This window comes from Hibiscus syriacus, unplaced genomic scaffold, assembly GCF_006381635.1.
Source record: "Hibiscus syriacus cultivar Baekdansim isolate YM2019G1 unplaced genomic scaffold, ASM638163v2 tig00116965_pilon, whole genome shotgun sequence".
In the NCBI taxonomy this organism is placed as follows: Eukaryota; Viridiplantae; Streptophyta; class Magnoliopsida; order Malvales; family Malvaceae; genus Hibiscus; species Hibiscus syriacus.
Genome location: NW_024063490.1, coordinates 5,733,145 through 5,877,323, shown reverse-complemented (window position 1 = coordinate 5,877,323; position 144,179 = coordinate 5,733,145). Strand labels below are relative to the sequence as shown.

Sequence of the window (144,179 nt, the reverse complement as noted above, 5' to 3'; positions counted from 1 at the left end):
TGGGGTATTACAAATGGAATCATTCCTGTTACATCCGAGTCTTAAATAATTCTAACGTAAGGTTCCCAAATACTTTTTTGATGCATCCAAAATCCTAATAGTCCCAGAGCGTCAATTTCTAAATGTTTGATTAAATCTGTTAATAATCGAACCCTTTTAATAGACCTCATTCCTAAAATCTGATCAATTTACATAAGTTTCATGTTTCCAATTCTGATAACTATCAAGTGTCTCTGTAAAATATCTTAATCATCTAGTGTGTTCCTTGTGTGCTATATAAATGTTTTATCTGTTCTGAAATATGATGGTTTACCTAAATTGATTTATAAATGTTTTACTTGATCGATATCATGATTTCTTGATTTATTGATTATGGATTATGTTTACCTGATACATTCTCTCTGATTATATATTTTTATTGGAAAATATAAATATGCATTGTAACATCCCAAACTAGGGTTTAGTGACTAAATTGTAAAGTTTAAGAATTTGATGAATTAAGTAGAAGAATGGAATAATTCAATGATTTATTTGGAAATAATTCCTAAAAGTTGTTAGTAATTATTAAAGTAGATGAAGGGAAAAATGGTCATTGAACAAAGATAATATTAAATATTAATAAATGGGTATTATAATACTTGAGATATATGATTGAAGAGATAAGTTTTAGACTTATCTTCTTCATCTTCATCTTCTCTCAAACGTGAAGAGCCAAGCTTGCAAAGGTGAGTTTCTTTGTTAGTTGGTTATTTGCTAAATTTATGGTTGGGTTTTGATCATTAGATAATAACTAAGCTTAAGGAAAGCTTAAGTTATCTTAAGATTGAAAGATAAATAAGTTATGAAAGATTAAAAGAAAATGGGTTTTTAAAGGAAATTCTGGAAAAGAGTTAATAAGAGATTTTTAAGATGGAATTTGACTTGTCATCAATAAGAATAAGAGATTTATGAAGTTAGAAAAGATTTATAACAAATTTGAAAGTTTAGTAAGATTCTTAGTTTTAAGAATCTTGATGAAATATGGAAGATAAATATGATTTATATGGACATAAGTTGGTTTCAATAATGATAGTTGAGTTTAAAGTCATGATAGGGGATTAAAATAGAAGAATTGAATGAAGAATTGATGAATTTCGGGCTTGAAATACAATTTATGGACAAGGTGCATCGATGCACATTCATAAGTGCATCGATGCATTCCTTTAAAAGAAGAACATCGAATGCCTTTGATGCATCGATGCATAGCTAATGCATCGATGCATCCTTTTAAAATAAAAACATCGAATGCATTTTATGCACCGATGCACAAGTAGTGCATCGATGCATACCTTCATTGAAAGAGGAAATTGGCTTTTCTCTTAGCCTAAGAAGTGACAGTTTAGAATATATCAATTGGAATATTGATATGAATATGTGTATTGTTATGTAGAGATAGAAAGTGATCTGTTTCGGGACAATTGAGGAATTAGAATCGAATCAAAGCAAAGCTAAGGTGAGTGCAATTTATTTTGTACTTAGTTTATTGAATTAACATTGGCTTGTGATGAGCCAGTGATGGAGTTACTATGGTAAGAAGTAACTTCTAAATTGTTATGTGATTACCATGTATGCATTAATACATAGAAATAGATGGATGTTATGTTATATGATTTATATGCTTAAGTGAAAATGCAACATATGATATATGTTATTTGACATGACATGCATGGTTACATGAAAGAAAGCTATGTGACTACATGTATATGTGAAAGAAGCTATAAGTTTATATGCACATGTGATATGATATGAGATATATGGTTACACATACATGTGGTATGTGACAGAAGAGAAAGAACAAGTGATACGAAATGTATAAATAAATGCCAATAGTATATGATACGAGAGCTATAGGTATAGTTGGCATGCCAAGAGTCGAGGGTTTACCTATGTTGAAAGGAACATATGGATAGTTGTCGAGGATCTTTATGACCTCTGGATAGTTATCTGGGTTCTTTGTAACCTCTGGACAGGTCCTTCGGGACGAATACTGAACGAATGTTCGGTGCCCCATGAGGGAATTTATACGAGCTGTGGTGACAGCATTAGTGCACAACCTCAATGTACTCACATACCTCTATTCTCAATAATATACATGGGCAATGAAATTGAAAGACAAATGAAAGTGAAAGTGATACAAGAAGGTAAGTTGCATGTGTGCATGACCTGATTGTATATTGTTATCATACAATAGATTCATGCATATTGATATGTCATGATTCAATGATATGAATGCACATACATGAATTATATGATGTTATGTGTGTTTCTGGGTATAGTGATATATGTGTTATATGATGAGTATATGGTAAGTGGAAAGGATTATTGATAGTGTTTGCATAGGTATGTCTTTTATTTATATGAAATGATATATGGTTATATTATATGTTTTATATGCCTCACTAAGTCTATGACTTAGCGTGTAAGTGATTTACACGTAGGTACCAAGAAACGAGAAGTGAAAGAATAGAAGTGGCAAAGACAGTATCACTACTAAAAGATCAGATCAGAAGTATTTGACAAAGTATGCATTTGGTTATGTATAAAGTGTTGGCATGTAATAAGTCATTAAGTACGAGCACTCTGATCAAGTTTGTATTTTGTTTTAAATAAAGTTTTAAATTTCCTGGGATTTTTCTTAAGAGTCAAGGTTTGAAAAGTCAATGTGACACGTCGGACTCGTATCCGGGTCGGGTACGGGTTGGGGTGTTACATGCATGATTTATGAATCATGGAACTATTATTACTACTTGATTTGTTTTATTGGGATATTATCTAGGTAGATTGAAGTATGGAGGTTCAGCTCTGATCAAGATGGTAAATCCTTATGGACCTAAGGTGACGCTTGGGTAGGCCCACAGGTCCTAAGGCAATCCCTTAGGTTGGCTCCCATACTCATTGAATATAAGGTAAGTCCTTATGGATGCAGTTATGGGGGACTACATATTGGTGTACGGGTATAGGGTAGCTATGTGATTTAAATAAACTTAATTGTCACTTTTAAGTTATTCTACTGGATCATGATTTTGATATCATGGTTTACTGGTCAGTTTGACTTTTACTGGGGTACTGCATGGGTAGGATACTGAAGTATGGAGGTTCAGCTCTAATCAAACTGGTAAATCCTTACGGACCTAAGGTGACCCTTAGGTACGCCCACTGGACCCAAGGTGCTCCCTTAGATTGGCTCCTACGCCCAATGGGCCTAGGAAACTGCATATTGGTGTTCAGGTAAAGGGTATTACTCTATTTTAAAAATGTTTTTTACAAAAATAAACTATTATTTATGGTTTTTTTGGAACGTACTAGACTTCCCAACTTCATCTTCTGAATTTGTCTCTCTGATTGTTTTCTGTGAACTGTAAGTTTCCTAACTGTTACCTGAAGAATTAACTAGTGGAACCTTAACTCATCTCTACGACCTATATATGCTTGGATAACTGAGGAATCGTCATGCTTGCCATATCTACTTGTCCTTTAACATTCATTCAGTAGTTCTGTATCACTGAGCTTTCCTAAAGCTCACTCTGTTACTTACCCTTTCAGGCTAAAGAATCGAACTTGTGCAGTTGTCGACATCAGTATGGGAGTTCCTTTAGCATTGTTCGCAGAGTACGGTGCAGGGGTAATTAAGGAGCATGTGGGTAACAGTGTGTTTTTATATCAGTGTATGAAACTGGTTTTGATATTGTATATTATTGAATGTCATTTTAACGGCTGAATGATTTTCTTGAACTTATGGTTTGATGTACAAAATATTTTACGGTTGTAAAATGGTTTAATAAAAAATTTCAAATCTTTCTGAATTTTTATCGTGGATTGCTCTGATGGCCCTAATGTGACACTTGGATCGAATCGGGTCATCCGTATCGATCTAGGGGTGTTACACTCACATTGTTTTCAAACACACCCTTAGATTCATATTTAATATTGTTCTACCTTCCACAAATAATTCTTTTGTTAATAGAAAATTTTGGAATAAGAAGAAATCCATGCAACCCCTCGTATCCTATGACCAATCACATGTTTTTTATATTATTATCGAAAGTCGAAAAGTTCACCTGATCTATCATATTTAAATCTATTATCATACGATAATATTCATTTAATCTGTCAACTTACAAGTAGTCATTATTATCCTAAACTTGATATCAATATTAACAATCACTATAGAATCCCTCAATCTTGACTGAGAGAGAGACAATTTCTTTTTCTTGAGCTCTCTTTAGATTTAAAAAATCAGATGATATTAATTGTTTGTAAATTTATCATTGATCGCCAACTATAATTTATCATCCAAATCAAAAGAGTTTAATCATTTATCATCGTCATAATCTAAATGTTATCATTAACAAATTAACATAAATTTAAATACGAGTATTGAAACGTAACAATTTTCAAAATATATCCAAAGGTACTCTTATTGTCCATATTAAGTTGTCAAATTATGTTCATGTTGGGACTATAGAAGGGACTAATTTAATTCAATACAAAAGGCATACATTCCATTAATAAATGATGTTCAAAAAATGTTTGAGCCATTCTTTGGTGTTGTCATTTCATGTGTAGGGATGTTAAGGAAGATAACCTGTTTTGGCAAGGACAGCACAACATTTTTAGATTAAAAAACATGAACATGACATGTGTCTGTCTGATGCATTCAAATCTGTAAATATGAATATGAAACTTTGTGTGGTGATGTATAAAAGTGGAAAATAACAGAGATGACAAAGAAAGGTTGTGTTTAAATTGACATCTTCTAAAACTAGAGTTCACTTGTGATTTTGCTTTTACCTCCTTATTGTGATTAATTTCCTTTAATTATTCATGTTAAAAATATTTTCAGATTTAAATTTTAAAAATTAGAATAAAATCATATTTAAATATTATAAGATATGATCTAATTACATGGTATAAAACTCTTCTAATTTCAAAACAGATTTAGGATCGTTGAACAAGTCAAGATAAACGGGTGAGTTCAACAATATGAAATGAGAAGACATTCATTGAGAAAATAATGAGTTAACCTCAATCGTCTATTTTCATTCATCTAACGATCTTAAATATATGTAAAACTAAAAATATTTTACACTGTATAAATGAATCTTAACCCAAACATTATTATCATTAGTAGGAATAGACGTGAAACTTTATATTAGGAGATAAAACTTTTAAATTTTGCGAGGGACGAGTTTATAAAATTTTGAGAGATAAAAATATATTATTAATATAAAAAATTAAAAATATTATCATTTAAATTTTTTAAAATAAACCACTGTCCTGCACCCTTTTTCTCCATCCATACCTTAACATTGGGGTAAATGAAACCATCAAATCAAGTTCGTCCAACATTCTTTGGACTTTAAAAAGATCATGAAGCATTCATTTTTCATGTTGGTTAAAGTGTGACAAAACATTTTTATATTTTTTTTAAATCAATTGCCTTTTCAAGTGGATGAATTCCCTTTATTCACAACAAAAAGGAGGGGAATGCCCAATCACTTCCATCACCCTTTATTTATTATTATTTCCCAATCTGTCAGCCATTTTTCTAGAATCATGCATATACATAAAGAGGTGAGTATTAAATTAAACTAAGAAAATGAATTGAAATTAAATTAATAAGTTATATTTTATAAATTAAATTCAAGTTTTAAGGGATACTTGTATTAAAGTTATTGAACTTTTAGATATTCGATTAGTCAAAAATAAATTTGATTTAAATTTAAATAATTTATTCATATCGATATGATAATGTTAATTGAAAATTAAATTATTTTTTCATTTTATAAATTACATAAAATTTTGGGGTAAACTACATGAGTAACCACTCAACTATGGTCAAAAATTATTTCGACCACCAATGTTTCAATTTGATCAATCAGACCACTTAACTATTTAAATGCTTCAATTAAGCCACTTGCCGTTAACATTTAACAGAGTAGGTGATGTGGCAGTTAAAATATTTTTGTATAATTACACAATTGGTTCATGTTACTTATATATTCTTTCAATTTGACCCTAATTATAATAAATTAAAATAAAGTTAACCCTCGAATCAGGAGGTGCCATGTGTCATTGGTGACACCTGTTATAACACGTGTCACCCTCTGATTTGTGGAAAATAAATTTAGTCCTCCAATCGAATGACGACACATGTCATAACAGGTGTCACCAATGACACATGGCACCTCCTGATTTGAGTGTTAAATTTATTTTAATTTATTATAATTATGACCGAATTGAAAGAATATATAAGTAACATAGACCAATTGTGTAATTATACCAAAATATTTTAACTGCCACACCATCTACTCTGTTAAATGTTAACGGGAGGTGACTTGATTGAAGTATTTAAATAGTTGAATGATTTGATTGATCAAATTGAAACATCGGGAAAAAATGATTTTTGACCATAATTGAATGGTCACCCGTGGAGTTTACCGAAAATTTTGATCATATGCAAGTGCACTCTAGGGTTTTCTAAATAATACCTATAATGGATTTTTTTTTTTTTGGGTCTCAATTATCAATGAACTACCATCACTTTTGTAAAAGCATGCGGTTATCTTTTAGAATCTTCGAAGATTTAATTATACCTTAACAACCCATAATTTCAAATCAAAACCAGAAACCTTGTCAGCTCTGCAATGGACTTGTAACATTTTCATTTGATAATCAACATGCATGCATGAACGTTATAATCAACAGTAAAATCTGGTAGAGAGTTTTTCTTTTCTTTTCCTTTTTATAGTGTTAAATTTGAAATCGAATACAAATACGACACTTAATGTCTCATTCATCTACCGGTACAAGTCCTAAAATTCAACAGGGAGTAACCATTGCCATTTAATGTAAGCATATAAGGTCGCCTGAACTTTCTATACAAATTAGTGGTTTGATAAAAGAAGAGAAGAACGTTCCATTTAAACATAATGCAGGCACTTGCCCTGCTTCATAGGGAATATCAGATAACCAAATCGAAACATCAAAAAAGACTAAAGAATAAGCTCATTAATTCAATACATGCATACCTAAATCCATGCATGGACTAGTTCAGTATTATAGGCAGGGCGGATGTCCATGGCTCACCAAAGGAGTCACTGTACGCCCATTATTTTGAGAAAAATATTAAATGTAGTTTAATTCATTAATGAAAATTAAAAAAATATTGCATACCCAAAAATTTTATAATAGAGTATTAAAATTTTGAACCCTATTTTTTAATTTCTAGATCCACCATTGATTATAGGCGTTCTTGATCGAGATACACAACACATAATGTAACAAATAAAGTACACAAATAATCAACTGATTATTAGTGCTTTTCTTATTTGATCATTCAAATAAAAGTTATAAAATAATCATTCGACTTGTAGGTTTTTTTATCTATAAATCAATAAAAATGACTTGGTCTTTACTTAATTTAATAAAATAATAAATTAAGTCCTTAAAATTTATACATTATATTAATGTATATAATGGAACATTTATCATATAGATTTATCATAATATTTATTTCTAAGGAATACATTAAATATAATTATAACTTAATTTCAATATCTAATTTTTCAACACTTGTTTAACTTATCAAATAATACCTATTAAACTAGTACTTAATTAATTCAGTTTTAATCATTCATTGTGAGTTTATCTTATTATTAAAACTTTTGATTGAGTTATTTTCATAGGTTAGTTTTTCAAATTAATAAAATATTCTTTTATTTATATAATAATTACTATCATTATATAGTATTTTATATTTTCAATTCAATCTTTAATAGTGATCAATTCAGTTTAAAAATTACTAAAATATTTTTCATTTAAACAATAATTTCCAATATTATAATAATGCTGTTATTTTCTATACTTCAATCATATTTAAATGAAATAATAAAAAACATTAATATAAGGATCAAACATGTGTGTAGTAAAGCATGAATCGAGCGATCTCAGTGGTTAAGAGATTATTGTTATCCTATGTTTCGGGTTCGAGTACAATGTATGTAGAGGTATAAGCGTTTAATGTCAAATGACTAAGAGTCTTTGAATAGATACTATCTTATATTCACCTCATAATCATAAAAAAATGTGCAATAAAATTATATATATATTTTATCATTCTATTTATAATTATTGTTTAATAAAAAAATTAATTTTTTTTACATATTATATTTATTTTTATTAGATGTCTTTTTCTCTTAATTATGTGTCTATGATTACATGTCAAATGATCTAAATAAATATTAATATAATTTTAATTAAATTAAAAATAATTATCTAAATTTAAATCTTTTGTTTACTTTAAGTGTTTAAAATTCTTTAAGTGAGTGTCTAATTTTTTTATGTTGTCATTTAAGGTACTTAAAGTTTAATTTTGTTATCATTTTAAGATCATTTTGTTAAAAAATTTCATCAATCAATTGTTGTTTAACATGTAACATTAATTTCTTGTTAATATTGATTTTTTTCAATAAAATAAAAAAAATTTTCTAAATTTTTAAAATCTCCTAAATTTTTAATTTCTCAAATCCCTTTACATATCTAAATATCAAAATTCTCTTGATGATCAAAAATAAAGCGGAAAGCGTGTGATCAGAGGTTTGGACAGCTCGATTTTGGTACTGTCGACAGTATAGTCTCACCTATAGTCATGAATATACGATGATTGGATAAAATAAAGATTTTGTGCGACATATTTTAAGGACAATGTGCGACGATATGCGATTTTGAACGATGACAAGGGAGTCAATCGATCAGTGAAAATCTAAAGATAGAGGAGATTATAGTTGGGGAATGATTTGACGATGATATATGAGATTTAAAGATTCGGTATTAGATAATTTTTAGAGTTTAAAAAAAATAACTATTTTAATTTTTTTTAATGCTACATAACAAGCAAATAAGTTGATTATAAAGTAATATATGTTTTAAATATTCTTTAATCATTTGATAATAAACGTTCAATCACTCTGCTACAGTCACTAGTGCTTAAATCGTAACTTCTAGAAAGAAGAATAATTTTTTTAACCACTAAAATAAATTCGTTTATGCAAATATTTATTTTTAATTAAACATTATAATTTTAATAGAATCAATTTCATACATAAACCAAAAAGAAGCAAATAAGGTAATAAATTTGAAAGCTTACGCTTTCGAATCCGTCCAACGTCACTATCAAGAAAACCACCCCCTATACGCAGATTCCATACTGATATCAGTTTTTACCATGGTTTCACGAGCATAAGAAGCAACAAGACATTAACCTTTCTCCTTACCATGTTATCCTCTGGATAAGAACAAATTCCCAGACTTTTTTTTACGGTTTTCCAGTTGGTTTTCATCAGTTTTCTCTCTTGCCCCATTCTTCCCTCTTTCTATATAAACTGCCTTGCCTTCTCCTTTACTTTCTGCTTATCCGTACCATCTTCTTTCTCTACTTTTGATCCATCAATGGAGGTTTCGCATTTCTTGTTTGGTGTTTTCGGTGGGTTTCTCAGCTCTCTTTTCTTTGAAGTTTGTTTGCTGGGTTATTTGGAAGCCTTCTAAATTCATGCTTTTCTCTGTTTTGTTTACAGGAAATGCCACTGCTTTGTTCCACTTCTTGTCTCCAACGTATGTATAACAGAGCAACTTTTTTGTTCTTTTTCCCGGGAAACAAACACATGCAGACAGAGACTAAACTTTGGCCAGTTTTTGGTTTTTGTAAACCGAGTTGAATCAGTGAAAATGTTGTTTTCTTTCTCCAAAGAAAGGAGAAAGCATTTGTTTTTTCTTAATGTAGAATTTCACTTGGGTTTGGGAAACATTTTCCTCCTTTGTTCTACCCTTTTTTCCTTCAAAATGATTATCACCAACACTTTTTCACTTCAAATTCTTCTTCTTCTCTACACATTTTGAGTAATTTAAAAGAAGAAAAAGATTTTGAATTACCATTCCAAGATTGATGAAAACACTAATGGATTTTGTTAAACCATGTTTGATTTTCTGAAGGATTACATTTAAGAGGATCATTAAAAGCAAATCCACCTCTTGAGTTCCCTATGTAATGACCTTGCTCAACTGTCTCCTCTCTGCATGGTGAATCATTTTCTTTGGTTAAATTTCCATATCATATGATATTTCATAGCAAAAACTTGTGATTTTAATGTCTCTAATTTTGTTTTTTTGGACAAAATTGCTTATAGGTATGGCCTTCCCTTTGTGTCTAAAAACAACATCCTGGTCTCAACAATCAATGGAACAGGTGCAGTAATCCAGTCCATCTATGTCTTGATCTTCATCATGTATGCACCAAAGAAGGAGAAGGCTATGATCATGGCGATTTTCGCTTTCGTCCTCCGTCTTCTCGGCCGTGGCATTGATCTCTCTCTTTGCCCTCCATGGAAATGGAAGGAAGCTCTTCTGTGACCTAGCTGCCACCATTTTCTCCATCATCATGTATGTTCACCACTCTCAATCATGGTAAAAAAGAACAATCAAACCACTTGACTTTTCGACTCGGTTCACACAAACCCTTTTCTTTATATGCTCTAATTCCATTCCCTATAGAGGCTGGAGATCAAGACTAAAAGCGTTGAGTTCATGCCGTTTTTCTTGTCACTGTTTGTGTTCCTATGTGGTACTTCTTGGTTCATCTACGGTCTACTCGGTCAGACGCTTTCGTCGCTGTAAGTCGAGTTCTTGATCTCGAGCTCGATTTCTTTGTGCATGAGATGTGAATGGCCTGGCGTTTGTGTATGATTTTTCAGATCCCCAATGGGTTCGGGTATGGATTAGGGACAATGCAGCAGATTCTCCACTTCATCTACCGCAACAACAAAGGGTTATCTCCAGAAAGGAAGAAGCGATCACCCGGTAATGGAACTGTTGAGCTTGGAGCTGAGAAGCAAGGCAATGGCAAAGTTCTTCAAGATGAACAAGTTCGAAAATTCATGAAGTATTCTGTTATTCTTGTTCCTTTTAGTTTATGAGAGGATATGTCAAAATTGGCAATTCTTCATGTATTGGACTGAAACATCAACTTTGATCTCCCTGTTCTCTGTCACATTCGAGAGTTCCATTGCAGAATCTTATGCACTCTTCTTGTTGCAGGGCAGCCCACGGGATTACGAATTAATTTAAATATGAATTAAGTTAACTTATTTAATTTTAAATGATATACTGAATATATTTTATAATTTATATTAATTTAATTATCAATTAAAAAATTGTATTTTTATTTCACTAAATTTGTTGCACCTTCCCAAATCTTATCTGCACCTCTGTACTTTTGAAAAATAATTATTTTATATCAACGGATAAAACATCTCAAATGCTTGATATTTTTGAAAAATTGTGATTTTTATATGATTTTTTATAAATTTATATGATTTATTAAAAATAAAATTTTATTGTTAATTGATTATATTCATTCAGTCTATTATTATACAGATAACAATAATGAGTCTATGTTTAACATCAACATAAAGAATTATTATAAAATATATTAATCGAGATAAAAATTTTGAATTCTCCCTCTTCATTAATCTTATCATATTTAAATCAAATTTTGCAAAGATTTATTATAAAAATGATCTTTTTAATTCAATTTATTACATTTATAATTGTTAAAATTTGAATTTATTATTTTATTTAATATTTAATCTCCTTAGATCAGGGGTGATAATAAACTAATTAATTATTAGTTTAAATGAATTATATTAATTATATATTATAATGATTTCGTGTGGTGTTCAAAAAATATAAAAGCACTTTAAAGTCAGTGTCCAACTGTCATCTTCTCTCGATATTAGGCCCTTTGTCTTTTAAACGGCCGTTATGCCTTTTCTCTCAATAAAGGTGCCCTTTTCCGTCAATTTCTACTTAACACGTGACTAGACCTCCCCTCCCATGATGCATCATCCATCATATCACATGTCATCACATCATTCCCACATTATGTATAAACCACCACATGATGATGATGAGATAATGGGGAATATAACCATGTGGGATGTCACTGTGTATGGGCATACATATTCATATGATACATGATGGCATGCCTTGGTTTGATGATGGATTTACTTCTGATTAGGGTTTTCCTTTTGTCCAGCTATTCAAAATGACGTCACCTCAATTCAAATTACATATATATCCGTATTTTCATATATATTACTATCTTATTTCATTCCTCAATAATCGATACCTTTTCAATAATATTTCTTTACGGGTATCATAAAATAAATATTTTTTAAATTATCATATTAGATTAATTATTAATTAAATATTAATTCAATTAGTATCGTTGTTATTTTTGGTATTCAAAGATTTTTAGGAATAATTAATTGATATAGTGGAATTAGATATTATATTATTTAAATTTAAATCAAGGTCTAAACTCTTGCGTTTATAAATAGAATAAACTTGATCCGAAGTTGTCTTTACCTCTTCAGTACTTGATCTAAATTAGTTAATTGATAAACCTGATATCGATAATTATATAAAAAAAATTAAATTCAAATATATTTAAATTTATAAATATTTTATTTAAAGAGTTGAAAAATAACTAATATTCTATTATTAATTCAATGTTAATATATTTATTTGTTAATTTTAGAGATTATTGAAATATATTAGAATAAATCTATTTTATTATAATTAATAAAAATAATTTCATAAATTATCATAATTGTTTGGACAAAAATTTATCGAATCAAATGTTTTAATATTTTTATATACTTTAATCAAACTTTTTATCTTATATCAAAGTTGTAAAGGAAATTTTTATAATCATATTCCGAAAAAGAAAAGTATCAAATATCACATTATAATTATTTTACGGTTTATATTTAAAAGTTCTTGGTCCTCGTATTATCTTCTTAATTCGAATTGGGGTGAAGGAAATTTGATTTAACTTAAAAATATATTTTTAAAAATTTTGAGATATTCAATTCAAATTAAACTTTAATTTTAATTTTTATGTTCGAGTCAAATTCAAGTTTATCAATTCCAAAAACTATAGTTAACTATTTTATAATTTAACTTTTTATTTTTTTTAATTTCTTTAATTGTTCTTTTATTTTAAGTATATTTTAATTAAATTCGAACCACACACTCCTAAATCGTTGGGAAATACCTATGTTTATTTTTTTAAAATTAATTTTCTATTTTTCAATTTAGTCCTTTAGCTTTATATGATTCTCTTGTGTCTGAGTTTATTTTTTTACCAAATTTAAATCACATGTTCCACTAACACTATGAATACATGTAGGGATAGCAATTTAACCAGAAAATGACAAGTTTCGACCTGATTCGATCCGATAGGATCAGATATTTTAAGAAAAAATTTGAGTTCGAGTGGGGTCGGTCGAATTTTTTAAGGGGTGAGATCGGGTCGGACGGGTGATGGTGCAAAACTTTGGCCCGACCCGACCAGGGGATTAAAATCTAATTTTTAAAAAAAAAATATTATTATTTAATTAAGTCTTTATTTTATATTGGGTCGGATCGAATTCAGATGGAGTATATTTATTTCGGATCGGGTTGAGTTAACCAAAAACCTGACCCATTATATCCCTAAATACATGTATAACTTCAATTATTATTGGTAATAATATTTTTTTTGTAATTTAGTCACATTTTATTCAATTTAATCTTTTGATTGATTTTTTATAGAGTTTCTCTTTTTAATATTCATTTAATTGATTTATACTCTTGTCAATATTTTTTTCTATCACAAATTTCTTATTTATAAATAATTTTATTTTTTATAAACGTTATAATTTTTACTTGTGCAGGATAAAAAATTATTTAAATTAATATTAATATTAGTATATATAAATATATATATATATATATAATTTTAAATTTTAAATTTTAAACAAAATTCAATTTTTATAAACTTAATTCGACACAACTTGATTATAATCAAGTTGAAATTTTGGCTTAATATTTAATATAAAAATAAGTGTCCAAATTATATATAAAATTGATTTTTTGTATTTAAAAAATTTCATTAAAAATAGGTATATAATAGTTTTTACATTACACTTTTAGGTGCCTATCATTAAAAAAATCGTTTAAAGACACTCATCACTTTCAAATTTTCCAAAAATATAACAGATAAAATATTAAAGACTTGTTTTTAATGATTTTAAAAAAATGATAATTTAGACACTTATATTTATTTTAAGTTTAATATTTTTAAATAAAGTGATTTATAAAATAAAAATCATGAAATTAACTGATTTGATCTTATTTAAGTGGATTACTTTGAATTTGAAGATAAATTCTCTCTCTCAACGATGTAATGTTAACAGTATTTTTATTCTTTAATCATGAAGAATTATTTTTGAAAAAGCTGATTAAATGGCACAGGTGTTGCCACGTGTAGGATAGAATATATGTTTGCTTTTGCTTCAGAAGAGGTATGAACTATCTTAATCGTGAACTGTTAAAATGTTGAAAACAGATATGTCAATCCGACGATCTACAATCCTTTGATCACATCTATTAAATTCTTCTATTTTGTTTATTTTGGATACGGGTGGTAACGGGACTGTGCGATGACGGTTTTGTATTATTCATTCTATCTCCAATATTTATAGGTACGGTTTTGAGAATCTCATTATATATTTTGGAAAAAAAATTCTTCGCATATTTATCTTTTATGAATCTCTTCGGGTTTCGGTTAATCTTCATCTCTAAAAATTAAAAAATATTTTTTAAATTAATGTAACACTTAAAACTCGTAAGATATATCAGATTGTCTTAAATTAGTCTCTACTTGTAATATGAAAGTTCCAAAACGATAATATTCATTTAACACTAAATGTATATATACAATTTTAACTATTTTTGATATCAACAAATCAATATATATTAAATGAGAAAAATATAAACTTTAATTTTAGTTCCTTTGAGATGTAACAGTGGTAACAAGTAATCTCACATATATTTTTCAGGGATCCTCACAGTTATTTTTGTAAAATATTAGGGATCCATATGGTTATTTTTCGGGGATCCACATGGTTATTCACATAGGTACGGTCCGGTTATACCCACGGTTCGGATATAACAATCCATGTCCCATCCTCATTTGAGCTTCAAGGATAAAACCTCCCCATCCCCATCTCGTCGATTTGAATCCCCATGGTTTTCGATTTTTCCCCACCCGATTGCCACCACTAATTTTGGAACATTCCCTTGGATGGTTTACTTCCATTTAATTAGCCATCGGCATTTGATCGAATTGAATCAGATTAAAAATTCAAATTATTTAAAAAGTTATATTTTAAAATTAAAATTAAAATTTTATTTGAAATTTGTTTGAGTTTAATACGTTTATGAAGTTTAAGTTAAGTTATTTGAGTTTTCATTTAAATTTAATTGTAAATTTTTATAATTATATATATATATATATTCATATGTAGCGTACATATATCATGTAGAGTTGAGAGACTCAACTTAAACTTAAAAATTAATCCACTAGTTACTAAAATTTGGTTATTCAAGCTCTATTTTATAAATAAACTTAATATTAATTTTTTTCAAGTTGAATTTATTAAATTAAGAGTCAAATGAATTCGAATTAAGTTTTGTTGCATTGAGTCGAGTCAACAAATTAAATCGAGTCAAATTTTACTCAATCACGCATTTAACAATTGTAGGTGAAATCCAAAATATATAAATAATAGCTATAATGTAAAAATATATTCTTAATATTTGATTAAATAATTATTTTGACTTCTAATTTTTTATTTTTTAATATTTGATTAAATAGTCACTTTATCCATTAATTTTTTTAGAATATTTTAGCCTCATCATTCTATTTATGGACAAAATACCCCTATTTCATAGTATTGATTGTTTATTGACTAACAATTTATATTTATGGAGGACCTTTTTATCCTAAAATAAACCTTGAGAGACAAAATGATCTAAAAGGATAGTGACTAAACTATTTACTTAAACATTAGAGACACTTTTATCATATATATTAATATATTGCATTTTTAGAGAGGATTTTATTTATTTATTTTAAATGCCATTGGTAAAGTAAAAAAAAGGATGTTTATATCATACTATGTTATTATTAAATTTACAATCAAACTAATTAGAGTGACCAAAACAAAAAACGAAATATAATATAAATATGCTTAAAAGCATTAATTACGTGACCAAGACAAAAACATTGAAATTGATTAGTGACTAAATAAGTAGTTTATCCTAAAATAAAATGTGAACAACCAATTAAAATTGTTTAATAGGGTTGACATAACTTTACGAAATCTGATTGACTTGACCTTTCAAATCTTTCTTGTTGAGTCATTATATAAATATAAATATATATTCTAAAGTTTGAATTCAAAGGGCGATTCAAAATTTTGACTTGTTGAACTTCAAATTCTCGGCAGCCAAACACCACCATGTCAAACCTAAACTTTAGAATTATATACTTTTCTTTCTTATTAATTTTAAATTTAAATCATTTATATTTTCAATTTTATTAATCTAGATAACTCTCCGAAATTAGTTAAATTTAATCCTCCTACTTAAAAGTGAAGGCATATGCATGTTAGGGATCGTTTTAACATATTACTGTGAATGTTGTTGTAACACCCACATACATATGTGGGTGATCTGATCCGATCCGAGGTGTCACATTAAGGCCACCAGAATGACTCACAATAAAAATCTGAGAATTTTTTTTTTGGTTAAAACACCTAAAATTATACAACAATTTATAAATACAAAAATAAAATATAACAATATTAAAAAATAAAGCATATTCCAGACTCGGATATAAAAACATAATACAACCTACATGCCCCATAATCACATGCACCGTACTCTGCAAGCAACGCCAGTGAAACTCTTTTACTGATGTCGATAGTTGCACTGATTTGATTTTTTTAACCTGAAATGGTGAGTAAATGAGTGAGTTTTGGGAAGCTGAGTAATACAAAACTACCAAGTGAAAAAGACAGCATATAAAAGAAACATCATAAGTTTTCCTTATTGACTCAGCCGTCTACAAATTTTTGTAATAAGTTGAGGTTCCACTGATATTTCATCGAGTAAAAGCCATGAAGATTTCAATTCATAGGAAACATTCAGAGTACCAAGTTTTCAGGATATCAGAATAGGATGTCTTGTGTATTCCAACCAAAACTAGTGTAAAGGTACAAATCTTTTTAAAACAATAACAATTTAAAACATATTTTTAAAAACCATAGTAATACCATCCAACCGAACATTGTTATACAGTTCCCTAAAACTGCATCCATAAGGACTTACCCTAAGCACACAGTATAGGAGCCACCCTAAGGGAATGCCTTGGAGCCTATGGGCCTACCCAAGGGTCTCCTTAGGTCCGTAAGGATTTACCAGCTTGATCAGAGCTTAACCTCCATACTCCAGAATCCTATCCATACAATATCAAGTAGGAATCAAATTTAATAGTAAACAATAATATCTGGATCGTGATGCAGTAAAATCTCGTAAGTGTGTCAATGAAATAAACATATAACTGTCCTCGACCCGTACACCATATGTAGTCTCATGATTAACCCAACGGAGTGTCTTGGGGCCTGAAAGCCTACCCAATAAAGTTTCTCGTGGCCTCGAAGCCAACCCAAAGGTCACCTTAGGTCTGTAAGGATTTACCAACTTGACCAGAGTTGAAACTCCATACTCCAGCCTACCCAGATAATGTCCCAATAAAACAGTTCAAGTAGTAACCAGTAGGTTACATGTTCCATAAATCAGGAACAATCATATTTTTTAATGAAAACAAGAAACCAAATAACACATTTCAGGTAACCATAGTTCATAAACTAGTAGATTCCATGATCCTTAAATCATGAATTATTATATTTTCCAGTGAAAATAGGTAACCATAGAACATATACCATGTAACTATAGTTCATAAGCTAGTAAATCATTGATTTAGGAAAATCACATTTAAAACAGGTAAAACATTTACAGGTCACATAAGGAACACACTAGAGGATCTAGATATTCTTCGGAGGTACTTGGTATTTATCATGTAGAGGACCACAAAACTTTTGTAATTTAATAGGATTTCAAAATCAATATCCTATAAAAAGGGTTTGATAGATAATTGATTCATCATTTAATCGAGAAGTGATTTATCAAGATCATACAATATTTAGATATTTTTCGGAGGCAATTGAGTATCAGGATGATATTCATAATCTTTTGCATTAGAGTTACTTAAGATTTCAAGTATGACAAGAGTAATTCAATTACTCAAACAAACAGGGGTATTCCAGACATTTTGGTTCATGGATAATTTTCATTAATTTAACTCAACAAGGATAGAGCGATAACTTGTGGTATTCAAGATTATGCATTGAATTATCAGGATTTGAGTTCGATTGAACTACATATCCCAATACTGCGATAATTGTCAATCATTATGACTGTGATACTTCACTATTATTCACTTCTTATTACTGACTGCACCTGCTGATCTGATCAATATCAGAATTATCCTTGATCAGTTCTTGAGGAGATGGATAGGTATTTCTATTGGTATTTTTCATTTCCACATTATAATAGTACCCCAAAATGTCCGACGACTTGGGTCGTTCTCTAGAACCTTTAGAGGCGATACATCATTTAGGTTCATCGATGTTCCTATAGCCTATCCAACGATATTCACCTAATCCAAGTCATAAAGGTATTTAGGTAATCTCGGTATTCATGGTTATTTTAGTCATTTTAGGGTCTAAGCACATTAGTTAATTCAAAACTTGAGAATAATCCATCATTTAAATACTTCAGTGGCGTATCGCACATTCAGTAATTTAGTCTTCAATTGATCATTCAAAAACAAGGGAATCATCGTATTAAGAATTTCCAAATATAGAAGTTTTTTTTTGAAGTTTTTCAAATAGATCAGGAATTTAGTCAGTGATTCCAAGGTTCAAGTAAATCAAAATTTGAGTTCTCAGGTCATCTCTATAATCATAGCCATCCATAGTCTTTTTTACATTTTAAGTGTATTATGTCATTCCAGTCAATTTTGTCACTGACATTACTTTCGATAAATTAAACTTCAAAGTATTCTAGTTCCTTTAGAGTTTAGGGTATTTTCGTCATTTGAACATTTGAGGTCATTTTAGTTATTTCGTAGCTCGATGACATTTTAGTAAATTTTTCAATCCAAACATATGCATTTTTTTCTGATAATTGATCAAGTATGTCCTTTCTAGGTTATTTTGACCATCAGAGGAAGTCTTGGTCTTTTACAGTACAAGTGTATTTTCATAATTTTACCCCATAGGGTTATTTTAGGTAATTTCTTATCCAAATATTCTCGGTATTTAACCTTTAAAGAAATTTATCAAAATTTACATATCTTAAAGTCAATTAATTTATTAATGAATCACTAAACTTATAATTATTTCCGATTGATCTTTCAGTTTCTTATACGAGCCATCTAAGTCTTATACAGTTTACTGTCTTTTTATCTAAATTCCGTTTGAGTCTAAAAATAATTAATTTTACCCAAAAGACCAATCATTTCATCGATGCAATTATCAATTATCAACAATTTCCGGAAATCATATAAAAGGTAGTAAAGTATTACCTCATTTTTCTTGCTCTACCGATCGAACATTTAAACTCCATTCGATCACTCTCGAACTTGAATTCTACGTCTAATAATTCCTCGAATACATAACAATCAAATTTACGTTAGAAACTGAACTTAATTGAGAAACCAAATTGAATTCAAAGATAAATGTAACACCCTAACCCATACCCGACCTGGATACGAGTCCGAGATGTCACATTGACATTTTCAAAACCTTTATTCTTGTAAAATAACTGAACATTTGAATTTATATTAAGAAAATACAATCATATATTATTCAATTGTGTTTGGTATAAAATTTTGAGATAAAAACATGTTTATGAACGGTGAAATACGATATGAACAGTACTACAGTAACCTGCTATAGTGCTACAGTGATTTTCGTAAATTGTACGTAACACTCGTAAAAATTTAACCGTTCATTTCTTTGCATTTATACTTATATAAATATGTTTAAAATATTACAAAACTCGATCAGCATAAATACCTAATTTACCTACTTTATTTACATGCCAACCTATTTATCACATAATAATACATACTGTGTAATTTACTTCTGATCTGATCTTTGAGCAGAGATATGTTGTTACTTTGAACTTAGCTTTGATCCTTCTGCTTCTCAGTACCTACGTGTAAATCACTTACACGCTAAGTCATAGACTTAGTGAAGAAAAAACATAATAATAATGCATTTCTCATAAATATAAACATTCAATCTATGAATTCAATCGTGCCGCATATAATTAAGTATACATGATAACATAAGATAATACAAGTACTTTTAATACCTTTTTATCGTATAAGTATATATATAACGAACATTTCTCTACATACCATGGAACACATATACTACTTCACAACAAAACATACATAGTAGCAAATCAATTTATTTATTTACTCTCTGTAAAGACCATGTATTAGCCCATGTATACTTTTGAGAACTTAAGGTATGTGAGTACATTGAGGTTGTACACCACTATACTGTCACAACAGCTCGTATAAATATCCCGAAGGACCAGTCCATAGATTCCGAAGAACATAGGTAAACAGTCCATATGTCCCGAAGAACATAGGTAAACAGTCCATATGTCCCGAAGAACATAGGTAAACAGTCAATATGTCCCGAAGAACATAGGTAAACAGTCCATATGTCCCGAAGAACATAGGTAACAGTCCATATGTCCCGAAAACATAGGTAAACAGTCCATATGTCCCGAAGAACATAGGTAAACAGTCCATATGTCCCGAAGAACATAGGTAAACAGTCCATATGTCCCGAAGAACATAGGTAAACAGTCCATATGTCCCGAAGAACATAGGTAAACAGTCCATATGTCCCAAAGAACATAGGTAAACCCTCGACCCTTGGCATGCCAACTACACTAGCTCTCATATCACATAACATGGGCATTGTAATTTATAACAGTTCACATCACTTATTCATATCATTTCCTTTCTGTCACGTACCACATGTACGTGTAATCATTGATCTTATAATCACATATTTCATATAGTCACTTAGCTTATTTCATTTCACATTGGGCATGTCTCATAGTATATATCACACATGCATATAATCATGTAGCATATATAATAACCTATATCCATTTCATGTATCCATCCACATATCAGAATCATAAACCAAATAACATTTTAGGAGTCACTTCTTACCATAATAACTACAATACTGGCTCATCGCAAGCCAATGTTCGTTCAATAACATAAGTACAAATAAAATTGCACTCACCTTAGCTTTGCTTTGATTCGATTATAATCCTTTGATTATTCCGGAACTTGTTTAGGCTCAATATCTGCATAAATATATCATTTCAAAACAACTATCAGAAGCATAAACTTTAAACTTGATGTTAATAACTTAAACCGGTTTAATGAATCAAATTCTATATTTTCATTTAGGGGGAATCGATACCCCCAGGGGAATCGATACCCCCTGAACATACTGGAATTTTTCGTTCAAGAGGGGAATCGATTTCCATTCATAGGGTATCGGTTCCCTCTACCCAGAAATTGTATTTTAAGCTCGAAAATCATCAATTTTTCATTCAATTCTTCTATTTTAAACCCCTACCATGTCATTAAACTCAACTACCATTACTTAAACTAACTTATATCCATGAAAATCATCTATAACTTCAAAATCCTATCCTTCATATGAAATTCAAGAATCATACTCAATTTTCCATGTTCTAAACAATTCTAACACTTCTATCTTATTCCATAGATGACAAGTCAAATTCAACTTAAAATTCAACTTATCAACTCTATTCCATGATTTCATATAAAAACTCGTTTTCTTAAATCTCTTATAACTTCTTCATCTTTGATTTTAAGATAACTTAAGCTTTCCTTAAAGTTATCCTCTAAGGATCAAACTGCTTAAAATCAACAAACAATCAGAAAGAGAACTCACCTTTGCTTTGAGTTTTCACGTGGAAGAGAAGAAGATGAAGAAGAGAATTGCTTTGAAGCTTATCTCTTCAGTCATTATCCACATGGGTATTATAATACCCATTAATTATTATTATTTTCCTTGTTCAATTACTTATTTGCCCTTGACTCCTTTAATATTTACTAAAACTTTCAGGAAATATCTCCACATAAATCATTAAACTATTCAACTATTCTACTTTAATCACCATATTCTGAAATTTTTACAATTTAGTCATTAACCCGTAGTTTGGGATGTTACAATAAAACACTGAAAAACAACTTATCAAGTGCGAATTTGACAAAACAGACTTTGGATTCAGATTCAAGACATCGAAAAACATAAAATATGACTTTTTGGAAAATTTGACTTTTTTGGTCAAAGTCAACAGTCAAAGTCAACGAGTTGACTCTATCGGGTCAAACAGACCCAGTTCATACTGTTCTAGAAGAAAACAATGCTAGGGAACGATCCCCACGCATGTAGTGGCGCGTGTGGCGGTGACAGGGGTCGGGGACAACAACTATGCACTCCTCATTTAATCATTTGCCAAACTAAACCCAAAACATATAAAAAACTCAGCCAAAATAACGTAAAAAGATCGAAATTATTTCGGAGAGTTGACCCACGTCGATGACCGGACAAAATCAGTGACGTTGACCCGATCCACTGATTAGGTTTGGAGCAGACGAAGATAAAGAGTGCAATGATGGCGGTCGTGAGCTAAATTGATGTATAGATTGTCCGAAATCGGGGAAAAATAACGGTGACACTAGGGATTTGATGAACTATGGTGAGCTCCCCCCACGGCAAACGACGACAGCTAGTACCGAATGGCCTTAGGGGTTTTGGTCGGGCTGGCGAGGAGAGACATTTGAGATAGACGGTGACATCCACCGATCAATGACTATTGGGGTCCGAGATGGGTTGCTCGACGATGCTTCCTTCATTTTTCGTGGCAATCGATGATTGATTTGACAAATTTAGGGTTGGGAATGAGTCGCAAGGGGCTATCGGTTTGTCTGTTGGTGTTAGAAGATTGCAACGGTGGTTGGGGGCAGGTGAATCGACGATCGAAAGCTTGAGGACCGGGGGTTTTGGGGCTGAAACACAAATATGGGGAAACTTTCTGAAATTTTATTTTCACTGACCAGAAAAAATAGGATAATTCGGGTTTAAGTCCCTGAATTTCCCACAAGTTCCAAAACCGAGCTGTAACTTTAAAAAAATTACAATTTGGTCCTCAAATTTCCCCTTATTACAACTTTAATTTGATGCTTTAAATTAATAAAATCTAGCCCATAAATTGGGGTTTGACAGTTGTATTATTTTGCTTGATTTGTTTGACAGAAATGTAAGATTACAATGTTTGATTGAAAGAATAAAAAATAGAAAAAATGTATGCTTTACCACATTATCATTGAGATGTATTTTTTTAACAAATTGAGTTCTCTCTATTAGAATCAAAATATTTACATGAAAGTTCATTGAAAATATATTTTTCTATTATTTCTAATTCTAATAATTTTTAATAAAATTTATACAAAAATAACTCAATATATATATTTTATTTTAATTGTCTATTTCTTTGAAAATATATAATCATATTTACACCAATATAATTATGTTTTTATGTTTAGGTACTAAAATATTATGAGATATATATAGTTACACCGATGTAAGTATGTATCTGTTTTTAGGTTGGGAGATGTACATAAATATATCGGTGTAAGTATGTGATAATTACTACACTTATTTTTATTTATGTTACATGTATGCATTGTACCAAAAAATATTATATCAAATTATATAAAAAAATTGATAGAAAATATTAAAAAATATAATATGAAATATTTTATAAAAATTAATCCTAAATAATATATGTAATAAAAATATATAAAAATAAAATTTGAAACGAATGCATACATAAAAATAATCAAAATAAAATAAAATTTTGATTTATTTTATTTTAAATTTTATTTATTGAATAACGTTATTTCATAATAAGTATTAAAAATTTTCTAAATCATTTAAAAAGAAATAAAATAGATTTGTACTCATGTAATTACATAAAAGGGAATGATTTTTTGAAATAATTATATTATTTCAATGGTATTATTGTTCAAAGGGAAGTGAATTGTTTAATACCTAAGAAAATGAAGGGAATGAGATTCCCGGGAATGCAAGGTAAAAAAGCATTGTAGGTAATACTTCATTACCTCCTGGTGGGAATGTTTTTGAACCAAACGTGGGTATGTAATTCCGAAAAAGATTATTTTTCTTTGTAATAATCTTTTCCTTAATTCAAAGGACCCTAAGGAATTCAAAGGACCCTAAGGGGGTGTTTGGTTCACAGAATGTAAGATTACCATTGGGAATAAGATTATCGGAATGTTGTATTACTTAATACATTATTGGGAATATTGTATTATCTTGTTTGGTTTATTTGACAAGAATATAAGATTACAATGTTTTGATAAAGAAATATAAGATAAGAAAAAAAATTTTTTATCAAATTACCCTTGAGGTAGTTTTCTTTTTTAACAAATGAAAGTTCATAGAAAATATATTTTTTATTATTTCTAATTTATATATTTTTTAATAAAATGTATATACAAATAATTTAATATATATACACAAATACTTTTTGATAAAACTTATACAAAAATAATTTAATATATATTTTACCAAGTTTCCCTTAAGATAGTTTTTTTTAACAAATGAAAGTTCATAGAAAATATACTTTTTACTATTTTTATTCATATTTACATTGATGTAAGTATGTGTTAATTATTATATTATTTTTATTCATACTTACATCGGTATAAGTATGTGTTAATTGCTATGTTTTTTATTTTATTCAACATGTATGAGTAGTACCAAATATCATATCAAATTATTTACAAAATTAATAAAAAAAAAATAAAAAATATATCATTAAGAAAATCAATACAACATTTATAACCTTACATTCTTTGTTCAACTTACAAAACAAAAAGTAATGCATCAACCATTAAAAGCACACTATGTTTTAAAGCCAAATTCAAAAGGAGATCTACAAATCTCTCGAATAACCAAAGTCAAAATATGGTAGATAAGAATGACATTCAAAAAGTTGCTTAATCACCAACAACCAATTGGTCTAGTGGGATAAGATACTAGATCCCTTAAGCAAGGTCAAGGGTTCAAATCTTGGCGATTGCGAATGGAGCAAACTGGGTTGGGAGGGTCGCCCTTACCTCTACAGTATTCGATCCAGATTAATCGATCAATAGATTATACTGGTGGTTATACAAAAAAATTACTTAATCACATAATCCTTTTTAAATTTCATTTGGAAAAGAAAAGAAGAAATATACCCTGTGCATATATTTGCTAATATGTTTTTCTGCAGTAAGTATGTCATCAATAGAAAGACCTTCAATTTTCATAGGAGATCTACAAATCTCTCGAATAACCAAGTCAAAATATGGTAGATAAGAATGACATTCAAAAAGTTGCTTAATCACCAACACCAATTGGTCTAGGGATAAGATACTAATCCCTTAAGCAAGGTCAGGGTTCAAATCTTGGCGATTGCGAATGGAGCAACTGGTTGGGAGGGTCGCCCTTACCTCTACAGTATTCGATCCAGATTATCGATCATAGATTATACTGGTGGTTATACAAAAAAATTACTATCACATAATCCTTTTTAAATTTCATTTGGAAAAGAAAAGAAGAAATATACCCTGTGCATATATTTGCTAATATGTTTTTCTGCAGTAAGTATGTCATCAATAGAAAGACCTTCAATTTTCATGATTTCTGTGAAAATTGACATTCTTTGACCATTTCATTCTGCCTCTTTTTTGATAAAGCAATAATGTCCTTAATATCTTGAGTAGTTTCTCGGTATGTAGCACCAAATTTTCCTATCTCCTTTACAAGATCAGATAACCCATCATCACTTCGAGACTTTTTCTTGCTAGTTGTTTTTTTCATTGCAGGGGTAAGGACAACATCATCATATGTTTGGGAAGTTGAAGCATCAATGTCCTCTCTTGATTCAAAATCTCTTACGCCCACTTGTTTAACATATTCATTTATTAATACATTGTCTCCTACATCAAGATCTTCCACAACATCAGTTGCAGTTCTTGTTGCTCTTTTTTTTCCAAATATTAGAACAAAATCATCAAAAAATGGAAATGGTTTATATCTTAATCCAACAACACTTGGATGACTCTACAAGATAAAAATAAAATACTAATTTTAAATAATTTTATAAATATATATGTAGATTATAAATATCATATAAAGAAGATAAATTTAATCAAAAATATTTACTCTAACCCAATTATCAAGAACATCTTTTGGTGCAGTCAAACATTTGTGTTCTTCACTCCAACGAAATCCACTTCCAATATTAAGCATTTTCGATAAAACATTGTATTGTCTTTTCAATAACTTCACTCTAGATTCAATATGTGGATTGACCCTAATTTCTGATGTAGGAAGTTTGATCTCTAGCATTTTCTCATGATAAGATAAATAACTTGCTTTAAAAGTCCCATTATCAACTTTCTGAGTCTTCTGCCAATATGTGTAAGCATTCAACAAGTGTAGCATCCTCCTGTTTAGTCTACATCCTTATAGTAACTACAGATTTAATGCTTATATTAGTTCATTTTTTTTCACTTTGAGATTCAATATTTGATGTTGACATGTTGTACTTCCAAGCAATGTAAAAATATATATACAAAAATATGTATAACACAACATAAAACATGTCTATAACATTTAACAATCATAAATGAAATTAAAATTAATAAAAAAACAACAAATTAATTGTAGTGAATAACATTAAATGTATTGCACATCAATAACAATGACAATTTAAATTTTAAAGAAAATAAATACATACAATTTAATGAAGTTAATAACATAGTATATAAATAAATAAAATACATAAGTTTAACTATTAATATTGGATAAATATAAGTCGACCGTTCATGCATAATATAAAACAAAAATTATCCTAAATTGTGTGAGGCCAACCAACTAGAAAACATATCTTATACTAATTTGTCTCTCTACTAAGTCCAAGCAGTGCTTGACTCACAATGTCTTATCATTTCTATCTCATTAATCTCTTCGACTTGACTACTATATTCAACATAGTCATATTCAATAGGGTCAATTGGTATCTCAAATCTAATAAAATTATGAAGAAGACAACAAGACATTGTGTTTTTACTGGATAAAATAGTTTTTCCTTTAAAATTGTCCATATTGCTTTCAATATGCCAAAACATCTCTCAATGTAGTTTAGTACTTGAGAGTGTTTCATGTTGAAATATCCTTGAGGGGTGTAGGGGTTGCCACAAAAAAAAATTATGATATCGTCATGTGTGGAGAGATGATTGAAAGAGCTATCAAGAACGACAAGCTATGAAGCACTAACGATACTGACACTTAGGATGAAGCTAAAATCAATATGGTGGTATCTTATTCAGCAGAACATAGGATGACCCAAGGGAGGAATCATATTGACCCAATTAGAATGACATATGAAGATTTACTTCTGACACTCGTTGAAATGAATCTTGTGACTCTGGTTTAATCCAAGCCAAAAGAACCTCCATATCTCGAAGGCTATGATGCCAACACAGTGTAACTACCACATAGGAAGCTCGGGACACACAACTGAGAACTGTGGAGCACTGAAGTGAAAGGTCCAAAATCTGATTGATTCAGGGGCATGAACATTCAATGAATGATGTGAAATTCTTATGCGAACCAATAAGTCATTTGCATATACCACAAAGCTTTTTGCACTTGCATGAAATAGACATTTCATCTTGTTTATGAGGTTGCAAAATTGATTTGTTTATGCTTTTATTGAGGATGTTCAATGATGATTCTAATCTTCACAAATGGAATAGTAGAGTAGATGAATATAGTTTAGGTCAGTTGCTTGGGAATTGAAATCTAAGGATAAAATTTTATGACCTTCAATGACACACAGACTATAACAGGTTCTTCTCGATGAGCTTAAAAATTTGAATACGTATACCCAGGAAGTTAATGTAATTATATAATTAGATATGTAATAAAGCTGAGCTATTTCACTAAAGCAATTGGTCATAGAGGTAACTCAAAAGCCTTGGCTTTATGAATAGATTACATTCAAACCATGACATTGATCGAATACCTGACAATTCGGTGTTTGCTCTACTATGGTTGTCAAGTAAAAGACTTTGTGATGAGATGAATCCTTCAGCTATCCAAATATAGGCAAAGAAAAACTATACATATATATACAATAAAGCTGAGCTATTCCGCTAAAGAAATTGGTTAAAAGACTTGGCTTTATGAATATATTGCATTCAAAATGTGGCATCGATTGGAGACCTAGCAATCAGATGTTTTCTCCATTTTAGTTGTCAAGTCAAAGACTTTCTGACAAGATGAATCTTTCAGCTAGTCAAATTAAGTTAAATGAAATTAAATTTAACAAATTCAAGAAAAAAAAGAAACGTACGAGGTTTAAATAAATAAAGAGTTTCAGTGAAGATTGACTAAGGGTGTTGAGAAACACCTATTATAGTCAAATTCATACAAGCACTCAGAAATTTTGTTTTTAGACCTATATTCCTGAACTGCCTCTGCTAAAGGAGTCTATGGAGCCTGAACAAATGGAAGGTTTTAGAGAACGAAAATAAAAGTGTCCTAAAATGTCTAGCAATTAAGTATGATGGTTGCATCATTTTATCCGTCTTCGACTAAAATGCCAAGCCGCGAAAAAAAACATGTCATAATGTTCACATGGACAAATACAAAGAAGACAATTCAATGATAGAAACCATAGAATTTAGGAAGCCAACCTAAAATCACCTCGTTAACTCTTGACACTTGTCAATAAATCATAACTTTGAGAAATTAAAAAAACAAAGGATTATTTTGATATCTAATGAACTCTTGTTTTGCAATTTGTCTCAATTGTGAACCCAAAGTATGGGGCAACATTTTTCAAATAACTTCATCAAACATTTTTCAAAATTCTTTCATTATTTAAAATTCTTTCATAAAGCATTTTCAAAAAAAATTCATCAAACTTTTTCAACTTTTGAAAAAAAAGAAGAAAAAAACATCTTCAAACAAGACAACCTCTCTGTAATAGATCTTGGCAATTGATAAATGTCTCTCAGACATTAAAGCTCATTATCAGAGCTGGGGCAATAAAAGCCAAAATTTTTTGGGGCAAGAAAAACAAGTTGGCATAAGTCAAGAATTTCAAGGAGTACCCCATGTGTGATCTCATTTAATTAACTTATTTCAAGAAGATTCAATTTTCACAAAATACATGGTTATCCGATCAAGTCATAAAAGAAAAATTAAAGGCATCAGCTAGCAAATTAGTCACCACAGCTAAACGTCAAATAGTACATGACTAAGCCCATCAAAGTAGACGATAGGGAAAATTTCATCTACTTTGATTGAAGATCGTTCACCAAAAAAGTGATGAAATCTCGATTCCTAGATTGAATCAAGAAAACATACATCAAAATAGACATACATGAATTTGTATCTTTGCATCAAACATTCAACACCATATACAATAATAAATTTGGACTTCTCTTTCACAAAAATGCTTTTAAAATTTCACTTGAAATTACATCTTACCTCATCATATGATTTCATTATGACATTCTTGAAAAACATTCAAGTTAATTGCATTCATATATGCACTGTTTTTTAAAGCCTTTTATGAAAGAAATGATTGGTAAAAACCAGACCTCGTCAACATGAAGGAGCAATGTCAGTACTAGATTTGATATTGAAAAAATTACACCGAAAGTGACCAGATCTCTTCATTGTGGATGAATATTATCATTTTCAACATCAAATTATCTCTAGGCAATCATATTTCCTCAACAAAAAGGAACAATATTGTCATCAAATGTGACTAGACGTCCTTATCAAGAAGGAATAATGTTGTCCGCTGACTAGACCTCCTCAATATGAATGAGCAATGTCAACACCATATTTGATATTGATTAAATCACCCCAAAGACGGCCAAATACTCTTCATTGTGGATGAGCAGTGTCGTTTCCAACATCAAATTATCTCCAGATAATCATATTTTTTAAACAAGAAGGAATAATGTTATCTTCATATACGACTAGTCGTCCTCATCAAATAGGAATAATGTTGTCTGCTGACTAAACCTCTTCGACATGAAGGAGCAATGCCAGCAACATATTTGATATTGAACAAATCACCCGGGAAACGACCAGATTCTCTTAATCATGGATGAGCAGTATTGTTTTCAACATCAAATTATCTCTAGGCAATCAAATTTCCCCAATAAGAAGGAACAATGTTGTCTTCAGATGCATAGTAATTCCAATGTGGCTAGTTGTCCTTATCATAAAAGAACAACTTCGTTAATAAACATCAATTGTATCCTTTGAGATTACTTTTCTTGAAGCAAATTTCATCCACTTATCACAGTTTCCCTTGAAACACAACAAGTTTTACCTCACTTGAGGCAATTTTCTCTCAAAATTAATTTTTTTTTCTCATATGAGATAATTTCTTTTGAAACTAATTTTGTCTCGCTTGAGATAGTTTCTTTCGAAACCCAAAGCATCAACATCATTTTTCTTGAAACAAATTATGTCTTGCTTAAAATTTCTTTCTCTTAAAAGTTCTACCCTTTTTGAGAATGCTTCTCTTAAAGCAGATTTTTGAAATGAAAATATCTCCTTTGAGACAAAATCATCTTTATTCTCTCTTGAGACAATATCAAAATTCAATGTAAAAGGTGGAATCAGAAAAAAAAACTCGTTGTATGTTTATCTTTGCCCTATCCTTGTTAACATAATAATAGACAAAGAGGGGCAGTTATAAACAACATTTTTTGTCCAGGTTTTAATTGATTACTTAGTATTATTATTATTATTATTATTATTATTATTATTATTATTTTTATTCATAATATTATTAATAATATTATTTATTATTTATATTATTATTTACATCTTTTGCAGGCCCATTTACAAGACCCAGAGCCCAAACAAGACCAACCCATATTACAACAGATCCAACTGAGCCAGGCATGTATGTATAAACCCAAGCCCATTAGGTTACAACTTTGGCTAACCCTAAAACTCGAGTTAGCCACCCGTACCATCATCGACCCTGGTTGCTGCCACTTCTGACCGTCGCCACTGTTGTCCACTATTGCATTGCCCGACACTGTCGACTGCTCTGACACCGCCGACCATCAACTTTTCAGTCAAAAGAAAAGACAGAAATTAGTAAAAATCACATTATATGAGTTTTTTAATCAATAGATACAAACAAGTCAAAATCTGGTTGATACCTGGTATAATCACATCCTATCTTATCAGCTGCAAGATCAGAGAAACCATAACATGCAACAAGGGATTCATATAAAAGGCAAAGGAGTTTGAGCCAGAGGGAATGAGCTATTTTGAATAAGAAAAGTTGAAAAAAAAAATAGCAAGGATTCGAAATAAAAAAAGAAAATGAGTTTTTTACCTCTCGAATTCAAATGATTTCGCTTCGTTGGAGACAAGAAGGTCGTCCAAGTACCAAATGTACCATTTTTCTCTTTCGAGTTTTGTGTGGGGGGAGTGAGAGGGTCAGAAACAAGGTTTTAGGTGGCTATTTTGCCTAAGGTTTCAAAAATGGAGTTTAGGGGATAGACGAAAGTCGTAGGATCTTCACCGGAGTTGTACAAGGATGTGGTCAGAGGGGAAATTCATCTCCCCTTTCAGCTAAATGAAAAAAGAGAGAAAATGTGAGAAGAGGGGAAATGGTCGGGTAAAGGCTAATGAAAATTAGGGCTGAATTTTTTTCTATAAAGGGGTATATATACCCCTCAAAATGATGTCATTTTGGAAGCTAGGGTTTCTGTGTGTGGAATGCTTGCTCAAACTGCATGAGAGGACATCCTATTTTTGAAAAGTTTCATTTTAGTCACTTTATATTTTGAGCTGGGGCAAGAAAAGCCAAAATTTTTTGGGGCAAGAAAAACAAGTTGACATAAGTCAAGAATTTCAAGGGGTACCCCATGTGTGATCTCATTTAATTAACTTATTTCAAGAAGATTCAACTTTCACAAAAGACATGGTTATCCGATCAAGTCATAAAAGAAAAATTAATGGCATCAGCAAGCAAAAGTCACCACAACTAAACGCCAAATAGTACAGGGACTAAAAATCCGGTTGATACCTGGTATAATCACATCTTGTCTTATCAGTTGTAAGATTAGAGAAACCATAACATGCAACAAGGGATTCATATAAAAGGGAAAAGAGTTTGAACCAGAGGGAATGAGCCATTTTGAATAGGAAAAGTCGGAAAAAAGAAAAACTAGTGAGGATTCGAAATAAAAAAAAGAAAATGAGTGTTTTACCTCTCGAATTCGAATAATTTTGCTTCGTTGGAGATAAGAAGGTCGTCCGAGCACCAAATGTACCATTTTTCTCTTTCGGGTTTTGTATGGGGGGAGTAAGAGGGTCGAAAATGAGGTTTTAGGTGGCTATTTTACCTAAGGTTTTGAAAATGGAGTTTAGGGGATAGACGAAAGTCGTAGGCTCTTCACCGGAGTTGCGTAAGGAGGTGGTCGAAGGGGAAATTCATCTCCCCTTTCGGCTAAACGAAAAAAGAGAAAATGTGAGAAGAGGGGAAATGGTCGGGTAAAGGCTAATGAAAAGTAGGGCTGAAATTTTTCTATAAAGGGGTATATATCCCCCTCAAAACGATGTCATTTTGGAAGCTAGGGTTTCTATGTGTGGAATGCTTGCTCAAACTGCATGAGAGGCCATCATATTTTTGAAAAGTTTCATTTTAGTCACTAGATGGAATTTTTCAGGTTTATATTCTGAGCTTTATATTTTGTACTTTTACATTTTAGTCATCGTGTTTGATGACTATGACTTGGGATAAATTGTTGACTATGACCCTTAGTTCATGAATCCTTGTATTCTAGTCCCCCGTTTAAGTAATGCAAAAAAATAATTTATGTTTTGGTGTTTTGATGTTTATCATGTGTTCATTATGGTCACTTTATATAGTTTAAGTATTTGGAAAATATTAGTGTTAAATAAATTCTCCGAATGCCCTTCACATCTTTGTATTGTTTCATTTTAGTCCCTATATTGTTACATATATAATTGTTTTTATTTTTTATGGATGTTATATATATATATATATATATATATATATATTGTTTTAAGTGATATTTTGAATACTTTTAAATATATAACATTACATATGCAATATAATTATATGGGTAGATTTTTCTAGAGATTTTTTATCTGTATATATTAATATAAAAAGGATAATATTTTTTTTATAGAACTTAGTATTAGTATTTTAATCAAAACTTTATTACTACTAATATTAAAATTATAAGGTAATTATCGTTAATTATCCGACTAATCTAGGGAAGACCTTAAAATATCTGGGGTGTCCTTCTAAAGGTTATTAGAATAAAAAATAATTTCTACATTATTCCTTAAGTTAATTAAATATATATTTGATTTGTCTTAAATAATTATTTATTAAGTATTATTTTTTATATTATATATATATATATATTTAAGTTGATATATTATTTTCACCTAACTATTTTAATATAGAATATTCATTTTTAATTATTTTATGTGTCTATTTATTTATTTTTATTTAGTTATTTTATTTTGTTTATATTCTCCACTTAGTTTTATTTATTTGATACGATTGACACTTCACGCATCTTTATATATGTCATGTTGTATCAAAGAATTATACATTTATTTTTTCAAAGGCAATTATATCTTACGTCGTGAGTTAACGAAATTACGTCTAATATGACTGGATTTTAATTTAAATTAATTCACGTAATAAGAGAATATAATTTTTAAATAAAACGAGTGAAATGAATTAGGTTCCAAAATTCATTGAAATAAAAATGATTGTAATTTAAATTTAGGATTTGAATATATAAAATTCTACTACTTAGACAACGTATAATCAAGATGTATCAATTTTGAGCGTCGTGGGGGTGCTAATCATTTCTCACACGTAACCGACTCCTGAATCCTAAAAAAAATAAATCTTTGGTAAACGCATACCAATTTTTGTCTTAAAAACTATTTTAAAAAACGTTTTTAAGTATTCGACCTACCAACCCAAAAATCGATGACGACTCCAAATTTCAAACCAAATGAAAAACCTAAATTTACCAAAATAAAGTCACAATTATTTTTAATTATATTTTTAATATACCAAAGTTAGTTTAGCTCGCTTCACTCTAATTACTTCCGATAACGTTGATGGCTCTTTTACCCATCTGTTTCTAATGACTACCATTTATGAAGTTTATTTTTATTATTATGATCTCAACTTTCTTAATGGGGAACTTTTCTGAGAAGACATTGCCTTTAGGTCTTCTTATGAACCTACATTTATTAAAATTGTCAAGGTTATTTTTGTGGTTGCCTTTAGGGTCTCTAAGGAGGCTAGATTGAAAATGGCCGACACTATTATTTTGGCCTTAAAAGATTAGCTTAGCAAGGTCTGAATCAAGACATCTAACCACGTTCATTATACCAATTGCTAATGGGAAAAATCTCCAAAAACAAGTTTATCTCGTCAATTGTTGACGATTCACTCTTTTTAGTTTAGGAAGAGAGTCGTCGTCGATGAATATTCCAGTGAATATTTTCTCATTTTCTATTGTTAATTTCAGTCTTTAATTTCTCTCATTCAATGGTCCTGAAAAATGTGTAAACTAGAAGAGTTTTATACAATGTAATTGAATATTATCCATATATAGGGTTTAGTACCACTTACAACTAGTGTAAAAATGTTAGTTTTACACATTTTTAAGATCGTTGGATGATGAGAAATCAAAAGTTGAGATTAAATCCTTATTTATTTCAGTATACATCTTATTATTTTCTATTGTTAATCTTAGTATTTGATTTCCCCTAATCAAACCATCCTAAAATGGTGTAAAACTAAAAAGTTTTACGTTATGTAATTGGATCGTAGTATATATATATATATATAAAAGCATATATTTTTTTTATGTCCTAATGTATCAACTATAGTGACTCTAATGACTAGTTCTTTTTATTATGTAAGCATTATGGTCTAAACCTTGAGGTCGTGGGATCAAGTCCCACGGAGGGCATTTCATAATTTGGAGGTCTCCTACGGAAGCTGCTCTCAACCTGGTGTTGGGGGCAGCCTACTATCTTACCTCCCCCTTACCCCATACATATGGGAAAAAAGGGACAGCCATTTTTTATGGTAGTTTTATTTAAAAAATAATCTTATATTTCGTGAATTAAATTATCTTAAAAATTATAATTAAAAAATATTTTCTTCATTTTTAAATTATATTTCAATCTTTTCAAATTGTTGTTTGATGCAGAGGAGAAAGGGTAAAGATGTCAAATTGAAATAGAATATGAGCAGAGATATGGGATATGTGGGCTACATTTCATCATTACAAATGATACAGTTGGTAACAGCGAAGGATCGGTTGTCGGTTTGTGTTATGGCTTTTTCGTCATTTTGCTCACAAAGAGTATTGATCTATATGATAATTAATGTGTTTATATAGCAATACATACCTAAATTAATAATTAATACTAATATTTAAATAAAATTACTTAAAATGGAGTAAAAAATTAATGTGTTTTTTATTATGTGATAAAATAAACATAACTGTTGATGTGATAATATTTTTATTTTTTAATAATTATGTGATACTATCTTATGATGATATGTTAATATCATTATTAATTTTTAATAGTGAATAATTAAAGTAGAATCAAAACAGAACTTTAAGTGTGATTTTGAAAGAAATAAAAGTTGAATGACCAAATACAAACAAAATAATAGTTAGGTGATTAAATACATAGTTTACCCTAGAAACAATCATAATAGCACGATTTCCGTCTAAGCATTCACATGCAACGAAGCAAGTTCGTCACTTTAATACATCCCATCATCCATCATGGATGTATATATGTATGTAACTGAAAGCTTCCCATCACCATCACCATCACCATCACATTCATCCCATCTAAATTAAGGAAGTAATGAAACGGGAAAAAAAAAGAAAATTCAATCTAGTGAAATGCAATTTTGACGTCCGTAAAGGACAATACAAAACTCTCTCTCTCTCTCTCTCTCTAGAGACAGCGAAGCCGAAGAAGAACCGGGCACGTACTGAGACAAGGAATTGATTTAAAGAGGAGCAAAAACAAGTTCCTTCCCCCCCCCCCTTTTCTGCTGAAGTGAGTAAAAACCATATTAATTGCTTCAGTTCATTGAAGGAAAACGTTAAAGAATCGAATAGAAAGCGAGTTTAAAAGGCAATTTGGGTATGTTTTGATTGAAACCAAAGCTTTGAAGATTTGGGAAACTTTCTTTACTTCGTTTCTTATCCTCCTTCGTTGTTTATCTTTTCACAGTAACTCTGGGATTTTTTAAACTCTGGTAAGTAAGTCTTCCTAGAGTCTTTGCAGCTTTGACCCTTTCTTTCTTTCTTTCTTTTGTGGGGTTTTAAGTCTGGGTCATTGATTTGTGCTGTTAGTGGCTGGATCGAGTTCAGATGGTTTTTCTTAATGTATTTGGTTGAACAATAGTTTTTTCTTTTAATAAAGTTGCAATTTTTGGGGGTTTTGTAGGTTAAAAATTTGAGCTTGGTAAGTTCATTTTCATGGCTTTATTGAACTTTTAAGTAAGTTTTGTTGGATTTTGATGAAATTTGTTAGTTTTGGAGATTTGGGTTTTTCTTTAAGATTTGAGTGGAGTTTGATTTTATGGTTATTGGATTCTAGTGTTACAGTTTTTTGGTTGAAAGTATTAATTTTTTTGTGCTATTTGTTACTATTTTTCCGGGATGATTTATGTTTCAGTGGATCTGAAGATTCTTGTTCTTTTTTCCCCCTACAGGAATTCATGCGAAAACCATTCAACTGTTGCTTGTCTGCAATGTTAGAATGCTCAGAATCGGAGCTCCTTGTCGGGGCCGCTTGTATCGAGGCACAGAAAGCAGACATGTTAGGGATAAACCGCTGAGTTCTTTGTTTTCTATGGCGATATATTCGTGATTTGTTCTGTAACTGTAGTTTATTTTGTTCAAATTCATGTTGTTTTAGATAGTTGTTGCAGTTTTGTGAGTGCGATTTAGATAGTTATTGTTGAAACATGGTGCCCATGGGGCCTTCAACACCTATAGGTGGTGCACAGTCTGCTCCGCCTTCTCTTTTGCGGACGAATTCGGGAATGTTAGGATCGCAAGGCGGTGGTCTTTCGTCTCAATCTGGATTCTCTTCATTAGTGTCCCCTCGAACACAGTTTAACAATATGAATATGCTCGGGAATGTGCCTAACGTGGCTTCCCTTCTTAATCAGTCGTTCGGGAATGGGGGTCCTGGGAGCAGTCAACGTGGAGGTATTGACACGGGGGCTGAATCTGAACCACTTTCGAATGTAGGTACCGTGATGGGGTTTAATGCCCCGTCATCATCGTTTGTGCCGTCAAACATGGCAAACCCTGGATCGTCTGGCCAAGTTCAAGGCCAACAATTTTCAGACCTTTCCGGTAACCATATTTCACCGGATCAACAGCAGCCCCAACAACCCCAGTCGCAACATTTCCAACATGGTCACACGGGAATGCAACAAGTCACTGCACCTCACAACACCCAACAAGGACAGTTGCAGCAGCAACAACAACAACAGTTTCAATCTATCAGAGGAGGGTTGGCTGGTGCTGGGGCTGTCAAATTGGAGCCACAACAACTGGCTAATGATCAGCAGCAACAGCAGTTGCAATCGCTGAGAAATCTTGCTCCCGTCAAATTGGAACCACAACAAATCGTGCCTACAAGAACTTTGCCACAGGTGAAAATGGAGCCCCAACATTCAGATCAGTCATTGTTTTTGCATCAGCAACAGCAGCAGTTACTCCAAATGTCACGGCAGTCCCCGCAAACAGCTGCTGCCCAAATTAATCTTTTGCATCAACAAAGACTCTTGCAGCTTCAACAGCAGCAACAACTTTTGAAAGCAATGCCTCAACAAAGGACACAATTACCGCAGCAGTTTCAAAAGCAGAATTTGCCTTTGAGATCACCCGTGAAATCAGCATATGAGCCTGGGATGTGTGCCCGACGTCTGACACATTACATGTATCAGCAACAACATAGACCTGAAGTAAGATCTCGATGGTCCTAAAGATCTATTTTCACATGCATTGAGTGGCTTTGTGGATGTAACATTCCTGTTTTTTGTGTAGGACAACAATATTGAATTTTGGAGAAAATTTGTTGCCGAGTACTTTGCACCAAATGCCAAAAAGAAGTGGTGTGTTTCTATGTATGGAAGTGGCCGCCAAACAACTGGTGTTTTCCCTCAGGTCTGCTGCTGATTAAAACTTACCATGTCTGGCATTCTTATGTAATTGAATGAAGTCATTATCTTTAGAACTTTACATCTTTGTTTGTTTCCTCACCTTATAGATGAAATTGTCATCAGGTTTTGGCCATCTTATATGTTTATGTTTTTCTGTTTCTAATAGCTAAAGGATGACTAAACTTCCGTATAACTGTTACAGGATGTATGGCACTGTGAAATATGCAATCGGAAGCCTGGGCGTGGATTTGGTATGCTCCTTTCTTCTTTCTTTTGGGATGTAGTTGGTGAATTAGTTTTCCATCATATATTAGTGTCATTTGTATTAGTGCTTCTAATGGAATGTCAAGTGTCAACAAACTTAAAAGTCATAATTTCGTATATTTTGGTTTATTGCGGCTAATTTATCCATGCCTACTGTATATTTAATATCTTCTTATGGTGCTTTCAGAGGCGACTGTCGAGGTTCTCCCCAGGCTTTTCAAAATTAAATATGAAAGTGGTACTTTAGAAGAACTTCTATATGTTGATATGCCCCGTGAGTATCAGAATTCATCTGGCCAAATTGTGTTGGACTATGCAAAAGCAATTCAAGAAAGTGTTTTCGAGCAGCTTCGTGTTGTTCGTGATGGTCAACTTCGGATAGTTTTCTCACCAGATCTAAAGGTTACATATCGAGATAATCGTTTTTATTGACTTTGAACATTCAGGGGTCTCATTAACCAAGTTTTGGCTCTTTAATTATTTTCATCAGATATGTTCTTGGGAATTTTGTGCTCGGCGTCATGAAGAACTCATCCCTAGGAGATTATTGATACCTCAGGTTGTGATTCTCTCTAGCTTGAGAATGTCTGATATATGCTATTGACCTGTATGCATAGTATATCTGGAGCGTATGAAATCTACGACGACTTGTTGATTGAGTTTAAGAACACGAGATCCATCAACTTGTAATATTTCATTTTTGTTTTGCTTTTATAAGATTATTATATCAAGAAGTTAGGGTGTCTTTCTATTTTTTGACCGGCTGCATGAAATCTTCATTCTGAACCATTCTTGTAATCTAGAAAATATCATATCAATGATGATTCCAAATTATCGAATTTTTCTTCTTATTTCCCTAAATTACGAGTGAACTATTATTTTGTATGATTGCTGCTTCTCTGGTATTTTGTCATTTTTCATGGTTGGAATTGTGATTGGTACAGGTTAGTCAGCTTGGGGCCGCAGCTCAAAAATATCAAGCTGCAACTCAAAACGCCTCAACAAATTTATCTGCTCCGGATTTGCAGAATAACTGTAACTTGTATGTCCTTTAGTACTCGGCTTGATAAAGACTGTAAATGCAGAGTCTCGTATGTTCTGGTTAGAGTCTTGGTCATACACACACACACACACACACACTCTTGTGCAATGGGAAGACAAAATCAACTTGCAGTATATTCATCTACGTCTTTTCTATTTATCAAAATTTAATTATAAGATTACATGTTTGTTTGACCAATGTTGCATGCATGGATTTCTAATAAGCTATGAATGAACTTCAGGTTTGTAGCATCGGCTCGGCAATTGGCTAAAGCCTTGGAAGTGCCATTGGTGAATGATTTGGGTTATACAAAGAGATATGTGCGGTGTCTTCAGGTAATTTCCTGCTTTTGCATCTGCTCTACCTTTTTCTATGTCCCCCAAAAGGTTGACTTGGCGGTATTTTCCCTCTAAAAAATACCAATTTCTATAATCTTCTTTAGTTCACGGCTCCATACTTAATGTACTTGCATATGTTGGTTATTATGTTAACGAGTGGCAATGGGAAAAACTAAAACATGAAGAATCGAGTTTTATAGTTGATCTCCTTTTTTTTCCTGAAGAATTTTGCTTTTGAAATGTAGTCTCCTCATGCACTATTTCCTTATTTTATCGCGGTTTTAACAGATATCTGAAGTGGTTAATAGTATGAAAGACTTGATCGATTACAGTAGAGAAACGAGGATGGGACCCATGGGTAAGTTTTGACAAGATCTACCTTGCTAAATTTATTTTATCTTCTCATTGGCTTTTTAGTTTTAAATATACTTCTAAACACTTGTAAGTACCGGTCCAGGCATCTTGGAACCGCTCTTCAGGGTTTCTCGTACCCTCCATTTTGTGTTAGTTGACCTTTTTTTTTTTGATAGAAGTTGGAGGTCTCATTAAAAACTCCCTTCGTATTCGTTCACATACTAAGAAGTATGTTAACGAACATTGGAAGGAAGAAAAGAGTACCTCAAAGTTTATTAATAATAATACCCAATACAAAAGATAACACCGGAATATCCTCCTATGGTGATATACACCATTACAACAAACACCTTAACCTCATATAACCTCATCCAAAGTCACAGTCGAATCACCTATTTCTAATTACACCTCCATCGATAGGATTAAGACAACCAAGAGAACATAATAAAAAGGGAAGCAACAACTACAACCATATAAACTAAATCAAACCACAATTGGAGAGACGAGATCTAATGGGATTCGTCTTCTTTAGGAGCCCAAGAGTTTGGCTTGAATGAAGGCTCTATCTCATGCACCATGATCTTGAAGGAGTTGTCACCAACCTTCAATTCCAACGTCGCATCAATTCTCGCACCAGCCTTTGCGAGGACTTGAATTTTTGCCCGATCAATGGATGATGGTGACTGACAGCTTTCATCGATTGCTAGCAACTGACCCCAACTATCAGCAATGTTCTTGAAAGTATCCCAATTCCATGCGTGAAACGGAACACCCTCGCAAACTAACCATACTCGGCGACACTCCAATACCAAACTCTCTGACCAAGCTTCTACTATGGAGAACCACTCTGCGAGAGTCTCTGATTTATCGTTCTTCACACTTCTCAATGAAGCAGAGTCTTCGAAAATCATTAATACCGCATTTCCAGCAGCTCTCATTAAGGAGAAGCCAGTGAGGCCCTTCGCATGCATTTGTCTAGCGAGATGACCGATTTTGATAAAGTATTTGCACCACCCCACCAGACAATTGCTCAACACCTGAAGTTTTTCTACATCTATAACGCCTTTAATTTTATATAATGATTCTTACTCGAATCATCTTCTATCCCGGACTTGCGGAGAACACCTGTCGAAGACTTTCTCCAATAGGAATGACGAGGTTTGAATTTAGCCAAAAAAAACACCAATTTTGCTATTGTCGATGTAAGAGCCATTCATTTTTGAGGTCGCTCTCCTTGCTTCTTCGATAGAAGCGAAGGAACTCCTTTTGAATTTATTTTATCTGGAATAAAAGCATCAAGTACCCGACCGTGGGAGCAAAATAAAGATCCAAACCTCTTCCAATGGATCTTTTCTAGTAAATTTTCAACAAATAACGTGTAGCATCCATACTTGTCATTACTGCACCCCTTTGTGATGGACTCCTTGGTTCCCTCGAAGACACCATCTACTACAGATTTTCCATCGCAACACCCAGTTTTACCAGACACATGAATACTAGTAGATGCTACAGAAGCTGAATTTGGCATTGGCAGTAATGGAGGAACAAGATCACATCCATACTTGTCTAAACCATCAAAAGCTGTAACTAATTCTCTTTTAACAACAAAGATTCTTCCTTGCCATTTCAATGTGCAGAAAAGACTTAAACTTAGCATCAAAAACCATTTTCTGAAGGGCATCCTTGGTAGCAACTGCAAATTCTGCATTTGAGAATAGAGCGAAACTCTTAGGCTTTTCTCCCTTGTAACTCACTTGCGAAGCTTCAAAACCTGGAAGCCATCTCAGTAGATTCTGCAGCTCTCTCTTTGACATCTTCAGGCAGACCCATAATGAAGATCGTACGAACCTCGTCATGATGAGAAGGGTGAGATGACGGAGAAGGCGCACCTGCAGAGGGCGGAGGAGCTTGGACCAAAGGTCTCTGCTGGAGAAAAAGTTCAGCACCCAGCATGAGAATATAAATTGTTTTTTCTGCACCTTCTGGAGAATCTCTTAGGCAACTGGAATTTCGAATGGTTCAATTCTTGAATGGGATGGTCCTTGAACTTCCGGAAAAACTTGGGTCTGAATTTTCCTTAAACCAGAATGAGAGTCAAGGTTAAACGCGAAGAGAGAAGGGTGGAGGTGATGAAAAGAGTCCAACAGGTAGAAACTTGAACCTGAGGAAAGATGAAAATACGTAGTTGTCTTTCAACCAAACCCTCATAAATGGATTAGATCGGGAGAACAACTTGACAGACCCATGACTTGTTCTGTTTTGACAAAACGATCGAAGACTGATTCACAGAGATTGGCAACGAGTCTGGACGCTCGTATAGAAGGGATTTATTCACGTGCACGGCGAGCCCAGTGGTAAACCGGAGAACTGGCGACAGACGGCGGAGAAAATCGGCGTTTAGATCTACGCCGATAGACTGACTTTCTCGAAAAACTAACCTCGAAAATGGAATCAGAGTGAGGAAACGAACATCCTGAGGAAAAATGGCGGTGAACGGATGACGGAGTGTGGCGGCGGACGGCAATGGTAAAGATGAAATGATGGATGAAAATAAATGCACCTTGAACCAAGAGAGAAGCTCCCGCTTCTCTCACTAGGTTTGAAATTCAAAAAAATTTTGTGTTAGTTTACCTTTAACCGGATTTCGATGGGAGTTCTATAAGCTGGTTGACTGCCAGCTTGTGTTCGCCTGATATTTTCTTATGCTTTAGAGTTTGCACTGTGAAAGGTTTCTTGGCTTTGAGCTATTAACAACCTGTCGTGTTCATTTAGCTATAAGCATTGAAAATAGTGTGGGAAATAAGAACTTTGCAAGTGTAGCTCCAGATTCATTTGTTTTCATGTTGGCTCTATGATTTCTTAGCTTGACGATCGATCTCATATATTTTGTTTATCCTCAGAGAGTTTGGCTAAGTTTCCTCGGAGAACGAGAACTTCGTCTGGTTTTCATGCTCAAGCTCAACAGCCCGAGGAACAGCTACAACAGCAGACATCACAACAGCAAATGATGGCCCAGAACTCTAATGGTGATCAAACTAATGCCCAGGCTTCCGGGATGCAAGTTGCTGCTAACAATAGTGTGGTTAATATGAATAACTCGCTTAATGTAGCATCTACATCGACATCTGCCGGTACTATTTCTGGACATCTACACCATAATTTCATGAGCTCCAGGCAGCAGAATTCTATGAATAATGCAAGCAGACCCTATGGTGGGAACTCTGCTCAGATTCCGTCCCCCGGTTCCTCCACCACAATACCGCAGACACAAGCAAATCCTTCTCCGTTTCAGTCGCCGACACCTTCCTCGTCTAATAATCCTCCTCAAGCTCCAAACGGTGCCTTAGTGGCTTCTAGTCACATGAGTTCCGCAAATTCTCCAGCAATAAACTTGCCCATGCAGCAGCCGGCTCTTTCTGGTGAGGCTGACCCCAATGATTCACAAAGCTCTGTTCAGAAAATCATTCACGAAATAATGTCTAGCCAACTTAGTAACACCAGTGGAATGGTCGGCACCGGCACTCTAGGCAATGAAGTGAAGAGCGTAAACGGGATGCTACCACCAAGCAACAACACAGTTCTGAACGGCGGCAACCCTTTGATCAGTAACGGGGCACTCAACAACAATAATTCAGTTAGTGGTGTTGGGTTTAGTTCGATGAGTGGGGGAATTGGCCAGTCAGCTATAGTGAATGGAATCAGAGCAACAATGGGAAACAACCCTGTCATGAACGGAAGGATCAGTATGGCACAGATGGCTCGGGTTCATGAGCACCACCAGCAGGTCATCGGAAACCAGCTACTGAACGGACTCGAAGCAGTTAACGGCTTTAATAATTATCAATTTGATTGGAAACCTTCCCCATGAAGAAGTATGTGCAACAAGAAGCTGATGGGTTCTTTGATTACACTATATATGATCCCTCCCACTGTGTAAACTTATAGCAGTGTTTTTATCAATGAAAAAAGCAACTTTGAAGTTGCTCAAGTTTCCTATCAATTTGTTTTCCATGATTATTTTACTTTTTACAGCACAAGCGTTGGGGATGACAGTGAAAAGGATGATACATTACAGAACATAGATCATGTCATGTTGAATGTATGATACATAAAAGAAACTGACATATAACATGGCATGAACATACCATGTAGAGTTCTTACAAGAAACTAAGGTTTTGTTTCAAAGTTCAGGGATCGATATGTTTCTCAATTTTGTCTGCAATGGTTGACTTGGACACTGCACCAATGATGCTCTCTTTCTTCTCTCCATTCTTGAAGAACAGCACGGTCGGTCCTGAATTTTGTCGGAATGCTTGGGGACTGTCGGTGTTGAGCTTGTAACAAGTAATCATCCCGGCGTACTCTTTAGCTAATTCAGCTATAACAGGATCAAGCACCTAACAAGGTCCACACCACGGCGCCTAGAAATCGACTAAAACCGGCGTCTGGCTGCGGACGACAAGCTCATCCCAGTTTGCTTCTGTCACCACCTCAACTGCAAATTGCAGATAAAAACTTTGAAACCCTGAAAAAAAAGATCAAATACATGAGCAAAACAGATGCTTACTTTGAGATGATAAAGTGGCCTTGCATACAAGCCTGGATTTTTGGGATCTACTGGTGAATGATAAAGTGGGTTTATTGGATTTGGACCCGGTAAATGTGTGCAAATGGATGTTATTAGGAGATGGAGAATGATGATGGAAGGTTTGGAGCACAGTGGGTCTTGTGTTGCAGGCTGAGCTCAGTTGGAAACAGATTTTCAGAGCCATACTTTGATAATCTAGTGTGGAAGGAAGATGTTTATTGTTTGTGGGAGGCTATTTCGAAACTTGTGCGCCTAGCTTTTGGTAAACCTTGAATGCGAGGTGCTGGAAGAGAGTATAAATTCCATATGGATAATATTTTATGATTTTAATTTGGCTTATTTAGAAAATAAGTGCACAAATAATACACTTTTCCTTAAAATGGTGTCTAAACTTTTTCTTGATACATTCAGGATCGACCGTTACAAGCATTATCATTATAGATGTCTCGGCTGTAATAGCCGTTAAATTCTGCTGTTAAAGGACACGTGTTTCTTTTATACAATTTTATTTAAATTAGAAAAGCTTAAAATTATAAATTTTAAAAGAAAAAAAACCCAAAATATTACAAAACTACAAAAAAAAAAACTTTTGAAATCTTAATTTCAATCCCTTTGCCATTGTCGGCCGTTGCCATTGCCGTCAATCGGTCGACCATCCAACGACGTGTGACTAATCGACAACTGACGACCAAAACCCCTTTATTTTCACAATCGGTCGAACATCCAACGGCGGTGCAAGTGTAATTAGAGGTTGGAGTAGGTGGTTTCGATTGTTGGGTGTTCTTTCGGGCAGTCAACGGTGGCGAAGGGATTGAAACTAGAATTTTAAAAGATTTTGGGGTTTTTTTTAATTTGAGAAAATTCTAGATTTTTTTAAAAGAATTATATTTATGTTTTTTATTTTAAATAAAAATTCTATTACAGTCCGAGTACTTACAATTATAACGTTTGTAACTTTAGACACTTGGACGGAAGGAAAAAAAACTTTGACATCTATTTGAAAATATGATATAATTCAGTTACTTATTTTCTAATAAGCCTTTTAATTTTGAGAAAATGGAAAATCATATGTTTGCCCATTTCTGTTTGTGTTTAAAATAATTCATATTTGGTTTCACTCACGTGATTTTATGGTAAGGAGAGGATAGGTTTAAGAAAATTGTATTAGAAATTTAAAGATGTAGAATTTTAAAATTTAAAGATAATAAAATTAAATAATTAATAAAATAATTAAAAAATATATAAAATGAGAACTTAAAATTCTAAAAATTGCGATCACGTTTTAGTATCCTTATCTGTCTATTTAATTTAAATATATTTTAAAAAAATATAAAATTTAATATGTATATTTTAAATTTGTGTCATCGGATTTTTACGAAAGTTTAATATTTATCTCTTCTAATTTTTGTACAATTTTACTGTCGATTGTTAAAGAGAATTTTTTTTTATTAGACTGAGGTGATTATAAGTAGGATCTTTTTTAAAGATTCTAAATCATTTGATAATAAATATCTAAATATGCAGGCGGTGGTTCTCGAATCTGGGACCTTTAGGAACAACAAACATCCCTTTAATCATTGAGGTAATTTGGTTCGTACCATTACTAAAAGAATTAAAAGAAAAACAATCATATAAAAGCTACTAATAATTAATCAAATCATAGAGAAAGAACAATAAACATAAGATAGAGAAGACAAAAGGGCTTCACAGTCACCAAAGGATCACCAAGAAACAGTTATGATACTGAAGCTTATCCAATTTGCATAAAGGCAGACATGTTTTTTATGGTGGATCTAATAGGTATAAATTCAGATATTGCAGTGCCCTTTCACAAATGTTTGAAAGAATCAAAAGGAAGAAAACTTCTCTTACATTTGCCAAATACTTGTTACTAAGGTATATGTTCCACTGAAATTATTTTCTGGAAAATAATTTCTGGAAAATAAATTATATTTTTTGAAAAATAAATTTTCCAGTGTTTAGATGAAACCGTGTAAATCATTTTCCTTTGTTTGACAATTTTTTCTGAAAATAATTTTCAAAATTAATTTTTATTAAATAAACTCGTCTTATAATCATATTTTTTTATTGATTTAATTTTATAATTATATTTTTAACCAAATTTTGTATAGGATTACCATGTTTTTAATAAAGTAAATTAAATTAAAATTAAATATCACTCATTTTTTACAATTATAAATAATATGAATAAATTATATTGATGAAGCTATACATATATTATTTTTTGTGCTTATTTATTGACAATTTATATGTAATTCTGAATTCACCTGTAGACACACTTTTTTTACCATTAATTTATAAAAAAAATTTTTTGCACCCCACGTAAGTTAAAAACAGATAAACAAAACACCCACGTACCCATTAACCCCGGTTAAATCTACGAGATAATGTGTTGGAATTATTTATTTTACGAGATAACGTTCTCCCAAGATTAATTACTGAAGTAGGGCGAATTGCACAGTGTTGGCCGTAGGTCGCCATACCTTCCGGGCGACCTACGACGTGGCAGCTTCCGACGAGGGAATGATCGTGTGCATGGGATATGCACAACCCAACCCATAGGTCGCCATGCACTCTTAGCGACCTCCTAGGTCACCATGCACTCCGGGCGACTAAGGAGGTCGCCATGCATGCCCGGCGACCAAGCTTTTAACCCTTGCACGCCCTGCATGTCATAGCTGGGAGATTCCTGCCCGACGACCAAGCTTTAACCCTATGCTCCCTCATGCATGCGTTGCATCCATAGAGCGGGACGTGCAGAAATATCACATGGCCATGCAAGGAGACAAGGTCGCCGAGCGTGCATGGCGACCTCCTTGGTCGCCCGGAGTGCATAGCGACCTATCGTTGGGAGTGCATGGCGATCTACGGCCAACACTGTGCAATTCGTCCTACTTCAACAATTAATCTTGGGAGAACGTTATCTCGTGAAATAAATAATTCCAACACATTATCTCGTAGATTTAACCCGTTAACCCCACTATCTCCACCTCACACGTCTCTCTCAGTTATATTTTCCTTCTCTATTTTCCCTCGTTCTCTCTCCTTAACAATCCATGGATCCAGAACCAATAAAGGGGGGAACATTCTTGAATTCTGGGCATGGAATTCCTCTCCTCCGCTCTCAATTCTCGCCATTTCAAGAGTATGGGGGGAATAGCTTTACATAACACATTCTCAAATCTCCACCCAAATGGCAGCCTTTCCTTTCCTTTCTTCTGAGAGATAACTTCAAAGATTTCCCAAAAACTAAAAGTTGAATTCTTTTCGTCTTTCTTCTCTCACCATGATCTCCCTGCACAGAAGCTGTTTTCTGAACAACACCGGTATTTCTGGGTCGTGAAATAGCAGCGTTTTGTTTGGGAACAACCACCCATTGAAAGAAATAAAAAATGATCCCGATTCCACTATTGCCGGCGAAGACCCTGAGCTCTCCTACGACTCACACCACCACTCTTTCAATTTCCATTTTAACTTCAAAATCAATTTGATTTTGGTTTGAGTTTTTAAATTCGTTTCTTTTCCATTTGTGTATAGAGATGATCGATGGTGGGGACCGAGGTGAGCGAATCCGAGAGCTCTTGGGGCTTTTTCCTGTCATCGTATTGACCGAGGTGCTGTGTACCTGTGACAACGAGCTGCTTCCTCGTCGCGATGCCAGCAACAGAACCGAGGCTTTGAAATTCAAACTCGTCGCCATCGCATCGATCTTGATGGTCGGTGCTCTCGGCGCGTTTCGCTCCCGATTCTCGCCAAGAAGATCACGACGTTTCGACCGGAAAACAACGTCTTCTTCCTAATCAAAGCACTCGTTGCCGGTGTAATTCTCGCCACCGCCTTTGTCCATATACTCCACGACGGATACAAGTCCTTGTCCAGCCCTTGCTTCAGCGAAAAGCCTTGGAGTGTTTTCCCTTTCTCCGGCTTTCTCACCATGGTTTCGGCCATAGCCACGATGATGATCGACACGTTCGCGACGAGTTGCTACAAGAAGTCGCATTTCAACAAGGCTTTGCCGGTGAATGGTGACGAGGAGATGATGGGGGACCATGAGGGACATGTTCATGTTCATACGCATGCCACTCATGGACATGGTCATGGATCTGCAGTGGTACCATAGGATTCTGAAATTTCCTCACCTATCCATTTCGGTGATATTAGAAGATGACAAATTAAAGGGAAAAGAAGCAAATTTTGATTTGTTATTTTGTTAAACCTTGTCCAGGCAGAGCGGAAAGTCAAAATGTAACCTCTTGAGCCTATCATCCATGCTTTGAGTATCTTGAAATATCAAACTTAATTTGATTGCTTTTCCTTTTAGCCATTTTGGTTGTTGTTATAGGTGAATCTTGATTTTTACGAGACAGCTATATTGATGCAAGCCTTGACTTGAAAGTATTCATTTTGTGTAGTATTCATTTGGTGTATTTAGAAATTTAATTGATGATTTTGTGTATTATTCATTTTGGTCCCTTTTATTTTTCAATATTTAAAATGGAGTAATTCATGCTTTATGTCCTATGTTTAGTCTTGTATTTTATTTTAGTCATTGTTTTTCGTTATTTTTTTCTTTAAACTTGATTTTATGTTTTTTCTTTGAACTTGATTTTATATTTTTTATAATTTTTTTCTTTTTTTTCATATTTATTTATTTATTTTTATTTTTGCAATCTAACATTCTTTTTGACATTTTTAGAGAAATTCCAATCAATCAAAAGGTAAGTAATTTGAATCAAGTTTTTTAAATTTAAATTTAAATTTTCGCCATAAAGACAACCGACAAATTAATTGGTATCGAAAGGGCGGTTCAAGGGTGCTAATCATTCCTTGACCGTAACCGACTCCCGAACTCGACACATTTATGGTAAAACGCAGATCAGATAAGATGGTGTCCGATCCACCTAAATGTTTTTAAAGTAATCGATGGCTGCTCTAATCCATTTTCCTAAATCAAAACCCAATTCCAGAATCCAACCGAAAAACGACCGCAATATCATCAAAAGGAAATATAACAAATATATGTAAAACATTTACATCTTACAATAACATTAAGAAAAAAAAACTTAATTTATCTACCCTAAATCTTGTAGATCATCAAACTTAATTTTACTTTCAAAACGAAATTCAAATATCGAAAATGAAAATGAACCCTAATCCAGAACAAACAAATGGAAAGGAAATATAAAGATAGAGAATCTGAAAAAGAAGACCTGCTAATGAAAGACGTCTTATTTTAGATTTTTCTTGTAAGAACAATAAATCTCCATGGAAGAACTAATCTTCCATGAAACTCATTCAAACATCCATATCAAATACTCATACCTAATCCGAGTAATAACAATCCAAATTTACAACTAAGTTCATGTCCAGCTGTAGAAACAAACTAAAGATTGTAAAAGAGAAGAAATGCCATCTGCACCCCATAAGTTTTAGCCACAAACTCAAAATGAATAATCCTTCAAATCGGATTTCGAGTCGTTCAAATCCATATCAGCTAAGCACTCTTCTGAAGTAAGAGGAGGAAGTTGCCTGGTTTTGCGTTTTAAATTATGCTTGTGCCACTCGCTCTTAAAGTGATCCCTGTACTGCTTTGAATCCCCCACAAATGCATTGCATGTGCTGCACTTGTGTTGCTTTGCCTCCCCTTCAGCATTCTCATTTCCTGAAGAGACGGTCGCTTGTTTTTGCATTTTCTCGCTTAGTTGGAGGACCGAATCAGAAGATCCCGGGGGTAAATCAGAAGATCCCGGGGGTAAACAAGACGATGCTGACTCAGCTGAATCCTTGGCTAGATGTGATGACATATCGTCATCATCATAATTATCCACCTGTGTATCCCCCTCGGCATGCACAGACACTGCAAGTATTTCCAATCTACCCTGTGAATTCCTCACAAGGCCATCACATTCTCGGAAAAGTCCTGGTTCAATTTCACAAATCTGAAAAACAAGCAAATGAAAGATTGAGGGCTTGGACAAGAAAATGACTAGATAAACGGTAAACCACATAAATCATACAGCTTAGTAACGTACAAAAATCAATTCAATCCCAAAACAGCATCTATGGACACTGGAGAAGAGTCAAAGGGGAATTACAGGTGCGAGAAGCATTGAGCTACTATGATTGTAAAATTCTTAACTGGATACAGGTTTCTGTCTATTTGCCAAAGTTTAAGCTTATGTATGGTTATATACATCCCATCACTTTGCTTCACTCATGTAGTTTTACAATCAACAAAATCGAAACAAACAAAATAACAACACGCCAACTTCATTCAACTATCTTTTAAGAAATCTCCTAAATTCCAATTTCAATTTCATAGTAAATCATGCCGGCGGTCCGAAAACACTTTCGATGGATTGAATGAATCACTTTCACATAACTTTTAAATATTTTGATAAATAATGCTAAAAGTGAAGTGAACTTATAATTAAAGGCAAGAGAAAAAGGATAAAATGACTAAATGAAGAGTTGAAAACTTCTCCTAGGTAATAGAAGATGCAGCTACTACTCGGGACTTACAACTGAAAGCTGAGTTCCGGATTCATCTTTTGAAACAATGGTAACACCCCATTCATTTAGCTTCTCACAAAGAGACCGGAAATTTTGTCCAGGAACAACGAGTCTTAATCTCATGGGCGACCGTTTTATAGGGAAGTGCTTCTGGAGCTGACGAATAACCTCTAGAGCCTGCAAAATAAACACTGTTAGGCCATGAAGATGACACAAGAAAACCACATAAGATACATGAAATTCAAATAAAAGAATAATATTCCAAGCCAACATCCGACTGTATGTTCAGATGGCCAGACTTTTCTAGTATTTGGCATCAATTAATATAGAAGAAATCGTCACCCAAGCTTAACAGGCATTTCTAGAGATGACATGAAAGATTCATCAATTTGTTTCGATACTAACTAAATATCGTAAATGACAACTACTACAGCAACAAGTGACCTGTTTCTTGGAGCTACAATTGGGATCAACAGCGAAATGAATTTCATGCATTAGCCTCTCAATCATACTAATGGTGTAAGGGCGCTGAGTTTCGGGATTGATAGTCTTTTGCATAACAATAGTTGCGATATCCCGAAACTGACTCGAAAATTGCGATTCCCTTTCCTTCCCAGCTACTTGCAGCTCCCCTTTATCCAAAATCTACCGTCCAATAAAACAAAAAGGGAAAAAAAACCCTCATATCAACAAACAGAAAATAAATCAAAATTAATTTTCCTTTAAAAAAAAATACTAAATTAGAATTACCTCCAAACAAATTTTAGTCTGATCATCAGTTCCAAAGGCAGCAACCAAATCTTTGGTTTTAGCAAGAACCCCTTTCGAAACATTGGAGTAAACCGTATGGGACTGTAACACTTCGTCCAAATCTTTCTCTCTGTTACAATAAATTCCTTACTTCTTTAAATAAAATTAATCAAATTTCAAGAGCAAAAAAGAAAAAATAGAATAGAATTTGTGAAGAACTTACACCCGAGAACGCCAGGAGAGGACCTTGTTCTTGTAGCAAGCGATTTCGAATCGCATGCCGTGTTTCTTCAAACGCACCACCGCCACATTCGTCAGCCGCTTTTGCCCTATCGGCTGAACCAGCGTTTTCGACATTTTTCACCTCTCTCGATCTCTCCAGCACACTTCTTCTTTCTCCCTATTTTTATACCAGATTCTTTCGGGTAATTTTTTAGGGATAAGTCAACTTTTAATCCCTAAAGTTCTCACTTTTTTAAATTTATCTTTAAACTTAATTCGAATTTAGGGGTAAATAATCTAGACCAGGATCTAGGGGTGTGCAAAGTTCAAATCTACTCGAAAAATTGATTTTTTATTCGATTCGACTCAACTTGAAGAAATTTGACTCGAATTAATTTTGAGTTGTGATTTCATAAACTCAATTTAACTCGGAAAAATTCAAGTTCAAATTGAGTTGTAAAATACAACTTGAATAACTCAAAATTTTTAATAATTAGTAGATTGATTTTCAAGTTTGAGTCGAGTCCCTTAATTTTGTATGGTATATGCAAATCACATATGAAAGAATACAAAAAAAATATATGTATTGTATATAATTATAAAATATGATTTAAATTAGAATTAAATAATGTTATAATATTGTAAATTTAAATAAAAATTTGAAATTTTGACTTAACTCGCTTGAATTGAATTTTACAAACTCGACTCGAAAAAATTTCAAGTCAACCCCAAGTTATAAAATACTCAAAAAATTTTGAATCGACTCGATCAAATGCTCACCCATACCAGGATCTAATCATGCAGAATCATAAATAACAATAAATATAAGATTAGTGGTAACGTACTTAAATGGAAAAATATTTTTTAGATGTATTTCTTTTGAGTATAAACTCTGACGACGATAAACACACACGAGATTATCTATTTCTTGACGACTATAACTCATTTATATAGTTGTTTTAATAATCATTTATTGTTTATAATTATGTCCCTCATTAAATTATAAATATAATTAATATCTATACTTAAAATTTATGAAATTCAAGTAGAATCAATTTGAGTTTCTATTTAAATTTAATTGTAAATATTTATAATATTATTGTACTATTCGATAATTTACACAGTTTTCAATAATTACATACAATTTACATATACATTCTTCATATTTTTTTATATGTATAATAGAGTTGAAGTACTTGACTAAAACTTGAAAATAAATCCACTAATTTTAAAAATATTAAATTGTTCGAGTTCTATTTTATAACTAAACTTGAATTTGAATCTTTTAATCGAGTCGAATTTATATAATTATGAGTTTAATCAATTCAAGTTGAATTTTTTTACAGTCATATCAAGTTGAAAAATATATATTTTTTAAATAAGTCAAATTATATTCACTCTTATTCGCGTTAATCTTAAACTCATTTTTTTTCTATTTTTGTTTTCTATAAGAAATGAAAATATAAATTTCACAGAATTAAAATAATAAAAATCAAATTTCAGAATTAATATAAAGAAAAATGGTTTAAGGATTAAACCGAGAAAAAAAAATCAAGTTTTAAGGATTAAAAGTTGTTTTATCTCTTTCCAAGGAAAATTAAATACGCACCGTTTTGAAACCTTAAGAAAATCCGGTTCAACCCAAAGGCAACACTTAGCAATTCAGCATAAGGGTTCACATTATTCCCATCACTGACCATGAAGTCGAACTTAATCTTCATGTGCTCACGTAATGATTCATCATGTAATATTTCTCTCATGTTCTTAAATTTAATTTTGAATTCATCAAATCATTTCACCAATGACCTCGAAAACAATTGGCTTATACTTTAAGCCAAATTTCTCGGACAAAATTAAGGTATGACAATTAAGTTCCTCGATTATTTGTTATTTCTCCCGACAGTTAAGTCCTCTTGGTATTGTGAAAATCGAGAAGCTATTGCATTACTTGATGAAGATGTTTTTTCCTGAAATTTTATAGTCAACTCGATGTTTATACTAGCGACACGTGTGTAAGCCTAAACATCTTCCGAAAGTCGTTTGCATTTGATAATGTCAAAATGTAATGTGATTCAGGGTCGGGCTCAAGAACGAAAAGTTTCACTTACAATGAAAACATCTTTCATGTTGTAGATTTTTTTTAGCTCTGTTGAAATCAAATCATATAACCCATCTTTCTTGATCTTGGAATTGAAGGAAGTGTAGAAATAAGTTCTCGAATTGAACATAGTTGCAGAAAATCTTGCCATCAAATTATTTTTTTACGAAGCTATACATCCAATATGGTTATGGTTTGTATTTATAGATTTTTTAATTATAAAATCGTGTGCCTTCCATAACGCGAGGCAATTGACAAGTCAAATCGGATGTGTACGTTAGGGGTGCTGCTACGTCAGGAATCTCTGGTAAACTCGCATTCTATGAAAAGCGAGGTTCTTGCCAGGTCAAGAATCTATGGCGCTGCCACATCAGTAATCTTTGTGGATCTCATGTTGTACAAAATGTGAGGTGTCTCTTCAATACAAAACACATTTTACAGAGAATGAGGTCATTCTCTATATATTGTATCCTCTTTTAGTGGCATTCTAAATTACAACGCGGGGTATACACTTATAAGGGTTCCACTTCTAGCTGCACAACTTGGCACGAAACTTAGAGATCTTTATACCAATATCGATTCTATAATTTTTACCACCCTAAGAGAATGCCTTTTATAAGGGTGTCACCCTTTGAAATTCATGGGTAAATCTTTCACATTTCTTCTGTCAAACATGACCTTATCGAGAAACTTTTTGTTTCATCAAAATCATCTTTCACATTGACATAATGGGTTTTCATTTAATAATGTCATTAAAAGGCATCCTCTTCTGTGGCGTCCTCAACCGACCGTCAATCCAAATAAACATGTAATTGGAGTTTGATTCACTCTTCATCAAACATGTCAGTCTCTTCAACCTTCTTCAAAATGAGTAATCTGCCCTTCTCGAGAAACTTATCGTTTCTCAAAAGACATCCTCTTCCGATGGCGTCCTCTTCTTCCATTAAACCAGTCATAAATCGAAACAAACAAGTTATTGGATGGAAAAAACTGTTTTTTAGTTGTGGGCGTGATTTCTGAATTCCATTTTTAAGCCATATTCACTCTCCATCAAACCCGCCGATCTCATGAACCTTCTTCAACACGAATAACCTGACATTCTCAAGAAACTTATTGTTTCTAAAATGACATCCTATTCTGATGACATCCTCCATTCAAGAACCCAGAACTTCACTTGTACATGAAATTCGAGAAACTTCTAAGGAAACTTCTCGTTCCATCAAACCCACTTGAGAACCTAGGATCAATCACAACGGAAAACATTATTTCGTTTGCAATTTAAATATCATAATTACATAATTGTATTTTCTAATATTTAAGTTTATGTTATTTTAATTTTTGATATCATATTTATTGTTATGTTATTTTATGTTATTTTAATTTTGTGACAAGGATTTAGTCAAGCATAGAGAAAGAACCAGAGAGGTGAAATTATGTATTACTTTTGTAATTAACAAGATATATTCGTTATTTTTTAATTTTGTTTGGTTTCGAACCATTTTAAATTCGATTTTTACACCGCTTTAAATGTCTCGTATGTGTCGATAATAGTCTCAATTGAAACATAAGTATCAATACTACGTCTTTGATCTTATAAATGATGAAAAGTTTCAGGCTAACTTCCATAAATACTTCCCGAAAATACTCCCCGAACATGTCTATCAAGCCATGTTAGCATATTCTTCATGTAGAAAACCAAGCTATGAAACCATTTTGAATTTGATTTTTACTCCGCTTGCAATGTCTCGTATGTGCCAATATTACTCTCAATTAAAAGATAAGTTACAATACTATGCCTATAATTTTATAAATTACGAAAATTTTCAAATTAACTATTAGAAAGAACCCATTGAATATGCCTATCAAACCATTTTAGCATTTTTCTTCATGCACAAAACAAGCTTTGAAACCATTTTCAACGTGATTTTTAACCAACTTACAATATCTCGTATGTCTCAACATTGGCCTCAACTGAAAGACAAATTCAAATACTACACCTCTAATCTTATAAATTACAAAACATTTTGAGATTAAATACCCAAAAATACCCCTCAAACATACCTATAAGCACTTGCGAATTGGGTTGGAAAACTACATACCTCTCCTTTTGGAAAATACGAGGTATGTGAAGTATCGCACCCGATAAATTTCTCGGGATATTTCAATATCCCGGAAATCTTGCGTTCTGCATAAAGCGAGGTTATCAATTGAAATATTAAATTGCATTCTCTGAAAAGTGTATCCACATTGGAAAAACCTCGCCTCTTATATAACGCGAGCCCTTTACTTGTTTTTCTTAAGACGCGAGGTAGTCATACGTGTGTAATTTAGGGGTGTTTTTCTAAAAAATCTAGTTTGGGGTACCATTAAAAAAAATAATTTATGAGTTTTTTTAAAAATAATAACGCCCTTAGCAACTATATGCAAATGCATATGACATTAAGGACAAAGTGCAAGCATATCATTGAATTTGCATCAATATGATCATTGAACTATTTAAATAGTTTCAATATAGCCACTTACAGTTAACAATTAAAGGAAGTAAACATGTTTACGTAAAAATTAATCAAATTAACATAATTAGGGTGTAGGTCCTTGTAAAGTTATGTATTTGTGATGCTTAAACCCTATTTTATTTTCTTCCATTTTGGTCACTACTTGTATATGATTTGTTTCCTTGGATTTTCACTTAATGCAATTTGATCTTGATTCTATTTTTAATTTGTCCAATGCCTTAATTTGAGCATTAACTTAAAAATCTTTTATTCTAGTCATGTATTAAATTTATAGATTAAATCTTCCAAATTTTAGAATCAATCAATTTGATAACCAATATTAACTTTATTTCTTAATTTTTAATTAGGTCCTAATTTAAATTTAAATTTAATTTAATAAATTTATTTCTCCAATCAAATTGTGCCACATGTTATAATATGATTATAGGGTTTTTAAATTTTAATTTAATTAATTTAATATATTTTCAATCCAATCAAAAGGTAACACGTGACACCTTTTGAAATGAAGTGAAAATAAACGAAGATGAGTTTTGACACCCAAGGGTAACCTGCGCATGCCTTAACCACTTATTTAATTCCCACACTTGTTATTGAGATAATACATAATTTATATAACTTGTTCAAGTTTAGGCAGAAAAAAATTAAAATAACCTAATTGGATTTGAACCCAAAATGAATTAGTAACCAAGCAAACCTTAACCAATAAGCTAAATCTAATATTTATGAATCAATTATATAAATATATATATATATATAATGATAAAAAAATAAAAACAGATAAGTGAGAATTTATATCTAGGCCAAGTGAGAATATGACTAAATTTATTATTTTCATATTTATTTTTTAATTATTATATATATGAAATCATTAAAAAATAATTTAATATTCAAATTATAATCGTAAGAAAAAAATATTTAAGATTCAAATTATAAATATGTCTTTTGATTTTAAATTGTGCTCGTGAATGAGTTCGGGTATGTTAAATAAAATTTTAATTTAATTTTAAATATAATTTTATATATAATCGTTAATAAATAAATAAAAAAATAAATTAGTTTTTAATTTAAAAATATAAAAATCTTAAATTATTATAAATAATATATTATATTTTTTAGCAATTTAAGTGTTATCATATTCTCAATTGGCATAGATTTGAGTCTTCATTTGTCTATTTTTATTTCTATCATTAACTATAATATATAATATATAAAAAATATTTTAATTGATTCCTAAATATTAGATTTAGTCTATTGGTTAAGGATTTGCTTGATTATAAATTTGGGTTCAAATGCAATTAAGTTATTTTAGTTTTATTCTTCTGCCTAAATATGAACACGAGATTTAATCTATAAATTTAATACATAACTAGAATAAATGATTTTAAAGTTATTGCTCAAATTAAGGCGTTAGACAAATTAAAAACAAAATCAAGAACAAATTGCATTAAATGAAAATCCAAAGAAATAAATCATATACAAGCAGTGGCCAAAATGGAAGAAAACAAAATAGGATGCCAGTGTCGTAAATAAGGTAGGTGGTTATATTGAAACTATTTAAATAGTTTAGTGGCCATATTGACACAAATTTAAAAATGATGGTTATTTCGAAATAAAACCTATAGTTAGATGTCACCCAAATATAATAATAATATGAGTCGGGGCAAAAATAGGCTGAACCAAAGGTTTACAATTCACAAAATGTGCATTTTGGTTGATATATAGGGTCTAGGGTGTAAACGAGCCGAGTCGAGCTCGAGTAGTATTGAGATCGACTCGACTCGACTCGAAATCTCTGAAATAAAGCTTGACTTGACTCGAAAACTCGCGAGTTTAAAATTTTCAAGCTCGACTCGAACTCAAAATCTTGAACTGAAACTCGTGAGCAGTTCGGAAAGGCTCGAAATGAAGAAAAAAATTCTTAAACTTAACTTAATTGAAGCCTCAAACTCAAACTCGAACCTAAACTTTAAATACATGAAAATCTTACTGTATTTAAAAAAAACAATACATAAATGTTAATATTATTAATAATTTATTTTTAAAAAAATAAAATCTTAATATATTATGTTTTCGAGCTGCTCACGAGCTTTTCGAGTCGAATATCAAGTAGCTCATTTCGGCTCGTTAAGAACTCGAGTCGAGTCCATTCGATCCGAGTATTTATCGAACCTTGATCGAGTCGATCTCGAATAACTCACGATCTATCTCATCTCATTTACAGCCTTAATAGGGTCATTGTAGTAGTCAAGGGCAATCATATCATCGGGGTGGAACTAAAAATTTATTAAAGGATAAAAAAAAGGTAAAGTTTAATAATGTGAACTAATCAAGGATCACATAATAATATTTAGGGTAAAGTATAGTAATGGTCATTGAACTTTTCTAAATCTTTCATTTAGGTCTCCCAATTTTTAAAACTTACAATACAATCCTCCAACTTTTAGTCCGTTTGCAATATGGTCCCCCAACAATTACATCGGGGATCATATTGCAAACATACTAAATGTTGAGGGATCATATTGCAAACAAACTAAATATTAGGGGATTATATTGCAAGTTTTAAAAGTTAGTGGACCTAAATGAAAGCTTTAGAAAAGTTCAATGATAATTACTATACTTTACCCTTATTTTAAATACATAACATTTTAATTAAAATACTTTTTTAAATTATTTTTTCAAATTAGAGATAAGTATAGGTCTAATTGGACTGGATTTTTCATCGATCTAAACTCGATTCAAATATTCTATCTCTTCACTTAAAATCCGACCTGATCTGGGTTTAGGGACGAATTTTGTCCAATTAAAATATAAGGACAGAATTTTAATTTAGTGCATCATGGGGGACTCAAAATGGGAATTGACCAAAGGGAACAGACGAAGTTTACGCCAGACAGAAACTCCAAGTCCAGTCGGCCACCGGTTCAAAAATACTGTTATTTATTTATTTATTATAATATTAAAAAAATGATTTTCATATAGTAACAATACATAACATTAAATACAATAATTAATAACTTGTGGCAATATGTAATGAATTTAAACAGTATTGTCGGGGCATCAACTGTTGTAATACTAGTATTTTTGTAGAGACAGTGGAATATTAAATTAAAAGAAAAAGACGGTTGTTTTTTCTTCTAATTTAATGTTGAATTAACTAGTTTGGATAGATACTTCTCTTGTTTCACTTAATTATAGGTAGGGATGGCATTTTCACTCGACATGTTTCAATTCGATTCAATCTGATTAGGTCGGATTCTTTTTAAAGAATTTGGGTTCAAGCCGGTCAGATCGATTTTTATGGGGTGAGGTTGGGTCAGATTAGATTTAGATGGAGGGTGAAAAAACTCCAACCCGACTCAATCTGAGGATAATGATGTAATTTTCTTAAAAATTATTATTATTTAATTAAATCATTAATTTATATCAGGTCGGGTCAGGATGAATTTATACACTAAAAACGGGTAGGGTCAGAGTCGGGTGAAGGATATATACTTTTTGGGTCTAGTCAAGTCGGATGTAAGATATAAATTTTTTAAGTCGGATCGGATCGACAAAAAACCCGACCCATTACCATCCCTAATTATAGGTTTAATAACAAACAAATTACTTTTGCTTTAAAAGTTATAAACATATCATTCAGTTACATTAATATTACAAGCATTTCTTCTTATCGTTAAGAATGAAATGGACGTTTGATATAATATGATATAATAATATTTTTAATTCATTAAATTTATATATTTTATTAAACTTGTTCTTATTTAAAATAATTCAATAAATTTAATCATTTATATTTAATATTTTTAATACCAATGGTAATCATCCTATATTAATAAAAAATTATTAATCTATTTTTTTACGATACTATCAAATCAAACGACTCCATCAAATTAAATTAATAGTTAAATAATTACATTGTGTCATAAAATAGCAACACATTAGTATTAGACTATTATCATACTATAAAAACTATAAAAAAATAATATAACATTGATCGGAGAAGAATAAAGAATAAAATGATAAGCTTTTTAAATTTTTAAATATTAAATATTAAATTTATTAAATTGTTTCGAATAAAGATGAAATTAATAAATTATATAAATTTTAAAGAATAAGATCGTTATTATATAAAGTCACGTCACTATTTTCGTGTAATAATATTTTAATTAAATGATTTATTTATAACTTTTAGAAGAAAAGTAACATGTTTATTACTAAATCCAGAATTAAGTGACCTTAGTTTTAGTTTACCCTTTATATATATAAGTATCAGCTGCTTTATTTGTTTGTTTACACGTGTAAAATAAAAGGGTAAAGTATAGTAATGGTCACTGAACTTTTCTAAATATTTCATTTAGGTCCTTCAACTTTTAAAACTTGCAATACAATCTCCCAACATTTAGTCCGTTTGCAATATGGTCCCCTAACAGTTATGTCAGGGACCATATTGCAAACGGATTAAATGTTTAGGGACCATATTGCAAACAAACTAAATGTTGGGGGATTATATTGCAAGTTTTAAAAGTTGGAAGACCTAAATGAAAGCTTTAGAAAAGTTCAGTGACCATTACTATACTTTACCCTAATATTTAATCTTTTTAGTTGAAGTGCCCAATAGAACTTATTTATTTATTTTTGAATATAAAGACGTAGCATAAAGCCATTAGCTAAGAGAAATTAAGTCATATTCACTGTCGTGATCACTGTAGGACCAAACTCAGCTTGAAATAATGGTAGGATCTCTGTTGGAGGGAGGCTGAAGGTTCGAAATCCAAACCATAAACTCCATGCTAACTTCGCTATAGCATCGGCGATTCTATTTCCTTCTGGATTTACATGATTAAATATCAGCGGCCAATCTCGACAAATAATATCCACTATATGCGAAATCAAGTGGAAGACCATCTCATGTTAGAATCCTGTTGAAGCAACATCCAAGTTTCTTTGCTGTTTGTCTCAAACACAACCTGTCGCAACCCCATATCCTAAGCGAGTTAAACACCTGCAAGAGCTCCCCAAAGCTCGGCCTCTAACACTTTGAACACTCCTATAGCTTTTTGAAAACCCCCCTAATCCAATTCCCTTCCCATCTCTAATAACCCCTCCACACGCTGTTACGCCCGATAATGGTCTATAAGCACCATTCGTGTGAGCTTTGTACCAACTCCTCGGCGGTGTCTTCCAACGAGCTTCCTGGATCTTCCTATGGGGGCTATTTATGGCCATAAGGGTCTGTGATTGACTCACTTCAATGATTAACCGGCGACTTCTTACCATCATAAGTTCCGGTTGAAAGACTGATTGATTTCTCCTTGTCCATAAACCCCACAAAATGACTCCAAATAACATAGCCCAATCATCTGAAACTATCGGGATGGCATCCGGCTTTTGTAGGTTGATACTGATCTAATCAATCATAGGTATGACAAAAAACTCATCAATTCGATACGGTTTAACAAGCTCCATCCAAGTAGCACGGGCTACAAAACATTCTCGAAATACAATAGATAAGGACTCAGTCATCGCCCTACAACAAGGACAAGTTGCATCCTCGGACATATGCCTTCTCAAACGTTCCTCATTTGTCATCAAACGCCCCTTACAGATTAATCAGAGGAGGAGATGCACTCTCGGCAATCCCAGGTATACCGAAATAGCTTTCTATATCCGATCCTCAGAATCTTCATTGATATCAGACCTGCAACGATAAGCACTAGATACAGAAAAAGTCTATTCGATTCCCATATCCAGCCTGGTTTGTCTTCTCCTCCTTATGCTAAAGGTGGTTTAACGGCTGTAATTTGAAGTACTGAGGGTGGTAAGCATGAACAAAGCACATCCCATTTTCAGTCCCCATTTTGTGCAACCATAGAGGCAATCGGCAACGATTTAATTGATTCATCAGGTTCCACAAATTAAAGGCTCTCCATAGATCCAAGGTTTCCAAGCCAAGCATCCTTCCAGAATTTAATTCTATGTCCATTCCCCATATTCCAAACCAAACTTTGCCGAACGTCTTCCCAGACCATATAATCCCTGCCCATAATCGAGAGTAACACCGTCTCTTAATCGAATCTGGAACCAGCTCCATCAACTTGTACTTCGCAAGCAAGACTCTACTCCAAAGAACTTATCTTATTTATTTCTTAAAAAATATTTTTTTAATATTATTAATAAACATAAAAAAGTTGACAGGTATTCCTGACGCTGCGAAGTTTTGCCTATGCTTAAGATCAGTGGCAGATTCATTGAAGGCTGTACATCCTGAAATCTGTATTTTTTTCGGAAATTACTTATTTTATTAATAATATTCATCCTAAAAATTTATTTGTACTCACTCCACTAAAATTTTTATATTGTTAACATAAATATTTCTAAATCTGTCTTTATATAGTCCAATTCGGGTTGTTCTTGTGAAACCCCAACATATAAAGTCAATATAAATGTGATAAATTAAAATGTATAATTGTGGGAATACATGTATAATGTTATCATAAAGTATTTACACGTATATAATGGATAATGTTATAATCGTTATTTTTTTTGAAATATTTTGGCCCAAGCATTTTATTTTTAAAAAGTTCTTCATTTTCAAGCGTTTAAAATAATTTGCAAAACCGTTTTCATCAATAGGCTAAAATAGAAAATATATATTAAAATAATTATTTAATCGAACGTTGGCAGTAGTTTTTTATGTTATAACTATTTTTTATTGGTTGAAGGTCCTAAAATAGACTGCAAAGGGTAGAAGTGAGGCTTAAATTGGCTCAAAAGAGCAACCCAAGCCTCTACAGTAATGGAAAAGAAGAGAGAAGCTCCAAGCAGGAGAAGTTCCACAGCAGCACTATCAATAGGCAAAAGGCCTCGACAAAAACGCAACATCCGCAACGCGTGTTACCATATAACCTACGGTTAATACATAAAATATTTATGTACAAGGGTTATTGATGGTATGGGGAATTGAGATCGAGTGGAGTTTCGTCGACTGTAAAAACTGGCGGCCAACGTGAGTTTAAGGATTGAAATGAAGATTTTTAAAGTGGCTACTTTAAATTTTGTGTTTTTTAAATATAATTTTAATTTTTTAATTTTGAATAAAATTTTTAAAATTATCAGAATATGACATATGTCCTTTAACGGAAAAGATTAACGGTATTTATGACCCGGATACGTAAAGTGACTATAATACTGGACACATGAATCATTCAAAAACGTTTAGACACATTTTTATAAAAAACACTATAGTTTGGACATTTATTTTATAATTAAGCCTTAATTTTAAACAAAGTAGGGGTAACAAACTTTTGCCATGGTTGACGTGCATTATTCAATACAGTTCGGGAGTGGTCTAATACACATTGATGTTGGTCTTTTACCCTTCTTCTCAAGCCAAGAATTTTTCCAGTAAGTTCCCAAAGAAGAAGCTTGTTTTAGCCCATCCACTGCTCTCGGCCCCGACTGCTTTCCTACTCGCCGGATCCTTCTTCACATTAAGCATCATCGTGTGTCCGATTTCTTCACGTAGTGCTTCGATCGTCTTCGCATCCACGGGATTCCCATAAGCATTTCTCACATAGAAGACGTTCACTGCTTTCTCCCCGACCGTTGAGACCCCTGCTCTTAGAACGGACAACCCGTTCTCTCGGAGAATCCTTGTTACTTCGGACAACAAACCGACTCTGTCCTTCGCGCAAAGCTCCAGGCTTAAACCCTGCGTTCGTTAAAGATGTCATGGTACTAGTTTTTACATGTTCACCAGAGAGATTTGAAACGAATCGTGGACGAAGTTGCAGTAAATATACACTGAAAAAACAATATGTTGTATTGAAACAATGACATAGCTTTGTTTTCTAAGTAATCACATTCTTCTGCATGGAATTTCAGAGTTTAGAAACACTCCAGAGTTTCACATTTGAGGAACAGCTACATCATTTTAATCGTCCGGATTCGGAATTCAGAGAATCTAACAACAAAAATGGCTTAGCATGAACAGAACATTTCAGTTAGATACATAATACTACTTACCTCGCTTACTCTTCTATGAATGGCGGCTTCGAGACATTTAACAACCCTTTCTTTCTCTCCTTCGGTATCGAGTATGCAGCCATCCATGTGGCGAATAAAATATTCCTACAATTCAGAAGACATTAAGAAGATTTATGTACGTATAAGTATCCAATACCATTTTCGGAAAGGCTATGGCAGATGATGGGTTTACCTGTGAAGCACGGGGACCACAGGATGAGATGTTAGCATGAAAAACTACATATTGCATGTCCGTGAGTGTGCAAACAATGTCGAACATGAGCTTAGCTCGATCTTTGCACCGGACACTAACAACCGAATACCCTTTCTCCTCACAACGATCGATTGTTATCTTTGGTCTGAAGGATGGAGGATAGTCCAACTCCGATGTCACTCCACCACCTTCATAATCCCTATCTGCAAACAGCATTTGATGAAGCCGACGATCGATATGTGTGAATCCCATGGAGAAGCTGGTACGAGCAACATTGTCATCGTCCTCACAACCACGTAGGATATGCTTAAGCTGCTCCTCCATAATAGACATTCTGTTTGGATCATTCACAGCCCCGCCTGTGGTATCATCATTAACATAGAGCACACATGCTATTCGTCTATTATGCGTCCATACTTCTGCAACGGTAACATTGAAGTGAAGGTTGGCAAGGACAGCCGAAATCTCTGATAAGAGACCGGGCCTGTCCCTTCCAATGATTTCTATTGCCGTGTGATTTCCGAAAGAGTGAACCCCAACACTTTTTCCGGGGAAGTTTTTCATCCCATCCATAGTGTGGCCTTTAGGTCCTAGAACCTATTGAAAGGAAAGTGCAAATGGTAGTCGGTTACGGATGCATAACACGGCAGTAGGCCTCGTGAAGAGGGAAATGAGATGGAGAAATTCATCATTTTACTAGCAGTATAATGCAGTGAAAAAGAAGATAAGTTAGAGGGGAAAAGATATGGCATACCCTCTCTACATAATCGATAGTTTTTACATCGGTGATCCTTTTCCCGTGTTGATCCGTGACGTGAAACACTGTTTGCAAAGGGAAAAAATATCAAGTACTCAGTATTAGGAAGAAGAAAAGGAGGAGAGGGACAAGGGAAGAAGATGTGGTATAACTATGTGAGTCGACGCTTATCGATAAATATGTGAATCGACGCTTATCGATAACTTGAAAATAAGAATGAAACCACATTCTGCTTTATAATGTAGGAAGAAAATTTCTACAGCCTAACATAAAGGAAACAATAAATATTAGTGTGTGTATATATACATATATATCATCATCATACCATCCATGAACCATCCACCATCAGAGGAGACATAAGCTTTGGTAATAATGAAATCAAGGTCTGTTAGTATTTGCACAACTTCCAGCAATATTCCGGGTTTATTCACGCTGTCAACCTATACGCAAAAGAAGTGATTTAGCCTCTAGCACAATAAATGTTTGATTCTGTATATGTAAGTTCGAAATCTAGTTAGACATTAAATTTGTTTTGGATTGAAACTTTACCTTTACAACGGTACAGTTGCTGCAACTCGTGTTATCAACGGACACCCTGCCAGAAAAAGGTACGAGAAACAGAGTTACAACTACGCAATGATGTTCACTGCTAAACGTGTCTGAAAGTCTTCTCAAATGGTCTGCGTCTGTCCTTTGGCATGAAAAAGAAAATTCAAGTGGATAAAGAGACAACCTTGGAGGATTGATTCTGACACTCAGGTTCTCATACTCAGGATCAAAGTACGGCCAACAAACTTTCGCCATTTAAACCGCGGCTTCACAATAATCTGAATGTGTTTCTCGATCTGTATGACAGCAAATCCTAGTTACCAGGTGATATACATCAACTATTTATGTAAGAAAAGAATCTTTTGCGTTATCTCTTTCGAGACCGATCTTAACTTAAGCATGTCAATACAAGATATTCGTCCAACGGCTATAAACATATGGAATATATCCATAATTTACCCTCTAAAGCTAAAAGTAATTCCTTCACAGAATGATTTCTAGTATTGCAAGTCATCCGAAAATGGAGGAGAACATCATGCATGAATTAGCTGATCTTTTATAAGAAGCCTGTAATGCAATCATCAAAACGAAAGTTATCCGTGGATGCATCAAACGAAAGTAAAGTTTACCTGATATGAACAATCAAATTGAAAAAGCCAAGCTTCGCAAGTTCTATATCAAACTGCATGTAATCGAGGAGCAAACAGAGGAGCTGTAAATTATAATGACAGAGAGTATCTTCGATCTGTCTATGACAGGAAGAGAACTACCGTTTCCGAAGAAAACAAGAAGGGTCTTCTTTGATGATTTAGGTTGTAGTTAAGGTTGCCTAATGTGGCAATCCCAGGTTGACGGAAATCAGATTCAGATTCTGGCAACAAATATCTGCAAACAAAGTGGAAGAAAAATCAATAAATGTACATAAGCTAATGCAAATCTAGCTATATCGACGATTCGAAATCATTTTAGTATCATCATATCGGCATATATCTGCAAACAAAGTGGAAGAATGCAATGCATTCCTTTTGAATCCTACCTTTAATTGTTAGATACCTTTCAAGATTCATTCCTCTATAAGATAATGCTTAATTTTGATAGAGTTGGTTCCGGTGTCGTACAGGAAAAACGAAACCGAACCGGGAACCAAAAGTACTGTATGATTAGAATTAGTACTTACCAAAGAAAAAGAACAGAACAAAATTGACCAAAACATATATAAATTGACATAAGGATTTGATTCTTAACACATTTACACTTGTCTTTCCCCATCATCTGCATCAGAAACAGTGTATATACAGCCACTAAAAAGATCCTAATTATGTCATCACAACCATCAATTCTTAAGAAAAATAAAAAGTACATAACACTAGTAAAGTGGGTAATTTGTGTATATATTTTGTAATCGTGAAACTGCATCAAGATTCATGGTATAAACTATAAAACAACAAAAACAAGCTGAATATCCCTTTATCTGAGTTGTATCTAAGAAGGAAACCTGCAAATTCTTGAGAGAAACACAGAAATAAACGAACATTTCTCAGATAGAAAATGAAAACCCAAAGAGATGTTAGAGAAAAGAATCTAAATTACCTTTGAAAAAACCTTCAGGATATACAATTTTGCTTCTTCTTCTTCACATTCTATGGTGGGAACAGAAGTGAAAATCCAAAGAGAAAACTTTCTTCTTCTTTGAGTTGGTGAATGAATGGATCTTTTAAAAAGAGAGATTCTGTGGTTCTCTACGTTGAAATATACCACTTTCATTGATCAATGCTTTGCTTTCTAATATATTTCATCAGTGCAAATGGAAGCCAGGATAATACAAGAGAACAAAGATGGACAGACAATTGAGAGTGGCGTTTGGGTTTAAATAACTAAATCTGATGCATAATGATTAAAATATTTTGTTAATTACTCAGTAATGACGCGGCGACCCAACTCCTTTTTTGTTATGTTTTTGTGTAAGTTTAAGTTTATACCCACTCTCGATAGAGCGCGTGACATTTCACATGGTGCTGACCTGGATGATTTTAAAAGTACTGGCAATATTTTAATGGTTAAATATGCTTCAACTCTAGGGATGATTACGTGTAACTGAACTTTAAGGTGCGACAGTCTAATAAACGTTTAGGGAAAAGATTATATTAAAAATGTTATTATTTTTTTTATTATTTTTGGTAAAATACTACATAAAATATTATTTATTCTATTAGAATGTTAATATTAAACTCTACTTAAACATTATATTTTATCAGAAATATTAATATTAGGCGTTACCTAAAATATTATTTTTTATCGGAAATTAACTAGCGAAATTAACATTTCTGGTAGAACAAATAATATTTTAGATGGCGTTTTATCGAAAATGTTAAAAAACTAATAACATTTCTGGTAGTGTCTTTCCTTAGCCGTATATTAAGTTAACATACAGCAGAACTACCCTACATGTCAATTTTTTTTATCTGAATTTGATTTAAAAATAGGGTAAATTACCTACTTAATAACTTAACTTTCATGCAACTCCTATTTTACTCATTGTACTTTCAAAATTTTCAATTTGATCACTGAATTTTATACATTAAACTTTTTTTTATCACTTCGTCGTTATATCACTAACAGCTCGTTGACATGAATTATTTTAATATTAAAATTAAGCAACATAAGATGTCGCATAAGATTTTTATTTAATAAAATAAAAGCTAACAAGGAAAAAACCCTAACCCCAAATCCTACCACCAAACCTTAATCCCAAACTTTACACCCAAAATCATAATAAATCAACAAGTTACTCCAATGGAGATCTTATAAACTTGTTACAAGAACCAAACAATCGTAATAAATCGTTTTTGTTCTCTTTCCGAAATCCAAAAAATGAAAATACTAAAAAATAAAGAGGATGAAAAAGAAGAATAAAGAAAAAAAAGAGAAAAAAAAAATAAAGAGGATGAATATACCAAAAACGACATAAACCCGACCCATGTCCATCCCTAATTAGAGGTGCAGCTTGGGGGAGAAGAAGGGTGCAAGTGAATCAATATTAATTAGAGCCAACACACACCGAATTCCATTCCGAACCACAATTCACAGATTTTAGTTTGCATTTACCAAAGAATCGGGATCACATCACATGCTCTGCCATCTCATCACATATTAGGCTAATTAAGAATTGGAATAAATTTCGAAAAAGATTTAAAATAATAAATTTGACAATATTTCAAGTCTCCAACTTTTCTATTATTTCATTAAAATTTCGGATTAAAGAATAAACAGATTATAAAATGTTTTAAATTAATTAATTAGGCTTTGGGCACATGGTACAGCATTGTTGAGCACAATTTCCTCTATTACATTATCATTCATATGTTGACCATCATGTCAACAAAATCTCATAAATTTTTATACTCAAATTAAGTAACACCAATAAATTCAACTAAAAACATTAGAACGGTACAAATAAAAATAAACAGATACTGAGTCATAACTTGCAGAAACAAACGTACCTGTTTTCAAGTCTCATTTCAGCCCTTCAACCCTTATCTCATCATCTTTTAGTTGTAGAATTTGGTTTTGCATTGATTTGGACATGTTTCACGGATGTTCTGAGTCAGAATATTCATCATTGTTTTGTATAATGAGGCACAAGCTTGTCCTTCAAGCGGTGGAAATGATCGGTTTCTCCTTCAAGAAGGCGCAATACCTGGGGGACAACCCGTCAATTCAATATTATGTTCAAATGGAGAATTTGCATGAACAGGATGGATGAAGTATGAAGATGTTTCTAGTTAGAAAACACCCATGATTTCAATCCATGCAGAAGTTTTCTGTTTTTCTATCTATTCATCATTATATGATGGTTCGTCATTCCATATAATCCATCATTTTCTGAAGAAATGCCCTTTTAAAAGGATGAGATGACACATAAAATCAATAGTTGAGTCTTCAAAGATGTTGAACCTCGGATCTCTTTCCCACAATGTTCTTTGTTTTTTTTTTAATTAAACCAAGAATTTCATATTATCCTCTATTGCACTAAGCTGCTTATCCAAACGGAGGAGTCCAGAATTTGCTTCGGAGGAACATCATAGCAGATTTCTTGCAAAGATAAATCTCGGGACAGCAATACTAATCTATCAGCAACAACATTATGATCTCGTCGAACATAATCTAATCCAACCTCCCATTCTCGTTGCATCAATTCTTTAATCACAACAAATAGAACATTACCATGAAGAAAAAATTATGATTTCAAGAGACCTCTTATAGACTCCATATTATCGGATTCCAGTTCAACTCGTCGATAACCAAGCCTCCAAGCACGTCGAAGAGTATCTAGTGTCACCCACAACTGTTGAATAATAGAGTAAAGAAAACATAAAGAACACACGAATTTTAACGAGGTTCGGCAACGTGCTTACGTCCTCGGTGCCTTAGGAGGCGCTAGAATTTTTATTCAATTTCATAGGTTTAGGTTACATCTCCTTTTAAAATAAATAAACTCTGGTACATATTTACAATAATAATCATGTACTATACCGCGAGGCCGCAGCCCCCGCACCCCCAACCCACATAATCGTAACCCCCACTACGAGACTTTCTCGGTATATTTATGAGTCATACCTAACAAATCTCCACCTTGGCGAATATCCTGCCCCTTAGGAAACATTCAATGTGTGTTGGGCTACCTTACTTCTTTAACAACTCGAAACATTCAACAAGTCCAAGCAATGATTGAACCTGTCTATCGTAACGGGCTTGGTGAACATATCAGCGGCATTCTCATCAGTATGTACCTTCTGAAACAAAATCTCTCCAGATGCAACCAACTCTCTGATCTTATGAAACCTTACATCAATATGCTTAGTTCTAGCACGATATACCTGATTCTTAGCCAAGTGAATAGTACTTTGATTGTCACAAAGCAACTGAACTTCACCTTGTTGAACACCCAACTCCTTCACTAAACCAGTAAGCCATAAAGCTTCTTTTGCAGCTTCAGCCGCTGCCATGTATTCAGCTTCAGCCGCTGCCATGTATTCAACTTCAGTTGTAGATAGTGCCACAACAGATTGAACAATAGACTTCCAACAAATAGGCCCTCCACCAAGAGTAAAGACATACCCTGTCGTAGATCTTCTATTATCCAAGTCACCTGCATAGTCTGAATCCACATATCCTACAACTAAAGGATTATCCTGCTGACTACAAAAAACAATTCCATGTTCCACAGTACGCTTTAAGTACCGAAAGATCTACTTGACTACTTCACAATGTTTCTTACCAGGTTTAGACATGTACTTACAAACTTGACTAACATCATGAGATAAATCAGGACGAGTACATACCATTGCATACATCAAGCAACCAATAGCATTAGAATACGAAACCTTTGTCATATCTTCAGCTTCCTTATCTGTCTTAGGGCACTGTTCTGATGAGAGCTTAAAGTGATTCGCCAATGGAGTGCTAACTGGCTTTGCGCTGCTCATCGCAAACCTTTCTAGTATTTTCTCAACATAACCCCGTTGAGATAGCCACAATTTTCTTGAGTCTCTATCCCTGAAAATTTCCATTCCAAGAATTTTCTTTGCAGCACCTAAATCTTTCATATCAAATTACTGACTCAATAAAGTTTTCAAACCGATAACATCATCCATGTTCTTCGCAACAATTAACATATCATCAACATACAGAAACATAAAAATAAAAGAACCATCATCAAAGCTTTTAACATAGCCACAACAATCATACTCACATCGCTTGTAGCCAATCTTGATCATATAGGAGTCAAACCATTTGTACCACTGTCTCGGAGACTGTTTCAACCCGTACAAATATTTCTTCAATCTGCAAACTAAATGCTCGTTTCCAGGTTGAGTGAAACCTTCAGGCTGTTGCATGTAGATCTGCTCCTCTAAATCACCATGCAAAAAAGCAATTTTAACATCCATCTACTCTAAATGAAAATCCCAACTAGCCACCAATGCAAGTACTGCTCGGATTGAAGCGTGCCTGACCACATGAAAAAATATTTCATCATAATCAACTCCTTTTTGCAGTGAAAAACCCTTTGCTACCAAACGAGCCTTGAACTTCTCCTCTTTTTTTCCTGTTACTGCTGGTTTCTTCTTATACACCTATTTGCAACCAATATATTTCTTACCCTCAGGAAGGCGAACTAACTCCCATGTACAATTGTGATTCAAAGACTTCATCTCCTCAACCATAGCAGCCATCCACGTGTCATTTTCCTGACTAGTAACATCATCATGAAAAGTAACTGGATCATCATTGCTAACAGTAAGTGCAAAAGATACCAAGTCTTCAAAACCCAATCTGTTCGGAGGCTTTATATCCATCCATCTCACCCTATATCTGGTGATACTATAATCCTGCAAATCATCCTTAGTGGAACCACCAGAAGTCGGTTGAGAAGTTTATGTTTTCTCAACTGGAAACTACTCGAAATCCACCACTGTCTTGTCTTTCTTCTGCTATAACATTGGTTGTTCATAAAAAAACAACATCTATACTGATCACAATTTTCTTCGCAACTGGATCCCAGAACTTGAATCCATTGACACCTTTCTTGTAACCCAGAAAAACGCACTCCTTCGATTTTGCATCAAGTTTGGATCTTTCATCAGCAAGTACATGCACATAAGCATGACAACAAAAAAATCTGTAAGTTTAAAAAAATAACATCATGATCAGTCCTTACTTCTTCTGCAACTTTCCCAACCAATGATGCTCTTGGCGATCTATTGATAAGATAACACGCCATGTTAACAGCCTCATCCCAAAAGTGTAGAAACTGTGAATCTGTGTACTTTGTACCATTATCAGACCGCAAACTCTTGATTTTTCATCATATTTGGTTTTCTAAGTCAATTTTCCACAGTTTGAACTTCTAAAAAACGTCAGACTTCTATTTCAAAAAATACACCTAAACTTTCCGTGAAAAATCGTCAATAAAAGTAACATAATACCTAGATCCACCTAAACACGATGTCGTGGAAGGCCCCCATACATCAGAATGCACATAATCAAGAATCCTTTCAATTGTGTGCTTCCTTGTCTTGAAACGAACTTTAGTTTGTTTACCAAGAACACAATACTTGCAAAAATCGAGCTTACAACTTTTAATACCATGCAACAGATTTCTTTTATGTAATTCAGCCATACCACGTTCACTAAGATGAGCAAGACGCATATGCCACAGTTTGGTAGTATCATCACAGGACTCAACAGAATGAACTCCACCTACAACGGTACTCCCTAACAATCTATAAATATTCCCTGCAGTCATTTTTTCTTTCATCACAGTTAAAGCTACTTTAACAATCCGAATGGTTTCCCTATCCTTATCAGCCTTAGGGATAAAACCATTCTTGTGCAAAGTGCCCAAAGAAATCAAATTCTTCTTCAAATCTAGGATATGTCGAACTCCACACACTGTCTGAACAGAACCATCATACATCTTAATTCTGACATCACCAATACCAACAATATTACAACATCGATCATCACCCAAATAAACAGAACTAGAATTAACCGACCTGTATGTCGAAAACCATTCCCTATTTGGCGTGATATGATAAGAACATCCAGAATCAAGAATCCAAACATTCGTCAATTGAGTCGTTGAAATAGAGAGCATATCACCCTCACTGCAATCAGAATTGTCATCCTCGACCACATTCACAGACTTGGATGAGTCATCACGCTTCTCATCAGTCTGTTTTTTCAACTTCGGACAATCTCACTTCATATGTCCTGTCTTATTGCACTTGTAACAGTGAATTGTCTTCTTTTCCCTAGATTTGGATCTGAAATTCCGCTTCCCAGACCCTGCCTTCTCTGGTTTCCATCCACGGTCTCGATTACCTTTGACATATAAGTTATCATCTTAAGATTTTTCCCCTGTATTCTGCTTCCGCTTGTTGTGAGCCAACAAGGCTGCAATAATCTCCTCAACTTTGATAGTCTCTTTCCCATATGTATGAGTAGTCACCATGTGTTCGTAAGAGGGGGGCAACGAACACAACATAATTATCGTTTTGTCTTCATCCTCAATTTTCACATCAAGCCAAGCCAAATCAGAAATGATTTGATTGAAGACATTCGCGTGTTGCGCCAAATCATGATCATCCTGCATCTTCAGCCCATACAGCCGCTGCTTTAGATACAATTTAGTCGTTAAGGTTTTGGACATAAACTGACTTTCCAACTTCTTTCAAATTTCATCTGGAGACGACAGATGCATGACGTGATACATGACCTCGTCCGCCAAACATAATCGTATGGTTCCTGCCGCTCGCTGTTGCAATTCTTCCTAATCTTCCTCCTCCATCGACGCCGGCTTTGTAGGTCGCAAAGCCTTCAGGATCCCTTGCTGCGCCAACAGATCCTTCACCCTTGTTTGCCATAATCTGAAGTTACCCCGACTATTGAATTTCACAACTTCAAATTTTGCTCATGACATATGATACCAATTGTTGAATAATCGGGTAAAGAAAACAAAAAGAACACAATAATTTTAACGAGGTTCAACAATGTGCTTACGTCCTCGGTGCCTTAGGCGGTGCTAGAATTTTTATTCAATTCAATGTCTAATATATTTAGGTTATATCTCCTTTTATAATAAATAAAACATGGTACATATTTACAATAATAACCCTGTACCATACCGCGGGGCCGCAGCCCCAACCCACATAATCGTAACCCCCACTACGAGACTTTCTCGGTATATTTATGAGACATACCTAACAACAACTCTACGTTTAAAATTGAGCATTTCCCAAGAGAGTCTATAAATCCAATCACCAATATTCGTTCTAAACACACTCCCTATTGCGGCATGTTATTCCTCAATGTCCATCGTAACTTCCGTATTGATTGTAATCCACCTACACTGTGCTCTCTTCTAAGATGTGGTATAAATAGTCCGTTCAACAGTTGATGGAGCACACAACTTGTAATTTTCTCATGCTCCATGAATCTCCTCCACTGATGTAGGGATAACCTATGTTTTATTATGGATATAGAAAGGAAACAAACAACCTGCAAGTAAGTGAAAGCTTCAAAAGAGATAGACTTAGATGATTAATGTATATGGTGTAAGAGTGGGCTTGAAATGATGAAAGAAGGAGTTGATTTAGATGATAAAGGAGTGTGGTGTAGGCTTATGAAAGAATGAGATGGTGAAGTGAGATAATTTCTTAAAGAAGGCTAAAAGAAGAACTTATGCTAAAAAACATAGACCTAACCTTCATATACTTCTTTAAGGGGTGGTAAACAAGTACTTAGACCCACTATCTATAGAGAGACATGAACCATAATTATCTACGAAAAATAGAAAGGGTTTGACGCCACAAGTATTGCTATTTGATAAGTCGATAAAGTCACAAAAGGACTAAGGAATAGAGAGTAATCTCACACTTGTATTAATGATCAAAGGATTATGTCTTACAATGCAAATTGCTATCCTATTTATAGGAAAGGGAAGGGTATGACTGAATGGAAACATGGTGATTCAGCAAACCCTTATTTGTTTTCATAAAGTCATGATTAATTGTATTAAAAAGGAATCAAATAGAGGTGATGGTTCGACTTGAATGAGGGGTAATCATCCTTGACCAAATAGTAAATGAAAATGCTAACATAATGTATATGCCTAATGTATAGTATAATGCGACTAAGTATGAAACATCTAAAGAAAAGATATAAAGGGTATTCGAAAACTCCCCTTGCCTTCATTCTTGAAAATATGATAAAGATGAGTAAGTGTATAAGTAGGATTGTATCATCCACCTACACCGTGCTTACTTTTGCATATCACACTCAAATGTTCTTATTTTTATTTTTTGTACGATCTTAATTTATTTTATTTTATAGTAACAAATACTCAAAGGTATTTACTTTGGATATTTTCTTTAAATTTTTAATCTAGCTTTGATTTTCTCTATTAAAGCAACATGTAATTGTGTTGGTAATGAAAGGGTGATGTGAGTGTGCTCATCCTTCCTTACACGTAGCCGACTCTCGAGCCTTATAAGTGAATCTCTAGTAAGACGTAGATTCGATAATATTTAGGTATCCGACCTTACCTAATAAAAAGGTTGGTGGCGACTCGAAAAGGTAAAATTATTCACTTTAAGTCAAAATGTAATCTCTGACCACCCGAAGGACCGTTGCGACAATTGTAAAAAGACTAATTACTTTAAACTGAGAGAAGGTTTCAGGCGTTTCAATATTTGATATTAAAACGATAACTGAACGGTTGAATTCTTCCTGCAGACAGTCTCCCTAAAAACAATTGTGAATGAAATTAATTATGCATTGTCCAACATCATACCAACAGGGATTTAAATCGCGGTTGCGATCACATTTTCGATCATGTCACATTTACTGCAATTGCGTCCATAGATTATTGCAGGTATATTGGGTATATCGGAAGACAGCGCTACCACTATTTTGTATGTGCTATCACAGTCACATACCACTATTTAAAACCCTGCGTGCCAGTTTTTTCCGAAAGAACATAGCATAAAACTCATCCACTTCTAGGACTTTGAGTAGACTCATATCAAAGACCACCTTTAACATTTCTTCTCCAGTAACCCTCATAAAAAGAGACTTCAATTCATATTCTGTTAGCCTTCTATTTTTTCTCGAAATGGCCATGGAATGTTAAAAGTAGAGGAAGAAAGAAATAAAGCCCTGAAAAATCCCCCTTACCAATTAAATCTGCACCCTCACACCATTGCCCATCCTCTAATTTGATCATGTTATAAGCACACCATTCCCACGATGTTCTTTTTAAGTTAACATTAAAAAAGATTATCGGACAACGTAAGAAAAATATTAACAATAAAGACAATTTAAAAAATAATAAATAAACATTACAAACATTGTTCGTTCAAAAAGATTTTCCACTTCTCTATAATTATCTCATGGTAGGATTTCTTTGACCTAATTTTTTTCTTTCAATATTCTTGTGTTGCCTTCTTCTTTTCCTTTGGTTTTTAGTCAGCGAAGGCATCAATTTTAATATTGGTTGCCGACTGTCGGTGATTATTATTTTTCTTTTCCTTTTCCATATTATGCCTTTGTTTTTTTCTTAAGTTTTTTCACTTTTAAATAAGAATTTTTTTTCTTTGTGACACGCTTTTCTCTACTCTTGTGTCACACTTTTTCTCTGCTCTTGTGACACGTTCCTTATGGTTTTCGGTAAGTTTTTTGCATACTTCTACAGTCGTGTTGGTGCTTCCACAAAGATCCTCACAACATTTGTTTTCTGATTGACTTGTCGGTGGTCACGTATTGTCAGATATCCTCTTTTGTAAATGTTCATTTGCATATATAATCAGAATTATGTAGCGAAACAGCCTGTCAAAATGTTTGGTTCGCTCACCACTTATTTATCATATCGTAAAACGTCTCGTTCGACGTAGACAATGAGTTTTAAGAAGGTTACTGGATTGTTTTGATGTTTGGAAGGTTTCAATCTCTTCGTATCTTTGGATTTAATATTTTTTATTTAATTGTATGAGTTTTTGGTGACTATTGTCTTCGATTTTCTCTTTAGATGCGTTATAATTTTGATTCCTCCATTTTTATTAATGAAATTCAGTTGCCATTGTTAAAAAAATAATAATAAATAAAACTAAAATAATTTAAAATTAAATTGAGAATTAAATAATTATAATTACATGCTTTTAAATTTTATAAAACACCAGTAGGACTGTAGGAAGGAATATTGTTTTATTTATAATAAATATTATTTTATTTAGAAAGTTATCACATTTTAATTATAGAAGAGAGAGAGGAATAATTTTATACAACACATTTATAAATAAAAAATTTTTAAATTATTAAATAATAATTGGGATTGACTCAACATTAGTGCTTAAATATGGTAAAAAAATGGATCGAAGAGTATTTTTTAAAATTAATCACTATTATTCGATCTATTGACCGACTAATCCAAATCATGTACTGTAGAAGCGAGGGCGACCTTCCCAACCCAATTTGCTCCATTCCCAAGCGCCAGGATTCGAATCCCTAACCTTTCTTAAGGGATCTAATGTCTCGTTACACTAAACCAATTGACTGTTGGTATCCAATATCCGAGAGGTACTCAACTATTAGTTTGCAAGTTTAAGGCACCATCACAGGAATATTAGAAGGGAGAGAGAATCCGAATGCTTACAGAGACAGAAAACGAAGCACCTGAAAGGACAAATAATATTGGCTCCGCCATTGTTGGAGGGTTTCAGGCTAAATTGAAGTTGAACAATCACCCTGTATCAAAAGTTCAAACCAAAAACATCTGCAAATCCATCAAGTTTTGATTTTGAGTATATCAAGATGGCCTTCATTTATGAGTTAAATCATATGTAAGAACCATAATCATGCAATTACACAGGGTTCTTTCATCTGTTAACTGAGAAACTTCAGAGATATTAACAAATCAGAGCCTAAGTTATCCAATTTTCTAGTTATTGCACCTTCTATTTCATGCTGTACATGAACACTGCTGTTTTCTTCCAATTCCAATATTAAATATTTTCCTTTTCCTTCCTCCTGCTGCAACCAGTCTGTACCGAACATGAACACATGGTTTTTAAATGTATATCAGAGAAAACCTGCGCTGCTGAGCAAATTAGTCAAATATTAGAATGCATATCGATGTGTGGTGACAACTAATTCCAACCGAGAACCGGATTTTATCACCAAAGAATGGACTTGGGGTCCTCGCTCGAATGAAAGAAAGTTAATACAACTTAGAGCACTACTTAGAGTGAGTTCAGTAAGCACAAAAGGTCAGTAAGCATCTTCCTGGAAGCCATGCCTAGCATAGCTTGAGACCATAGAATCACAAACCAGAGAATCCCGAAGTTCCACTTCTTCAAAGAGCCGAACCGAGTCCTCCAATGCATTGCATTTTGAGGAAAGGTCGATAACAGTGGTTGAAACAATGGAATTCGAGATGAACCCCATCTTGACACACAGAGCAGAGATCTGCTTATCCAAATTTCTCAAATTAGTACAAACAGCAATTAAATTGGACAGTGTAAATTCATCTGGCGAATAACCTGCCAGTCTCATCTGATCAAACTGTTTCAATGTCAAGTCTTCATGACCCGACTTACAACAACCCGAAATCAATGAATTCCAAGACACAATATCCACCTCTTCCATACTCTAAAACAAACTAAAAGCATACTCTTCCAAGCCAAGCTTACGGTACATATCAATCAACGAATTGCCGATCACGCGTAATCATGTTATAGTGAATTTCCTTCCCCTCAAATGTTGCCAGAATTGAAAACGTGAACTTAATTGATCTAACACCAAAATTCTGCATTCCTTTCCAATCCATAACCCCAACAAGCCACAAGTCTACAACCCAAGATCATCGAGTTCCAACTAACATCTTTCTCGAGCTTTTCATTGAACAATAAACATGCTTTCTTAAAAAGACCAAACTTTAGCAGCCTATTCAACCAAATGTTCCAAGATTAAACATTTTTGTCGTTTACCTCCTCAAAAACTTCGGAAGCATCATCAAAAGAACCAACTTTTCGATAAAGATCCGAATTTGATCAACTGAGCATGGATTGTTTGGGAGAGTTGAATGGACTTCAAGGGTAAACAGTGTGTTATGAGGTTGTTGTAATGAGAAAGAGTGGGTTTCTGAGACCAAGAAATTGGTTTTAGGAAATGGAGCAAATGTTTCTTTCCTCTCTTTACAAAGTAAGGACTAAGGAGGATATATGATGCTCTATCTACTCTATTTTAAGGGATCAAATATTTGATCTTTTTAATGCTTATATTGCATGTGATAAATCAAAGCAACTACAATCAAATCTAAAACAACCTGTGAGAACACATACCTACAAGCAATTGCCAAATAAAATGTCCTAGAAGAAAAAACGCATCTCTCTCCCCAAAGCTTGTTGTTTGAAGCAAGTAAAAGAAGCTGGCCCGACAAAACCCTGGTGAAGACGAAATTGTTAAATGCGTCTAGCATTTTCGTATCAAACTTTGTTGCCAAAGGATAAAATGATCTCTTTCCATTAGCAACTCTTTCGCCAGTTGCCACCATAACAATGCTTGTTTAACTATCAGCCCAACTGAAACCAGGATTCTTCAGAATCTTCTTTTCTCTCATTATCCTTCTAACAATAGTTGATGTTTCCCATTCACCAGAGGTTGCAAATAAGCTTGATAACTGTACATAAGCACTGGAGTTTCCGGGATCAAGCTCAATAATCTGCTCTGCCACCTTCTTTCCAAGAGTTCTATCTCCATGAGCAACACAGCCTCTCAAAAATGATAGCCACAAGCTTGCATCTGCCTCGAAATGCATTTCTCCTATGAGATTCATTGCTTCCTCGAGGAAACCAGCACGGGCAAAAAGATCAACCATGCGAGAGTAGTGCTCTATCCCAGGATCAATATGGTAGTCCCATTTAATCGAGTTAAACCACTTTCGTCCCTCCTCTACTAGTCCACAATGATCACATGCCGACAGAACCCCTATAAATGTTATTTCAGTTGGCCTTACACCCGCATTTATCATTTCATTGAACAAAACCAATGCTTCAAACCCACGACCGTTAGAAGCATAACCCATCAGCATGGAATTCCAAGAGATTTGATCAGATTTTGTCATTGTGTCAAATATTTTTCGCCCATATTCAACTAAACCACACTTGCAGTAGAAATCAACAAGGGAGGTAGATATTACTTGATCAGATCGAAGTCCAATGAGAGTTGCTTTAGCAAAAACTTGTTCACCAAGTTCAATACTGAAGATGCTAGCACAGGCACTGATGGCACTAGCCAAAGCAAATTTGTCGATTCTCAGGTCTAATTATTCATCTTGCATAACAGATCTAAGGCCTCAATTGGACAACCATTTTGACTCAGACCTACAATCATGGAATTCCACGATATCAGGCTTTTATTTTGCATTGTCTTGAAAAGTTGCTTTGCATCTTCAATTCTTCCACAGCTGGAATACACAGTGATCATATAGTTAAGCAAGATTGTATCATAGGCTTGGAGCTCACTAAAAAACTTGCAAGCATCATTAGGCATTCGGCATTTGGAGTAAGCATCAATCAGAGTGCTGGCTACGATAACATCGGAAATCAGACCAACTTTACTAGCATGACCATGGATTTGTTTGACATGTTCTGAAATGCATAAACTACTGCAGGCCCTTAAAATAACTGCAATAGAAGAAAAGTCTCCCTGAACCCCCTTTTCCCTCATATTCTTGAAGAGAGTTAGTGCTTTGATTTCCTCATAGTTCAGAACATGTCCTGAAAGCAAAGAATTCCACAAAACAACAGATGGATCACTCTTTCTATCAAATATTCTTCTTGCATCAGTCATTCTGCTACAGGTTGCATAACCTGAAATCAACGCGGACAAAGCGAATTCATCTGGTTCCGTCATCAAGTTTAGAACATGACTTGCACCATCCAAATCACCACATTTCCCATACAAGTTTATCAGAGAACTACACAAAACCGGATCAAGTTCTATTCCTCCAACCACCATATGTGCATGAATCTGCTTCCCGAATTCAGTAGCTCCCAAATCAATGCATGCCCCAATAACAGTTGCCAACACAAACGGATCATCACCGAAAGACCCCAATTCTTTAAACAGCTCAACAGCCTTTTTGGCATCCCCATTTCGAGCATAACCATGAATCAACGAATGGCAAGCAAAGGCGGTTTTCCTAGGCATGTTATCAAACAAAGCCCCAGCAACTTGTAACTCCCCCGCCTTAACAAACCCAGAAATAATAAAGCTCCAGGAGTAATCATTCTTATGCGGCATCAACTTGAACAAATCCAATGTCTTCCCTTTATTTCCTGATTTCTTGTACCCTTCAATAACTGTATTCCAAGAAAAACAATTTCTCTGCGGCATTTCATCGAACAGTTTCCAAGTCTCGGACATACTTCCGCACCGCGAATACATCTGGAGGAGACGATTTCCCACTGCAAAAGTGGAAATAATGATACCCTTTTTGAGAAAAAAAGAGGTGGAGCTGTTTTCCTATGAGAATGGAGCTCCGGGCTGTACAAGATTGAAGTAAACGACAATAATATTGGTGATCAAGCGCCATGGTCATGCGAATTAGCGATTTGGTCTGCGGTGGTTGATTTTATCAGTGTTATGGTCATTACACAGAAAAAAAATCATCAATTGCGCTTTCTGAAACTGTAAACTATTATATATATGTATATATATATATCTCACCACTTGTTCTATCCATATTCGAAAATTGTGATTGTCTCCTAACAATATAAATGGCGACAAGAATGAAACGGTTCACTAACTACCTTGAACCGGCTGTTTTTTTTTACTGATGGGTCAGCTAGAAACAACATGTAATCAGGGTGGGACTACACTATCTATAGAAAATAAAAAATATTTAAATATATGATAATTTAGAATTTTCATGAAACGATTGTTCTTAGTTATCCTCTAAATTCATCTATGCATGTAATAAGGTCGATTACATTTATGTTATCCTCTAAACAGCTACGTGTTAGACATGGATGTGGTAAGAAAATTCCACTGCAATCATTTTGTTGCTCTCATTTCAAACAAACTTGAAGCAGAAAAGGCAGCATCTTGGGAAGCAAAATCACGACTCATCTTCAATCTCAAGCGAAGAAAGAAAATTAAAAAACTACACTCTGAATATTATACAGACAGCTGCATTTCTCTCTGCTGCGGCAATCCCCTGTATGTACTTAAAACTAAACACTTAACATTATTTAATAATGTTTAATCGTTGAAACGCCATGTTTAAAGATGGGCTGATCTCTTTTACCGCGATGTTTTGGGTGTCCTGGAGAAGATGAAAGCCAAGCACCCTTTCCTTCTATGCCTGCATTTACGACAAAACAACCACCTTTTCAACTTTACACACCTTAAACTCATGTAACTTCACCAATTTAATCTCTTACGTAATTTTAATTGCTTTATAAAAAAAATATTTTTCGGATAAACTATATATTAATTACCTAAACTATCACTTTTGTTCAGTTTTGGTATCTAAACTTTATATCTTCTCAAAATCATAGCTAACATTTAGTTTATGTTTTATTTTGGTATCATATTGTTCAAAGCTTAGCGGTATCATCGTGTGTGCCATTTTTTAGGATAAATTATATCATTCATCACTCAATTATATTTTCACTTATATTTTGATCACTAGAGTTTAAAATTTTTAATTTAACTACACAACTTTAAATTACTCATGTGTTAAAGTTTAACTTAGAGTAATTAAATTATAAGTTATTTAAAATTTAAATAGTTAAATTAAAAAAATAAATTTAAGTGATCAAAATAGTTGTGAGAAAATACTTGAGTGATCAATGTTGTAATTTATTATAAAAAAGTGTCATCTACGATAATTCCGTTAAGTTTTAAACGATAAGATACTAAAACAAAATAAAAAATAAATATTAAATATGATTTAAAAAAAATGACGGATAAAAATAATAGGTACTAAATTTATAGTTTACCCATTTATTGTTGCAAAAAGATGTTTGACAAATTCCATTTTCATACCTGTGGCTGGTAGTACTGCTGATGCTCCGGCAGCTGTTGCTTCTGCCACTGCCGCCGCTGCTACTGCTGCTGCCACGGTTGCTCTTGGTGCCTCCGCTGTTTATAGTCGATCCACCGCCGTCGCTCTCGCTGGACTCCGATCTCTTCTTCCACCAATCTTTTTCTGATGTGTTACTAGATGCATCTGCTACAGTTGGCTTTGGAGAAACTTTGGAATTGTTACTTGTGTTACAATCATTCTTCTTCTTGTCGATGTTCTTTTTCTTAGACCCCAAGGAAACTGGAAACACCATTTTCAGAAGAAACCCTCCGTTATCCAAGCTCCCGCTCCTATTAATCTGCTGCTTCTGACTGTTCTGCCTCTCGCTCTTGTAACTCGAACTTCTTCCTCCGGCGAAACTCTCCTCTTTCGGCTCACCGACCACCGACTGCTGCTGTTGATGTTCAACGAGATCTTTCAACGTGAGTTCATAACAAGACTCGGGCATTTTACTAACCATTTCCATAAGCTCCCGCTGGCCTCTGGCGATGGCCTGAGCTCTCGAAGACGGCGAAAGGCAGTGGTAATCGGTGATCTTTTCATGTTGAGGACTAGTCTTCCATAGAGGAGGACTGGAAATCCCAGATTCATCGTTCCAGCTGCTGTAATTTGCATGTTTCTGAGCTGTTTTTGTGGCTTTAGAATCGTTGTTCTTGGCATAGCCATAACTACTACTAAATCTTAAGTGATCCGACAAAGTGACAAAAGATTCGGGGTGTTCTTTGCTGGGATCGAACATGTTTTTTTGGGAAGAAAACTGGGTGAGAGTTAAAGGAAGAGGCAAGGGAGTTATCGCAGATTGCTTAAAAGGTGGGCGAGGAGCCATTCTCTTCACCGAACCCAAAGCTCATTTGTCTCAACAAAAAAACTTGGTTTAAATGGCGACAAGTGTCCACAATTTTTGAGATTTTACAAGCTGGTGTCTTGATTTTTTTTAGAAATTCGTAATTAATGTATGAAAGGATAAATTACATATCTAGTCATCAAATTATTATTTTAACTATCAATTTTCTAAAATTATATTTAACACGACATTTTGATTATGTTTCAATCATCTATTGTTAACAAATTAAAAGTAATACTAATGTGTTAGTATCATTATTAAAAAATCATGTCAATATTTTGTATTTATTTATTTAACGACGTATGATCAAAATAAAACTAAAAAAATTATTAGATAATTGAATATATAATTTATTCTACGTTAAGAATTGAATTTTAGGGCATTAAAGTCAATAAATTCTAGAGGGCCATCCCTTTGTGGAATTGTATTATTTTTCTTGAAATGGGTGTGTAGATATGTATGTGATTTGATGAGATTGTGGGTTATATTTTTTTTTTGTGGATTTAAAAACAGTCCTTTGTGGATTCCATCGTCACTCTTAGTGAATAATTTATAAAGTCTTATGTAAATTTCAATTGAGTCTTAGGTATACTCTGGCCCTGGACTCGGGAGCTACTCTTAGGTATGCTCGACCTTTTAGCTCTTATGTTGGCAACGTATTTAACAAGCTATATACCTTGAAAATATTTATAAAAAAAATCAATTTAAAATCTAATTTTGTAAGTTTCTATGATTGCTGTTGATTAGTTGAGGGAATGTTAGAAATGATTATATTTTTAAAATTTTAAAATCTAAATATCTGGGGTAAATTATGTATTTAGTACCTAAATTATTAGTTTTAATCTATTTTAATATTTAAATTTTTATTTTTTTAAAAATTATATTTAACGGTTAGTTTTTGTTTCATTTTAGTATCTTGTCGTTAAAAATTTAACGGACGAGCTCGTCGGCCCCTGTGTCTAGAGTCATTAACCGTCACATTTGTTGGCTAATGAAGCCCAAACTTTTTAGCCCGCATCTTTTCGACCCCTGAACATGATTTTGGCATCTGTTTCACAAAAAAGTGCCTTAATATCCCCAAATTGATGATGGACTATTTGACTTTTTCATCCTCTGATCTCCATCGCCAATTGTCCGGTGGCCTAAAACTGAAATATGTTGGTCAACTCATCATTCTCTCGTGGTTCATTGTTCGGATTGGTCGTCCGTTTACCGAAACTATGCCCTGTCAAATCGTTCATTAAGTTTTTAACAAGATACTAAAATAAAACAAAAACTAAATGTTACATATTTTGAATAAATTAAAAGTTTATATACTAAAACATACTAAAACTGATAATTTAGGTAATGAAAACTCAATTTACCTTAAATATTTTTATGTTTTTATTAAATTGTACTATTAATATAAAAATATATATTTATATATAGATAAATATAAAATTTCATGTTAAAGAACAAATATATAAAATTTTAAGTGATAAAAATATATTATCAATAAAAATATAAAAAAAAAATCTAAAATATATATAAATTTAAAATTTTGAATGTATATGTTAGTCTCCCCTAGTTCCCCTTTTCATCACTATATCTCTAAATAAGCAGAATTCACTAATATTAATTAAAATTTTATTCTTATAAAAATAATAGTTCTTTTTATAATTTAGAGTGATTATAAGGTAATATATTTAAAATCTTTTTTAATTATTAATAAAGTATATATATATCCTCATACACTATTGCTTGAATTTAAAATTTTGTTCAAATTCATAACAGCAAGACGCCCATTACAGCTGCCAGTGCTCGAATCTATAGCCTTTAGGAACAACAACACTTCCTTTCACCACCGAAATAAATTGCTTCATACAATTCAAATTTAAAATTTAAAGTTATATTATTGAGAAAAGACTCATAAACATTAAATATACACACAAATAAACATAGAATATATATATATATATATATATATATATATATATATATATTGGCCAATTCATTTTACTGTTGGATACGTATATTACATAAGACAAAGAATATGAACGTTATGGATTTATATGTGCTTTATCCTTATTATATTTGAATTAATATTCGAAGAGATAGCAAAAAGGTGCTAAGAACAAGTGGTAATGGTATAAGATGTTTCAAATTTCGAATCTCAATTCCTAGCTTTATTCTCAGATTAAAAAGATAAAAAAGAATTGCGTAAATTACAAATTTGGTAATTGAATTTTACTCTCTCCTATTATATTCACTATACTTTAAATCTTTTTAATTTTCTTACTTAACTTAATGCATTAGTTTTTTTTGGTAACTCATTTGTTTCCTCACTAATGATGTTAAGATGTAGTTTTTTTGTTGTTAACAAATGAGTGACCAAAAAATCCAATGCATAAAATTTAATGATGAGATTGAAAATAATTAAAAGTATAATGAGTAATAGGAGAGAGAGAGAGAGAGAGAGAGTAAGGTTGAGTGATTAAATTTGTAATTTACCCACTAAAAAATAAAATAAAAAATCCACGCCATACCATCATTAGTAAAGAAATGGCTGAGTAATAAAAAAAGTCGATTTATTAAGTTTAGTGAAGCAATTAAAACTATTAGTAAAGAATTATGGGTTTTTTTTTCGAAGTTTTTATAATTAAAAACTTTCAATTGATACGTTATCTTTCTCTTAAGTTATGAGTTTGATATTTGTGTAAGAATAAAATTTTCGTTTCTCCTTCACGCAAATAATAATTGTTAAAAATGAAATAATTTTTTTATAAAGTATTTAGATTTGAATCCTGTTAATTTTTAAAATACTTTTAATTTAAATTTTATTACGATTTAAATAAAAAATAACATTTTCACAATATTTGAATAATAATCGTTAAAATACTTGAAATATTTTATTGTATTATTCGAAATTCTCAGATTTAATGCCAGCCATCTTGGCAACGCCGTCAATGTACACAAACCAAAAAACAAGAGAAAAGTAGTGGCTCAAAAAGAAGCTAACGGCGCCTCAATCGTTCAACTTTTTCTTTTGTCGGATATTGTCGCTTAAATAAGGAAGATTCACGTTTGGCCCCCTCATATTTTTCAAGTTGTTTTTTTTAATACCATAGATTGTTAATTTAATGCAAATAAATACAAAATAAAGCCATTTCAATATCTAATACAAATAATAGCTTTAATAAAATTTACTTTTTATTTTCTATATATATACTCTTCTGTAGTGGCTTTTTTATTTACTTTTTACTTCAATATAAACCTCAAATATACATTCACACTGGACTTGGAAAAATAAGATGAGAAGAAATTAAGGGTTTTAACGGCGTCGCATGACACACGTGGGGCGACCAATTTAATTCAAAAAAAATTATGTTCGATATTTTAGATTTTCTTGACAAAGTGGTTGCCCATTCACTCCATAATTTGGGCACATTATTTCTTAGTATTTATTTCATATGATATGTCCCATTCTATTAATAATTTTGTTGTTGTTTTCCTATGGTTATATTACAACTATGTCTTAATCATTTCTTTGTTTGCTTTCTCTTTAATAGTGGAACTAAAGCTTTTGAATTCAAAATTGCTTAATTTCGTACCCATTTTTTTTATAATTTATTATACATAAATAATAATAACTAAAAGCAATTATCGTGACACAATTTGTCAAAATATATTTAATAAAATTTATCTATAATAATATTTAAATTAAAATACGCCATATTTGGATATGGACATGAAATTTAGATATGATAGATTTCCATCTCTCTAACCTTATAAAGTAGTTTTTTTTAATTAGATTTAGTTCTTTCTTTTAAGTTAAGATCAGATTCAAGTTTAGGCTGAATTTTTTTTACCCAACTCGAGATAATAATATAATCATCTGTCATATATATTTAAGGATAATTATACTAATATCTCTCCCTCTCTGTATTTTTTTAATTAGGTTCCTAATTTGCCAAATAAAAATGAAAACTATATATATTTCGGATCATAAACGAATATGAGTATTTACCCCATAAATCTGGTCAATTTTGAGTCGAGTAAAACCTCCCTAAATCCAAGTAAAAGTGGGTGACAAATGAAAGATATGATGCCTAGATCAAATTCAAATAGGCTAAAAACTCTACTCAATCCGACCTATATCCATTCCTAAGTCATATTTATGTAATATAAAAGTTTTTAAATCTTAGGTAAAATACACAAATGGTCCCTCAACTATAAGGTACTACTTTTTTGAGTTCTTAAACTATTAAAAGTTAAAAATAGTCCCTCAATTACATGATATTTTTCTGTTGAGTCCCCTACTATTAAAAGTTACAAAATGGTCATCTGACTATTCATATGCTCGAAAAATTATCATTTTCCATTAGAAAATTGACGGTCGTTTGAGATGAATATTAATTTGCTGATTGAGATATGATAAAATCATATTTTAATGATATTTGATGGCACTACTGTTACTTTCAAGCATTGACTCGACATCATAATGTAAACGAAAAGTCGATCCACAAAATACAACTCAAATGGTTATGGATAAGATTTAATCATATTCAAGTCAACATATTAATGTCTTTCTTCGTCGAGTCTTGGGGCATCTGTGAATAACTAGCGGTTAAGTGCCTTGGCATTGACTGGGATATCTAACTATAGGATCATATCTGTTAAAGTAACTAGGGTGTTCTGATTGTGCCCCAAGCATCAAACAAGACTAGTTTTATGTCATCATAATTGTTATTGTTTCTAGCCGTTCTAGGTTATTTTTGTTCTCTCTTGTAGTTTTATTTCATGATGTTATAGTATTATTGGGTCCCTTAATTCTATCCCTTAAAACTCTTGTGTTTCTTACCCGAAATTATTCGTGGGTACTGATACTAAGCATTTTAGAATCAGTACCGACCTCTGGGTATCGATACTACTGACTTATTGAAGGTTGATAACAAATTATTGGTATCGATACTTTAGCTTGAGTATCGTACTTCTGGTATGTGGTATCAATACTTTCCTGAGTACCGATACCAAATTTATGTTCAATGTTTTGAAAAATGCCTAAGTATCAATACTCCCGTGAGTACCGATACTCCCATTGGGGAGTATCGATGTTCACATGAGTACTGGTACAAAAAATGGTTACTGGAATCTACTAAGTGAACATGGTATCGATACCACCTTACAAGTATCGATACCTTACCTACAGTATCGATACCCAATGTATGAGTATGGAAACTTCTAGTCCAAAACCCATTTGTTTTTAGCATATGAAGAACATTATCAGTATTGTTCTTCCAATACCGATACTCGAGCCTAGAAATATCCTATTTTGAGCACAAAAATGCCTCTCCAACACTCTCAAATGTTCTACTGAGGTCGCCAAAGGTTATTAGAGTGTTACGTATGATAATAGAAGGCAAAATAGGTCTATAAACATGCTGGAAAACATCAATTTCTGAAATCTATCATGAATGTGATGCATGACTCATACAAGCTAAAAAAACTCACCTTGTGATCTACATGTGGTAGAGTTGAGTTAGAAGTGAGTTACATTGAAAGTCTAGACTGCTGGAGACACCCAATGTTCAACTAAGTACTAGATTCTCCTTTCACCTAGCCTATGAGTTTTCTCCAACTTTTTTCACTAGATAAGAACTAACCACAACTATTGCTAGCTAGCTTGATTTAAAGGTTAAAAAGGGTTTAATAACACTTAGGCTTAAACTCTCTAAAAACAAATTGAAACACTTAAGTTCCATAAACCCCCACAAAACCCATATTTGGCAACCATGGCTAAAACTTGACATTGGGGACTTGAATTGAAGCTTGGGATGAGAGAGTAATGATTCTTACCTTTAAAGACCCAAACTATAATTGCAAGGCCACCAAGTTATCACCTTTTTCTAGGTTACTAAGGAGAATGATGCAAGTTTTTGGGAGAAGAATGTGACAAAGAAGAGTGGAAATAAACAGAGATATGAGAAGGGTGACATACGATGATATCATCTTCTCGTAATGGTTTTCAGCTTTTTTTTTTAAAAAAAGGTATAATTGCTCTTTTAGTCATTTCATTTTTATCTTAAGATTAAAAATCCCATTTTAATAAAAAATTATTCCCCAAACCAGCCCAAATCCATTCAACTTTGGTCTTGGCCTCCTACAAGTGAAATGATTTATTTTAAGGTTAACTTGCTAATTGAGATATGATAAAATCATATTTTAATGATATTTGTTGGACTGCTGTTGCTTTCAAGCATTGACTCAACATCATAATGTAAATGAAGAGTCGGTTCACAAAATACAACTCAAATGGTTATGAATAAAATTTAATCATATTCAAGTCAACATATTAATGTCTTACTTCATCGATTCTTGGGGCATCTGTGCTCAATTAGCGCCTAAGTTCCTTGGCACTGATTGGGATATCCAACTGTACGATTGTATCTATTAAAGTAATTAGGGTGTCTTGATTGTACCCCGAGCATCAAACAAGACTAGTTTTATGTCCTCCTAACTGTTATTGTTTCTAGTTGTTCTGAGTTATTTCTATTCTCACTTGTAGTTTTATTTCATGATGTTCTAGTATTATTGGATCCCTTAATTCTATCCCTTAAAACTCTTAGGTTTCTTACCCAAAATTGTTCATGGGTACTGATACTAAGCCTTTTAGTATCAGTACTGACCTCTGGGTATCGATTCTAACCTCTGTGTATCGATACTTTTGACTTATTGAAGGTTGATAACAAATGGCTGATATTGATACTCTAGCTTGAGTATCGTACTTCTGGTATGAGGTATCGATACTTTCATGAGTACAGATACCGAATTTAGGTTCAATGTTTTGAAAAAAGCCTAAGTATCGATACTCCCATGAGTACCGATACAAAAAATGGTTACTAGAATCTACTAAGTGAACCTGGTATCGATACCACCTTGCGAGTATCGATACCTTACCTACAATATATATACCCAATGTATGAGTATCGATGCTTCTAGCCCAAAACCCCTTTGTTTTTAGCACATGAAGAACATTATCAGTAATGTTCTTCTAATACTGATACTCGTGCCTAGAAATATCATGTTTTGAGCATGAAAATGCCTCTCCAACACTCTCAAATGTCCTACTAAGGTTCCCAAAGGTTATTAGAGTGTTACGTATGATAATAGAAGTCATAATAGGTCTATAAACATGCTGGAAAACATCAATTTCTGAAATCTATCATGAACATGTTACATGACTCATACAAGCTAAAAAACTCACCTAGTGATCTACATGTGGTAGAGTTGAGTTAGAAGTGAGTTACATTGAAAGTCTAGAATGGTGGAAACACCCAATGTTCAACCAAGTACTAGCTTCTCCTTTCACCTAGCCTATGAGTTTTCTCTAACTTCTTTCACTAGATAAGAATTAACCACAAGTGTTTCAAGCTAGCTTGATTTAAAGGTTAACAAGGATTTAAGAACACTTCCTAAGGCTTAAATTCTCTAAAAACAAATTGAAACACTTAAGTTCCATAAACCCCCACAAAACTCATATTTGGCTACCATGGCTAAAACTTGGGGACTTGAATTGAAGCTTGGAATGAGAGAGTTATGATTCTTACCTTTAAAGACCCAAACTATAATTGCAAAGCCACCAAGTTAACGCCTTTGTCTAGGTTACTAAAGAGAAATATGCAAGTTTTTGGGAGAAGAAGATGACAAAGAAGAGTGGAAGAAACAGAGATATGATAAGGGTGCCATACGATGATATAATCTTCTCGTAATGGTTTTTAGCTTTTTTTAAAAAAAGGTATAATTGCTCTTTTAGTCCTTTCACTTTTATCTTGAGATTAAAAATCCCTTTTTAATAAAAAATTATTCCCCAAACCAGCCCAAATACATTCAACTTGGGTCTAGGCCTCCTACAAGCCAAATTATTTATTCTAAGGCCCACTCCGGTTAACTTGGAACTACTAACTCAGGATTCGAGTCGTTATATAAATACTTTAAGTATCTCAACTATTTTTTGGTCAAAATAAGTCCCTAAGATATACCTCTTTTTTGCTTTAAGCCCTTAAAATATTTTTTGGTTAAAACAAGTATCTAATTTTCTGTGATGTATCAACATCTTATTTGTCGAAAAATAATTTTCTAACTGAAAAAACATTAGGACTTAAAATAATTAAATATAATAGTTTAAGTATATAGTTTGACCAAAAAATAGTTTAGGTACCTAGAGCAAAACAGAGCATAGTTTAGGTACTTATTTTTACTTTAAGCCTCAAAATTATAACGCACCCAAACATTGACAGAAAAATATGGACAATAGTCACAAAAAAACTCATATATATAAAATAAAAATATTAAACCAAAGATACGAAAAAATGATACATTTCTTTGAGAATGATGTCAAAGATCAAAAGAACCCAATAACCTTCATAAAACTCTATCTTGGTCGAACGAGATACTTTATGAAGTGATAAAAAAGTGGTGAGTGAGTGAACCAAACAATTTGGCAGACTAATTCGCTACACAATTCTGATTATATTGGCAAACAACCTTTTACCAAAGAGGTGATCTGACAATACGTGGCCATTATCAAACTAATAAAAAAATAATTATCGTAAGGGTCTTTGAGCGAGCATCAACACGACCGCAGAGGTATGAGAAAAACGTACCAAAATCAATAAGAAACGTGTCACAAGAGCAGAGAAAAAGCGTGCCACAAGTGTAAAAAAAGTCATGTCACAAGGATATATATTCTTATTTAAAATTGAAAAAACTCTAGAAAAAAAAGAAAATAAATAATATAGTATGAAAAACAAGGAAAATAATAATCATCGACGGTCAGTAACCAATATTAAGATTGGTGTCTACACCAGCTAAACAAAAATCAAAAGAAAAGAAGATGACGACACAAAAATATTGAGAGAAAATTTAGATTATGAAAAAAGAGAGAAACCCTAGTTTTCGAATCATATTTAAGTATATGAATATTTTTTTAACAAATTCTAAATTTAATCTTAATTTTATTAGAGAGGATAAGAAGGGAGATTCTAGGGGGAAGGAATGTGTGCTCCTAGTTGGTCTATAACACGTAACCTAAGGAAATATATATTTTTTTAACAAAAATTAACAATTTGACTAACCAACCAAATATGCTTGCTTAAGTATTTCATAAATATATTTTCACAATAAATTTGTTTTTATTTAAATAAGTACATATTTTATTAACTAAGGGTAAATTATTGTTTTGTTTACTCAACTTTTCCTATGTTTTTGTTTTGATCACTCAACCTTAAAATATTCAATTACATCAATAAACTTTCGAGTTACTCCTTTTTTTTTATCACTTGACCGTTAAATTTCTAACGAAAACACCAAAATGCTTCGTTTTGAGACATTTTAATCTACAATATTTATTGTGTGATCAACGTGGGATTGAGATACATTATTTTTCTCCTCCTCCTCCTTGATCTCTCATTGTTCATATTTCAAAGATAATACTTTGAAGTTGATGAATCAGAGGAAGTTTGAAAATGTAAATTTTGGTTGGAAATTTTTAGGGTCTTTTTGCATAAATTTATCAAAGAAATTCAAACAATATTTAGGCACCTAATGATTGATCGATCAAAACATAAATAATTTAAAATTTTTATTTTAGAATTAAAAAATTTAAATTTAAATTTAAATAATCAAAATAAAAACACAAAAAAAGTTAAATAAAAGTAATTTACTCATTAATTAAATAAATAATTTGGATCCATCACATCTCAACTCAAATTTTGAAAAAGAATTAGCACACATGTATAAGAATATAGTACTTCAGTTTTAGATAGTTTTTAATTGCAGTCTTGTTGAAAAAATTTTGATATTTCGATATAACAAATTAAGTTAAATGAATTTTAAGATTTTCCAAATGATTTTCTAAGTATATTCGATAAATTATTCTAATATCAAAACATTACTCCAAATCTTTCAAAGATCATTTTTAATCCTTACTCAAAGTGTAAAATTAAGTTTTAATCTTAAAACAATTTCAAAATAATTTTACAAAGTATTTCGAACCATTTCAAAGCAAAAAATTCCAGATTGCTCAAAGGGAACCGATTTCCCCCCAAGAGGGTACCAATTCCCCCTGAATGGTTTGGCTCCGAGAATTCCAGTATGCTCGGAGGGAACCGATTCCCCCCAAGGGGGTACCGATTCCCCCCTTGTATAACGGTCGAAATATTTGAATTTTACACTTAGGGAACCGATTCCCCATAGGGGTACCGATTCCCCCCACGCTCAAAACTATTTTATTAATTGTTTTCACACTAAATCGGCTATAATATTTTCTCTAATTATCCCCAACGTTTAGAAGTGATTAAAGGTGTATTTAAGCAAGCTTAGAAGCCATTGATCAACAACAAGAAATATCAAGCAATTAGAATCAAGAGAGAATCAAAGAGAAAGCATCAAACCTCAAGTTTGAGCATTTCAAGCCTATTTTTCATTCAATATTCATTTTGCTTTCAAGAACACTTATTGTGCTCAATTGTATTTATTCTTGAGTGTTCTTTCTTTGTTCTAGAATTGTGCAAACATATTTTCCTTGTGAGGTTTTTCTTGTAAGTTTGCAAATTTGTATTTCTCTTTGAGAAAAGAGTGTTCTCAAGAATTGGGGTATATTCTTGAGGGAGTTGTAAGGTTATCTCTTTGGCCTCAAAAGAAAGAACAAATTAGTGAATTTGTTGGAAAATCCTTAGTGTGGATAGCTAAGGTAGTGGACATAGACTTTGGTTAATAAAGTCGAACCACTCTAAATCGCTGTGCAATTTCTTTTAATTTTCTGCAAAAGCTTCCACCAAATTTTTAATTGCCAATTCACCCCCCTCTTGGCCAATTCCGTCAATCGATTAACTCAACAATTGGTATCAGAGCCTCACTCATTTGAAGGTTTAATCGCCTCTTGAGTCGATCCAGGAAGAGTTAAATCGATAAAGATGGCGTCTACTTTCGGTTCATTCTCCATGGAAGAATCCAGACCTATTGACGTGCCTCCACACTTCAATGGAACAAATTATCGTCATTGGAAGAGGTGTATGATGATATTCATCAAAGCATTTGACATGGAAGCTTGGATGATAATCAAGAAAGGATATTCCTCTCCTACTAAGAAGGCAAAGAAGTGGAGTGTTCAAGAACAGAAGGAAGCTCAACAAAACTCAAAGGCTATGCACATGTTGTGTTGTGCAATTGATCCTAATGTATATAAAGGAGTTTCTTCTTGTTCAAGTGCCAAGGAAATGTGGGATAAGCTTGAGGAGATCTATAGAGACAAGGAAGAAGAAGAACCAATAAAAGTGATGTCTCTATTAGCTCTCACAGAGCCAAAGGTATCTTCTAACTCAAATATATCAAATTCAAAATCTTTTAATGAGTTACAAGATGCTTATGATAAATTATTTTCGGAGTTTGAGACCATGAACTCCAAATACAATAAATTGATTTCTAAATTTATTGCTAAAAATGATATTCTTTTGAAAGCTAAAACAGACTTGGAAAATCAAAATGAAATGTTGAGAAAGGAGTTAGAGCTTTCAAAAATAAAATCTGAAAACTTTGAAAAAGAAATTTTCAAATTAAACAAACTTCTTCTAGAAATGAAAATGGATTTTGAAAATCAAAATGAAATCTTGAAGAATGATTTAGAACTCTCAAAAATGAAATTTGAAAGTATTGAAAAAGAAAATTTCAATTTGAAAGATAAGCTTGAATGTTTAACAAGAGAAAAAGAGATCATTCTAAATAATTCATCTAGTTCAATAATGACAATATGTTCACATTGTCATTATTATGGTCATAAGGAACATACTTGTCCTTTAAAGAAAGGAAAACGATTTAAAATTAGATAAGTATGGGTTCCAAAAGGAACAAGATGCATTGAAACTAATGTTCAAGGATCCAAAGCAATTTGGATACCAAAATCTACTTAAATGTCTCTTGTAGGTGTGTGAGAGCAATTGTGATAAAGATGATGATATTCAAGATGCTCTAAGCCACACATAAAAAGGGAATGGGTAACCTCTAAACTTAATGTTTTTATTATTTGGTTGCTCATTTAGTTTATGCATGCATGACGTTTTAAAATGTTGAATTATGTTTTATCTCATGTATGTTGAAAAATATTGTATGATGAACATGGTAATTTTTGGTAATGTTTTATAAACTAGTTCATCATATTAATTTTTGGTCAAAATTGTTTTTTTTAAAGTAATTGATATCTCTTTAACAATTGGTATCGATTTTTCAAGAACTTTGGTTTTGCAAAATTTTGACCTGAAATTTTTTCTTTATGTTTATGCATATATTTTTTGTTTAAATATTATAAAGTTTTAATGCATAACATTTTCAAAAACTTTATGCATGTTCTCTTAATCTCCATAATCAACATTGCATAATGTTTTATATGTGAATGGGTTAAAAGCATAATCTTTTGAAAAATAAATTTGATAAAAGATACAATGTTTTATTTTAAATGATTGCAAAATTGATTAACATTGCATCTATTTTCGATTATGCTTGTTGGTCATAAAATAGGGATATATATATATATACATGATGCATTTAGATTTTATTAATATGACTATTTTGTGCCTAGTTGCTAGGAATGAGCATGATGATTTGTTATGGCATAGGAGACTAAGACATGCTAGTATGAGTGTTTTGCAACAGCTAATTCAAGGTGATTTAGTTCAAGGTGATTTAGAAGAAATGGCTAGAACCATGCTTTGTGAAAATAATTTGCCAAAATATTTTTGGGCGGAAGCCACAAATACCGCTTGTTATGTTGTAAGTCGAGTAATGATTAGGCCAATTTTAAAGAAAACTCCATATGAAATTTTCAAAAATAGAAAGCCTAACATTAGTTATTTTCATCGTTTTGGATGTAAATGTTTTGTTTTAAACAACAATAAAGAAAACCTTGGCAAATTTGATGCTAAAAGTGATGAAGGAATTTTTCTGGGTTATTCCTTAAATTCTAAAGCCTATCGTGTATTTAATAAAATAACTTTAGTTGTAGAAGAGTCTATACATGTTGTTTTCGATGATAATCCCCTTCCGAGGAAGGATTCTTGTGTGAATGATGATGTAGGTGTTATAAATACAAATGACGTTAGACATGACGTTGGAGAACCATCATCAAAGGAAGAAACGAAAAATGAGGAAACTCATGGTCCTCTTGAGAATCCAACCATTGAAGAAAGGGAAGTATCTTATCCAAGAGAGTACAACTATGTCAAGGATGGTGAAATTATAGGTGATCCATCAAAAGGGGTAACAACTCGATCTTCTCTTAGAAATATTTGTAATTATGTTGCATTTATCTCATGCATAGAGCCTAAGAATATTAAAGAAGCATTAAATGATGAACATTGGATTATGGCTATGCAAGAAGAGTTAAATCAATTTGAGAGAAGTAAAATATGGACATTAGTTGAAAGGCCTAGTAATAAATATATTGTAGGTACTAGATGGGTATTTAGGAATAAGCTTGATGAGAGTGGTAATATAGTGAGAAACAAGGCTAGACTTGTTGTTCAAGGGTATACTCAAGAAGAGGGCATAGACTATGATGAAACATACGCTCCCGTAGCTAGGATGGAAGCAATTAGAATGTTATTAGCATTTGCATGTTTCAATGAATTTAAATTATATCAAATGGATGTTAAAAGTGCATTTTTAAATGGTTTTATAAAAGAAAAAGTGTATGTGGAACAACCTCCAGGTTTTGAAGATTCAAATTTTCCGGATCATGTTTTAAAATTGACAAAAGCTCTTTATAGTTTAAAGCAAGCTCCTAGAGCTTGGTATGAAAGATTGTCAAATTTTTTAATTGAAAAAGGTTTTTCAAAAGGGAAGGTTGACACTATATTGTTTTTGAAGCATAAAGGTAAAGATTTATTAGTAGTTCAAATTTATGTTGATGATATAATATTTGGTTCTACTAATGATGTTCTTTGCCAAGAATTTTCTAAGCTAATGCAAAGTGAGTTTGAGATGAGCATGATGGGGGAGCTCTCATTTTTCTTGGGACTCCAAATCAAGCAAAGAAAAGATGGCATCTTCATCAATCAAGCTAAGTACGTCAAAGATATGCTCAAGAAGTTTGGACTGGAAAATGGGAAACCTCATGACACTCCAATGAGCTCTTCAACAAAGCTTGACTTAGATAAAGGAGGTAAATGTGTAGATGTTAAATTATATAGGTCAATGATTGAATCTCTACTTTATCTAACTGCAAGTATACCGAATATTATGTTTAGTGTTTGCTTATGTGCTAGATTTCAATCTTGTCCTAAGGAATCACATTTACTAGCTGTTAAGAGAATCTTTAGATACCTTAAAGACACTCCTAGTTTAGGACTTTGGTATCCTAGAGACTCTAGCTTTAGCTTGCATGCTTTTCCTGATGCGGATTATGGAGGATGCAAATTAGATAGGAAAAGCACCTCCGGTACTTGCCAATTCCTTGGAAATATGCTAATTTCTTGGTTTTCAAAGAAACAAAATTGTGTTGCATTATCTAACACTGAAGCCGAATACATTTCAGCTGGTAGTTGCTGTGCACAAGTTTTATGGATGAAACAACAACTTTTTGAATATGGAATTGAAGTAGGTACCATTCCTATCAAGTGTGACAATACTAGTGCTATTTGTCTCATTAAAAATCCCATCCAACACTCTAGAACTAAGCACATTGAAATAAGACATCACTTCATTAGAGACCATGTCACTAAGGAAGATGTAGTTCTAGAATTTGTTGATACTTTGCACCAATTAGCGGATATCTTTACAAAACCTTTAGACAAGGAACGATTTTGGACACTTAGGAGAGAATTAGGTTTGACCAATCTATCTTCACTGAGTGTTTAAAATAATTTTAGCACTTTTAATAATAAATGAAAAATGCTTATAATAGTAATTTTTGATTGCATTCATTGCTATTAGTTAGGGGAGTTTATGATTCTTGATGAAAATTTAATTTTATGTTCAAATATCGTTTAAAGATTAATTGAATTGTTTGAACATGATTAATTTTCAATATATGAGTTGCCAATACCACTAGAGGAAATTAATTTAGCATTTTGGATGTTTAAAATCGGATTTTAGCATTTTGGTGCAGAGGGAATCGATCCCCCTTGAGGGAACCGATTCCCCCTTTGAAGGGGAACCGATTCCCCCCACAGGGGAATCGATACCCCCCTGGGGTTCTGGTTTTATCGGGCAGAACCCTTGGTTTTGGCTCAAAACTCTCTTCTCTTACGCCGTTTCTCCTCTCTACGCTCTCCATATCTCCACTTTACCTCAAATCAACGTTTTTAATCGGAATTCACTTCAAATATCATCCTCTAAACCTGTTGGAATCATCAAAAATGTGCAAACTTCATCTAATCTCACTCAAATCCGAAATCATTCAAGGTATTTTTCCAAAACTTCTTTTTATCAATTTATGAACATAGAACTAGTTTTAATTAGTTCTAGGTTGAATTTTTGATCGGACATTGCTTATTTAGTGATTAGAAACTAGATATTACAACTAATTTCATCAAAAACACAAGATTTTTTCAAAATTTTCTAAATTTTCGAAAAAAAAATTTATTAATTTTCAAATTATTGTGTTTTGATTAAATTATGTTGTTATTATAAAAACTATACATATATTGTTTCTCAAAACCATATTTTTCAAAAGTTTTTCAAAAACTTTGCCCATTAGGATTGATTTAGAGAACCTTGAAATATTGAGGACTCAATTGAGTTTTGGGATTGATTGAATTGCATACATGTGTTTTCTAAATTGCAGGTTATCAATTCTATTCCAATTTCCTAAACCATGTCCAATCCTAAACGTGCTAGGTCTTCATCTAGTCGTTCACACCGTCAACCAAATCCACCTCCAAATCCTCCACATATTCCAATTCCTAATCCTAATCCAAAATTCGTGTTTCAATCATCCTGGTCCTAGAAATCATCGTTTTTGGTATTATCAATATTTCGACTCTTACAAAATCCGGGAAGAACGTATTCTTTCTCGTCAAGCTATGTTAGTTATCAATTTTAAATATCTTCCTCTTTTACAAGAGTGGAAATTTGATAAACTCTTTGACCTTGAACCCATCGTTTACCATCAACTTGTTCGTATTTTCTATTCTAATATCGTTTGTGTTAAAAACCAAACTGAAACCGAAACCATAGGAATTCGTTCCAACCTTCTAGGACAATTCTTATATATTGACTCGGCTTACATAGCCAATACATTCGGATTAGATAATGATGGTATTTCAAATGAAAAACAGGTTTTAGGATCTCATTATAAAAGAAGGGATAGTGCAAGTGTCCTAGACCTTCATGAACGTTTTCTTCATCTAATGATTTCTTGGTGGTTTCGACCATCCGGAGGTCGTTATTCTACTCTTAGAGCCTTAGATCTTTGGTGGTTACATTGTTTCGAAAACAATATTAAAATCAACCTACATCAGATTATTTTTGCTGAAATTGTTGAAACCGTAAATCTTGTTCCTAACAAAAAACTCTGTTCATCTCTTGTTTACGGTTGCATTTTGAGTAATCTGTTTTCCAAAGCTGGGCTTAGAGTCGGTCTAGATGCCGTTTTCCCCCTTAAGAAACAAATTAACCTTCTTTCCTTAACGAGAGCGGGATGGATTAAGGATAAGGAAACCAGTGAATGGGTTCGATCTTCTGCAAATACTCCGGGAGCTAGTTCTTCACAAGCTCCACCCGAAGCTGACGAAGATCTCGAGCTTGAGCAATTAATGCGAGACATCGATGAAGCCGAAGATGAGCCTGAGCAGCCTGAAGAGCGAGCACAAGAAACGCATCCAATGCCTCCATATTTCCAATCCTTTATGGAGATATTCAATTTTCGATACGCTACTATGGATTCACGCTTTACTTCTATAGAGTCCAATTTATCCACAATGGGAGCTCAACAATTAGAAATTCTTCGGGAAATGCGTGCAAATAGTGAAGCAACCAACGCACGTATTAATGACCTCACTAACGAAATGGCCGCTATGCAAGCTCGTTTTCCTCCTCCTGATCCTGATATGCGATTCTATGTTTTGCTTTGAACTCCAAACTTATTGTTTTAACATTTTGAATATCTTGGAATGTTTGAATTTGTGGATTGATTGACTTTGAATTTGTTTGGATTTATGAATGGTTAGAAATTATCTATTTGGTGTGATTAAATTTATTCATTATTGCATCATTTACTTCATGATTAGATATATGACCAATTTTGCCATTTCACATTAACTATGAATATTGATTATGAAACTAATGGCTAACGTTTCTCTTGCTTGTGATCTTAGCAGCTTAAAATATAATCAATTGGCTAAATGATTTCAGAACCTTGTTTAATTCTTTAAAATGTCTTTTTGATTTAACAAAAAGGGGGAGAAAAGTGTTAAATGTGATAAATGGGAGAAGTGTTAAAGTAAGGGGGAGTGATTTCAAAATCTCAAAATCTTAAAATTACTAAAATGTTTTGTTATATCAAAAAGGGGTAGATTGTTGAAAACATTTTGATATTTCGATATAACAAATTAAGTTAAATAAATTTTAAGATTTTCCAAATGATTTTCTAAGTATATTCGATATAATTATTCGAATATCAAAACATTACTCCAAATCTTTCAAAGATCATTTTTAATCCTTACTCAAAGTGTAAAATTAAGTTTTAATCTTAAAACAATTTCAAAATAATTTTACAAAGTATTTCGAACCATTTCAAAGCCAAAACTTCCAGATTGCTCAGAGGGAACCGATTCCCCCCCAAGAGGGTACCGATTCCCCCCTGAATGGTTTGGCTCCGAGAATTCCAGTATGCTCGGAGGGAACCGATTCCCCCCCAAGGGGTACCGATTCCCCCTTGTATAACGGTCGAAATATTTGAATTTTACACTTAGGGAACCGATTCCCCATAGGGGGTACCGATTCCCCATAGGGGGTACCGATTCCCCCCACGCTCCAAACTGTTTTATTAATTGTTTTCACACTAAATCGGCTATATTATTTTCTCTAATTATCCCCAACGTTCAGAAGTGATTCAAGGTGTATTTAAGCAAGCTTAGAAGCCATTGATCAACAACAAGAAACATCAAGCAATTAGAATCAAGAGAGAATCAAAGAGAAAGCATCAAACCTCAAGTTTGAGCATTTCAAGCCTATTTTTCATTCAATATTCATTTTGCTTTCAAGAACACTTATTGTGCTCAATTGTATTTATTCTTGAGTGTTCTTTCTTTGTTCTAGAATTGTCCAAACATATTTGCCTTGTGAGGTTTTTCTTGTAAGTTTGCAAATTTGTATTTCTCTTTGAGAAAAGAGTGTTCTCAAGAATTGGGGTATATTCTTGAGGGAGTTGTAAGGTTATCTCTTTGGCCTCAAAAGAAAGAACAAATTAGTGAATTTGTTGGAAAATCCTTAGTGTGGATAGCTAAGGTAGTGGACGTAGACTTTGGTTGATAAAGTCGAACCACTCTAAATCGCTGTGCAATTTCTTTCAATTTTCTGCAAAAGCTTCCACCAAATTTTTAATTGCCAATTCACCACCCTCTTGGCCAATTCCGTCAATCGATTAACTCAACAAGTCTGCTATCAAAATGAATACTCATACACATCGCCTACCCGACTAGTGTGTGTTTCGACATCCGAACTGACTTTCAAAATCAATTACACTAAACGTTTGGTTCGCAAAAAAGATCATTGTCATAGAATAATCTTTTTTTAGAATTGTATTTTTATGTTTGATTTGTGAAAAAATCATTATCCGATAATAACTTATTACCAGTAGTATCATTTTTTTTTGTTAAAATGGTAAGGATGTCATTAACTTGAAATTCTTCGGTAATGAATAATTCTTACCACTTTGGACACAAATAACCCAAAAATAATGAATTTTTTTTTCATATAAATCATTCACAATTCTTATTCTTCGTGATATATTTAAAATTATAAATTTAATAATAATAAGGGTAAAGTAAATAAATAGTCCCCGAACCTTTACGACGCTTTCATTTTGGTCACATAACTTTTAAAACTTGCAATACAATCATCAAACTTTTAGTTCATTTTCAGTAAGATCTTTGATGTTATCTCTTGTTAATTTTATCTGATGTGACATGTTACCTCCCGTTAGCCCTTTCTTCTTCTTTTTAGAGCCTTTGCTAAAATGATTTCCAACTTTTGGAAATCATCTGAAATATTTAAAACTAATTTTTGTTTCTACCATGCAAGCAAAATCTAAATTTTTAGTTACAATAATAAAAATATAAAAAATATTATAACACCACTTAGCAATATTTCCAAAGGTGAAACTCTTCATACTCAAACCCATTCATTTCAACGCCCCATAACTCATAAATTTGATTATTCATAACTACCAATAGATCTGGAAGATCAATGAGCGTATCATCATTTCATTCAAACGATAAACTCAATGAATCTCAAGCACCATCTTGAGACACCGTAGACGATAGAGAATGGGGAATAATTTGATTATTCTAACTTGAGACGTCTTTTTCAGCAGCAACAACTTAGATATCCTTTCACGATGGTCGTTAGCTCTTGTTAAACTTAAAGACCTCTTGGAGAACTCATTGCAGACCAAGGCTGCTCACATGGTTAAGTTTCTATAACGCCCCAAATCCCGGGTTAATAATTTTGGGCTAACACCATAAAAATTTAATAAGCCCATTAGATCTATAGAATAACTTGGATCAAGTCAAGAATGAAATTGGGCTTGATTTAGACCCAACTAGTTGCATGAATGTGTATTTTAGCATTTGTATGAAAGAGGAATGATTAAAAGAGCAATTATACTATCATTAAAAAAAGGTTGATTTCTTTTAATGATGATGATGTAATTTGCCTTACCTATTCCCAATTTCCCTCATTTTAATAATCCTTTTGTCCTTTACCAAATCCTTTTCTTCTTCTTCTTCATCTTTCTTCCTTCAAGAAAACTATCAAAGGTAGAAACTTGACAATCCTCCTAGCTCATTTGGAATTTCTAAGGTAAGAATCATAATCTCCTCACTCAAATTTTCATTTGAACTCTCAATCTCAAAGTTTGGTCACATTAGTCATAAATAGGGGATTACAAAACTAGAGATTTGTAGCTCGTTTTTGGTAGATTTGAGTTTGGGAAAGTGTTCTTAGACTCATTTTAGTATCATAAACAAATTATTGGGAAATTGGAGAAGGTTTCAAAGCCAAGGGAAAAGAGAAGTTGGCTCTTAGGTGATTGGAGAGGGTTTTCTTCAGCTTGGATATTAAGATAACACCTTTATAACCTTTTTATACCATTTACGGGTCATTAAGTGCATTTTGTTGGCTAGCACAAGTTTATGAAATATTGAACATGTTCATGGTAGATTCTAGTTGAAAGTGTTCTTAAGCATGAAAATATGACTCTTTGGAACTATACTAATACATAAGACTTAAGCATCAACTAATGACCTTAAGGTGGTAAATAAGTAGGATTGGATTGCTTTTTCGTGCCCAAAACAATGCCTTTATGGGTTCGAGTATTGGTATTGAAAGAACAGTACTGATAATGTTCATCGGTTAGCTTAAAATAAGATAGTTTTGGAAGGGTAAGTATCGATACTCATCCACAGAGCATCAATACTACGGGTCAGGTTTCAATAATTACAGGGTAGTATCAATATCGTTTTAGGATTCCAGTAGCCTATTTTGGTACTGATACTTAAGGGATTATCGATACTATAATTAAGGTATTGTTACTAGGGGTGTAAATGAGCCGAGTCGAACTCGAGTATTGCTGAGCTCGACTTGAAAACTCTGAAATGGAGCTCGACTCGACTCGAAAACTCGTGAGCTTATAAAATTTAAGCTCGACTCGAACTCAAAATCCTGAACTGAAGCTCGTGAGTAGCTCGAAAAGGCTCGAAATGAAAAAAAATCTTAAACTTAACAAGATTGAATTCTCAAACTCAAACTCGAACATGAACCTTAAATACATGAAAGCCTTATTGTATTTTTAAAAAAAAATCAACACATAAATATTAATATTATTAATAATTTATTTTTTAAAAAAATAAAATCTTAATATATTATATTTTTGAGCTGCTCACGAGCTTTTTGAGTCGAGTATCAAGTAGCTCGTTCCGGCTCATTAAGAATTCGAGTCGAGCTCAAGTTCGAGTCGAGTCCATTTGATCCGAGTATTTATCGAGCCTTAACCAAGTCGATCTCGAGTAGCTCACGATCTGTCTCGTCTCATTTACAGCCCTAATTGTTACCCTAGATAAGGGTATCGATACTAAGAAAACTTTCAAACATCGAAGTTATTTTTTATATCAATAGTTAGAAATTAGTATTGATAACCAAGAGACCGATATCGATGCTATAAGGCCAGTATCGATACCCTCGTCATGATTTGGGTAAGAAACTCATCACATCTCAAGTATTTTTGGTTAAGGGATCAAAGACCATCTAAATTTCATAAACAAGACTTCAAGTGAGAACAACGTTAATTACTATAATTACATCTAGAAACGAGATAATTAGGAACTCATAAAACTAGCCTTGTATAGTGCTCGGGAAATAGTCAAGACACTCGAGTTACTCTAGTAGATTGCATGATAGAATGTCTGGACAATTCTTAATTAGTGCACAAGACACTTATTTTTTGACCGGACGTAGATGCCCAAGTACTCGTATGGAGTAAGGCAGTTGGGTGAACTTTTCTGATGTAGAAATTTCATATCTCACCCTAGGTAGGTTAGAGGGGTGTGTGTTTTGGAGATGTAGCGAAGACTTCCGACCACACCATGATGCCCACCTTTGTATGTATGTCTAGATTTACGTTCTTGTATGCAAATATTTATGTTAGAAAATATGATCATATAATGGATCCATATAGTATAGTTTGATTATTAGTGTGGCACTGAGCTTGTGCGCTCAACGTTCAGAATTTGTTTCCATGCGCAGGTTCTTAGGAAGAGAGTTTGAGGAGCTTATTGCAGAGTCCACATTCCAGACCGACATCATCTTTTGAGTATATCTTGAGTATATTTTTAGGGGACATGTACTGTGAATGGACTCTCTTGTATCGAATTGTATTTGAATCACTCTTTTAAAATGGTTTGATGTATATTTTGGGGCTCCCATATTTTTATACTCTGACATTATACTTTTATTTACTTTGGATGATTTCCAATGGATGTTTTAATTTTTTTTTAATTTTTTTTGGGTTAACCACCTCGGTGGTACCTTGTAGCATAATAATCTATTGATCTTCGGGTCGAAGTGGATTAGGAAATTACAGCTTTAATGCTTCCGCTTTCTCCTTCAATCTTCCTTGATGAAAACTCTCAATGTCAAATTGCCCCATTATCTACCATTACAAGTCCTTTTCGGTTTCTAAACATCGTTGAATAATAACGAGAAGGGAACACCAATGAACTATGATGTGAACTTATAAGGATATGACTTGTAAAGGACCTAGAAGCGCCATATTACTCGCCAGACATACAATTAAACTTTGAGTTCTTGAACATGAAGGGAATTAGAAGAATTTTTTTAATAGTTCAACTATTTATTTGTAAAAAAAGAAACATTTTTTCTCATAGGGTTACATGGTTTTGAAGGGAGAAAGTTGCCCAGAAATGGTTTGAACAGTGCTTCAAAGCAGCGTTAGGAGAAGCAAGAATTGATTTGCAAATTGAGGAATGCATGTTTTCAAAAAGGTTGGTGGATTTGAACCCGACAAGGTCACATACATCATAGTAATGAAGGTGCTTGTAGATGGAGGATTTTTTGTTTTGTTTGTGCTAAAAGAAGAAGAAGAAGAGGGCTAATGGCAGTTAACATGCCACGTCCGATAAAACTAACGAGAGGTAAGGTTAGAGACCTTACTGAAAATGAACTAAAAGTTTGGTTACTGTATTGTAAGTTTTAAAAGTTGGGTGACCAAAATGCAAACACCCTAAAAGTTTAGGGACTATTCATGTACTTTATCCTAATAATAATATACAAAGAATTCAATTTAGTAAAATTTTAATAAATTTAAGTAATTAAAATAACCACTCAACCATGTTCTTAGTTAAATAATTGATTAATTAATTAGCTAATTTAATTAAAAATGTACAGTGATAAGGAAGTATTTTATAATTTATGTTTGAAATTTATTTTTATTTTTTCTGATGATATATGGTTAAGGTTCAAATCTACATTCTCTGAGAGAGAATATAATGTACTTTTCATAATACTCTTACAGTTAAAAACATAATTATAATAATTAATATGTATAATTCTTTCATAGGAAATATAATATATCTTATCAATATAGGCATACAATTAAAACTATAATAATAATAATAATAATAATAATAATAATAATAATAATAATAATAATAATTAATAATAATAATAATAATAATAATAAATTTATTAGTCATTTTTCGTACACTAAATTTTAAGAAATTTCTATATATTATAACTTTAAGTAGCTTAAGAATTTCACTAACAAAACTCAATTACAAATTATAATATCAGTATGATAAATCTTAAAATTCAATATATTTCCTTTTCGAGCATAAATGCCAAAGGGGCAACACCTCGATCGAGTTGATTTTTTATTTTGAAAATTTAAATTTAAATTGGATTTATTTTTTTTAAATGATATAACCAGATTAAATCAGATTTAGTGAAAATTTGATCGTGTATATATATATATATATATATATATCCTATAAGAATAATATTTTCTTTTGGTATCGAAATACTCAATTGTTTATATATATATCGGGTGTGGGTTTTGACCTCAAAAATTAAATCATGTGTGAGTGAAGGAATTTAATTTTCGGATGAACTAAAAACTTGACCCGACTCAATCCATCACAATTCAATTCCTACTTATGCATGTAAAGCATGTACAACTGTCCAGCTACCGAATGGAAAATAAATCAGATATTAGAAGCTTATAACAAGAGTGTAATGATAGCTTTAATGTTGATTTACGAAGCAACAAAGAAAATAGCCATTGCTTAATGAATGAACAAATGGCCTCAGTTGCAAAAGAATTCTGCGTTTTACAATTTTCAGCAAATGCATCAGTAAGAATATAAGGAGAAAACAACACCCTTCTTTCATGTAACGGACTGAAATTGAACCATTTTTTCCCCTTTTATTGTTTTGTTATCCACAAATCAAAGAAGAAAGGCAAACAATGCTTGAAAGATGGATTTTGGAATCCTTCCCCATTTTGCTGGCGGAGATGAACTTTATCTGAAGTTAACATACCCTGAACTTGATCTCTATGTCTTCCCTGATCAGCACTCGGTTCGGTTATTCGAATCCGAAAACCGGCATCGGTAATCCGTGACAAATTATGAACAAGGGTTTGATATATTTACCTCTGCAGCCTCCTTAAGCGGTCCCCAACATTCGATTCGATTATACTTCGGAAAACTAGAATGGAAGTAGACAGAAACTAAAGCATCCATTAGCTCAGGGTGTTCGGAAAAAAGGACTGAATCTCCATGAAGCACAGCTTTAAGTACCTGCAGCAAGAGTTCAGCAAGCATTACCATGTACCACTACTAGAATGGCTAGAGCCTAGATGGAGAAAAGCCTAGTCGAGACGAAGAATACATGGTGTCAAAGTCGAAAACATCAAAGCTGAAGAGGAAAACTTACCAAAGGTAACTCCTTGGAGAAGATATGGTATCGAAACTCAGCAGCGAGGTCGAGCGCGAGATTCGGACCGCATACAAAACAATGTACGTTCAGAAACATGGTTTCTTTCACTTTCTTCCACTCGGCAACCACATCATCGTTGTTGTACCACCCTTTCAACTGCCATTGGAAATCATGCAATGTGTTAAAGCTCCAAATCAAAGTTCTCCTACATTCAGAACATGGTAACTGCATACCGAGATCGAAACTAATGGAATCCGAACCTGATCGAGATTGATGACATTCGAGATGGTCAACGTTAAGTTAGCAGTGAAGTCACAATGGGAGAGGATGTAGGTTCTTGGGATTATTGCAGAATAACTCTTTAGCCCCTTTCCCATGAAGACAACTTCGAGTTTCGAAGCCTCGAAAATAGCAGGAGGAACCAAGAGTCTTACAGCCTGGAAACTAAGAATGTCAATGTTGATATCCATTTGGTAAAAGGGACCTTCAACAAAAATTTGCATGTATTTCACATCTTCTTGAACACATTCAATGAATTTATCAAACACACAACCCAGATTTTAGATTTTGATTTTTTCCCACAAACAACAGTGTAAGCAAAACCCAGCAAACCAAAATGATTGAACAGATGATGGCCAAAGGTGCACGAACAAAATTATGCAAATTTTAGAAATACAACCAAAAATGCCATTTTCACAAGCAAATTGCAGGCTAAGAACAAACCAAACGTCATAGTCTAAACCATCAATTCCAAAATATACATTCAGTGATGGACTGAATCCTCCTGGATATTTCAAATCAACATATAGTTTATGTACGATAATTTAATTTGGCACCTAAATTTCTAATATAAATTTCTAAGTTCGGAATATCTAAAAGAAAATTCTCTGTCCCTGTATACATTAACTCAGAGGAAAGAACACCTCAGAAACAAGGGAATTGTAGGAGGCTCCGGCATTGTTACTAATGGAAGAAAACTGTACTCGAAAAGGCTTGAACTTTCTGTTCTTGACACCAAAGCTTTTCAATGGAACTGAAGGTGAAATGGAAGAAGCATGGTAGGCAGAATGGATGGCCATGGAACAAGCATAACCTACACTTTCTCTTCTTCATCGTTCAAAGCCCACCATTGTCTTCTCTGTGAACTTTTTTGTTTTCTTCAGAGAGAATGGATTGATGGGGTAAATGTGGAGAATTGATGTTAAGAGAATTTGTGATTCAAAAGACCCCAGTAGTAAAAAATCTTTGCAACAACGTCCTTTCATCCACATATTTCTTTTATTGATTTTCGAAAATATTTGCATGCATTGGGGTTGGAATATTGCGCCATGTCATGGACATTTTTGTTGTTGTTGAAGTTTTGATAACTTTTGGATAATGTAATGACGTGGCATTAATTTAGTCCAATGGTTCAATTTTCCATAGCCAATCAGCTACTCGAAATCAAATTCTGGTGGAGAAAAGCAATAGTAAGAGAAACAGGGTAAACTACAGAAATAGTCACTTTTATTTAAGTTTCATAATAAACATAAGATTTGATCACTTTTGTTTTGTTTTAATTAAGATGCGGTCATTGAAGGTTAACAGCCGTTAAACCTTTAACGGTTTTCTGACTTGGCATGGTAAATATATAAAATTAATATTACATCATTTCCATATATATATAGTACGTGGATTAAGTTTTGGTAAATTTCCTTTCAAAAAACACAAGTATTGGCCACATATATTATTGTTTTATTAAATTTTGATCACTTAGACGTTGGATGCCGCTAATTTGATGACCTGACTCGTTAATAAAATAGTTTAATTTTTATTTTAATACCTCCACTTTAAACAATATATAGATTATGGGTCTTTTTGTAAATTCAAATGTACTTAGGTAAAACATTTCAATTTACCCATTTTTTAATATATTTTTCCCAACCCCTAATATTGCTCATCTTCTTCCCGTTTCTTCTTGAGACATCTCTTGCTCCATTGCTCTATTTGCCTTCTTTCAAGGACTCATGCTGCATTTTAAGATCATGGGAACAAGAGTTCTTATGAGACGACCGAGACAGAAAGTGAACAACAAAGGGTGTATGGAGATGATGGGAATGGAAATGGTAAAAATGGGGAAATGAATTCAACAGAGGGAGAGTCGAATTCAGAAACCGGACAAGCAGAGAATGAAGCTGTTGGAATGAATAACAATGTCGAGGCAGAATCGGAGGATAGCTCAGGTGAAAACAGATCTGAGTCGGCTGAGGGTGGTAAAAACTATGATGAACAAGCGAGCGAGAAAAACAATCAAACTTCAAATAAAGAAAAAAATGAAGACGAGAACTCAGAACAAAGTGCTGTCGAGAACAATGCAGAAAGCGAGGAAAACAATCAAACCTCAAATGAGGTTCTCCCTGCTGCTTCTCAGTTGGAAATTTTGACCGAGTCTACCACTCAGATCGGAGCTTGGTCGACTCAAGCAGAAGAATCACAGGATGAGAAGAAATCACAGCAATCTTCAACATCCAGTGAAAATAATGGTCACCAGTGGAAAGTCTGTAAGTCGACTACCGGGCCTGACTACATACCGTGCCTAGACAATTGGCAAGTTATCAGAAAGCTTCCAAGCACAAAGCACTATGAACATCGAGAGAGGCACTGTCCGGATGAAGCTCCTACATGTCTTGTCCCTCTACCTGAAGGATACAAGCTCTCAATAAAACGGCCTAAAAGCCGGGATAAAGTAAACACCTGTCGAAAGCTTGGACGATTGTATGTGTTATGTGTATTTACTTCGGTTGAAATTTATTCTTTTGATGCTTGGTGCAGATATGGTACTACAATGTCCCCCACACCAAGCTTGCAGAGGTCAAGGGGCATCAGAATTGGGTTAAAGTAACGGGCGAATACCTCACCTTTCCCGGTGGCGGAACTCAGTTTAAGAATGGGACTCTTCACTACATTGATTTTATTCAAGGAGTAAGTACTTTCGTGGGTTTATATATGTTCGGTTTAATAATGTAAAGTATTATTTTGTCTAATCATGTCAAGTTGATGACATATCTGCTTCGACAATGCTGGCTGTTCCTGAAATTGCATGGGAAAAAGAAGCCGTGTGTGTTAGGAAAATAAACCGAGTACAAGTAATTTTCTTATAACCAGATTAGTGAGAATGCGAAATAAAAGCGGAAAAATAATACCCGAAAATTGATAACGGAGTTCAGCCAATTGTGCTTACGTCTCCGGGCTGCTGCAGATCTTTTACTAAGAGAGAAAATTTACAGGTGTTTACAAAACACTCACTACTCACAAGAAAGCTCTCTAGTATAGGAAGAAAGAAATGTTTTGGGATGATTTTGAAGCTAAATGGGTAAGGGTATTTATAGTAGAAACTTAGGGACTAATCTTTGAAAATACCCTAAAGTGCAATGACTAAAGTGAATTTACCCATTCCTATTTTCAACAAACATCTACCAAAATTTTGCCAAACTTTGAAACTTTTAACAATCTCCCACTTGAAGACTGATTTTAATATGTCTTTACACCTCGATCAATGCAGCAGCATGTCTGGTCTTGTTATTCTAGCATGCCAACTGAAGCTGAACACAACTTCAGTTTGTCCGTAGTCACCGTCTTTGTCAACATGTCTGCCGGATTTTGAGCTCCACTAATCTTTTCAAGTTTCAAAATCCCATCTTCCAGAAGAGACCGGATAAAATGATATCTCAATTGTATGTGCTTTGTCCTGGAATGAAAAGACGGATTCTTTGCTAGATGGATAGCACTTTGACTGTCGCAATACAAGATATTGTTTTCTTGTTTCTTGCCTAACTCTTCCAAGAAACTTTGGAGCCAAACCATCTCCTTGCTGGCTTCCGTAACAGCGACATATTCTGCTTCAGTTGTGGAGAGAGCAACTATCTTCTGTAGTTGAGAAACCCAACTCACTGCAGTTCCTCCTAGAGTATAGACATACCCTGTAGTGCTCCTTCTGATGTCGACATTTCCGGCTAAGTCAGCATCTACATAGCCTGTCAGTATCATATCTCCACCTTTGAAACAAAGTGCTTTGTTTGTGGTACCCCGAAGATATCTGAGGATCCATTTGAGTGCTTCCCAGTGTACCTTGCCCGGATTATTCATGTACCTGCTAACAGCTCCCACTGCATGAGCAATATCTGGTCTGGTACAAACCATGGCATACATCAGACTTCCAATTGCTGAGGCATACGGCACCTTCACCATGTGTGCACGTTCTTCCTCCGTCTTTGGTGATTGGTCTTTGGAGAGTCTGAAATGAACACCTAAAGGTGTACTTACTGGTTTAGCATCTTGCATGTTGAACCTGGAGAGTACTTTATTGATGTACTCAGCCTGTGATAACATCAAAGTCCCCGACTTTGTGTCTCTCTTGATCCTCGTCCCAAGAATCTGCTTTGCAGCGCCCAGATCCTTCATAGCAAACTGCTTCGACAATTTTTGCTTCAAGTTTATGATCTCTTGCATGTTTGAGCCTGCAACGAGCATGTCATCAACGTACAACAATAAAATAATGAAACTATTGTAGAACCTCTTGATGTAGCAACAATGATCTGCTTGGCATATGGTAAAACCACTGTTACTCATGAAACTATCGAACTTCTTGTACCACTGTCTAGGAGCTTGTTTTAAACCATACAAGCTCTTCTTCAACTTGCATACCAGGTTTTTCTTGCCTGCCTCTATGAAGCCTTCTGGCTGCCTCATATAGATATCTTCCTCCAAATCACCATGAAGGAAAGCTGTCTTTACATCTAATTGCTCAAGATGTAAATTCTATGCAGCTACAATTTTCAACACCAGTCTGATTGTAGACAGTTTTACGACTGGAGAGAAAATTTCATTGTAGTCAATACCTTCTTTTTGCTGAAAACCTTTGACTACCAATCTTGCTTTGAAGCGTTTGCTCCCATCATGCTCTTCTTTGATCCTGTAAATCCACTTGTTGTGGAGCGCTTTCTTGCCTGGTGGTAACTCAATTAATTCCCATGTCTGATTTGACATAAGCGAGTCCATCTCATCTTTCATGGAAGACTCCCACTTGACTGAATCCTTCACTTGCATTGCTTCATCATAGCACTCTGGTTCACCATTGTCAGTCAGCAACAAGTAGTGCAAAGAAGGCGAATACCGTTGGGTTGGTTTAGGAATTCTGGAGGAGCGTCTCAGTTCTGGTGTGCCTGGTTATTCTTGAACTGCTTCTGGACTGATCTGAACATCATTTCCAGAAATCTCCTCGAACTCAGCAAATTCCTTTGTTTCAGCCTCGGTATTACTTGATTCTGTGGTTGACTTGTCTTTGTACATCACATTCTCATTGAAAATGATGTCTCTGCTTATGATGATCTTCCGATTTTCGTAGTCCCAAAACTGGTAACCGAACTCATCACCACCGTAACCAACAAAGACACATTTGTTGGACTTGGCATCAAGTTTACTTCTTTCAACAGAGTTTATGTGTACATAAGAAATACAACCAAACACTCTTAAGTGTGAAAGGTTTATTTCTTTCTTGCTCCAAGCTTCCTCTGGTATTCCGCCATCCAAAGGAACTGAGGGCCCACGGTTGATCAGGTAAGCTGCAGTGTTGATAGCTTCACCCCATAGAAATTTGGGCAATCCGACATGTATTCTAATGCTTCTGGCACGTTCATTCAGAGTTCTGTTCATGAGCTCTGCTACTCCATTCTGTTGCGGTGTTATGGGAACTGTTGTCTCCATCTTGATCCCATTGTTTGCGTAGAAATCTCTGAATCTATTGTCTCTGTACTCTCCTCTATTGTCAGACCTCAACCGCTTGACTTTCAAACCAGTCTCATTTTCCACCATGGCCTTCCATTTTCTGAAGGTATCGAAGACTTCTGATTTCTTCTTTATAAAATAAACCCATACCTTCCTTGTTGAATCATCGATGAAGGTGACATAATATAGTGAGCCTGCAAGAGATGGAACAGGGGATAGTCCCCATACATCAGTATGAACCAATTCTAACCTTTCTGCCTTTGGAGTCTTGCCAATCTTTGTAAAACTGACTTTCTTTTGTTTTCCAAAGATGCAATCCTCGCATAGTCCGACATCTATATTCTTTAGATCCTGCAGCTTCCCTTTTGACAGAAGTATCTTCATTCCTTTCTCGCTCATATGGCTGAGCCTTTGGTGCCATATGTTTGATTTTCCATCAGCATCTGCTACTGTAATGATATTCTCTAAATTTGAGGTTACATAGAGAGTACCGGTCTTTTTACCACGAGCAATGACGAGTTCTCCTTTGGTAATCTTCCATTCACAGCCTGAAAAAGTTGTACTATATCCTTCTCCATCAAGCTGTCCAACAGAAATCATATTTATTTTGAGGCCAGGAATATGTCTCACTCCTGTCAGCTTCCAGGTGGTCTGGTTTGGCAGCTTTAGTCGGATGTCTCCTTTTCCGACGATCTTCAAGGTTTCATCATCAGCTAGATGAACCTTCCCAAAATCACCACTGACATAGTTCTCCATGATTTCTCGGCATGGGGTGGAGTGGAAAGATGCCCCTGAATCCAAGATCCATGATTCAATCGGACTGTTGACGCTTAAAATCATGGCATCACCTGTCTCCTCCGTCATGTTGGCAGATTCCTGTGCGCCGGTATTTTTCTTCGGTGCTCGGCAATCTCTTTTGAAGTGACCCTTCTTGCCGCAATTATAACAGGTAAAATCTTTATTTCCTGTTCTTGATTTTCCCCTTCTGGATTTTGATCTGCCACGATTTGAATTTCTTTCTGAAGTTCTCCCTCTAGACTCTGTGTGCAAGGCTGAGGAGGTTGATGCTTCACCCGATTCTCTTCGTCGAATTTCTTCACTCAATACCAGATCCTGAACATCGTCGAATTTTAATTTGTTGTTTCCCGATGAACTGCTGACTGCTGTAATAGTAGCATTCCAACTGTCTAGTAGAGATGATAAGAGAATTAACGCTCGAACTTCATCATCGAACTCAATTTCCACTGAACTCAACTGGGTTGTGATTGTGTTGAGTTCATTTAGGTGTTGTGCCACCGATGCCCCTTCTGCCATCCGCAAATTAAATAATCGCCTCATCAAATGAACTTTGTTTGAGGCCGATGGCTTCTCGTACATACTTGAGAGAGCCGCCATAAGACCCGCCGTGGTCTTTTCCTTTGCTATGTTAAAAGTAACATTGCGGGATAACGTCAGTCGGATAACTTCGAGGGCTTGTCTGTCGAGAAGAGCCCAATCTTCATCCTTCATGCCCTCTGGTTGCTTTCCTGAGAGAGGTTGATATAGATTTTTCTGGTACAAAAAATCTTCAATCTGCATCTTCTAAAAGCCAAAGTCCGCACCATCGAACTTTTCAAATTTCACATTCCCTTCGTCTGCAGCCATCGCTCCCACTCGAATCTGGCTTCGTTTGGATCGTTTCTGACAATTCTTACGAATCACCGTGTATTAGAACACCACCGTCGACAAACTCGTATCGCCGACCAAATTTCACTATTCACGAAATTCACTATTCACGTGAATAGTAATGAATAGTAACCTCGCAGAAAATTTGACAAAATTCACAACCAAAAGCTCTGATACCAGTTGTTAGGAAAATAAACCGAGTACAAGTAATTTCCTTATAACCAGATTAGTGAGAATGCGAAATAAAAGCGGAAAAATAATATCCGAAAATTGATAACGGAGTTCAGCCAATTGTGCTTACGTCTCCGGGCTGCTGCAGATCTTTTACTAAGAGAGAAAATTTACAAGTGTTTACAAAACACTCACTACTCACAAGAAAGCTCTCTAGTATAGGAAGAAAGAAATGTTTTGGGATGATTTTGAAGCTAAATGGGTAAGGGTATTTATAGTAGAAACTTAGGGACTAATCTTTGAAAATACCCTAAAGTGCAATGACTAAAGTGAATTTACACATTCCTATTTTCAACAAACATCTACCAAAATTTTACCAAACTTTGAAACTTTTAACAGTGTGATACTCGATGTTGGGTGTGGGGTGGCTAGCTTTGGAGGCTCTCTTCGAAAGAGATGTTCTTGCCATGTCATTTGCTCCTAAGGATGAGCATGAAGCCCAAGTGCAGTTTGCTCTCGAACGGGGGATTCCTGCGGTATCAAATGCGATGGGCACCAAAAGGCTACCTTATCCTAGTTCCGTCTTTGATCTTGTGCACTGTGCACGTTGCAGGTTCCCCTGGCACGTTGAAGGTGCGATTTCTTTTTTGTATTTTTCAGTGTTTAGTTATGCACTGTTTTATTCTTTGCTAATATGGGGACAAATCCTTATGCATGTTTCAGGTGGAAAACTTTTGCTGGTGCTCAATAGTGTCCTACGACCTGGTGGTTACTTTGTTTGGTCTGCTACTCCGGTTTACCAGAAACTCCCTGAAGATGTTGGCATTTGGCAAGGTAAAATATTTTATAACCTAGTAATGTAGTTCCAAAGATTTGGATTGATAAAAAGTTTTTCGTTTTTGTGGCAGTGGCTTTCCGATGGCAGAGATGTCTAGGCTAACAAAATCGATGTTCTGGCATTTGGTGACTATCAAGAAGAACATATTGAACGCTATTGGAGCTGCAATATATCGGAAGCCGATTTGCAACGACCGCTACGAAAAAAGGTCTAAAAATGTACCTCCACTTTGTGAAGAATCTGATGATCCTAATGCAGCCTGGTAAGTGTACTCTGAATTTTCTTGATGAATAATGTTTGCAATACTCTCAACGGATGAACATTTTCGGGTTCGTGTCTTCAGGAATGTTCCCCTTCAGGCATGCATGCACAAAGTACCGGAAGATTCAACCGAGAGAGGATCCATTTGGCCTGCGCAATGGCCAGAAAGGTTGGAACAACCTCCATATTGGTTGAATGATCAGGAGGAATTCACTGCAGACTACAATAACTGGAAAACATTCGTCTATCAGTCGTATTTGAACGAGATGGGAATCGACTGGTCTTCTGTGAGAAATGTCATGGATATGAAAGCTGTTTATGGAGGATATGTTTTGTTTAACCTCTATAGTTATGACATTATTCATTAGGCCCTTTCTTGATCTCTTCTTACTCAATCATGCTTCTGCGCTTTGGTTTATAGGTTTGCTGCATCCCTGAAAGATTTGAAAGTGTGAGTTATGAATGTCGTCCCAATCGACTCTCCCGATACACTTCCTGTAATCTACGAACGTGGCTTGTTCGAAATACATCATGATTGGTGTGAATCATTTAACACATACCCGAGAACATACGATGTTCTTCATGCAGATCATCTCTTCTCCAGCATTCAAAAGTGTTAGGAAATAAACCGAGAACGAGTAATTTCATTATAACCAGATTAGTGAGAATGCGAAATAAAAGCTGAAAAATAATACCCGAAATTGATAACGGAGTTCAGCCAATTGTGCCTATGTCTCCGGACTGCTGCAGATCTTTTACTAAGAGAGAAAATTTACAGGTGTTTACAAAACACTCACTACTCACAAGAAAGCTCTCTAGTATTGGGAGAAAGAAATGATTTTGGGATGATATTGAAGCTAAATGGGCTAGGGTATTTATAGTTGAAGCTTGAGGACTAATCTTGTAAATACCCTAAAGTGTGCAGTGGCTAAATGTGTAATTAACCCTATTACAATTTAATTAAAAATTAGGGCACCGAACGGTACCCCCCCTTTGTTGAAAATGTGATCCCCTTTTTTTCTTATTTTCAACCCCCTTATGTTGAAAAACATTAGGCTATATGGTGCCCCCCCTTTGTTTAATTTCCAGCTTTGATTTCCAGCCTCCAAATTTGACTTGATTTACAGCCCCGACTTTTGACTTCCAACAATCTCCCACATAAAGACTGATTTTAATCTGTCTTCACACATCGATCAATGCATCAGCATTTCTGGTATTGTTACTCTAGCATGCCAACTGAAGCTCAACACAACTTCAGTTTGTCCGTGGTCACCGTCTTTGTTAACATGTCTACCGGATTTTGAGCTCCACTGATCTTTTCAAGTTTCAAAATCCCATCTTCCAGAAGAGACCGGATAAAATGATATCGCAGTTGTATGTGCTTTGTTCTGGAATAAAAAGACGGATTCTTTGCAAGATGGATAGCACTTTGACTGTCGCAATACAAGACATTATTTTCTTGTTTCTTGCCTAACTCTTCCAAGAAACTTTGGAGCCAAACCATCTCCTTGTTGGCTTCCGTAACAAAGACATATTCTTCTTCAGTTGTGGGGAAAGCAACTATCTTCTGTAGTTGAGAAACCCAACTCACTACGGTTCCTCCTAGAGTATAGACATACCCTGCAGTGCTCCTTCTGATGTCAACATTTCCGGCTAAGTCAGCATATCTACATAGCCTGTCAGTATCATATCTCAACCTTTGAAACAAAGTGCTTTATTTGTGGTACCCCGCAGATATCTGAGGATCCATTTGACTGCTTCCAAATGTACCTTGCCTGGATTATTCATGTACCTGCTAACAGCTCCCACTGCTTGAGCAATATCTGGTCTAGTACAAACCATGGCATACATTAGACTTACAATTGTTGAGGCATACGACACCTTCACCATGTGTGCACGTTCTTCCTCCGTCTTTGGTGACTATTCTTTGGAGAGTCTAAAATGAACACCTAAAGGTGTACTTTATGGTTTAGCATCTTGCATGTTGAACCTGGAGAGTACTTTGTTGATGTACTCAGCCTGTGATAACATCAAAGTCCCCGAATTTGTGTCTCTCTTGATCCTCATCCCAAAAATTTGCTTTGCAGCGCTTAGATCCTTCATAGCAAACTGCTTCGACAATTTTTGCTTCAAGTGTATAATCTCTTACATTTTTGAGCCTGCAACGAGCATGTCATCAACGTACAACAATAAAATAATGAAGCTATTGTTGAACCTCTTGATGTAGCAACAATGATCTGCTTGGCATCTGGTAAAACCACTGCTACCCATGAAGCTATCGAACTTCTTGTACCACTGTCTAGGAGTTTGTTTTAAACCATACAAGCTCTTCTTCAACCTGCATACCAGGTTTTTCTTACCTGCCTCTATGAAGCCTTCTAGCTACCTCATATAGATTTCTTCCTCCAAATCACCATGAAGGAAACCTGTCTTTACATCTAACTACTCAAGATGTAAATTCTCTACAGCTACAATTTTCAACACCAGTCTAATTGTAGATAGCTTCACGACTGGAGAGAAAATTTCATTGTAGTCAATACCTTCTTTTTGTTGAAAGCCTTTGACAACCAATCTTGCTTTGTAGCGTTTGCTTCCATCGTGCTCTTCTTTGATCCTGTAAATCCACTTGTTATGGAGTGCTTTCTTGCCTGGTGGTAATTCAGCTAATTCTCACGTCTGATTTGACATAAGCGAGTCCATCTCATCTTTCATGGAAGACTCCCACTTGACTGAATCCTCCACTTGCATTGCTTCATCATAGCACTCTGGCTCACCATTTTCAGTCAGCAACAAGTAGTGCAAAGAAGGCGAATAACGTTGGGTTGGTTTAGGAATTCTGGAGGAACGTCTTAGTTCCAGTGTGCTTGGTTATTCTTGAACTACTTCAGGACTGATTTGAACATCATTTCCAGAAATCTCCTCGAACTCATCAAATTCCTTTGTTTCAGCTTCGGTATTGGAGCTACTTGATTCTATGGTTGCCCTATCTTTGTACATCACATTCTCATTGAAAATAACATCTTTGCTTCTGATGATCTTCCGATTTTCATAGTCCCAAAACCGGTAACCGAACTCATCACCGCCATAACCAACAAAGGAACATTTGTTGGACTTAGCATCAAGTTTACTTCTTTCAGCATAGTCTATGCGTACATAAGAAATACAACCAAACACTCTTAAGTGTGAAAGGTTTATTTCTTTCTTACTCCAAACTTCCTCTGGTATTCTGCCATCTAAGGGAACTGAGGGCCCATAGTTGATCAGGTAAGCTGCAGTGTTGATAGCTTCAGCCCATAGCAATTTGGGCAAGCCGGCGTGTATCCTCATGCTTCTGGCACGTTCATTCAGAGTTCTGTTCATGCGTTCTGCTATGCCATTCTGCTGCGGTGTCATGGGAACTGTTCTCTCCATCTTGATCCCATTGTTTGCGCAAAATTCTCTGAATCTACTATTTCTGTACTCTCCTCCATTATCAGACCTCAACCGCTTGACTTTCAAACCATTCTCGTTTTCCACCATGGCCTTCCATTTTCTGAAGGTATCAAAGACTTCTGATTTCTTCTTAAGAAAATAAACCCACACATTCCTTGTTGAATCATCGATGAAGGTGACATAATATAATGAGCCTACAAGAGATGGAACTGGAGATGGTCCCCATACATCAGTATAAACCAACTCTAACTTTTCAGCCTTGAGTGTCTTACCAATCTTTGCAAAGCTGACTTTCTTTTATTTGCCAAAGATGCAATCCTCGCATAGTCCGACATCTACACTCTTTAGATCCGACAGCTTCCCTTTTGATAAAAGTGTCTTCATCCCTTTCTCGCTCATATGGCCAAGCCTTTGGTGCCATAGGTTTGATTTTCCATCAACATCTGCTACTGCAATGATATTATCTAAATTTGAGGTTATATAGAGAGTACAAGTCTTCTTACCACGAGCTATGACGAGTGCTCCTTTGGTAATCTTCCATTCATAGCCTGAAAAGGTTGTGTTATATCCTTCTCCATCAAGCTGTCCTACAGAAATTAAATTTCTTTTGAGGTCAGGAATATGTCTCACTCCTTTCAGCGTCCAGGTGGTCTGGTTTGGCAACTTTAATCGGATGTCTCATTTTTCGATGATCTTCAAGGTTTCATCATCAGCTAGATGAACCTTCCCAAAATTACCACTGACATAGTTCTCCATGATTTCTCGGCATGGGGTGGAGTGGAAAGATGCCCCTAAATCCAAGATCCATGATTCAATCAGACTGTTGACGCTTAGAATCATGGCATCACCTGTCTCCTCTGTCATGTTGGCAAATTCCTATGCACCAGTATCTTTCTTCAGTGCTCGACAATCTCTTTTAAAGTGACCCTTCTTGCCACAATTATAACAGGTAAAATCTTTCTTTCCTGTTCTTGATTTGCCCCTTCTGGATTTTGATCTGCCACGATTTGAATTTTTTTCTAAAGTTCTCCCTCTGGACTCCGTGTGCAAGGCTGAGGAGGTTGATGCTTCACCAGATTCTCTCCGTCGAATTTCTTCACTCAATACCAGATCCTGAACATCGTCGAATTTTAATTTGTTGTTTCCCGACGAGCTACTAACTGCTGTAACAGTAGCATTCCAACTGTCTGGTAGAGATGATAAGAGAATTAAAGCTCGAACTTCATCATCGAATTCAATTTTCACTGAACTTAACTGGGTTGTGAGTGTGTTTAGTTCATTTAGGTGTTGAGCCACTGATGCCCCTTCCGCCATCCGCAAATTGAATAATCGCCTCATCAAATGAACTTTGTTTGAGGCCGATGGCTTCCCGTATATACTGGAGAGAGCTACCATAAGACCCGTTGTGGTCTTTTCCTTTGCTATGTTGAAAGCAACATTGCGAGATAACGTCAGTCGGATAACTCCGAGGGCTTGTCTGTCGAGAAGAGCCCAGTCTTCATTCTTCATGCCCTCTGGTTGTTTTCCTGAGAGAGGTTGATACAGATTTTTCTGGTACAAAAAATCTTCGATCTGCATCTTCGAAAAGCCAAAGTCCGCACCATCGAACTTTTCAATTTTCACCTTCCCTTCGTCTACAACCATCGCTCCCACTCGAATCTGGCTTCGTTTGGATCGTTTCTGACAATTCTTGCGAACCACTGTGTATAGGAACACCCCCGTCGACAAATTCGTATCGCCGACAAAATTTCACTATTCACATGAATAGTAATGAATAGTAACCTCTCAAAAAATTGATAAAATTCACTACCAAAAGCTCTGATACCAGTTATTGGGAAATATACCGAGAACGAGTAATTTCTCTATAACCAGATTAGTGAAAATGCGAAATAAAAGCAGAAAAATAATACCCGAAATTGATAACGGAGTTCAGCCAATTGTGCCTACGTCTCCGGGCTGCTGCAGATCTTTTACTAAGAGAGAAAATTTACAGGTGTTTACAAGACACTCGCTACTCACAAGAAAGCTCTCTAGTATTTGGAGAAAGAAATGATTTTGGGATGATATTGAAGCTAAATGAGCTAGGGTATTTATAGTTGAAGCTTGATGACTAATATTGTAAATACCCTAAAGTGTGCAGTAGCTAAATATGTAATTAACCCTATTACAATTTAATTAAAAAATTGGGGCACCGAATGGTGCCCCTTTTTGTTGAAAATGTGATCCCTTTTTTCTTATTTTCAACTCCCTTATGTTGAAAAACATTAGGCTGTGCGGTGCCCCCTTTGTTTAATTTCCAGCCTCCAGCCTCCAGCCTCCAAATTTGACTTGATTTACAACCCCAATTTTTGACTTCTAACAAAAAGAGGTCTGCTATCTTCCATGCTATATATCTTGCAGATGTTATTTCTCAATCGAGATCACCTCCATGATACGACGTTTGATTTACTACTGTCCGCAGGTGCAAGTTGGTCCCGGTAATCGCAGAAGTCGATAGAATTCTGAGGCCGGAAGGGAAGCTGGTTGTACGAGACACAGCCAAAACGATAAGCGAGGTGGAGAGCATGGCTAAATCTCTGCATTGGGAGATCCGAATGATTTATTCGAAAGCCGGCGAAGGATTACTTTGCGTACACAAGAAATTCTGGCGTCCCACCGAGGAAGAACCGATCAAGTCTGCCATCGTTTGAACATTGTGCTTAGTGTACGCTCCTTTTCCATAATCTGGCCTAATAGTTTACGTAATTCATTTGGATTCAGAAGCATGTTATTATAGATCTAGTCATTCAATGGCAAGTGTAAAATTATATAGTTGATTACATTAGAATCAATTGTAATTTTTGTGTCAATTTGCATTATTAAATGTTGGACAATAGTAACAAAACAAATTCATACTAAAAATAAAAATATTAAATTTAAAGATACAAAGGAAAACAAAACCTTTTATTGATAACGACGTCTAACATTAAAAGAATCCGTAACTTTCATAAAACTCGGTCTCTGTTCAATGAATCACTTTACAAAGTGAAAAAGGAATGGTGAGTGAACAAAACAATTTGGCAGATTATTTCACTACATAATTCTGATTATATAGAGGAACAACATTTTTATCAAAGATGGATCTAACAATACTTAACTACTGACAAACCCAAGACTTTCATTGATCCAATCTCCAACATAAAATGGCTGTCCCTTTTTTCCCATATGTATGGGGTAAGGGGGAGGTAAGATAGTAGGCTGCCCCCAACACCAGGTTGAGAGCAGCTTCCGTAGGAGACCTCCAAATTATGAAATGCCCTCCGTGGGACTTGATCCCACGACCTCAAGGTTTAGAACCTTGTGCTCTACCAACTGAGCTGGATGGTCATTTTATCCAATCTCCAACATAGTGCAGAGAAAAAGCTTAAAATTTACACTTTTTTAAGGAAAATCTTAAAAATATGTAAATTTTAAATTATGTCATTGAATTTGTCGTTTAAAAATTACATATTTTTAAGAAAAAGCTTAAAAGAATTATTGAAATTATAAAATAAATTTAAGGAATTATAAAAAATTTATTCACTTTTGAAAATGCCACTTGGCACACTAAAATGTGATATGTCACACCAATTAATAAAAAATATTAAATTTAACTATCAATGTTAGTCAAAGGACTGAATTGATGAAATTTTAAAGTATAAGGATTTAATTGAATATAAAAATAGTTAAAGACTTAATTGATTTTTTAAAAGTTTGAGGACATTTAACACCATTAAACCTTCTAAAAGAACTGCATCTATTCTTCAAATTTTGCAATCAATTATACTTTCCAAAATATACTTAAAATAGATATTTGATTTTTAAAAAAAAATCGATATATTAACATTTTACAATAATATCAAACTCTAAAATTAATAAACTGTATTTTTCCACAATATTTCTTAAAAATACTCTTCAAAGAAGCACTTTTAAACCTAACAAAATAAAAAACTAAGCCCAAGTTAAATTCAGTTACTAGTCCTGTTACTATAAACAATTCATAGATTTAATTTCTAATATTTCATTTGATCATTTTAGTCTCTATAAATTATTCATATTATTTAAGATTCCTTTCAACAATGGCTGAAATTTTATAATTCAAAAAAAAGGAATACAAGGATTAAAACTCAATAAATCAGAGTATAAGGACTAAATTGTCAACTTAAGCATAATGTAAGGGCTAATGAAAAAAATGACCTAAATATTTAAATAAATAGGAGAGTAGCCTAATCTGAGTTGATTATAAAGTAATATTACTTTAATATTTTAATCAATGATAAGACACACACATCAAGACACAACTGTTTAAACTCGGGACCTCTAGAGAGAACTCCATTTTCTTTTACCATTGAAACCATTTGACGAATTTCAAATTAGATATTTTCTTAAAGTACATTTATTATATTAAAATTATGTATTAAATTAAATATTTTAAAAGTACGTGTACTATATTAAACATTTTATCAAAGTATAGCTATCAATATAGAACCTAATTAATCACCGTTATCTAAAGATTTACAAGCTCCAACTAGTATCAATGATCCCTTAAATAAATTGTGATAGAAGCATGTCCTCTTTGCAATATTGAAATAGGGCAAGTTGCCCTTAGTTGGGACCTTTGATTGCCCTTAAAGGACTAGTCAAATATAAGTTATAAAGCATTTGGTGGGTGTCTTGAGAACCACTTGATTTTGTCATGAAATACATCTACATATATCACTAACACTGTTTAAACTAGTATTAATTTACTCTATCAATGTTGGTAAAGTAGCATACAAAAGAGCCTAAGATGCTTCTCTCTGACTCACTTTTTCTCTAATGTTTTGTAGAAAACAAAATTAATGAAGAGAAAGGGCACTATCCTCATGTTTGCATGATTGAAGTTTAAGAGTAATAATACCTTGGTTTAGGTAGGGTTGGTTGCCCAGCCTTTAATATTAATATATAGGCTTAGAGGACCTTCTAGGAAGATTCTTTTATGGGGTCTAGTTTATATAAGGAATATCCATACATTCATGAACGGAATTAGAATTAAAAAATGAAAAGAGATAAATTATTTAATTTCAAAATTAGTAAGGGTTTAAGAAGTATTTAATTTAAAATTCGAGAGGGAAAAAATTAATTTAACAATATTTAAACCAGCAAAAACTAAAATTATTATTAGACAAATATAAATTTAGGAACATAAATTATTATTACATGCATTCATTCACATATTATGCACTAAATATTGGTGCGAGAGAAAATGATCTGATATTAACCGTTTAAGGCTGAGTAAATGTTGATGAGAATAAGTTTGATTCATCGATCGATCGTATGTAATTTATTTTTTCTAGTTTGAATGGAAAGATATAATTTGTGATCGCTCATGAATTATAGTTTTGGAGATAAAGAAGAGAAATTTTCTTAAAGGATAGAACAAATCTAGAGGAAAAGAAGAAAATTTCTCTTTTTGATTTCGTTAGGGATATAAGTATTCTTGACGTAGGATGACTGATGAGAGACCTAAAATCATTATAATAACTGATAGAGTCATTATAATTATTTGTAGGTTGTCAATTTGTTTAGCTTGTACAGATACGATAGTCGACTATTAGATTTTATTATTAATGTCACATCAAAGATTGATGAAAGGGAATTTCGGGTGACCATTTGATTAGGGTGAATCCAGAAATGACTTGTCGTTTTGAAGGATCTTTGAGGGTTCTGATTGATTGTTTTATGGGTGATATTCTCCTACATGTGCATGCATGGCAACATTAAGGGTGTCATGCATGATATATTATGTGAATGTGTATGGTATTAGTTGATTAATTGTTCTCTACTTTTGTAGTATTTTATGGTAAGTGGCTTTACTGATTACAGCACCAAGAGCAGCTCTGACGACAAAGATTTGCAACCAGACCTGGGAAGATCAAAAATGGAAACAAATCAAAACCTCCCAGCTAATTGTCTGGTCCCAGATGAATATATAAAATCCTTCAAATTACTCACTCAACACTCCAAGATTCTACTTCCTATTGGACAATGAAAGCAACAAACATGAGCTGCTTAAAAATGTTTTAGTATTATCTAATTCCCACATTGTCTGCCTTTGACATGTTTTTTCTCTTACAGACAAGTTGGCAGTCTCCTTGGATTACTCAACATGTCTGCTGCCACAAACCGTCTAAAGCCATCTCTTGAACATCACCACAATCAAGAATCAAACATGTTAGTTTCTTGGAGGCGCAAGTGCTTTCTCTTCATTCTTCTCGCTCTCTTCGTTCTATTGGAGTCATCGAGGTTGCCGAAGGAGTACTGGGAACAGATGCTTCCCAAGAAACTTCCAATCCCATCCTCATCTCCCTCTAAAGGTACGAATTCGGTAACAACATCGACTCCAAAAGCGGTTAAAACCGATACCAGCCTGCCTTCATCCGATGGAAAGGTCTAGTTCTACTTGCTGTGTAACCGAGCACATACGTCTTGTGAACTGATCTTCTGCAATTTAAATGTATCAGTCTGTTGTGCACATGGACCGGATCATATACTCAAGTAGATGGGATTGAAGAACGAGGGCGAATTCTCTGTATAACTAATTGGTCTGCTGATTTAGATTTGATAACTTAGCCTTCATATGATGCATAGCTCATGTTTATGAAGGTAAATAATCTAGTACAGCTAAAATTAAACTTTTTTCCCCTCATCATGTAATATTTTTTGTATCATTTCCATTATATAATATACTCATACTTACCTAAGAGGAGATAAATTTTGCTTCTGTGTATGCTAAAGTAGCATGATTTCAGTCCAATTTTTATTATGTGGCAACTTCCAAATCCAGAAGAGAAAATTTTTGCTTCTGTTTATGAGGATTATCTCTCCATTCTTTTGCATTCTCTCAAGTAAAATTGCTTGTTGTTGAAATGCTTTGTCTTTCCATGGAAGACTGGATATGTTAATTAGCTACGAAAACTTGATTGTCAATGAAAATCTTTGTTTCTTCTTTCTGCTCAAGATGAAGATTATTTAAGATTATCTTAATCCCCATTGCTTAATTTACAGCAGCTGCTGCAGCAGCAACGAACTCTGCTTCTGTTGTGGATTGAGAGACAGTTTCGTTGTAGCCTGTAAAGGTCCTCCGTATATCACTTTTGCGCCTCTTTCCTTCAGAAGATCCAAATGTAATTTAAAAACCCGTAATTTATTGACATCAATTTTAACAAGTCTACGTGATCTATCAGAACCAAATCTATCTTCAACTAACCATAATCATTTGGTTTGTATATCTATGAATAGTCATAATGATCATAAGTCTCACACCAGCTTTGAGACTCACTATAAGACCTTTCGATTAAGACCGAGAAAAGGAATGCAACTTAGATAGAACTGTTTCACCCTTATTCATCTCTTACCTACCTCTTTATGAAGACATAAACTTTGACACCGATCAACAATTGATTCAACCCGAACCGTAACTCTTCACCAAAGCTGAAAGGAATAAACCACTTCCATTTGATATTTAGAACTCCACGAAAAAGGACCTGATCCGAAACTAAAACAGTACCTTGAGGTACTTCTCATATCATGAACCGAATCATCCCAGTCACTGCAAGAAAAACCAGCTAGTTTGAACCTTTCAATCATTTTGAATTGGTTTCTGAAATCAATTGTACCTTTGACATACCTTATCACCGTTTTTGTTGCTTTTCAATGCATTTCACTTGCACAATGCATGTTCTATATACTTGATGACAATTAATTTCTATTTTGAGGTCGATCGAAAGTTCCCATGTCTTGTTCTTATCGATCTTGAGCATCTCCATTTTTATTGCTGCAAACCCTTTCTGATCCATCTTAGCTTCTTCATAATTAATAGGTTCACAAATGGCACTGTCAATTTTTATTTTTTATAAACATCGATGAGTAGTGAGCCTTGTACCTATGAATGGAACATCATTGTTAAACTCTATGATAGGTCAAACAAAACAAAAGAAAGAGAGAACAGAGAATATTATCTTATTCACACAATGAGCATTACAAAATACATTTATAGAAAGTCAATAACAATGATAACAACCTTATACCAGACTAACAAACCCCTAACCATTCAATAGTCTTCAATGGGAAAAGCTACGAGTTTTGGAGCATCAAGATGAAGACCTTGTTCAAGTCTCGGGATCTTTGGGACTTAGTTGAGAATGGCTATACTAAACAAGATGAAGAGGCGAGATTGAGAGAAAATAAGAAGAATGACTCAAAGATATTATTCTTTATCCAAACCGTTCATGAAACCGTTTTTTGAAAATTGCTATAGCAAATACAGCGAAAGAAGTTTGGGGAATCTTGCAAACAACATTTCAAGGCACCTCTAAGGTAATAATGATAAAACTTCAATCACTTCATCGGGATTTTGAAACCTTAAAGATGAAAGGTGGAGAGTAGGTGCAAATTTTTTTTTATCTATAGTTGGTAAAATTGTCAACAAAATGCGGTCTTATGGGAAAAATATTAATGATCAAACGATTGTTGCAAAAATTCTAAGGAGTCTCACTCCTAAGTTTGAACATGTATTGGCTGCCATAGAATAATCAAAAGACTTGGAAACATTCACATTTGATGAGTTAATGAGATCATTGCAGTCTCATAAGGTAAGGCTAAAAAGAACAGAAGAGAAGATCAAGGATAAGGCTTTTCATGTGAAAGGGGAGGCATTGCCATAGAAAAATGAATAAAAAACAACGAGGTCAGGTTGGATCTCGTGGGTGAGGAGGACGTGACAGAGGACGAGGTCGGAGCGATGGACACCAAAATCAAACACAACAACGAGATAACAAAAGGTTTTCTTAATGCTTTTACTGTAAAAAGTTTTGGCATGTGAAGGTAGATTGCTGGAAAAGACCAAGACAGAAACAAACAAGTTACATAGAGCAAGAAGATAATGAGATCAAATTTTTCATAGATTATCAAGAAAATGTAGAAAGCCATAGCAACATTTGGTTTCTAGATAGTGGGTGCTCGAATGATATGATTGGTGTGAAGTTGTTGTTCAATGAGATTGATGAAACCTTCAAACAAAAAGTAACACTTGGAGACAACAAGCAAATTCAAGTGGAAGGGAAGGGTAATGTGACAGTCAAAAGCAATTCTAGTAAAGTGAAACTTTTCTATGACATTTATTACATTCCAAGTCTATCACAAAATATGTTGAGTGTAGGGAAACTCATGGTTAATGGATATTCTATCATGTTCAATGATGTCTCATCTATGATCAAAGATAAAAAATTAGATCAAACTATAGTTGATGTTTGCATGACACCAAACAAGTTATTCCCACTTGCTATTTCTGATGTTCAAAACAATGTACTTGCTGTCAAAGAAACCAGTAAGTCAAGAATATGACATTTGAGGTATGGGCATTTAAATGTCAAAGGTTCGAAATTGTTATGTCCAAAGAAAATGGTTGATGGATTGCCTAAAATTGAGTCTTTAGATACGTGTAAAGGATTCATATATGGAAAACAATGTAAAAAGCCATTTCATGTGGGGAAGTCTAGAAGGGCAATGAGGTGTCTTGAACTTGTACATGCTGATGTGGTTGGTCCCATAAAAATTCAATCATTTGGTGGGAGTAGATATTTTTTATTATTTATATATGTTTGTAGTCAAATGAGTTGGGTGTACTTCTTACAGTTCAAGTCAGAAACATTTGAAAAATTCAAAAGATTCAAGGCACTTGTGGAGAAGTAAACTGGAAGATGCATCACCACACTGCGTACAAACAGAGGCGGTGAGTTTGTATCACAAGAGTTTAATAATTTCTGCGAAGAAAACGATCTGAGAAGAGAGCTGACTGCTCGTACACTCCGAAGTAGAACAATATTGTTGAACGAAAGAATCAGACGGTTGTGAAAATGGCAAGAAGCATGTTGAAATCTAAAGGACTTCCGAATCAATTATGGACAGAAGATATTGCAACTGCAGTCTACTTGCTGAATTTTTCACCAACAAGGGTTGTTCTCAATCAAACTCCACATGAGGCTTGGTACCGTAAAAGGCCTTGGGTAAGTCACTAAAAGATTTTTTGTTATGTTGCTTATACTTTAGTTGACTCACATAAACGTAGCAAGTTTGGTGACAGATCAACAAAATACATTTTTGTTGATTATTGTTCTGAGTCCAAAGTTTATAGGTTGTATAGTCATATTGATGGTAAAATAATACTCAATAGAAATATGATTTTCGATGATGATGCAAGATGGTATTGGGAAGAAAATGCAGGTGATGTAAATGTATGTGATATCAAATTTGAAATTGCAAGTGAAGAGGCAGCTCCACAGATTGAAGTGTTACAACCCCGTCTCTAAATCTATCGTCTCCCCCAACTTCATCAAGTGCATCCTCAAATAGTAGCATTTCATTCGATGATGAGCCTCTTCCAAAGAAATTCAAATCTTAGGCTAAGATTTATGAGTCTACGTAGGCCTTGTTTGTTGGTGATCCTACAACTTTCGAAGAAGTGACAGACATATATGAATGGCAAATTTCAATGAAAGAAAAAATTGCTGCAATAAAACGTAATGAGACATGGGAGCTTGTAGATCTTCTTAAGGACAGAAGAGTCATTGGTGTCAAATGGGTCCTTAGAACCAAGTTCGACACAGATGGAAACATTCAAAAGAACAAAGCACGTCTAGTAGTAAAAGGGTATTCACAACAACTAGGTGTAGATTTTGATGATATTTTTTCTTCGGTTTCACGGTTTGAAACTATCAAGATTGTTTTGGCGTTAGCTGCACATTTGAAAAATATTGTGTATCAGTTCAATCTTAAATCAACTTTTTTGAATGGTGATTTATAAGAGGAGGTCTATATTGCTCAACCTGACGAATTCACGATCAAAGGCAAAGAAGAGGAAGTGTACAAGCTATGAACAACTCTCTATGGACTGAAACAAGCCTCACGCGCATTGTACAACAAAATCAATGCATTCTTTCTCAAAAATGGCTTTGAGAGAAGCAAGTATGAGCCCAATCTTTATTTTAAAAAGCAAGGTACCCATGATTTTCTCATTATTTACCTTTATGTTGATGACATGATTTACATGGGTTCCTCAAGTCTTATAAATGAATTCAAAGCTTGTATAGAAAAGGAATTTGAAATGGAGGATCTTGGAGCATTGCAATATTTTCTTGGACTTAAGGTGAAGTAGGTTGAAGATGGAATCTTTGTGTCACAAAAGAAATATGCTACTGATTTACTTAAAAAATTCAACATGATGGGGTGCAAAACTGTAGCAACACTTATAAATTTGAATGAAAAGTTGAAGAATGATGATGATACTGAAGCAAAAGATGCAAAGAGTTTTAGAAGTCTAGTTGATGGCTTTATTTACTTGACTAATATGCGGCCGGGCATTTCTTTTATTATTGGAGTTATTTCCAGGGTCATGCATTGTCCATCAAGGCATCATTTTGGCATTGCAAAAAGAGTCTTACGATATATTTCTAGAACTCTTGATTTTGGGCTATGGTATGATAATATTTCGAAGTTCAATTTAAGTGGCTATACATATAATGATTGTGTTAGATGTTTGGAGGATAGAAGAAGCACATTAGGTTATGTCTTTGGTTTTAGGTCAGGTGTTGTTTGCTGGAGTTCTAAAGAAAAAGCTACAACAACTCTGTCTTCATTAGAAGCTGAATATACAGTTGCAACTTCTTCTGCTTGTCAAGCCCTATGGTTAAAAAGGATCCTAGCCGATGTTAATATGAAGCAGAAGGAAGCAACTGCGATCTACTGTGATAATCAAACATTGATTTCCATGTCCAAAAATCCATCCTTTCATGGAAGAATAAAGCTTATAGATATTTGGGTACACATTCATTCGTGATCTTATGTCTGATGAATCAATTATTCTAAAATTTTGCAATACAAATGAGCAAATGGAAGATATTCTAACGAAGTCTCTCCTTAAATAAAAAAATGCTTATTTCATACTTTAGCTTGGCATTTGTAACTTTGAATCAAGGGGGAGTGTTGGAGAATGATTCAAAGTCAACTTTCTATTTTTAGACTTGACTGTTATGTTTAATTTGTTGTTTCCTTATTTTTATGATTTATTGTTATTAACGTGCAGTAGTGGTGCACATTTTATGTTAGTTTTTTGTGGTGTTAAGCCTATATATAGGACTATGTTTATTCCATTTAAAGTATTGAATAAAACGGCAAATTCAGTCATCTAAGTCCATCTATTCTTCTTAAAATTCTAGCTTAGTTTGTTGTAATGGTGCACATCTCTCAAAAATCCAATCTTCAGTAGTGTCTGCAAATTCATCTTTCAATTTGTAACAATATTGACCAAGTCTAAACAATGTTTAAACTTGACCGCAGTTACCACTTTTGTCAAAATATCAGCAGGATTCTCAGTGGTCCGAATATTCTGGATTATGACTCCACCTTCTTCTAGAATCTCTCGTACAAAGTGATATCGAACATCGATGTGCTTCATCCTTGCATGGTAAACCTGGTTCTTTGCTAAATGAATAGCACTCTGACTGTCACAATGGACTTTGATGTGCTTATGTTCCATTCCCAATTCACCAAGCAACCCATGAAGCCAAATTACCTCCTTCACATCCTCTGTAACTGTCATATACTCTGCCTCTGTAATAGACAAAGCCACTGTTGACTATAAGGTGGACTTCCAACTGACTGGTGCCTTTGCAAATGTAAACACATAACCAGTAGTTGATCGATGCTTGTCCAAATCACCTGCATAGTCTGAATCACAAATTGACCATCTTGTTTGTCCTGCTGAAAGACCAAACCAACATCTACGGTGTTTAGAATATACCGCAGAATCCATTTCACAGCTTGTCAATGCTCCTTTCCAGGATCATGCATATAGCTGATCACAACCCTAACTGCCTGTGAAATATCGGGTCTTGTGCACACCATTGCATACATCAAGCTACCAACAACACTTGCATACGGAACCTTTGACATGTATTCCCGTTCTGCATCATCCTTAGGTGACATGAATACACCGAGCTTGAAATGAGGAGCAAGAGGTGTACTAACTAGTTTTGACTTCTCATTCATGCCAAAACGTTTTAGTACCTTCCTCAGATATTCTTTCTGAGACAGACAAAGCCTCCCCAATTTCTTATCCCTTGATATCTCCATGCCTAGAATCTTCTTCGCTTCACCAAGATCCTTCATCTCAAACTCCCTGTTCAATTGAGTCATTAGTTTCGCAATTTCTGTTTGACTCCTGGAAGCTATCAGCATATCATCAACATAAAGAAGAAGATATATATAGGATCCGTCTTATAGCTTATGTAAATACACACAATGATAATATTTGCTTCTTGTGTACTTCTGCCCTATCATAAACTTGTCAAATCGCTTGTACCACTGCCTTGGAGATTGCTTCAATTCGTACAACGATTTTTCTAATTTGCATACTATCTCTTGTTTTTCAGCAACTTTGAATCCATCTGGCTGAGTCATGTAGATTTCCTTATCCAAGTCTCCATGTAAAAATGCAGTTTTTACATCCATCTGAACTAGTTCCAAATCCAACTGTGCTACCAAAGCCAACAAAATTCTGATGAAGGAATGCTTTACAACTGGAGAAAATACTTCATTATAATCAACTCCCTCCGTTTGAGCGTAGCCTTTAGCCACCAATCTTGCTTTGTAGCGAATGTTATTCTTGTCAGGAAATCCATCTTTCTTTGTATATACCCACTTGCACCCAATTGCCTTCTTTCCCTTCGAAAGACTAGCTAGTTTCCACGTCTGATTCTTTTGAAGGGATTGTATTCCTTCATTCATGGCGATCCTCCACTTTTTATGTTCTGAACTTTGGACTGCTTCATTAAAAGTGGCAGGAACGTCATCAATTACAATTGGTGATGCAAAAGAGACCATATCAGCATAACGAGCAGGTTGTCTAATGATCCTCTTTCCCTTTCTGAGTGCAATTGATTCATGTTGCTGTGGAGGTTCTTGGGTCTGAACCTCTTCTTCATCTGACTCTTCTTATACCATAGGAGAGTCAACATCAGTTTCTTTATTGGCTAGGTCAATTATGCTTCCTTCAAACTCCATATGTTTGGGAGTTCCATCTGTCTGCTCCAATTTTTCTGAAGTCACCTTTCTCAACATGGTAGATTCATCAAAGGTAACATCCCTGCTAAAGATTATTTTATTTGTTTCTGGACACCGAAGACGATATCCTTTCACACCATAGACGTTCCCCATAAAGATCGCCTTCTTTGCTCTTGGATCCAACTTTGACTCCTTAACATGGTAATATGCAGTGGAACCAAACACATGTAAGGAATCATAATCTGTAGCAGGTTCTCCAAACCATTTCTCTAATGGTGTTTTACCACCAATAGCAGTCGATGATAAGCAGTTGACAAGGTGACAAGCATAGACCAAAGCCTCAGCCCAAAATTCTTTGCCTAACCCAACATTAGACAACATACACCGAACCTTCTCCACTAATGTCCGGTTCATACGCTCTGCCACCCCATTCTGTTGTGGTGTAGATCTGACAGTGAAATGCCTGACAATACCTTCTTCTTTACAGACTTTCAGAAATGGATCATTTTTGTACTCTCCACCATTGTCTGTACGGAGACGTTTGATTTTTCTGCCTGTTTGAGTCTCCACCATCTTTTTCCATTTAAGGAAAAATCCTAACACCTCATCCTTTGTCTTCATTGTATACACCCAAACTTTCCGGGAAAAATCATCAACAAAGGTGACATAATAGTGTGTTCCTCCCAATGAAGTTATCTTGGAAGGCCCCCATACATCTGAATAAACATAATCCAAAATACCTTTAGTATCATGGATTGCTGTTCCAAATTTCACCATCGCATTCTTCCCTTTGATGCAATGCTCACAAAAAGCTAATTTGCAAGAGCACCCTTCAATAATCATTGATCTATCAACAATTTCAAGGATTTTTCACCAATATGCCCCAAGCGCATATGCCATAACCTGGTTGCTTATGACTCCTGTTCATCAGTAGAAGCTGCCACTGCTGCTGTCCCAAAAATTGTATTACCCAAAAAGTAATACACATTGTTTCTTTTCCGGATTCCCTTCATTATCACCAGTGCACCAGAGATAATCCTCATAATCTCATCTTTTGCCCTCACTTCTAAACCTTTTGACTCTAAGGTTCCCACAGAGATGAGATTTCTCATTAAATCTGGTACATAATGGACAACTGTTAAGGTTCTGATTGATCCATCCTGATTCCTCAAGCGAATTGAACCAATCCCAAGTGTGTTAAGAGGGGAATTATTTGCTGTGTAGACAATTATACCTTTTAGTTCTTTAAAATCAAATAACCATTCTCTATTGGGGGTCATATGGTGGCTACAAGCTGAATCTAACAACCATGAACTGGAACAGCTGGTTGATGGCGTAGCAGCGAATGCGAAGTCTGAATCTGTATCATCATACTCGACCACATTTGATTCTGAGACAACCTTTCCCCTTTCAGGTTTTCCTTTATTCTTTAGCCTGGGACATTCTTTCTTCCAGTGCCATTTTTCTCGACAAAAGGCACATTCATCTTTGCTCAATCTGGAATTTGATTTCGATCTCTCTCTTCTTCCTTTATTCTGACTCTTCGAATGGCCTCTAACAACAAGAGCTTCTGCTTCTGCTTCGACACTTGTATTTTCTTGTTTGTCTTTCTTTCTCAATTCATAACTATACAAGGCAGCAGTTACTTCACTGATAGACACATTAACCTTCCCATGAAGTAGAGTACTTTCAAGATACTCAAACTCATCAGGAAGTAATCCCATCAACATCAGAGCCAGATCTTCTTCTTCAAAAATCACGTCCATATTCATCAGATCAGTCACCAGCTGATTAAAGCTAGTAATGTGATCATTCATAGTGGTACCTGGTACATAGTTGAAGCGGAACAATCTCTTTTTCATGTAGAGCTAGTTCTGGCCGCTTTTCTTCAAAAATTTATCCTCCAGTGCCTTCCACAATTTACTTGCAGAAGTTTACTTAGAAAATGCATACTTCTGCTCTCTAGAAAGACACGATCAAATAGTACCACATGCCAATCTATTGATCCTCTTCCATTCTTTCTCCTCAACATCATCTGGTTTCTCTCCTTCAATAGCAATGTCTAGACCCTGCTGAAATAGGGCATCTAGAACCTCACTTTTCCACATGCCAAAATGACCTGTGCCATCAAAAATCTCCACTACAAATCTAACATTTGTCACAGCATTTATTGCAGATGTTTTTGTGTCGTCTATCATTTCTGCTACAAATTCTATTTAATAGCTATCAATGTGGAATGTCAATACCCCAAGGAAATTTTTTCTGATGTGGAAGATCAGCCTAAGCCGCAACCACATAGCATACTAAAATAAACCAAGAGTGATGCTACCAATTGTTGTGGAATTCAGGTTAATTTCCACCAATAATAACAAATTCACCTTGAAAACTATTATCTAGGTGACTAGTGTGAAAATGATTGTACTAAAAATCACCCCAAGGAAGATTCCCAAGAAAGAGGAGGGGTCACAATGGTCCCTCTTAAAACCCACTTTCCTTAGACATAACTACCAAAACAAGTAATTTTAATAGGACAATAATTAACAACAACTATACCCGACAATAGCTATTAAATAGACATAAAGAGAACACCAAAATTTAACGAGGTTAGGCCAAAATTATACCTACCTCCTTGAACATTACTAAAATAATATTTCACTAATAGAGGAAATATTACAAAGAGAGAAAGAGTACAAATAGCCTTTAATAGTAAAGAAGGCTTATATTCGTGGGATACTAAACTAAGGAGGAGGATGGCTCTATTTATAACAAAAGAATTTCCCCTCCTCCTTATACACAACCAATGTGGGATTTTTCCAAAAAACCAACACTAGGCATGTGACTATGACCACCTTCTCTTGAATGACCAGAGGGTACAACCACAGATCCCTAAGAACTTGGTTGTCTCAAGTGACCAGCCTTAGTTCCTCGAGGTCCCCTCTTACATTCATTCTGACCCTTTTGTCTCCAATCAACACCAGGAATAGTTAGCGAAGAACTGCACACTCTTTGTGTTTCCTGTTGTTCATCATGGTCGATACCACTACCACGAGCATAAGGAGAAATGCGTTCATCCAACACAACATGACGAGATATGTAGATTTTTTTATGTTTTTCCAAACATTGATATTCTCGATGATGCATGGTATAAACAAGGAAGACACAAGGCTATGATCGAAAGACAAGTTTATGGGACTGAAACAGTCGAATATGTGAGAAACACCTAAGCCAAACACACGTAAATGTTCATAAATAAGTTTTTTTCCAAACAAATGTTCATAAAGAGAAATACCTCTTAAGAATTTGATTGGAAATCGATTAATTAGGTGTACAACATTGACAACAACATAGAACCAAAACTTGAAAGGTAAAGAGGCCCTAGCTAGAAGAGTAATTGTCATCTCTGCCACATATATATATTTTTGCTCCACTACCCCATTCTGCTGGGATGTGTGTGGGCATGTTGCACGGTGTTGTATTCCCTCCTACATTAGAATCTTAGATAGAAATCGAAGCTCTCCACCCCAGTCACTTTGCATAATAAGGATTTTTCCCCAAACTGAATGTGAATCATTTGTTTAAAATATCGAAACATGTTTAACATACGATTTTTCTGCTTTAGCATATATAGCCAAGTATGACACGAGAAGGCATCTACAAATGACACATAGTACTTGAAGCCATTAGAAGTAACATGTGAAGGTCCTTAGAGGTCAGTCTAAACAAACTTAAAAGGCTTATCAAACACTGTTTTAGACTTATGAAAGGGTAAAGCATGACTTTTACCCTTGTTGACATGTAACACATAAGGAAGATGGAACTTTATTGAAACCTTTCAAACATATATCATTTTAACTAGAATTCAAATGTAGTAAAACATCACAAGAGGGATACCCTAAGCGGTCGTGCAATATATCATGATCCATGCCTTGTCCTTTAGCAACATATACTCCAGGATTTGCCTTTTTATTAATTGAGAAGAATTAAACTCGTATAAACCATCAATCTCATTTCCTCACAGCAATTCAGATGCAGTGTTTTCATTTCAAACCACACAATAATTGACATGAAATTCCAAGAAGACTCGATTGTCTTTAGTAAGTTTAGACACTGAGACAATATTATTAATTATACTTGGCACGTGCAGTAAATCAGAAAATCTTAAAGAGTAATAAGAAGTATTTAAGGAGGAACTACCAATCTTGGCCGTTGACAAAGCCTTACATTCCCAAACCAACAACTTACCATTACCGGTGTACTTAGCTCCTTCAGCAACTTCTGCATCATCTGATGTGACGTGGTGTGTATCACCAAAGTCAATAAACCATGTAGCAGCAAAGCCTCCACGGTTAACTCGCATCGTTCCTCTAGAATGTTTTACTGTCTGAATTGAACACCCACAACAACGACAAGATACAGTATTATTATAATGAAACACATTTACTTGGGAGGTCGATCAATCAACCGCTCCTTGTTACCAGACACGGTTACACCATGGAACGATTGGTCAAACCGATACCAACACCAATCAACTAGGTGATCAGTTTTCCATATAACTGACATCAGAGCTTTTGGTTGTGAGTTGTGAGTGTTTTTTATAAGCACCTGTAAATTTTATTTCTTTAGTAAAAGATCTGTAGCAGTCTAGAGACGTATGCATAAATGGTCGAACTCTGTTATCAATTTCGGGTGTTATTATTCCGCTTTTAATTTACATTCTCATTAATCTGGTTATAGGAAAATTACTCGTTTAATTTCCCAACAACTGGTATCAGAGCTTTTGGTGGTGAATTTTTTTAATTTTTTTCTACGAGGTTACTATTCACGTGAATACTGAATTTCATGAATAGTAAAATTTGATCGGCGATACGAGTTTATCGATGGAGGTGTTCTAATACATTGTGGTTCGCAGGAATTGTCAGAAACGATCCAAAAGAAGTCATATTCGAGTGGGAGCGATGGCTGCAGACAAAGGGAATGTGAAAATTGAGAAGTTCGATGGTACAAACTTTGGCTTTTGGAAAATATAGATTGAAGATTTTCTATACCAGAAAAATCTATATCAACCTCTCTTAGGAAAGTAACCAGAGGGCATGAACGATGAAGACTGGGCCCTTCTCGACAGAAAAGCCCTCGGAGTTATCCGACTGACATTATCCCGCAATGTTGCTTTCAACACATCAAAGGAAAAGACTACGGCGGGTCTTATGGCAGCTCTCTCCAGTATGTATGAGAAGCCATCAACCTCAAACAAAGCTCACTTGATTAGACGATTATTCAATTTGCGAATGGCGGAAGGGGCATCAGTGACTCAACACCTAAATGAACTCAACACAAGCACAACCCAGTTGAGTTCCGTGAAAATTGAATTTGATGATGAAGTTCGAGATTTAATTCTCTTATCATCTCTGATACCAGTTGTTGGGAAATTAAACGAATAATTTTCTTATAACCAGATTAGTGAGAATGCGAAATAAAAGTGGAATAATAACACCCGAAATTGATAACGGAGTTCGGCCAATTATGCCTACATCTCGAGACTGTTGCAGATATTTTACTAAAAGGAAAAAATTTACAGGTGTTTATAAAAAACACTCACAACTCACAACTCAATTACACCCTGAAAATTGCTCTCAAGAAAAAACTCTCTAATTTCTCTTGTATTGGGAGAGAGATAAAATGATTTTGGATGATTTTGAAGGTAAATGGGTTATGATATTTATAGTTGAAGCTTAAGGACTAATCTTATAAATACCTTAAAGTGCAAAGATTAAATTTGGTAATTTTTCCTCACCAAATTTTCAACAAAATCTGCAGCCAACTTGAATTAACTAGCCGTGAATTTTGACTTTGATTTTCAACAGAAACTTGCTTCGACCTCTTCCACGCCCCCATTGAGAGATCTGAGATTTGTTTGTGCGATGATCTGACATTGTAGACCTTTGATCAGTGCCCGATGAGTTACCAAAAGCATGAGCAACGCTGGCACATATAATGAGATTTTCAAATTGCTCAAAACTCTTTTGTTGAGTTTCAGCATCCAACAGAACAAAAATGATACCTTCTAGGGTAAATGACTTTCGACTTGTAGTAATCACGGCAATGAACGACCTATACTCGGATGGCAAGCCATTAAGGATGGTGCAAATTCGTTCAAACTCCGAAATCGGACTTCTACACGCAGTTAGGGTATCTCAGATTTCATTTACTTGTAAAATGCACGCACAAATTCCAATCTACCCTTTTTTTGACATTTTTAAGCTTATAATAAAAATTTATAAGCGTGATTGTGGACTTACTCGCAAAAAATCTATTCACCGTCGACCATATATCAGCAGTGATTTCAGCACCCATGAGTTGAGGCAGCAACGATGGAGTGATGGTGGATAACAGCCATGAGGCAAGGGCACTGTCCTGAGCCATAAAGACTTCAGACTCCTCATTCTCAACCATCGTGCCATCATTACCAGCAATTGTCGCAGTCGAAGGTTGAAATGCACCAATGAAGAGTTTTTCAAGTCGATGACTCCTTACAGATAAAAGAATATGTTGCTTCCACAACAAAAAGTTGTACTCGTCTATTACAATATTAATCTTGTTATTAGTGAAGAACTTACGTCCACCAGAAAAGGACCAAGATCCAACAGAATTCGATGAAGCAGATCCTCACCAGCCATCGTACACAGAACCAACTCACACTCAAGAAAGACGATGAAAAAAAACAGGCACCCATAGTACCCGAATCAGAAGCAATTAATATCATGTTAAACTCCATGATAGGTCAAAACAAAAGAAGGAGAGAACAAAAAGAATATTTTCTTATTCACACAATGAGCATTAAAAAATACATTTATAGAAAGTCAATAATAATGATAACAGCCTTATACCAGATTAACAAACCCCTAACGACTCAACAGACCTTCTCGCCAATCCTTACGTTGACACACAACTCACATACTGAGTTAGAGAGTAGTTACAACGTTTCATTAGATTAACAATCATCAACTGTTTCATTTAGCCATTTTCTACTACATTGTTCTTCCATATTTGAAGATTCGAGGTTGGATTTCTGATCAACTGGAGTCAGATTTGCATTATCCCAGTTCTCTGCACAATTGTAGTGATCTGTGCCTGGTTAGATGGGACTAATCTTGAAGCTCCGAAATCGAAAATTTTTAGTGTAATTTTTACTGTAAACAAAGCTAGCGCATGTATAATTTGCACTTGGGTTACTTATTATATCTTTTCATGGGAAGTTTAAAATTAGCATTTAATGCAAGAACCAAATTGCATTAATGATTAAAGGAATGATTGTTATTCCTAGAGGTAATAGGATCGAGCACCAACGACTGTAGTTGGGGTAAGTAATCATCTTAACTTAATAAAACGAACTAGCATTTAAGTTAAAAATATATAAATTAACGTAACTGCTACATTTTCAAACAATTACGTTGATGACGTGACATTATATCATGGTAACATTTCAGTACCATCGTTAATTTTTAAACAGTAGATGACTAAAATAAAATCAAAATGTAATGATAGGTATGATTTTAAAACAAAAAAATAATTAAGTGACCAAAACAAAACAAAAATGATAATTGCAGTACTAAACTTGTAGTTTACCCTATTTTAACATTTGAACTAGTGAATAATCAAAGTTTTAAAATTTTAACATCAAACTTTAATTTAAAATTCAAATCAAGCAAGTCACCTTGGTGGTAAGAAATTATTGTTATCTTTGAGGTCTTAAGTTCAAACGTCATGAATATAAGAGTATGAGTGTTCAATGTCTGTAGACACCCGTTTTTGACCATGTTTTATATTTATATTTTTATTATTATAATTTATTTATTTATTATTATTATTATTATTAATATATATATTTTTCATATTTTTCATTTTTTTGTTTGTAGGTCCAACAAGGATCCAACCCCCCACCATTATCTCATAAG

At 33.9% G+C, this 144,179-nt stretch overlaps 6 protein-coding genes and 4 pseudogenes across 10 annotated transcripts; 3 read left to right on the top strand and 7 right to left on the bottom strand.

The window, feature by feature from the left end:
* Positions 1-9,469: 9,469 nt before the first annotated feature.
* Positions 9,470-10,963, top strand: LOC120191232 (annotated as a pseudogene).
* A 25,290-nt stretch (positions 10,964-36,253) lies between these two features.
* On the top strand, positions 36,254-44,506 carry LOC120191249 (transcriptional corepressor SEUSS-like). Of its 3 annotated transcripts, none has more exons than XM_039194233.1 (10): positions 36,254-36,491; positions 37,066-38,331; positions 38,414-38,533; positions 38,732-38,780; positions 38,981-39,195; positions 39,284-39,352; positions 39,738-39,835; positions 40,077-40,170; positions 40,462-40,531; positions 43,428-44,506. In XM_039194233.1, exons 2-10 carry the CDS (start codon positions 37,321-37,323, stop codon positions 44,393-44,395), a joined length of 2,694 nt encoding a protein of 897 aa, XP_039050164.1. In that variant the 5' UTR covers positions 36,254-36,491; positions 37,066-37,320; the 3' UTR covers positions 44,396-44,506. The 3 variants fall into 3 exon arrangements, with proteins under 3 accessions (XP_039050164.1, XP_039050165.1, XP_039050166.1); XM_039194234.1 differs by having other exon boundaries at positions 36,254-36,606; XM_039194235.1 differs by lacking the exon at positions 36,254-36,491 and adding an exon at positions 36,678-36,815.
* A 208-nt stretch (positions 44,507-44,714) lies between these two features.
* LOC120191146 (thioredoxin M-type, chloroplastic-like) lies at positions 44,715-45,299 on the bottom strand. Its single transcript, XM_039194131.1, has 3 exons — positions 45,095-45,299; positions 44,967-45,052; positions 44,715-44,924 (listed from the first exon to the last, which is right to left on the bottom strand). Exons 1-3 carry the CDS (start codon positions 45,297-45,299, stop codon positions 44,715-44,717), a joined length of 501 nt encoding a protein of 166 aa, XP_039050062.1.
* A 5,122-nt stretch (positions 45,300-50,421) lies between these two features.
* LOC120191250 (ribosome maturation protein SBDS-like) lies at positions 50,422-52,784 on the bottom strand. The gene is made up of 5 exons (XM_039194236.1): positions 52,623-52,784; positions 52,400-52,529; positions 52,094-52,294; positions 51,659-51,826; positions 50,422-51,075 (listed from the first exon to the last, which is right to left on the bottom strand). Exons 1-5 carry the CDS (start codon positions 52,754-52,756, stop codon positions 50,578-50,580), a joined length of 1,131 nt encoding a protein of 376 aa, XP_039050167.1. The 5' UTR covers positions 52,757-52,784; the 3' UTR covers positions 50,422-50,577.
* Positions 52,785-64,468: 11,684 nt separating this feature from the next.
* On the bottom strand, positions 64,469-68,557 carry LOC120191229 (ACT domain-containing protein ACR3-like). Of its 2 annotated transcripts, XM_039194206.1 has the most exons (10): positions 68,371-68,557; positions 67,551-67,665; positions 67,410-67,462; positions 66,965-67,076; positions 66,781-66,826; positions 66,557-66,671; positions 66,229-66,296; positions 65,454-66,071; positions 65,261-65,365; positions 64,469-64,946 (listed from the first exon to the last, which is right to left on the bottom strand). In XM_039194206.1, the coding sequence occupies exons 4-10, from the start codon at positions 67,033-67,035 to the stop codon at positions 64,620-64,622; spliced, it is 1,350 nt and encodes a 449-aa protein (XP_039050137.1). In that variant the 5' UTR covers positions 67,036-67,076; positions 67,410-67,462; positions 67,551-67,665; positions 68,371-68,557; the 3' UTR covers positions 64,469-64,619. The 2 variants fall into 2 exon arrangements, with proteins under 2 accessions (XP_039050137.1, XP_039050136.1); XM_039194205.1 differs by lacking the exon at positions 67,410-67,462.
* Positions 68,558-70,801: 2,244 nt separating this feature from the next.
* On the bottom strand, positions 70,802-80,890 carry LOC120191145 (annotated as a pseudogene).
* Positions 80,891-80,896: 6 nt separating this feature from the next.
* Positions 80,897-82,933, bottom strand: LOC120191255 (annotated as a pseudogene).
* Positions 82,934-83,338: 405 nt separating this feature from the next.
* On the bottom strand, positions 83,339-85,278 carry LOC120191256. 2 transcript variants are annotated; one of them, XM_039194242.1, is made up of 2 exons: positions 84,387-85,278; positions 83,339-83,700 (listed from the first exon to the last, which is right to left on the bottom strand). In XM_039194242.1, the coding sequence occupies exons 1-2, from the start codon at positions 85,254-85,256 to the stop codon at positions 83,644-83,646; spliced, it is 927 nt and encodes a 308-aa protein (XP_039050173.1). In that variant the 5' UTR covers positions 85,257-85,278; the 3' UTR covers positions 83,339-83,643. The 2 variants fall into 2 exon arrangements, with proteins under 2 accessions (XP_039050173.1, XP_039050172.1); XM_039194241.1 differs by having other exon boundaries at positions 83,343-83,704; positions 84,391-85,278.
* Positions 85,279-109,254: 23,976 nt separating this feature from the next.
* Positions 109,255-111,189, bottom strand: LOC120191113 (magnesium dechelatase SGRL, chloroplastic-like). Its single transcript, XM_039194108.1, is given in 6 exon segments — positions 109,255-109,560; positions 109,563-109,605; positions 109,694-109,840; positions 109,977-110,135; positions 110,240-110,416; positions 110,903-111,189. Coding segments are annotated over 6 exon segments (756 nt in total). The 5' UTR covers positions 111,059-111,189; the 3' UTR covers positions 109,255-109,486.
* Positions 111,190-111,826: 637 nt separating this feature from the next.
* On the top strand, positions 111,827-124,800 carry LOC120191143 (annotated as a pseudogene).
* Positions 124,801-144,179: the final 19,379 nt, after the last annotated feature.

What these genes read in the sequence shown, in the direction of transcription:
- LOC120191146 (XM_039194131.1), bottom strand. Translation starts at nt 45,299, where the DNA reads ATGGCTCTGAAAATCTGTTTCCAACTGAGCTCAGCCTGCAACACAAGA. An exon ending in GGCCACTTTATCATCTCAAA is followed by an intron (nt 45,053 to 45,094) that starts GTAAGCATCTGT and finishes CTTTTTTTTCAG; the next exon opens with GGTTTCAAAGTTTTTATCTG. An exon ending in TCGTCCGCAGCCAGACGCCG is followed by an intron (nt 44,925 to 44,966) that starts GTTTTAGTCGAT and finishes GGACCTTGTTAG; the next exon opens with GTGCTTGATCCTGTTATAGC.
- LOC120191249 (XM_039194233.1), top strand. Translation starts at nt 37,321, where the DNA reads ATGGTGCCCATGGGGCCTTCAACACCTATAGGTGGTGCACAGTCTGCT. An exon ending in TTTTCTCACCAGATCTAAAG is followed by an intron (nt 39,196 to 39,283) that starts GTTACATATCGA and finishes TATTTTCATCAG; the next exon opens with ATATGTTCTTGGGAATTTTG. An exon ending in GGAGATTATTGATACCTCAG is followed by an intron (nt 39,353 to 39,737) that starts GTTGTGATTCTC and finishes TGATTGGTACAG; the next exon opens with GTTAGTCAGCTTGGGGCCGC.
- LOC120191250 (XM_039194236.1), bottom strand. Translation starts at nt 52,756, where the DNA reads ATGTCGAAAACGCTGGTTCAGCCGATAGGGCAAAAGCGGCTGACGAAT. An exon ending in CTCTCCTGGCGTTCTCGGGT is followed by an intron (nt 52,530 to 52,622) that starts GTAAGTTCTTCA and finishes TTATTGTAACAG; the next exon opens with AGAGAAAGATTTGGACGAAG. An exon ending in CCGGAACTCAGCTTTCAGTT is followed by an intron (nt 51,076 to 51,658) that starts GTAAGTCCCGAG and finishes CTTGTTTTTCAG; the next exon opens with ATTTGTGAAATTGAACCAGG.
- LOC120191229 (XM_039194206.1), bottom strand. Translation starts at nt 67,035, where the DNA reads ATGGCGAAAGTTTGTTGGCCGTACTTTGATCCTGAGTATGAGAACCTG. An exon ending in GTCAGAATCAATCCTCCAAG is followed by an intron (nt 66,827 to 66,964) that starts GTTGTCTCTTTA and finishes TTTTTCTGGCAG; the next exon opens with GGTGTCCGTTGATAACACGA. An exon ending in GTGGTCCCCGTGCTTCACAG is followed by an intron (nt 65,366 to 65,453) that starts GTAAACCCATCA and finishes TCTGAATTGTAG; the next exon opens with GAATATTTTATTCGCCACAT.
- LOC120191256 (XM_039194242.1), bottom strand. Translation starts at nt 85,256, where the DNA reads ATGGCTCCTCGCCCACCTTTTAAGCAATCTGCGATAACTCCCTTGCCT. An exon ending in GTACTACCAGCCACAGGTAT is followed by an intron (nt 83,701 to 84,386) that starts GAAAATGGAATT and finishes AAATGCAGGCAT; the next exon opens with AGAAGGAAAGGGTGCTTGGC.